Source organism: Poecilia reticulata, chromosome 9 (assembly GCF_904066995.2).
Source record: "Poecilia reticulata chromosome 9, P_reticulata-male-v2, whole genome shotgun sequence".
Taxonomy (NCBI): Eukaryota; Metazoa; Chordata; class Actinopteri; order Cyprinodontiformes; family Poeciliidae; genus Poecilia; species Poecilia reticulata.
In genome coordinates, this window is record NC_088838.1 from 22738439 (window position 1) to 22881904 (window position 143466).

Here is a 143466-nt window from a genome sequence, read left to right on the forward strand (position 1 = left end):
AAAAACATCTCTAAATTTGACACTTCAGTTTTTCCCCAAAGAAGCATTTGTGAATTTCCTGTACATATTCATAGAAGATTAGGGATGTTCATTTAAATGCATTCATATTCCCTCTAAGACCTCCAGTGGTAGGCAATTTAGAATTAAGCAAGTGACATAATCTGTGATGAAAATCAGCTGGCAAGGCACCTTCACATGAGTCATTCACAAAAATAGGTCACAGTGGTATAAAGACTGAGAACATAGACCTGAATCCTTTTCATATGCAAACTGCAACACTAACATCCCACGACTAAATCAGGCGACTATCTTGACTCTGTAATTGTTGATGTTAGAGCAATTTTTAATAAGTGTGCTAACATGTCAGAATAAAACTAAAATCTTGTATGGCTACATTGTACTTAAATGCATAATACATTATGCTTGGGAATGCATGATACATAAATGCAATACATTTTTTTTTTGCTTTTAAACTGCTGTATCTTGACACCAGATTTTTTTATACATTCTTCTTTGTATTTTGTCACAACGGTTATGCTTAGCTTTTTTACTTCAAATATAAATAGCAGAAATTCTTCAGTTCTAACATTTGTTGAAACAAAGCCTTTTAGAAAAAAGCATGCCCCTCCCCCGAAAGCCATTTCTGCTCAGCGTGGAATTCCTACCCAACTAAACCCATTTCAGATGAATCACTCTAAAAAGATAAGCTTGTTCACTTTTGCTGTTCAGTGACATTTGTTCCAGCTAAATCCAGCCATATTTCAGAAATCCATTTACCAACTATGAGAAACGGGTTACAAAATGCAGTTATGGGGAACCACTTAGGTTTGACTCGTACAGATGTGCTGGATTACCATCAACAGCCGGTAGCAGGGGTCCCTGTCACTTTCTTCCATTTTTCTGCTTGATGATCCAACCTGGTTGATCTTCCTGAAGCTCAAAAAACCCGCTGGCTTAATTCTGCGGTTACGTAACAGCCCTCAGGTAATTGCTGTGCTTCTTTGGTTGAGTAGAGAAATCACATCAACAACATGTTGATGGAGAAAGAGCCAACCTGTGTGCCATGTCCTGTCTCAGCTAAGTCTTGCCGTTTTTTCACTTTTAGAAAATATAAAAAGCATATTAAAAGAGACAAATTCATTTGCATAACTCTGCACAACAGGCTTTATTTCATTTATTGTAGAGATATCTGTAAAAAAAAAAAAAAAAAAAAAGGCTTATTTTTCATTTGAAATGCACGAGTTACACACCAAATAGAAAATGTCTCGATTAGTCACTTTTTGACATTTCCTTCATTTTCCAGATGGATAATATAAAGGTGGGCTTAATCAGCAGATGTATAGTATGAAAAGCTTTTGTTAATTGATCATGACTATGGAAGTAAATATGTCACCAGGATTTGAATTGAAAATGTCCCTGAAATTTTAATGTCATATATTTGTGCTTACTTTTTCAGTGTTAAAATATACTCAGAATATATTTTTAACCTAAAAAGAAATAGTCATAATTTCTACATAGTTGAAATTTTCACTTCCAAGTTAAAAATTTACATTTCCATTTCAAAGTGACCACATTTTCAATCTGTTTTTCAGTTCAACTGTTAAAAGAAAAAAAAAAATCAGCTTTCATATACATATAAACTTAAAAATTTTTCAATGAACGTCAACTCAACGGTGAGTTTAACGCTTTTCTTTGCACCAAGTCTAGCATCTCTTTGGAGAACTGATGGGTGACGACTTTCTGGTTTGTTTGTTTGTTGCTTTAGGCGAGTTAAAAAAACTGAGACAGGCAGTCTTAGAGTAAAACTTTTGCAGGGGATGCTAACGCTAATGTAATTAGCTAAACTTTCCAGGAGTAGGTTAGCATATTAGTTTTTTTTTTAGTCAGGATGACAAGATTCAGTCAGCCAGTTATCCAACTTACCATTGTCCAAAAAACCTAAGTGTAGTAAGAAATGACGTCAGAGAGAAAAAGGACAAAGTGCAAGTCTTCTGCCTCAAATTGCAACACCACCATCCATCCACTGGAAATGACAACTTTTATTTAAAGTAAATTCTGCTTTGAAGTATGAATTTTAAAGCTCTGTATTTGTTTCCCAAAATTCCACTTGTATGTATTGATATGGCATAGCATATTACTTACTTTCCGTTGCTCCATCAAAACCTAACAATGTAAAATTCCCAGAAAATGTATTTACAGTTTTGGTAGAAATACTGATACATTTTTCTTTTTAGGTTAAATGTGTATTCTCAATATATTTTAACACTGAAAAGGTAAGCATAAATATACAACATTAACATTTCAGGGGCATTTTTATTTCAAATCCTGAAATAAAAATGCCTATTATATCCATAATAGGCAACTTTTACAGATCTACAATCATACAATCTGAAATCATTTTGCATTGCATTTTTTATATTTTTATGGTAAAATCAGGTTTTAATCGTTCAGTATGTGTAGCTGAATTTAATTGTTAAAAGGTAATAATGCTGCTTTCTTGTTACAAATTATTTCAAGAACATTTAAAAGGAACATTTTGGTTACAGCTGCACAAACCTAATTATTACCCCAACAGTGAAACATCCACATCACACCATGTTAAGAATCATGCACAATGACTCCAGTTGAGTCCTATTCCTTAGTCAGTGATGCTGAGTAATTCCTGATATTTGAACACTCACTGCCAGATGAACCAGATGTAGGTTTTGTAACCTTATTTGACACAGAGCGTCCTCTTTCACTGGCAGTTTCTTAGCATAGAGTAACTAACAAGCCAAAAAACATCTTCATAACAGCTTGAAACCCTTTTAAATCTGCTGCATAGGCCTCAGGTTGGCAGACACCTGGAGAGGAACACAAAGAGAAATGTTTATTGATATTTGGTGATGATGTGTAAAACATATTCAAACAAATTGACATTTAATGTCCAGCCTGAGGATCTGATTATCCATACAAGTTTGGATTAACTTGCACACTGTGGGAGCACACCAGTCTAACTTTAGAACATTGTAGAGAAGCTGTGCTTTAACAGCAGGATTGCTAATATTTCTGCTACAGTTGATTTTAAGATCCCTTTTTTCTCAACATATTAATGTTTTTAACATTAATACATCCTAGGTATTATCATTAATACATCCTAGGTATTATCAGACTGAAAATAATTTCAGTCTGATAATACCTAGCAGCAGTAAGAGATCAATTCATTTTGAGGCTTTAAACCCAATCTAAAATGGGAAGCCTGAAGAAATGTAGATAACTGAACGGTTATGGCACTCACCTCAAAATCTGCGCCGGTACATGCCTTGATGTCCTCAGGATTCAGGCCCTCCCATATTTCAATCAGAGTCAGACCTTTTGTCTTATCCACATCAAACACAGCCTGGCAAAGAGACAGATGGTTGAAAAATGTGAGAATAAAAAAAAAAGAGAAGAAAAATGAGTAGAAAGATGACAGTTGATGAGGGGACTAAAGTGAGGTACAGAGAGAGACAATTTCAGGAACTGAAGTATCAACCTGACGTAAACTGTACAAATGAGGCCACCCTTTAAAATAAAAAAAAAGCAGCAGTTCAGGCATGAGGCCAAAGTAGCACTTTTGTGTCATCCACACAGGAGATGACAAAAAAAAGCTGCAATTATTGTTGACACATACAGAAGAGGCAAAGAGGAGCCCTTGACTCACTGAATCCGGACCACTACAAACAAGTGAACAGTTACACTGTAATTATTGGAGTACTTCTGATAGTTTGAGCATGACAAAAAACCCATTTAATTCATTTTGGGTAATAGATTCAATATTGTCATATTTAGCATTAATTCTAAGTGAGGGGTAGTAGTAAATTTTTTGACCAGGGGTCTACAACCTTTTTCCAGTCCCAGGAGCCATTTTGGCCTGCAGTGCAGCTAAATAAAATTTGCTGAGTTACAAATATTAACTGAAACATTAAAACAAAAAAAGAAAAGAAAAAAATTGAGAACCAGTATTTCATAATTCTTTAATGAGGTGTTGGTATTTGTGGTAGATGATGTAACAGACCACATGGTTTACAGCCAATGAAAAGTAACCTTGATTTTTTTTTTTTAATAAACACATATATTACAAATATTTTTTTGTGTGATTCTGTTGTGGAAATTAAATGGATTATACCACAAAACAGAAAAACATCTAAAACGTTATATCTACAGTTGAAACCACATAAAAGCATACACCAAATAAAAAGACGCACACAGGTTTTCTAACTGTATGAAGCTAAATCAAGCATAACTTCTATTGTTTTAGGTCGAATGGAAATACCAAAATAATTTTTATTTGACAAATATACTAGAAAACAGAGAGTTACTTCATGAAACTAAAAGATGCTTCACACCTTAAAGGTAAGAATGATGACAAAGCATCTGAAACATCAGGGAGCTCATCACTGTGTACAGCTGGAAGCAGAGGATGTGAGGTGCAGAAATAACTTTTTAATGAGTTACCCTTGAATATTGTATCAGTATCTTTTGTACTGGGGACAAAAGGAGGATATGAATAAGCACTACAGATAAATGAACTGCAGACTGACTTACAGAAATTCAGTGGTGTGACAGTGTCCTCAAGAACAGTTTTGCAGCTAAATTATTGAGGTGTCTTGAAAGTCCTTGTGACTGAAATATGGACTGGTATTGTGGGAAAAAAAGTCAGAGTGTCTTGGTTTGCTAAAATATATTATAATATATATAATTATATAAGAATATTCCAGATAGGCAGTTGTTAAAGAAGACCGAGGTTTCTGCTTATGCAGATAGTCTGATTAATAAACCAGCAAATATTTGTCTTAATATCATCGCCAGATAAACCACAATGGCAAAAAGGTGATATTCTGCAAGAAAAGCATTCGAAACCGCAACTTTATTTAATGGACACTTCAACATTTCTGTCGATAGGTGAAAAGTAATGTGCTATGACAGTTTTACAACCAAGCTGTAGCAGTAGGTGTCAAGTGTTTTTTCTCCTTTTTAAATGACACCAGTAAGTCCAAGTCATACATTTTTGTTTATAAAATGTGCTGTGAAACCATTGTCGTATTCAAAAGTTGTATAGTGAGGAGATTAGACAGACCCGTGCCCCATGCGTACTATCCACTTCATAAAAACCATGCTTAAAAGTGAATCAAGAGAAATGCCAGTTTCCCTCCTATGGTAAACGATACAAAATTAGTTTAAGGACAGTTCAGGTAAACTCTTCAGAGGTGATGCCTTTTTCTGCAGGGACTGGCAGGCTAAGCCTCAGCCACAGCCGTGAAAAAAAAAGCCTGTCAGGACTCTCAGCTCATTAGAACCCCACACACTGACAGGGCAGGAGGCAGATATCTCACTTCAATATAGCGAGACAGATGGAATGTCATGAGGACCTAGGGTCTATGGGTAACACAGACACTGACATGCATCTCTAATTGTGACACTTTGTCACAAGTGATTAAAAGGGATTAAAAGGTTTATCAAAATATGCCAGAGGTGTGGGTTAAAAATACGACAACAAGTGTGCTGTTGTGGGACGTGTCGTCATAAGTCGGTGAAAGTAAGCTTCGACTCCGCTTATAAAATGTACGACACGTGGCTGTCTGGGTCAGTACATTCTGAGTTTATCTGCTGACCTCATCTCTAATAATCACACTTTGTTTAAATTGTGCTCCATATATCTCTGTTGTGGAAACTTTGGGTCACCTTTCTTCACAGTCTTCAAATCCCCCATCATCATTAACCAGACAGATGAAAGTCATTAATTAAGAGGCTGGTAGACGACGTGATGTGGCGTCTGGCTGGAAGTGGGCTGAATGTCAATTAAAAATAGGAAGCGTAATGTTTGTAGGAAACAAGATGTTAGTATGTAATAGAAGCAACAGGAGCAATTAAGTCAAAGGTTATTTCTACCACGCATTTCAACAAATGCGATTAGCAAATTTGGAAATGTGTTTACAAAAAAGCTCAACGTGGGGCTATAAAAGAATTTCAATTTGGCTCCTGCAGTTATAATTGCTGTCATTGGTGTTACTGTCATTATGCAAAATGACAAGGTGACATTTTTCTGGGACTATTATCATGACTGAATTATTCTAAAGACATAGCAATTGTAACTATTAGGAGATAGGAGGAGACTAAATGGGCTTCAGAGGTGCTCTGATTTTCTCTCTCGCAGTATGTTAAGGTACATACAATAAAACCACTGCAAGTAAATAAGCATTTAAACAGCATGTGTGGTTAAAAAAAAAGGAAAAAAAAAGTGAACATTAAATGATTCACCCATAGAGAGGAGTAGTAGAAACACAGCCTGAGGCAACAGGTTTCCCACCACCCTGAGTCTACAAATCAAAACATAACTATTTAGGACAACATTCAATTTACCATCCCTGCAGGCCATCAAGAGCCAACAAGGACGATGTGTTTGAGAGAATATGTTGCGCATGTCACCGTCTGTTCATGTGTCTGCAGGCATATCCAAAAATGACCCTTTTTTCTGTCCTTATTTAGAAAAACCATTAAAAAAAATGAACATGCAACTATTACCATTTTTCAAGTTAAAATAGATACTTTTTCAAACACACATTAACTTGTAGTTATTCATTTTAGGCCACTTGTCAAGCTGAAGCAAGGAAGAAAAACAAAGGATGGAAGAAGAAAGAATGCTGGGTAGATTAATGAAGGTTGGAGTGATGTGTGAAGCAAAGAAGGGACGGACAGATGGACCAGAGATGCTATGTATGTATGTATGGATGAACAGACGAGAGAAGTGGTAGACGTATGGACAAACTGATTAAAGTGATGGATGGACCAGAGAAGTGATGGATAGATGAATAGAAAAACAGATCTAAGAAGTGATGGATGGATGATGTTTTAAACATTGCTACTTTATCCAGACCTGAAATGTGCTTTGATAAAATTCCGTATTTTTCCGACCTTTGTAATAATATTGGCTGTATCCCCTGCTGAAAACTAGATTTAGGGTGCGCAATACGAGGCTAATAATTTACCACTGGTATTACCATAACAATAATTTCCTGAGTCCACAGGCAGTCATAACCAGAGTTATTTGTTATCACAGTGGAAATAACTGCAACACTGTATTATTCTGACAATAAACAACTAAATAACAACAGATAAGACGTTAATTGGTGGGAAGTCTTAAGGCTGAAGGCTCACTCCAAGTCTTCGGATGTTGTCGTGGAAGCAATTTTTCAAAAACAATCACATCATGTCAATATTAAAACCATAAAATGGGGCATAACTATTCTTCTGATAGCATTTTAAGCAGCTTTTTATATTGATCAGCATTTCTTAATGGCCTAATAAAGCAGCTTCCCTCTTCTGTTTTCATGAGGGAAGCAGACCAAAGTCATTGCTTCACTTTCAAATGAGAATTTCACCACAGACTATATATATATATATATAAACAACTTCTCATAAGTGACATGAACACTTCTTTTCATTTTGTTTCTTTTAGAGAATAGCTTCAAAATGCTTATGCTGCAAGAAATGAAATACTTTGACTTCTAGCTGCTACTTAATCCCAGTAATAGGCTGAGCAGTTTTCCAAGTTTATTTTCTTGTTAATCCACATTACTCTCCAGATGAGTTATTAAATGTGCATAAAAAAGGCATGCAGACCAATCATTATTATGCAGTTGAGGTTTAATGTCAGACCCTACTAAATTTAAATAACTTTTATAATAAAAGCTAAGTTTAAACAAAATCTGCCTCAGCTACTTTTAAAGCTTTTCTTGTTAAATATTTTTTTCCACAAAACTGTTTCCAGTTATATGTTCTCTTAAAGTGGAGTAGAAAGTTCTCGTGAAGTTGGACAAAAAAGGTTGTTTTTCAGACTACTGGAAGGCTCCTCCATTGAAAATGGGTGCAAAATGGTTCATAGCACAGACTTGAGCAGCCAACTTTTATGTTTAACAATTTTAACTGAAACTTGATTAATCATGTTTGTTTCCTCTTTGCATAACTGAGCAATAACAGTTATCACTGGAACAAAACTGTTTCATTGATTGGCTAAATAAAAATCAACATTCTGAACATGCTCTACGACGTCAGAGAAAGCGAGCGTGTCGGTAAATACAGTGCTTTGCAAATGTATGTACTTCCTTGGATATCGTCAGATCACAACCAGAAACTTTAATGTGTTTTATTGGAATTAAATTACAAGAGGCTAAATAAACTGGAATCAATGAAGAAAGTAGTTCATACTTTTAGCACTGTAAGTGATAAAGCAACTGAAGCATCATATCATGTGGTGCCACACACAGCTAAATCAGGACTTTGACTTCAGGCTAATCTATCCCATGTCTAAACCAGAGGTTCTCAAATCCAAGCTTCGAGGGCTGATGTCCTGCAACTGTTAGATGTGTGTCTGCTTCAACACACTGGAGTCAAACAATCAGATCATTAGCAGGTCTGAGGAGTACTTCAATGCAGTAAAGAAGAGTATTTCATTCAGGTGTGTTGCACAGGGGACACATCTAAAAGTTGAAAGACATCAGACCTTGAGGATTTTAGAACCTCTGGTTTAAACGAGGGAACTTATAGTCCTTGACCGGAGGCCTGTCCGGCAGCTTTTAGATGTATTCCTGTTCCAACGCAATTGAACTGAATGGATAACTCATTGCCAAGTCTTGCTATACTTGATGACATGCTGAAGAGGTGATTCAACCATTAGACATTAGATCTTAAGGACTGGAATTTGAGGCCCATGATAAAGCATCCATAGTAGCTCTTGATGTATGTTTAGGGTTGGTCAATTCTACTGTCAGATTAAAGACGTTGGTAACAGTTTTTGTCCTACCTGTAGATTTCGGTGGACGCCCATGTAGTTATAGGTTAGAAGTTGTGTCACACACTTTCAACTGTTTAGATTTCACCTACATATAACTTGACTCCATTTAGTAATCAGGAGACCTGTGAAGGCAGCTTCCCTTCCAATTCACAATTATGCACTGCATTGTATTGTTCTACCACATAAAATCCCAAGAAAATTCACTGAAGTTTGTCGTTAAGGGACGTGAACAGCTTTGCATGGCACTTCATTCAATTATTTTGTCACAAGAAAAAAAAGTCACATTTAATTTACCAATAGAAAATCATCCTACTGCTGACCTCATTTAAAAAAAATTTTTCACAACAGCCACTGAAAGAGCAACTGAAGGTGACATATTCTTGGCAGTTGTATTGAGGCTAGTTTTTTTCAGGAGATGACGAACTGACGACTACATTTCAGAATTTCTGAAAAGTTCAGTTCGCTTTACCCAGACTACAAAGAACAGGGGTGGCACTGTCAAAGACTGCCTTCAAAATGTTCACACATTAGGTCGGAATATGCCAGCTTATTGTGTAGTTCATTGGAATAAAGCAAAGAACAAATCCATTCAAAGCACAAAAGACGAAGCTGAAAATGGTAGGAGGGGGTTAGTAAAATACAAAGCATGAAGAAAAAAAAGAGAAAAATATGTTTTTCAAAAAGAAGAAAATGAGGTCATCAATTATAAAGAGCAAGAATTCAGGCTGGAGACAGTAAAAAGCAGGACATGTATTCAAGGAGCATAGGGAGAAAGGGAGAAAGAAAGCTGAGGCTTAAATGAGGAAGATGGAGAAGAGGAGATGGCAGCAGAGTTTGTAATTCTGTATAAAGCGCTGTAACCTTTTCCAAATGTTAACAGAAAACTGCTTGCTGAGAAAAGCTGTGCGATCACAACAGAAACAAGCTGAACAGAGAGGAATGAGTGGGTTATTGGGTGGGCGGTGGGGGTCATAGAGACAGGTCTTGCTTTTAGTGAACAAAGTTGTAAAGGCAGTTAGTTGAAGGGGGGAAAAGGATTATCTAAACTGAGCACAACGCTACACCCGGATCAAAATCCACTTAAGACAAGAACATCTCTAATGATTTGATTTCCACATCTCCACCATTTTTCACATTTAGTAGTCAAAGCTGTGGTTTCTCCCATTTGTATTCGACTAGCCACCCTGATGAATCTCAACTTTCTTCTTTCTACAACAAAGGTTACAAATCTTGATGTTTTTCCTCTAAAAACGGTTCGCCCTGTGGTTTCCATTTCACATTTGTGTTCATCTAGTGGCCTCTGGGCACAATTTAATTAGTCTCAAAGGCAACCATCTAAAGCATTCAACATATTCCTAGTGTACAGAGAGCACTGCCTGTGAGTAGGTAATCATGTTTGTGAGGAGAGGATGCTTAGATGCAAGCTACCTGGACCATAATTGTAAAATAAATGAATTCAGAAAATGTTTATTTAGAACCATTATTATAACAAAAGGTTCAGGTTATGGAAAGAAAAAAAAATCTTCATGGAGAAGAAAACTTTTTATGTACCAAGCCTGATGCTTCTAATTATCAGGATATGACCACTGAGAATATATTTATGAAATGCAGTAGGTCTTCCCTTTTCACCACAGGCCAAAAATAAAATCGAATTAAGCCAAATAAGAGAAATATGTGAAATAAATTAAGAATATCATCCATCAGTCCATCCATCCGTCTCCAGTCTGTCCCTTCCTCACTTGCTCTACCTTTCCATCAGTCCTTCTATAATATGTGTACCGCTTTCCCCTCTTATTCATCCTTCCACCCTCTGCAGGTTTTGATTTTATTCTGCAGACATATTCTTAGTGAGGTTTTGTATTTAGATTTTAAAAATGGTCCAAAATGAACTCACTGTGTTATAATATGACTTTTTTTTTTTTTTACAAAAAAAGTGTAGATAACCTGATCATATTTTTGACATTAAAAATGCAAATGTGCTGGAATGTGTAAGAATTGCGTAGCTGTTTCTTTATTTTTACCCCCTCCGATAAATAAATGTCTTATATGACATTTCAGACCAATTCAGTTTCAAGATTTTGATTAAATTAAAATGCAAGATGTAGTAAAATAATAAGAAAAGAGTATTGCAGGATGGTTTTGACCACTTCTATGGCACTGTCAGCTGTGGTAAGAGATGACAAGTTTGTCTGTCATCTGTTCCATTTAACCAAAGATGCAGGTCCAAGGCAAGTCTGTAAAAACATAATCGCATAGCTCGTGGCCCAGGTATGCACTACATGTGGCATCATGAATAGCCTTCTAGTTCTTGTTGCCTTTTTATTTAGTCCATCACAGCAGCATGCACCATAAGTCCTGCATTTTCTACAATGAAAATGTACTTTCAAAAACATTTCCAGTGCATCAGAACATTTAAATTATTCAGTCTAAATTGATTAAGAACTAAAAATGTATGGTTAATGGCTCATTCATCCAAGTATGCAGATCGACTCTTATCTTCCATTCAAGTGGACTGAGGAACATTTGCATATATTATGTGCACAAATGAAGATAAAGTTGCACCTTTTCTGTAATGATTCGATCCACGCACTGCTTCCCTGTCAATGGCAGGACGCATTTCTCCATTATCTTGTGTTTTCCTCCCTGAAAGGAAAGAGACACATTTTATAAGCAAAGATGCATCACTTGCTCAACAAGTTAGTCACATAAATGTAGGATTTTACCGATTATGCAAGCACATCCGAAAAAAAAGTATGCACTAAACACGTCTCTTTCAGTCTTATTTTTTCACCTTTTCTGTCAATTCCTAAGAAAAAAAGACGACAAATTCCTGCCATGCTTCACCTTTTTTCCCCTGTCATGAATGAAAAAAAGCCTTCAGGGTGGAACATTTACGTTCACCTGCTGCACCATCTGGACCTTAGCTGGGTGCCAGACAGACTCCCACTAGCCAAAAAAAGAAAAAAAAGAAAAAGCACCCAGCATGTTTTGGTTCATACCGAAGAATAGGCTTCTGTCGCATATCAGTCTGGATTTTCCAACAGTAAAGCTATGCATTTTGAAAAGAAAAATAGACTGAGTTAACCTGTAGCTGGAACACGTTTAACTATTAATAAGCTCTTCCAATTGCCTCCCCCTCCCAAAACAAAAAAAAAGACAAAAAAAGAAAACTGGACCAACTACAATTCTGGAGTTGTTTTTAAATTAGCTCAAGACAAATGAAGAAGGGATGCCGCCTGAACAAAACCTCATTAGGATGAACTGGCATTCTCAGATAAAAAGGCATTAGGCAATCTATTAACCGACTTGTCCCTAATCAGCCATAACAGTCAGTCATTATTATAGGAAGCAAATACAAAGTATGCTGGAAAAGGAAGCAAGCATGGGAAAAGGAAATTGAAAATTTTGTTCGACTCAGAAGGAAAAAGTACTTAAGTAGAAATTTAGATATAAGGCTCCGAAGTTCTGTACAAGAGAGAAACCTGACTCACATTTGCTAAGGGTGTTTTATTTATTCAAAGCAGCATCTAGTTATTTTTTTATAACATTTTCTCAATTCATTCATCAACAACTGCTAATTAACAGTGGATGGAGGACTGCATTTTTGAAATCTATACATACTTAACTTTTGGCCAGCGAGGTACTGATTGGAAACATGCTTTAGTAGGGATGTGGTAAAATCTTCAAGCATAATTTGCACAGGTAGGAATTTATCTAAGACAACAGGGTGAGCTGGAATTAGAATAAGCACAGTGACAGCTGATCCAAAACTTTATTTCTGACATGATCAACCTTACAAAACAAACCAGTGAGAAAATTCATAAGACAAAATGGGAAGAGCGGGCTGAACTGCAGTTAGAACGTCACCAGATCGGAAACCATGTTAGAAAAGTGCGCATATATTACTTCTTTAGCTGAGGTGACTTGAAACCAAGTTAAAAGCACACACTCCTACATTGATACGCATACACACCTTCGCCGAGTGCTCCATTGTGACCACCACCTTAGTTCCAGCACTAGCTACTAGATCCATGGCTCCTCCCATCCCTTTCACCATCTTGCCCTATTGAAAAAAAGGGAAGCAGATTTTGAGTTTAGTTATTACTTGAAATGTAATTCAAGTTTTTACCCAGAAAGTAAAACGATATGCATTTCTTAACAGCTGTAAAATAAGCCTCAAAATCAAATCATTCTCAAAGGAAAAAAACAAAACCCAAATGTTTGCAAAAGAGCTTTGTGTCCTAGATGCCAAGATATCTTCTAATGCTTTGTTCTCAACAAAGATTAATTTTATCCCTTTTCTTGTAAGAAGATGGGAACCTTCACAGTGAGACTATGGCAGAAGGAGCTGACAAATCTACAGCTTCAACAAATACAGTGAGCTGACGGTGGAAAAAACTACAAATGCTTTCTAAATAATGAGAATGAAACGTGTGATCCAGAAATAATATGGATTCTGTGAAGATATTATTTCTAAAGGTTACTTTAAGAGTTCACAACAGTAGAGCTTTATACTCATAATTGCAGGCACTGAAACATGCACACCAGAACTCAGCACATTCAATTGATTATACTAAGGTCAATGCCAAAAGAAGCTCCAATCAAAAACAACTGAAAAAGGCAAGTTACTCTAATACAAATCGCAAAAAGAATTTATTAGTTTCACACACAAAAAAAATGCATGAATAAAATTTATATTTTGGCACAGATGAGAAAAAAGGACGATCTTCAAAACTTGGATATAAGCTACCCAAATATAAATAACCACTAGAGAGAGCCCCCCTCCCTCAAGCAAAACATGTTTTGTTCTAAATTTGGACCCATAGACCGAAATTCAGATGTTATCAAAATCCAGATGCCTTATATAATGGATGGTAAAAAGCCATATTGAGTCTGTTGGTCAAATGTAATAAAGAACACATTCAGAAGGGGCATGAGTTTCTAGTAAGGTAAGGTAATTTTATTTATATAGCACATTTTAAGCAACAAGGCAATTCAAAGTGCTTTACATGAGTTAAAAGGAAATACAAACAAAATAAACCAAAGGAAAGAAAACAAGAGGAAAGAAAACTAATCTAATGTATTCCATTCAACTCTATAGAAACAGATGGAAGTCTCAATGAACAAACTGTGGCACACTATTTACTAAATATTTTTTTAAAAAGCACAACGTGGACACGAAGCAATAGTTAAAAAGAAATGTGAGCAGAGGACTGGGGGGTAACTTTAGATTTCATAATTTACAACTATGTATAGCTAAGTCCAAAATTATTTAAACTCCTGGTATATATTAACAGTTATTTTTATGAACAAAGTTTGGTTGATAGGTAATGATACAAGCATCCCAGAAAATAAAACAATGTAAAAGGAGCATCAGTTTTGGAAAAAAAAAAAAAAGAATTTGCACCTCAAATAGTGAAATCTGTTGAGGCTCACAAGTTAGTAAGGTCACATAACAGCAGAAAGTCAAAATGCAGAAAAGAAAATGCATGATGGTGTGCATCTTACAAGAAGCAGAGACAAATTTGCTGTCTTTTCAATTATAATAAAAACATAGCGTTTCACTTGTAAGGAAGGAAGGTGTTTTAAAATGGGAAGAGCAATCTGCGAGACATCAAATTTGTCAGATGGGTGAAAAATAATTTCTCAGCCTCCCATTGTTCCCAGCAAAGCTGGTTTCCAAATGTGGAAGGCTGACATGCAGATATGGCCACAGGGTGACGGCTCAGTAACTGAATTAAAATCCCATTTCCTCATCAATCATGTGAAGAGCCTGTTTTGCTCTCTGCTCAATAACCCAAGAAAATATATGCCAAGTGTGGTGCATCATAAGGATATTGTCAGCCAGCTGCATAGGGAAGATATCAACTGAGAGCAGAAAAGAGGTTCGGGAGACACAAGGTGCTTTTGAGATGTGAGGGGAAAGCATAAGCTTTGCATTTTATCCTATGTAGCCAATTGAACGTTGACTGATGTAGCAAGCTTATCAACATCCGTAAATGAAATCATGAAAATCTGGATTGGTAATTTTTTTTCTCCTGCTTCTGATCTTCAAAAACATCTTTGTTATCCATCTTCGATCAATCTATCTGTGGCAGTTTGTGTGGTGGGTGAGTATAAAAACTGTAGATGAGACTGATGTTGACGGCAGCTAAATAGTGTAAATGCCCCTTATCCGTGCTGGACATCTGCTACTATTTTTAAGATGACCACAGTAACATTATAAAAAAACTAGTTTTAGATTCATCTCATTGCACGAGTACGGTCTTATGAACACAAAGTTAAGGTGTTACTCTGCAAGGCTGGACTGTAGCAACATGTCCCCTTCTCACAGATCTGTGATGCTTTTGGTCCCATCTTTGCTTTTTGCAAATGGTGTGGGTCTGTGTTGGCATCTTTAAAGAATGGACTGGGTCCTCATCTGCAGTAATGTGGATATTGAGCCAGTCTATGGTGAAGAAACAACTGGTTGATAAAGCAAAGCTTTCCATTTACTGGTCTTCAGATTTTAAGCTATGGTCATAAGATATGGATCACAAGATTCTGAAATCATGAGGCTGAAATTAGCTTCATTGGTAGGGTAGCTGGACTTGGCTTCATAGCAGGCTAAGAGCCCTGTCAATTTGCTGAACGCAGAAAATTTACACCTGCGTTCACTGACTGTCCAGGAAGACAGAGGAGCAAACTTGAACAGATGGATTTTTATCTAAATACCGGAGAGAATTTGTATACTCCAGAGACTGAGAATTCGGTTCAACCTGGAGTTGTTTGGGAAAATGTATTTAATTAATAGGAGATGCACAATCTGGTTTTTATTTTAACCAAACATAAAAACGTCACTATGTTCATAAATTTGACCGAGATTTCATCAGAATTTTTTTTAAGAAACTAGCCCACATTGCATTGAATATCAAGATTAGTATTATTTAAAAAAATAATTAGGTTTGCAAAGAACTGCTAATGAATTTGTTACACTTTAAAAAGGACAACCCACAGGTAGGTCAGTGCTGGAAAAGAATCCATCCTTTTTTTTTTTTAGAACTACCCGAGCCAATATGAGTCCATTATATATTCAAAAAAGTAAAACAACAATACCAAACAAACGAACATTGGAGGTTCCGGTGTATTCTTGATGTGTCATCTATTTGCCTAACAGCATCTTGAGACTAAGTGAATTCAAAGCATACTGTACTGCACAACCAATAGTTTCCTGAATTCCAAACAAGAAAGTGATTAAAATAAGCAGCTGCTAAAAACGTGGGAAGAAAAATAGCAGCAATCTTTGCAAATCATTGAAATGTTACAGAAAATAAGGGACAAAAGAACAGAGGTAACAAACATACTCGGCTTTAAAAACAGTGGTTAAATATGATCAACACAGTGACATTGATTTTAATAACTGGTCAGTTATTAATTTTTTTGCTTGTGACTTAATGCATACAACAATGACAGAAACAGAGTAAAGCTTTAAAGCAGACACCATTTAATTACATGGTGTTCTGTTTGGCAAACTCAACAATTATAATGATGTGTCTCTGTGACAAAGCACACATATCAAACTTATTCAAATAACATTTGTTAAAGATTATATCTTTTCCATCTTGCTCTGTTGTTTGATAGTTTTGTTCAATATATCCATAGATTTTGGTTTTGAGTCTAAAAAGAAGAAAAAAGCCAACGCCTTGGAGAGCAGGATAGATCATATTAACATTTTACAAAATCAATGTCATCATACCAAAGAGAGATTGATGGGTCACCTGATTTCTGACCAGTGGAGCGTGTGCAAGGCCACCGAGCTGGAACGGACATATTTTTCTAACAATATCCACAGAAATACCCTCTGACAGAGCCACCACCAACAGCTCGGTAATTTAGTCATTTAATTAACAAAGCCTTGATGTTATTGACCTTGCTGGTCAGACTGAGGCCCCAGAGGTTTTTCATTTCCTCAACGCTCCGATTGTGTCTATTTGGCTGCTGCAATCTGAGCACAACAGGTCCGTCAAAAGCATGTTTCTATACACATTTCATTAGCAAAAACATGGCTAAAACTGTACATTTACTGTGAGACCCTTCATTTAATAAGAGAAAACTGGACATTTGCTGCAAACTTAAAAATTCTGATGACCACACTTTCACTCATTGTCTCTGCTGAACTCTTACAGCTGCATAATTTGTTTTTACAGATAAGCTGTTTATGATTAAATAGAGTCAAAAAGAAATTAGGCTAGAATATTTAAAGACATTCTTTCATTTAGCTCGAGGCTTAAGCCAGTTATCATACCAGAGGAACCTCCAGTGGCCTACATATGCATTCCAAGATGAAAGTTTAATTTGGCCTTTGTATAATTTTTAATAATTGAACCCACTTTTTAAAATATATTTTTCATTTTGACCTTGCAAAGTTGAACAGCACATGTGACTTCATTCAGTGCAACAGACACCGAAGCTAGAGATTTTCTCCTTTTCATTTTTAAATAATTTAGAAAAAAAATGGGAAATGAAAGTGATCTTTAATAAAATTGCATCCATTAAAGATTAAATAAAAAAAATTCCCAACTACTGGTCTGTAAAATCAGAAAGATACTTCATGAATTTCCCTCTGGGAGTAATAAAGTATATTCAGTTCAATGTAATGCAATGTGGGAGTTATATGCATAGGCTACTGGAGACCATGTATTATCAAACCCAGATGAAACAAAACTATCTAGTGCATTGCAAGAGTTTTTATACCAATGGAAGATTTTTATGTTTTGATGCCATCTTCATGAGATGAGAGTTGGGGGTGGGATCAGGCTGCAGGGATGTTTGTCTAAAGAAAATGCAGCTGGCCAGTAGGAATACATAAGTGGAATGCTGACACGCTATTGGCTGCCACTTGCTAAACAGTCCACAATGCACTGCATTTTTCTTGGAGCTGATTGGTTGTATACACAAGTGAGGCGATAAGGAAGACTGTAAGTATAGGTTCTGTAATAGTACTCAGATGGCTTCAACTGTGTGTACTAATGCACATCAAGGTATTTTTGGTGTTTGAACTATTAAAATGGGCAGTTATGAGCACTTCTAGTTGGAGTCTCAAGTACTCGTGTGTCCATGATGCACACAAATAGAAACATGCATAAAAGACTCGTAACTGCAGAAAATGATGGCTTTACAAAATTTGGACTCTGGTGGGTTAAATAGGGCTGTCAAATGAAATCAATCAAATTCAGTTTTAGTAGTGAAAGATCGCAAAAACAATGTAATTAATAAAAAAAGTTGTATCTTATTTTACAATATGATTTTTTGCATGATCTTCTTACATGTGTGCAATGCGTTGGATAAAGTCAGATATCCTTGTCGCATTATAATCATACAGTGTTTTGTGTTGGTCCAACTTATTTAAAAAATTGATTAAAACACTTAGTTTGTAACATAAAAAAAGTGCAAAAGTTCAAGGGCTTTAAATACTAAGGGAACAACAGACATGTTCCCTGAGAGCCAATATATAAGAGAAACAGTTTGATGTGATGTTAACATGTAATTTCCTAAGTGTAAAATTCTATCAAACTGATATAAACCATAACAAAAACAAAACAAAAAAAAAGCAGGACCATAATAAAAACCAGAAAACATAGAAACAAAACTGTTGGAAATAAAAGACAATGGCATTAAATTATACCACTGTGACAATAACACTGAAGAACTGCATTGTGGGAAGCATATTTTGACTGAAGCTCCGTCTTACAACACTTTAGGGGCTTGCTGCATTTTTTGAGTTGCTGTGGCAACACTTGAATTTATTGTGGAAGTGGTAGGATTCGGTTTATGGTGGAATTGGCACAGAAAAAGGCCCCCACCACGACGCAAGAGTTCCCACTTACCAACTGGCTTTTTTATTCTCCCCCTCCAATTCTCTTGACGGTCTCCACTGTCTGATACAAATGGCTCTCTATTTAATAACATAGCGACAGACTGCTACAATGCTTTGTTACCCAGACAACTAATGACAAGAATCAGAGAGACAGAACTGACAGTAAGACAAAGGAAACTGTGATCCAAGTAACAAAAAAACAACAGCTAAACCTACATGTGACATGAATATTCTGTGATTTTACAATTTAAAAGGATATTAACTTAAAATAAAAATCATTATTATTGTAAATAAACACCAGATATGTTGGAAAAGAAAAGATAGAGACTTAAAACATGGAAATCAAACTAACGGGAACCATGTTTAAGTGAATGCACTTGAATTTTGAAATTTAGGATTTAATTGAAAGGAACAATGCATATTAATTAACATTTTCGTAAATGTGCCAGAATTAGTCATGACTATTTTATCTGTAGCTGGACAGTGGAAAAATTTGTCTAAACAAAACAAAGTTTGTATAAATAAATGTTAAAATGACTTGACACAAATTGTCAAACACAAAGAAAACTGAAATACAATTGTTATAAAACATACAAGACGTCCTTGAAACTAACTTCATCCATCAACATGGCAACAGCATGTGAGATTAGGTGAAGTTACCTGTTCAAAAACTGAACAGGATGTTCATAAAACATCAGATGTGTCATGAACCAATTTCTTAACAGTTTTTTATATGTGGTAATTTCTACAACTCATTAGAAATATGCATTCTCAAATACGTTGATATACTCCTGATATCAGTTTACTTTGTTACTTTTAAGAGGAGTTTTTGGTCTACATTTTTGCAGTTCATCATGAGGAAAAATGATAAGATTATGTGTTAACAACTATATGATAAAGTTCAAAATGCTTTTTTTTATTTACTGTATTACCCTTTTGTTTTCATCCATCTGCTTTTCTCTCAGATGTTTCAGACAAGTGAAGATGTAAAAGCATTTCAAAACCCTGAGCTGGAAAATTTTCATCTGCATTTTGCATATTAAAAACATAAAAAATCTACAATCATGCTGAGAGTGCAGCAACCAAAACTCCTACGAAAAAAACATTTCTAATTTCACGCTATGAACCCATCTTTAGATGGTGAACACTTTATTATCATAGTCGGCAGGAAATGTAATTCTCTTCATCCGTCCTTTAAGACGAGGCGCTAATGAAGATTGAAGCACAGTTTAGGGTAAAATATGTGCAAGTATTGCTTCAGTATTTTACAGTTTATGCTAAACAATTGAAAGTCTCAACAGTCAGGCGCTCTTTCTAATAGCCAGCTATTTATCCCCTTGTATAGTTAGAATAACCGATGTTCCAGTGAAGGAAAATGTTCTCAGATAATGGAGCTTCCGCCGCTGTGCAGTCTGGAAAACATCTCCAGTGGGATTTCCTTCTCATGTCAGTAATGCTGAAAGCCATCAAAAATGTCTAGATTAACCTTTTTATCTGGATGAATACTTTAGCTTTAGATGTCGCATATTTACAGCCATCTTGCAAAGTCAAAACAGGTAGGTTTGTGGTGTGGGAAGAGACGTGGCTTTGAGCAATATCTTTTGTCATTCAAGAGCTTCACCGAGTGTTTTTTATTTTGCTCTTTGAGCATCTCTCTCGCAGATGTCGTTATAGTTAGAAGGCTGCTGTCAGCACCAATAAAGGTCATTATTTGGTTGACAATCTCTGGAACATCATATTTCTTAAAAAGAAATCGATTTATCTAAAAGCTTCATCAGTAGCTTCCAACCTTTTCAAAAGTCAAAAAATTGGCCAATTTCACCCGAAAATAAAGATCAAATGCAATGTTTCAGAATTTTCACAGGCTTTTCGGCATATTTATACTGTGAGACACTTTGGTAATGGAAAAATGAGGCTTGATTTCAAGACAAGAATGTCTGCAGTTTGTTGCAATTATAATCAACATCCATTGTGGAAAAATCTTTAATATTTAAGGAGTAATTACCTTCAAATTTGAAGACATGCCACCCAAAAAAAACAAAATCACACAAGTAGTATTGAGTGCAGCAAAAAATTAGGATCCAGCATACCTTTAATTTTGCTTACATATTCTGTATTTATGTTACATTATATTTTCACTATTTAAGCTTTAAACTCATTTACTTAACTTACTTTTGACTGCATTTAAAAAACAATAGCAATATTTGAACATTAAAACATTGGATGAGGTTAATCCTAATTTCTTTGCATGCTATAATTTCAAATTACATAATTAAGCCATAAAGGTGTTGGCCCTTTAAAAGCCAGAAGGATCAATTAATGATTTTGTTTCTTATTGCATGTTTCCACAAGCTGAAATTTAATTATTAAATCAAAGAGTGGTTTCTTATTTGTAGGATCAGACTTGCAAGTAAATAAATATCAAGTAAATATGCAATAATTTTATGAAGTTGTGAAATAATAATAAATCTGGGATGACTTAAAAAGACTGTCAGGGGTGTGGCATTTGACAGTACTTTCACCTGGATAAATACATAAATCTTGATTTAAACAACTTCACTACAGCATCTAAAACTCCATGTACCAAAACACAGTGAGACTTTTAGCTGCTTCCTTTCACCACTGTTCCAGACACAAACATATGCCTCAAATGCTCAGAAAATAGCAATGGCTTCCTAAATTACTGTCTGAATTTTTGAGATATTTTCAAACTGGACATCCACAATACATACACAGTTTCGTGCACTGAAAGTCAGAGACTGTGTGCCTGCCTCCATTTCTGCATCTATTATTTTTGTACTTGACTGACAAGCTCAGATGCATCCGTTGACAAATTAAATATGTTCAGGGATGCATGGACAAACGTTGGCGCTACTTCTGGGCAATCATGTCACAAGTTGTCACCACAAGTTCTGCAAGCAGCATTTGGACCAGTTTTTCCCTTTGATGTCATATTCAACACTATAAAAATGCAGTAGAAAAAACATTATTAGAAATGGTAATGGATTTAAATGAAAGTAAACCTCACAGGGATCATCCAGTTAGCTAGATCTCCATATTTTGACACCTGCATGGCTCCCAGCATTGTCAGGTTGATGTGACCCCTTGAGAGATGACACAACAGAGAAGGACAGCTGTCAGTTTTCGGATTAGTTAAATTTATGAACTTGGGTCCATTCGTAGGAGAAAGACTAGTTGGAGTCTTAAAAATATCAACATCCCATCTTTGTTTTCTTGACAGAAAACATTTTAATACATTGAAAAACATACAAAAAAAAACAAGTCATACTGTATCTACATTCTCCTGATGCCCACAGAGTATAAATACTTGATCCAATAGGCAGGAGAGTCCAATTTCCATATAGTGAAGTTCAGAACTTCGTGTTTTTGTTGGTATGACCTTTTCACAAGTTGTTAATAAAGTGGAAATATCCACTTTCTTATCTCAGGTTTTAGTAAAGTTTGGATCTGCTGATACCAATTCTCAAAAATTTGAATTTATCTTTGATAACCATATAATATCAATATAAGAGAAGCTTTAAACATATTTCTAGACTTGTTACTATTAGTATTTATTTATACTATGAACACAATCATGCTGTGTTTGAATAGGCAATTGCTATAGTTTTTTACTATCACTTTATATCAAAGACTAAATGAATTTGGAGAAAATATTTTTCAAAACCTCATGGATCCAATTTCTGCGATTAGTGCAGTTTGTGTAAACCTGTGGAAAAATATATGATTCTTGAATCTCTAACCTGTCGGTCAACAACCTGTCGGTCAACAACCCCCCCCCGCTTCAAGCTGAAAAACTGGTCATCAACTGATTTCTCTGGGCATTCAAATTTTAATTTGATATTCCTCTGGCAAGATATGCATGAAGTGAAATAAAAGGTAACTGTTTAAAAAAGCCTAATTACTAACTGAGCAACTTTATGTGAAACATAACAGATAAACAGTCTCAACATTGGATGTAGTTAAGAAGGTGTAGCTCTAACATTTGCAGAATTAAATTTTAAGCAGCTGCACTGTAAATTTTCTATTCCAAGCAGCTACAGTTAAATGATAAAGGCTAGCAGCTTAGCTTGTTTAATTGTGTATGCTTTAGCCGCTAGCAATCCATCTCACAGAATCTCTTCCAACTCTCCATTGCGTCTTCACAGCAGGAGACCAAAGTGAGTACAAATTCAGCTTGGTTCCTTTTAGTCTCAGACAGTGTGACTGGACATTATTGTTTATGACCACTATTGAATTTCCTCTGGGTGGCCAAACACAACTAATGCTGCAGGGAGCACGGGTGGGCAATATCAGTCAGCAGGCAAATCAATAAAAACAAGAGACTAAGGATATATTGACAAGGCTGCTGTCTAGTTGGGCTGGTGACAGCAGCCATTTGTTATTATCCAGTGTTTCACATCCTGGTGTCCTGTGGTAAATCATGTTTTTATCTTTAAGGAGGTGGTTTGGAATAAAAATAAGTATCTGATTTGGAGGAAATGTGGCATTTTCTTCCCACTTTCCACAATACCCTCTGTCCATGGGGTTGAGTCATCATATTATGAAACCTATTTTTTTAAGGATTTGTATAGTGCAATTCCATTTAAATGTCATCCATAACCAACTTTCATTCTGCAAATAAAGTTTTCAAAGCTCGTTTGTCACGGTCTTACCCTCGGATCATGGCAAATGACTCATCACTGGAAAAATAGGCAGCCCCCGGGAGTACAGTGACAGTCTCCTTCCCTGCAGAATAGGGACACAAAGTGCAAGGGTTAATACATTACAGCAATAGACTTAACAGCACATGGCATTTGCAAAAGCAATATTTAATTAAAATATAGGTGGTCAATTTTTGAATCAAGATTTAAAAAGATGCTAATACATACAGCGTCCTGCAAAAATCATGTTTGCATTTGTGACAGTGGCCTTATGTGAACTTTATGCGGCGTAATTGTGCAGGAGAAAGAAAATGAGCTTTCAAAATCTGCACAGCTAATATTTTGAAAAGCCTGGCTTGCAAATGTTTTCAGAACCCAGAATCAATTCTTTGAACAACCATCTTATTGTGGTAACCGCTGATGTGAAGAGCTCACGCTTTGTCAAAATGGATGGACAGAAGATTCACACATGTTCAAGTCTCGCCAAAATTCTGAATTGGATTTAGATCTGGACTACATACATATATATGCTTTGATATAAAATATTTCATTGTGAGTCTAGATGTGTGATTTGGGTCATGGTCCTATTGGAAGGTGAAAAACCACTATTTATATAACTTCGGAAGGAAGTAGGATTATTATGTTGTGGGGTTTCAGAATAAAAAGGAGCTGAAATATATGCATGGCAAACATTTTAGATTGTAATTTGTAAAAAAAGAAAAGAAACGGTGCATCATTTCGCTTCCAGACAACAATCACAATAATATTCTACTTTGGGTTGGTCAAACACATAAAATCCTGTATTATATAGCATATAAGATGACAATTATGCATAGTTTATATTATTCCCGTTTAGGTTCTAAAATGTGAAATATGTGTGAATTCTTTTGCAAGGTCTTAAAAAAAGCATGAGGGAGAAAAAGAAAAGCCAACTCTTGAGTGTCAGAATTAATTAAGCAATGGAGAGGCATGTATACGATTGTGTATAAACCCCAAACACTTCTTTATCCAAAATCTTGTATTGTCTACTTTCTTTTTTTCCCCCTCAAATATAAATGTATTTTTTAAGGCATTGATCAATAAACCTTACCAGCATTAATAAGGTCTGCATCCACTTCATTCTCAGTGGGGTAGGGCCCCTATCCAAAAAGAAATGAAACATGAGTGTGCACACAGGAGCACACGCATACATCCACTCACACACGTCACTCATCCTGGCCAGCCATGATCTTTCAAGACAGAGACAGATACAATCACATCTCTAAATTAGATAAGATATTGATTTTTTTCCCACTGTGTACAACAAAGGGAGCAATTCTTTCACCAAAAAAGTGAAAGGTGTAGAAGAAAGGTGAGAAGGATACCTCTTGAAAAACCGGGGCTTTTAATTAAAGGAAGCTTTGAAAAAATAAAAAAATAAAAAACCTGCATAGGCAGTAGGCACCCACATACTTCTGCAAACACAACCAATTGAAAAGTCATTCCACAGCAGCTTCAGGAGCCTTTGTTAAAAGACTCAGTCAGCAAATAATGACTACCAAAAAATGGAAGGAAAAAGTGTCAAACTGCCACAATCCATTGTATAATGAACCTTGCACATCTCAAATTAGGGACTGAACTAGCAAAGATAAAGTTTAACGTCTGACCATTTATCTTCCCGTAGACTCCAAGCATAGTTTTGCTTTAAAGCCCTCACCTCTGTGAAATTGACCATTCTTTCAACTCGATGTCTTTGAATGCAGCGAGGAAAACTCTTACCAGTCCCAAGAGTCCGTTTTCACTCTGGAGGTGTACAGTGATGTCTGGTTTGATGAAGTTGCTGGCCAGCATGGGGATACCAATACCAAGGTTGGCTGTTTTTCTTTAAGTTACGAAAAATGCATGATGTATATTCATGAGACAAAAGTCAAACATGATACATTTACAGAAAGTGGGCTGGGCTCCTACACATTTAAGTCAAAATACGTTTCCAGATTCAACTTTTCAGAGTTTTCAGTCACTTGAACTCACTTAAAATATCCAATTTGAAAGTTTATTTTTGGGAAATATTTCTGCAACAGGCAGGATTTAAACATGTAATGTTCAAAAACAAGCAGCTGGAAATAAGAATGATCAAAGGTGGCAAGGAAGAGATGGACAGGGGGTTGGACAAAAGACTAGAGGGGTGCAAGAAGGATGACTGTAGAAAGGAATAAAAGAAAAAGAAAATAAGGGAACAAAGGACAAGGAGAAGAAGAAGTGAAGGGACAAAGGAAGGAAGCATACCAGAAAGAACGGCAGGAAATATTTTTAAATGACGGGCAAAAGAGTAAAGTGTTGAAATACAAATATTTGTCAGAAATCTTTTCTGTGCTTAACAGAACTTAGAAAATAATGAAATCAAATACCATACAAGTATTTATTACAAAGCTATTTGTGTTTGATAGAGTTCCTGGCAATGATTTGCAAAATACCTCTTTTTGTAATGGCATGAACATGTAAAAACATTTTTGTAATTTTTTCAGTAGGGAGATAATCAAAAATTGCTTCCGTTTCCTGAAGATGTTTCACTTCTTTTTCAAAAGGCTTCTTCCGTCCTAATCATGGGTTAGGGATGTTAATGAACAGGATCGGAGGGTTGGGTCAGTCACTCATTGCACCATAAGGGACAATTATTGGTACCCCTGCTGTCAAAACCAATATGGTCCGTCTTTGCAAACAGGGTAGCACTTAGTCTTCTAATATGAAATTTTACATAATTGCAGCATACAGCGAGAGCAAGATCTATGATTGTTCCCTTTTCCCCCACCTCTCTAGATTCAAGGTTCTAGTTCTGGTTCCTCTCCAATTCTCTCTTGTCTGCAGCACACCTCACAGATTTTTAAATAGGATTTAGGTCTGGACTCATAAGGCTATAAAAAAATGGAATTAATTTACTGCCAATTTGACTTGATGTTTTCCCATCATAACCCTGCTAAAAATACTAAATACGCACCAACTTTTATTTTTTGATGGAACAAACAAGATTCGATCAGGATTGGTTGGCGTTTCACATAAGAAAATGTGGAAAAGTACTTTATGCCCACAGCAGAGGATCTGTGATGGTGTGGGGAGGGTTCTCTTCCAGCCTTAGTTTTACACCAAACCCAGTTGGATTGCTTACCTAGCCACACCCTTCCAGTTCAGGTCCAAGTAAAGTTTATTAAAAAAAAAAAAAAACTCCATAGGTAGCATCATTACTGGTTTGTGATGATAAAAACACTTTCTAGCATCTCTACCAAACGCCCAGGCTGCATGTCTATTATTATACCAGAATAGTTTAAAAAAAATCTTGACTTATCACAACCAGTGTGAAGATAGTTATTTTTAATAAAGAATATGTATTCTGATAAGGCTCATTTCTCAGATTAAAAGTATCTTTTGAAAATATCCTTTAAAACATGTATTAAGTATACTTTCATTAAGCCCAAATGTCTATATTAAAATTGTTTTTGCATTGGTCTGATGTAATATTCTAGTCTGAAATCTTGTGTTGTCATTAGATATAAATTAAAAATCATTCTAGTTAACTTAAGGAAAGGCTTGAAAACAGTTTGTGTGTAGTTAATTTTAATAATTCTTTTAGTCAACTGAGTTTTAAACTTTTCAATCATATTTTTATTAATGTGACTACATATACAAGACATACATTGTCTGCTTCAGTCTACTATTACGAAAGCACACAGCCTACAACCAAAAGGACGTCAAAGGATACCATACATGCCATCTTCAAACTCCAGTGCTGCCCTGCGAATGATCCTTTCCCGAACAATGTCTGAATCCTTCTTTGGTTTGGGCTTTTCTTCTTGGCCTTTTCTCACAGTGCGTTTCTAGAAGCACACAGAAATAGATGAGAAACAGCAAGACGGCATCTTGGGAGTCTATTTCAGAGGAAGCGCAATGACACAAGAATAAAACATGGAATCTGTGGGTTTTACACAATGAAACCCTGCGATAATGCTCTTACTGTGAAAGAATGCCCATAATAGACACTGCAACAACATCCCACTGTCAAATGATCCTTCCATTTATGTAAATTCCTACGGGTCTTATTTTTGTACCTCAATTCTTTTCTCATAGCTGGCTCCCTGAACAATCCTGTGGACAAAGATACTGGGTATGTGTATGTCCTCTGCAGCAAATGTCCCAACATCTACCACCTCCTCCACCTGCAGAGAGACAGAGTAATGAGCACCAGCTTCATCTCCAAATTGACCCACGATCCCTGAGATTGAAAGTTCAGATAGAGAAACCATGCAGTGTTGGAATTACAGTACCAGAAAATAACCCCTGTCCAACGGGTTATGAAATTCAGAAAGTTAGGCTGGTATAAAAAGAAAAAGAAAAAAAAAAACTGCTGAGTTTTTGCTGGTGTGCAGCAATCAAGTTAATGTTATCTCCAGACATTTTGATTTCTCAGGTTTTATAGATCATTACCAATACCAAACATGGAATTAAATGAGCTACTTGCAGTGTCTCGCCAAAGTATTGACACCCCTACATTTTCAACAAAGCTGCACACCATTGTGAAGTGGAAAAAATCTGACACATGGGTTTTCAAAAAAAAAAAAAAAAAAGTCAATACACTGACATAAAACAATACACTGAAAATTGATTGCATGTGTTTTATATAATGCAATTTATTACAATTCTGTGGAATTTGGCTTGTAAAGGTCACATTTTTCAGTCCATTCAGTATACTCTACTTCCTATTTTGAACTTTTCACTGCATGAAAAGTGGCGTAATTGACCCTGTATACTTACATGAGCGCAGTTAGTGAGCGTCAGCCATCAACAGCATTTTCAGTTGCAGTTGTCGAATGCTATCGATTGCGGAATCCCACAAACATCACAATATTTACTGCACAAATGCTAAAAAAGGTCATGGACTTCTAGCTAACCAATACGCCATTTTCATTTCTAGCAGCGATTTTGCTTTCCAAGTTCAACTATGTCGAAGCTACAAGTAGATAAGCCAAAAAGGTTTGGTTTTTGGATCCGTCAAAGTTCAAACCCAAATCCAAATTGAAAATCTGTGGCAAGACCATAGAAAAAAAGGTGGGAGAATACAAAAATAAACCACACTTTCAGAACTGAAAACCACACGTCATTGTACTTCAACTTTACAAATAGACCAACACAAAGTTGTGCTCAACACATAAAATACCAGTTAAAATGAGGTTTGTTACTGTAAAGTAACTAAAAAAAAGTTCAAAGGGTATGAATACTTATGCAAGGCAAACTAAAAGTCAACACAACACTTTTAGAGTTAGTGCAAAATCATATATTTGGTTTTCTGACATCCTACAAGTCTCCATTTTTGGCTAAAATTGTGAATTTCACATTGAAAAATGTCCAGCATTAAACAAGGAGTCTAGGCTTTTCTAGGTTTTCGTTTAGCAACTCCACAGAGGCCAGTAAAAGCCGACTGTGTACCTAAATCCAGCTTGGCTACATGAACAAAGAAAAGGATCATCTGATGCAACAAGCACAGGATATACAGCTTGATCCAGGGATCAGAGGAGGAGAAGAGTGGAGGTGCATAGGAGAAAAACTATCGGTGTATCAAGACTAAACGCAACCGCCTTCTGCAAAAATAAGCCGTTAAAAAATAAACACAAACAGTTTAAATAAAACCTTTCAATTACTCTCACTTAACACAGAATTAAAAATTAATTATACAATCTACAATGAACAACACATTGTACTCTAGACTCAGACAAGTGCATCCATCACCTTTTTGAAGAAAGTGTGCAGCACCAGCAGAGAAGTGTACATAAGGGATTATTTCTGTCTGACTAACAGGACGGAGATGGAAATGGGTATTGATTTAAACAGCGTTCGGTCAACATGACTGGTATAAAAATCCCACAAGAAATACACCTGCCTTCTTCTCTCCTTAGGTAACATTAGGATGTGCTAAAAAGCAGGCTCCCAGCAGCCTACACCCTAACAGGTGTGAAAATGGAGCTGTGCAGCATGTGTGGGCTCCACTAATCTTGTTTGCCATTAGTCGTCTGCTCAAAACATTTAAAAACTCCTGGGTTTCTTTCAAGAAACGAATGCCTTGCAAACGTCTCCTTGAATTTTTCACATTTTGTCAGGTTACAACCAAAGTTGTATTTCAATCGGATTTTAAGTGTTCGGCTGTACAATTGTGAAATGGAAAGAAAATGTTACATTGTTTTTAAAACCTTTTGGAAATGCAATCTAAGAGAAAAAAAACAACATTAAATGCATTAAATAAACAATTCTAAGGGGATCTTAACTACAGAAAAAGAAGTAAACACAAAGAAATGACTAAAAATACAAAAATTATAATGGTAGTGTTATAAACATGATGATTTTGAATTGAAGATCTAGAAAAATGGCAAGCATATACAGATTGATCTATTTAGTTCAAAAGAAATGCTTGATATACAGACTTAAATACACACACATATGTACATCCACAGAGATAGAAATAGATATGGAGATATTAAAAACAACTTAAAAGTAGCAAACTTTCATATCTCAATGGCTGTTTTGGTTGATATTTCAAAATTTAAGCAGTGCATCCTCAGAAAAAGTCTGACTCTGCCTCAACCAGTTATGCATCTCTTGATCTTCCTTGGTACTAGACATGTTTACAATGCTAGTCTGCTAGAGCCTGGTTCCTACTGATAAATAAAATGCCATCTTCAAAGGGCCAGATGTGGTACGCAGATTGTAAAATGATGCAGTCTGATCTAAACTATTATGTTTTAAATCTGGCTGTGTGTTTTAGGTTGCCTCAAGTCTTTTGCAGCCTCCAACTGTTTTCTTCTCTCCACAGGATTGTTCGGCATTTAGCTCCATCTATTTTCCCCAGCTTTCTTTCCCTCCTGCAAGAACACATCCCCACAGCATGATGCTGTCACTACCATGTTCAATAAAGTGCAATGTTGTTATTTTTCCGGAATAGCGTTTCCCATGCAGCGCAAATAGTTACCTTTTTGTCTCATCAGACCTGAGAGCGTTCTCCCACATTTGCTGTGTTCCCCACATGGCTTATGAAATGATTCTAATGAGGGGGAAAAAAATGTTGAAAATGTAATATAAAGGGGAAAAAAAAGCTCTGCACAAAAGCAATCATGTTTCTAGTGACTGACAGAGAATTTAACCACAACAACACAATTCTCTGCTTCACTTCTACTTTTCAGTGCTTTGCTTCCTGTGCAGCTCACTGTGTAACCTACTTATTCCATCTACATGAGGGGCAGCCGTTCAGAGCAAATTGAATTGAATCTCTCCTTATCTCTGCTTCTCTCTCTCAGTTCTCAGCGCTGACTGAGAGGAGTCAATGGCCAGGAGTGGATCCCATCTTCGTGTCGTCATGGATACGAAGGCTTTGGTCTCTGAGGAGCTAAGGCCACTTAGGATTGTAAAGTGATTTTAGACTCCTTTTATGGGTCTTTAGGTTGGTTTGTAGTAAACTTCTGATGCTGGATAACAAAGAATGAGACTGACGGAAGCACAGCAACAGGAGTCTAGCATATTTAACTCATCTTTGCCCAGGGGGCTCAGTCTGAGTTTTTTTTGATAGTAGTGAATTCATGAAACATTTTTATCAAGACGGAAACTGTAGCAAAATACTAAGACTAGAATCACAACAAACAGTTTGCATACCTTTCAAGGCCAAAGATAAAATCATTTAGCTGGCACTTTATTTCTTCAGTGAACACATGGGAGTCCAATGAGAAGCAGCAAACAAATAAAGCCACACTTCAGAAGTGGATTTTTTCATACAGGTTTTTTTTTTCTTTTTTTTGCGCTCTCTCAAACAAACAGACCTCAAATTTAGCAGCATTTTCAATTAGACTTCCAAAGCTAAATCACAGCACAATAAGAAGCTCATACAATTTAAATGTGCCGCGCAGATAAAAAGCCTCAGTTCCTTTCATCTATGTGATGTGTCCCGAATGCACAGGAGGTTCAGCGGACAAGGAAGGATAAAACATTAAAATAAAATTAAAAAAAACACACACACATGCATACAATTGAGCAGGTGTGTCAAGTAAGTAAATAGACACATGCATTGAGATTGATATTCCAGTATTTGTAGACAGATTTTCACATCAATGAGAGCAAAGCGAGGCATGAAGTGAGCTGGCAGAGGGACACAGGGAATCAAAGTGCCCTCTGGGGACACAGCAAGGTTTTTGTTTTTTTTCTCTTTCTTTTGAGAGGGTGCGCTTTTTTAGCCCACAAGCTTTGTCAAATCTTGTTAATCTCACATGGATCTGTTTACAATCCTACCAAATCCTGCAGCCAAGTGTTACTACACAAGTGTTCCCAATGCAATTTTAAGGAATGATGCATGTTATGAACATCCCAAATATTTTGAGTGTAACATTTATACTTATGGTCATATAATAAGCGCGATATATACAATCCAAAAGAGACGACGTAAAAAATTATAAATTAACCTAAATTTTTCTGAAAGTACAAAAAGAATGTTGTTTATTTGGCTGACAGGAGCGCAACAGAATAAAAGGTCACATTATTTCCCAATCACCTAGTCAAAGAATAAAGTGAGGTACATTGTGTTTTGTAATAGGATTCTGCCTGGTTATAAACATAATTACAGTTTTACAAACAATTACAAATAAATTACCAATGTTGTTCCGTTATCAAATGTCACAAAAGAGAAGCAGACACGTTCTATACTAAACCAAATTACCTTACCACAACAGCCTGACATTAACTGATTAAATAAATATTGCCCATGAAAAGAAACAGTCTTTGCAATTACGCCAAACAGATGGGGGGGTTCTGAATTATGCACAATCTGGAAAACTGATTTCTATTCATTCAAGCAATTTCAACAATGTTAGTTGTAGTGTTAGAAACATGACTTTTTGAGTACTCAAATGCACACATTTTACATCTGGTTTTAAGATGACAGACTGAAATTACTTTTTATCCAACAGATGATGGTCAATGTAGCATTTATAAGAAACAAGCTATTAGGTTGAATTTGTTAGTTTTAGATGTCAATACTTGTGTAGAATGCTATTTAAGGTCATTAACTTTTAATTTGAAAGTCAGCAATCTTTTGAAATTACTCAAAAACCTGGGCTAAATGTACACTTTTTGATGCATTTCTGGAGATTTCAAAGTAGACCACAACTTTGGCAGCATTACTCATATTTTTGTCTGGGAAATCTGACAACTCCAAGCCTTTAGCACTTTAGCATTAGTGGATTCAGCAATATGCAGATTGTTCTATGGAACATAGAAAAAGGTTATTTTGTTGTTAGAGTCTTATTTATCAGAGTTCTTTTAACAAAACACCCAGACAAACCTAAAAACATCAAGATGACAAGAACGTCAGACTTCACAGTTCACTAAAACTACAAATGCATTGCAGCCTGCACACACAATCACACAAATATGGCTAACAAGCTGCAAAGGTGCACACTGGAGCTCAGATATTCACATATTTTTAAAACGGGATAAAATAAGACTAAGTAATTCAGAATTTTAAAATATCAGTATAAACCACCGGTAATTATAAATTAAGTACCTCACGCAGCAATGGTGAAGCTATTCGAATTCATATTTGGTCTAAAAGTGTTTCACAAGGACAAATACTAAAACTGGACAGCAAGAAGATGAGAAGAAATCGCTCCAGGAAACAAAGTGAATACGACACCGCACTCTCATTACTGTGTGTATTTTTAGTCTTTCCATCCTCTCCCCATTGTGTGGGCACTTGGCCATGCTCTGTTGTCACTTTCTGGGATCAGTGCAGACTCCATCCTCTAACCCAAAATACAGGCATCGCGAGCAATCTGTTTCCTCTCTGTGGAAACTCGACTGCCTCAATAGCACCTGGGAAACAGAAGCTAGCCTGCCGATTGGCAACCGCTGATAACACAAGAAGCAAAAATATATTTCTCCAAATGACGTATATTTATTCCTGCGCACTGGGAACAGACCAATCACATAAGTTTATATCTTATAAGAAACTATAGGGGGGAAAAAAAGTATAATATCCACTTTGTCTAAGACAAATTCAGATGACAACCTATTAAGGAATCCTTTAAGCAGAGAGGATATGCCTCAAAAAGAACATAAACTGTAACAACAGACTGTTTACTTAATTATATTTGTGGAAAAAAAAGAGACTTGCATGATTTTTTTTTTACAGTCTGAATCCAATCTCTCACTCTGAAGGGTAAATGCTTTATGTCAAGGAACCCACATTGCAGAAGGAATGATAGGAATATTATTAAAAACAGATATTTTCTCAGAATTTCAAAATTACCACTTCTGTTTTAAATTGAATGATTATATTGGACCAGGAAGGTTACTCTGTGGCTTCAAGGCTTCTGGATGTTTGGCTGTTTTCTCCTTGGAATTCAAAGCCAAATTATAAGCAATTCGAATTCAAAGAATGTTACCTAAATAAAAAAAATTACATTTAATAAAAATTAAATGTGAATAAAAACTTTTCTGTAGACTTGAATGGGCATGACTTTGTGTTAGTGTCTCCCTTCTCCTCAAACTTGAATCTGCATTACAAAAGTATTTAAAGAGCCATAAATCCTCCCTTCAGGGGTACAATAACAAAACATTTACCATGATTGAGCTTCCTCAGTAAATTATCATTTCACAGCTAAATGAGTATACTTGAGCAGAACACCAATTCACTTTCTTCCTACTTTTACATGAAGACAAGTAAGCACTTAAACTTCAAGTGAATGGGGCATGAATGTGTTTTGATACTCATCTCTCGTTTGATTTAACTGCTGTTGTACATCATCAAGTCCTGCATTTGCTACAATTTTCTTTGGAGAGGTGCATCTCTGAGTACAAAGTGGCACTTTTTTAAGTACAGTGTTTTTGATGGAATAATATGAGCTTGTTTTAAATGCTCATTTAAAGCAAGCTCCATAAAGCTCGTAACATATTGTGCAGCAAATGACAGTTCTAACTATATGAGGAAATGCCCTCTATTCTTAATGTCAGCACTGTACAATGATTGACTAAACAGCATGAAGTCAAAACAGGGAAAAAAAACAACAAAAAAAACAAGAGAATGTATTGGTCACTACTCCAACAGTTCATTGTGACTACAGTTCTATCGGCCAAGTTCCAGCTGGCAGTTCAGTGTTCTGGGCAATAATACAACAAGGGTTGCTACTGTGACTAAAACAGTGATCACAGTGATCACACAGAGCACTCATAAGAGCCCTTACTAAAGGTTATGTAAAAATGAGAGCACTTCACATTTTATGCCCACAAAGTCAACGGGAAGGGAATTCCAAGGAAAATCCAAGGAGACAAAATAGGCAGTAGTAAATAACACCCAGGTTGTTGACTGTAATTGAAATTCCAGCAATAGGTCAAACAAGACATTCAGTACCACTGAAACACTACAGTGGGGATTCAAGATAAGACTTAATATTTCAGGAACAAAAACTGAAGGAAGCTAACCAACAAAATTCAAAAGACACAAAGTTCAAATTACTAAATACTAATCTGCAATGAAAACTGTGCATCACATGCAGCCACTTTAAGTATACCCATCCAATTGGTAATACAAATTGGCAAATTAACCACAAATTAAGTGAATAAGTAAGTCATATGGCAGCAACTCAATGCCTCCAAGCACCTAATTGTGGTGACGACAGCTGTCTGCAATTCAAACTGAACATCAGAATGGAAAAGAAGGGCAATTTGATTGACAACTTCCTGCAGGATGTTTAACCACGTCACAAAGCTCAAATTCTCAAACGGTTCTCTCTGTCCACAAATCGGCAGCAGGATGAATGTTGATAGTAGTAGGTAATAAAGTCTGACACTAGCCAGGTAGCCCTATAAAGTGGGTGGTGAGTTTTGTATCTTATAAGTCAATACATTAGAAAAGGTATTTTAAGTTGGGAAGTGTTAGTAAACATTTTAAACCTACCTCTGCAAAATAGACAATATATAAATGATCTCATAAAGCATTTCATGTTAAAGTACTTCAAAAAGAAATCCTGAAACCTTCAAAGGGTGTGCATTCCCAATGTACAACAGCAACAAAGGAATTTTAGTCAATACCACACTATGGAGATCTTCTGCAACATTATCAGTCAAGCACAGAACTCTTGAATTATTTATTTTTCACACAAGTACAGTGTGAAACCTCAACCCATTCTTTTTAATATTGGGTTTCAACTACTAGCCTTAATGAGGAATTTTTAAATATTTCACAACAGTTATGACCGACAAACAGATTTTGAGAGTTGTAGTCTTTTTATCATAGCTCTTATTAGTACAAGTGTGGGCTAGCTTGCTTCTAAAAGAAGCTCAAAGTCTTACTTAATTTTGGGTATAGTGGTTGTGATGGGTTTTTACAACAGCCCTGTGCATCACACAAAACTGTGACTTGCTACCAGTTAGAGGCAGCAGAAATGAATCAAATCATGAAGTTATTCTTATGAATATTTTGCCCATTTTAAAACATTTAACAAACCTCAAGCACAAAAACAAAATCTGGCTTAAGGTGCGAAGAACAACTGCTATTTTTGTTTCCACACAAATGTACAGTGGGAGGCTGATAAATCACTCGGAATACAGGTCATTTATATCCAGTCAGAGCTCTCCTCCAGTTACACAAACAAAATACGCAAAGATATAAATTCTTGGATGAGTGGTTGCAGAGCACACAAATTTATTAAACTGTGACATTTACCTGACTACCAATTGTTGAATTATGGCAAAAACTACTGTGATTTACTACACTGACTCCCATAATGCACTGGGGTGCTTTGCTGTACCTGCATTAAAAGAGAAAACCTGAGCAGCTGGATACCATGGAACTGTGAACAATCAAACAGCAGATCTGGTTGCCTAGCAACCATGGCAGGAGCTGGTGATGATCTAGAAATTTTCATCCGTGACAATTGATTTTCCCGACAGTTTTCCAAATTCTTATAGTTTAATTGAAAAAGACATTAATTTACTTCGGAGAAACTCTGCAGTTTTGTTTTCAATCATCTTACTAGATGAAGCATAAGGCTCTTCTATTGGTCAAGACCAATTCCTGTGTATATGCATGTATATATTAATCCATTTACCAACACTGAAGCAAACCTAGGGTTAAAATTATTATTTTACAACTTCCTATTTGTCCTGACTCCATCTGCCATAGCCTGAAATTTACTATCCCTTGGCAACAGTTAACTGGTTAGTCCCTAAAACATTAAGAGGTTACCTGGCTGCAAACAAACTAAAGCATCCTATGATTTGGCCAAACAGAAGGTCGTCGTGTTTGTAGAAGACCTTACTAATGAGGTACTTGGAAGCTGCGTTGCAAGTTAAAAAAGTCAGTTTCATAAAAATCAGCAAGGTCTAGTGGTTATTTAACAAGTGCACCCAGACAGCAGGTCAATAATGACGACGGATCACTAAATTTATGACTAAGCCTGGCTCAAAGCCTAGAGATAAATCTATTTTCAGCAACAGTAATTGCATCATTATCAGAGATAAAAGGTTTTTTAATGGCATTGCAACATGTGTCTATCACTTTCTAATCATGAAGAAGTTGTCACAGATAACATTCACGTTACCTCTGGCGCAATAAAAAAGGTACTGTAAGCTTGAACAAGTGCTTCGTGGTTGTATGCCTGTACAAACTAATATAAACAGCAGGTTTCATCTTGTTCTCTCATGTGGAGAGCAAAGAATATGCATGTGTATTAGATAGTGGGGAGAAAAAAGGAAAAAGGTTTGATTTGTGTTGCAGAGTACAAAAATACAACACTTATGATCACTGTGTAATGAATCCATGCAACATGCCCATTAAGCTTTCTGCACTACTTAAATAATCCAATTTTTTGACAAAATTATAATTTAACGAGAGGCAACCATCTCTCTAGGTAGCAGTTAGAGCCGTAATTATTTATGTTTAGCCCATAATTTCAGATAACAGTTTAACTAAATTTCATGCCAAGGAGTATATATAAGATGTAGAATCGGTAGAGCTGAAAGCCAACATGAGGCTGTTGTAATAACATGAAATTGGACCCATTTTGTTCATGGTTGTAATTTAGTTGTGTCCAGTCCATCACTGCCCTTCAGCTCACTTTGCTCTTTAGTGACATTAGAACAAGCCATCTTTTCATTTTACAAAACAAAAAGTTAATCCAGGTCTTCTAATAACATTATATTCCCTCAGGTTTCACAAAGGTGAGTTAAATTAAGAAAATCATTTCCCTGCATTAAGGTTTTTTATGCTTTAAAAAAAAAAAAAGGAACAGCAAACTTTTTGTGTGTGTCGTTTTGAGATAAAACAAACATTTAGCGTGTTCAAAAAGAAAGCATCCAGACTCAACTTTATACACGAACCATCTACAAAGCATAACAAGAGCAGGAACTATATTATGTAAAGACAGATATACTAATGCGTTTGTAGCACATCTGCTGCATGCATTTCAAAGACAGGAACCCACTAATCGCTCTGCAGAGGAGGCTAAAATTAAATAAAGTTCAATCCACTCAATCACTATAAAGTACGATTTGCAATTCATATAACTTAAAGGTCTCAGTGAACTCTTAAGTGATACAGTTAAAGTAAATTAGGCTTGGTGCAATAAGTCAAATTCACTTTAACTGTGACATTTTACTTGGGCAGCACAGAGTACATACGTGATCAGAATCAGTGTCTCTGGGTTACACCTCAGTGTTTGAAATTAAGAGGGTAATTAAAATTATGCAGAATAATAAAAAAAATAAAATAAAAATAATCAAATGATTCCAAATGAATATATTATAATGGTTCATTTGCAACAGATACCAGTAACTGGTTCAAGTACAGATCCATTAAACACAATGGTGCCTCTACACACTAATAAGGCAAACACCTAATGTAAAGTAAAAAAATAATTTCTCCATCCACAAAACTTTGCAGAGGCTGTTTGCCGTCATATTTTTTCCTCAGACCTTGTTAACTGGAATATGTCAGGTAAATCCTGAAAACCTGTAATACTGTGGGATTAAAATATTTTTCAACTCATGCCATCCACTTTCCATTTTTGCAACCAACATTCCTGCCATCCGCCACAGTTTGTGAGAAGAACTGTTACAAAACAATCTTAGAAATGCAGCTGGATGTAGCTGAAAAAAATAGCTCCAAGCGAAACCCAATGCATACTGGGTCTACAAACCCTTTGGGTCATTTTTATTCATAAAAAAAAAAAAAAAAAAAAAAAAAAAAACTCAAGCAGATGATAGTCAAAGTTAAATATTAAACTCAATCATCTACAAATTACAGTCTTTTATTATTATGCGTGCTACTTTAGATAATAGCTATTGAAGGTGTTTCTTTGTATCATAATTTCTTTGGGAAATTATGAAACGGATAAGAAAAAATGTCCTGTTTGCACCAATTCTTCATTATTTAATAAGCCATCACTGTCATGGTTGCGACCACAACAAATTTTCATGACGACATACAGCTGAAATCAAGAAGTTCTTTTAATTAAGCAGGAAACTTTATGGCTCAGCGACTGGAACAAATTAGTTAACGTATTAAGCCCACAGCAGCTCCATGGTGACTCAATTTATTCTCCCTTTCCAATACTTCTAAAATCAGCAGTAAACCACATCTCAGGTCCAGCAACTGTGAAATAATTAAAAATATGCTTTTGGTTCTCTAGATATTTACAGCATCATACAAGAGCTGACCACAGCTTTTTATTTTGAGAAAGTGCTTGCATTTATAGGTTCATCTTAACACACACACACACTTTCTCTGAGCAGTGTCTACATCGGAGGTGTGAAGCTGTGTGTTGGTGGAGCCGAGAGGGAGACACACAAGGAAAAGATAAGCGATGACAATTCTAAACTGTCAAATGCTAGACAAGTAGGAGACCAGACAGCTAGACTGAAACAAGGCATGTCATGGACAGCCTTCTGCACAGAGTATTACGCCTTATCTATAAATAATACCTAATATCAGAGTTCAATTCAGTGAAATATAAATAAATTTGGGAGTTTGTTGAGACATTTTTAAGCTGCAACTATTAAGACTTAGTTTGTCACTTAAAAGAGCCTTGTTTTATATTGGTTGTTTATTCTGCATGAACCAGAATCTTATTATTGAACCTTTATTTTATCAGGTAAAAAGTCTGAGAACCAGTTCTCAGTTTCCAGCCTACAAATATCTTGCAATCTCTTTCAGGTAGTTTGAGTTGTTTAGCCTCTAGACCAGTGGTTCTTAACCTGGGTTTGATCGAACCCTAGGGGTTCGGTGAGTCGGTCTCAAGGGTTCGGCGGAGCCTCTGCCGCGGAGGTAAAGACACACTTGTGTAAAGTTGTGATGACGCACCCTGCTTTGCCATCACTTGCTGCAGAGGATCACGTTACATTGCTTAGCTAATCAGTGCTGCAGATGAGCACTGATTGAAGGAGTTCCACTCTCAGCATGGATTTGAACTTTTGTCTTTAATTACTTCCGCAAAGCTCACAGTTTTTACCAAATTCTATAGTCTAAATCTGCTCCTTAGTCGCATCTTTTCGGGGTTGCTACTGCCTCCAGTGGTGTGGGGGTGGTTACACACCTAATATAATTACATTACTAAATCAGAATACCGCAAAGTATTTTGTGTGTCGGGGGGCGGGGTCGGAATAAGAAGGGTTCGGTGAATGCGCATATGCAACTGGGGGGTTCGGTACCTCAAAAAAGGTTAAGAACCACTGTTCCAGACAGACATTTTATATGGGAATGTTTTGATGCAGTATTTTACAAAAGTATTCATACCCTTTCATTTTATAACAGATCGTAGGGCTGACCTTCCCTCCATTCAGGACTTCTACAGGAACAGGGTCAGGAAAAGGACAGCTAACATCTCTGCAGACCCCCCATATCCTGGACATAAACCGTTTAAATTTTTACTTTCAGATCAGCACTACAAAGCCCTATTTGCAAAAGCCATAGATAGTTTCTACCCCAGGTTGTCTCTCTGATGAACACAATGAACATCTTACAGCCCAACTTACTTACTACTCTACTATGAAATAAAATTAGGATATTTGAACTACCACAACCTGCATTTCCTCTTGTCTTCATAAAAAAAACTGGTCATCCTTTAAATATTTCCTCTAAATATTATACATTAATCGTTATTGTCTGTGTGCTGAGAGTGTGTGAAACCAAGGTTTGTTGTTTGTACTCACAATTCTGACCAATAAAGCTGATTCTGTCATTTGAAAGTTGCAGGGCAGCACCTTTGATAGTTGCAGCCCCAGGCATCAGTCTTCATTGTTTTTGTCTGTTTGTCTTCTTTGGATGGGTTGTATTGAAATGAATTTTGCTGTACTTTGGTACAATAACAATAAAAGCATTCTGAATCTGAGCATACCCTGGAATTTCATATATGTAATTTAAATAAAAGCCCATTCATAAGCTCAAATGACCCGGTCAAAGTCTAGACCTAAAATCTATCTTGAGATGGATCTTAAAAACTGCTGCCCACAGCCACTCTCCAACCTGGTCACAGTTGTAAAAAAAAAAAAAAAAAACAGGATTCTACAAAGGGTTGATTCAGTGGAAGCTCTATACAAGTGTATAGAGCTTGTACACTTGTACACGTTTTCACACTTTTTGATATTGAAAATCATGAATCACTTTCATTCTACTTCACAATTGTGGACTCTTGTTTTGAAAAATGTTTGGAGGCATTGGATTCAAATTGTGCAACAGTGATTTAGGAAAAGAGTGCAGACTTAGGCCCAAGTTAGACATCCTGGAATCAATTAAGAAATATTTTAACCAAAAAAAAAAACTTTCCTCCAATCATTCAGGACGGCAGTGAATACTTAATGCATCTCAAAATGTCACAACATTGCATTCTAATGTTCCTTAAATCAATACTATTTTTAAAGAAAAGAGCGACCAATATATTTGGGGACAATATATTTGGGAGTATTTATAACATTTTTAACAATGTTCAATTATCATTTTTGTTTTGTTTTTATTAATAACACAAGTCTAAATGCTCCCTACATATTAAATGAACATTTATGCATACCTCAACAATTGTGGTTTTGGCTGCCTTGCACATGGGTTGGTTGAAGTTTCTAGCCGTTTTCCTGTAAGACACAAACACAAGCACATGATTTCTAGAAAGTTATTATGCTGGGAAAATTTTTATTCCAAAACTGGAGGCAAAATGGGCTTTTAAAAAAGGGTTGAAAGGAGTGTCTGCTATCCAACCTCTCAATCAGCTGGTGCTGAACTGGAGAACACTGCCCTCTTGAGGATAAAAAAAAACTATACAAAAGTCAAGATCAGTGCATTTGATGAATGAAATTAAGTTTAAATGAAATTAAGTTTAAATTATTATCAATATTACTGTGAGCAAGTTATATAAACAAAACTTGTAAAACACTTCAAAATACCATTTTTTTAACTAGTGCATACAGTAGAAAAATAGTAACCCAAGGTTTAATTTAATCTGTGATCAAGTAAGATTAACAATAACAAAACTATTACATATGAAAAAAAGCATTTTATCAAGAATTTTCTAAAGTGTTTCTTCCTTTTAGCTTTCCTTGGTTTAGAAGCCCTGGAATATTTTCAAACCACAATAAAAGGATGCAAGAAAAGCAGAAAGTATGAAGGATTACACTGTTGCAACAACAACACACAGAAAAGCAGAGAAAAAAACTTGTCTTAAGGGCCAAAAGTTTTACTGAATAACAAAAATACTTTTTTATACATCAGCAATGTGCTGATGTGCACCTGTCTATAAACAGGACCAACATACACAGCAAAACGGGCCTGAAATATGGCTGACAACCTGCCACCTGGCTGTCAGAAAATAAATGATGTCAGCAATACCAAGTGTAGATCCAGATACTTTACAAATATTATTGCACTTACCAGTATGAAAAAAAAAAATCAACATAAAGCAGGCTGCTGTGTGGGAACAACAACATATTCAAGATACGAGACATGCCTGCAACAAGTTTTACACAATGATGTGAAAAGGTTAGCATTTTCTCCTGAAACTTAATTTCCCACATTTACACCAAGTTTAATCTAAAGAAGGAAAAAAGTTCATTCTAGCAAGTCTGTACATAAAGTAGGTTTTCCTTTCTTTCAAAATGTTGTATATTTACCTAAAAACAATGTTTCCTGCTTTGTCAGCTTTCCATGCCTTGATCAGGGCAAAATCCCCAGTGATGGCTTTTTCCATAACATAATGCCTGCCATTAAACTCCCGCACCTGTAGATAAAACAACACAGCAGATCCAAAAGAAAGAAATTCAGGACTCTATCATACAGTGCAACTGGAAATAAAGCCCACATCTCATCACTGTAATATCATAAATAGGTTTAACACAGAGTATTAGTCTTAAATCAGCCAGCTATGCCGGCTTGCTTTACCGACTCCATTGATTTATGTTCAAAACCAAATATATTTTCTGTGGAGACAAGGGTTTGCAGAAGCTACATATGGGGACAACTATAGCACAATTTTTGAAGTGTACAATTGTGCAAAATTGTACACTTCAGTAGTTAGGTGAAATATAATTATGCCATGACATCATCAGTAAAGTTGATGTTGCATATAGTACACAACTGTAATTCATGATTTTCATCCCAACAAGAAAGTGCTAAATGAGTGTGAGGAAACTTATTGGCTACAATAAAAAGCAGGACGTAGTGAGCGCTTGTCTTGCGAAGTGAGTGGTTGAGTTCCGTAAAAAAAACAAGGAAGTAAGAAAGAGTGGTTTCTCCTCACCCACCAGAAACTCACCTTCCCTTGCAAAAACTATTTGCCCCCAGGACTTTTTAGAAAATGGAATCTTGCATTTAAAGTATGAAGCAACCAAAAGCCGAGGGAAGAGCAGTCTAACCTCTCGCTCCTCGCTAGCAATAGCAACGCTGCCATCTTTGTTGTACTTAATAGGAGAGCCTCCCTCTTGGATCAGAGTGCCATAGCCAGTGGGAGTGAAGAAGGCTGGAACCCCAGCACCTCCTGCCCTGATCCTTTCTGCAAGAGTCCCCTGTGGTGAGGAAGAGACACATTTATTGCAACTGAGCCATTATCTGAAGAATTTACTTTTTTTTTTAAATAAAAAAGGGTGTTGTTAAAGTTTAACCTATTGAAAACATGAATTGTTTTCTTGGTAATGTCTGTGTTGTATTCTAACATTTCCACACCAACCTGTGGCGTTAGCTCCACTTCCAGCTCTCCTGACAAATACTGTCTCTCAAACTCAGCGTTCTCTCCTACGTAGGAGGAAATCATCCTTTTGATCTGCTTGGTCTGCAGCAACAGGCCCAGGCCAAAGTTATCCACTCTAGGAAAAAAAAATTGTCACAAAAGAATTTTAAAGAATCTTAAGGATAATTTTTTTTTAATCCTTATGTACCCATCACCTAAATTAATTTGGATCAGTTTTGGGTCACAAGGTAAAAAACCACAAGGATTACATTTCTGTTAGTATAATTGAACAAAATACCTCTACTTCTGCAAATGTACTAAATTATAAACAATTTAATGCATTTACAAACACAGAATCAGCATACCTCCTAATTTCCACACTGACATAAAAAAAAAATGAACAAATGAACACTCTTACCCTGCATTATTACTGACTGCAGTGAGGCCCTTTACGCCAGTCTTCAGCAAACTGTTGATTAGATTCTCTGGAATCCCACACAACCCAAAGCCTGTGTTGGAAAATATCAGACAAATAATAATGACATAAAACAGCAATAATAAACAGAATCACTGTGCGAAAGGTGACTCATCAAGATCAAGTTGAACTTTCACCTTGTATGTTTGGGACATGTCAAATTTGTAGAGCAAATAGGCACATGACAATTACAAATCACACACAAAAACCCAAAGTCCAAGGATGACGCCATTGGAAATTCAACTTCTTTGAATGTCACACCGGTCAGATGATCATGTCCTTAAAAGTCGTGTGTTTATGATTGTTGTGCTATCATAAACTTTAGAAATCTAGGCTATTGAGTTTAACAAGTGAAATCTTTTACCAGAACACTCAGAGGTTAATGTTTTATTATTGCCTTTACATGACACTTCCCTCAAACAGGAATGTGACGCAGTGGAAAATGTCCAACAATGTCACTGTGAGCTTGACTATAAATAAGAGACAAGGAATTTGTGCATGCTCAATGTTTAAATTGTAACCAGCCAGCATGCTCAGGCTAACACCTCTTCGTAGTAAAGTTGCCACTGCACAGCTACTTTCTGTGTTGAACGTGCAATTAGCTCTATGCTACTGAAGCCATTCTGTTGACGTAGATGTTCCTTTTATTTTTTAGAAAATGCTAAATATTACCTCCGACCAGAATAGTAGCACCATTAGGAATATCCTTCACTGCCTCTGTTGGATCCGAGTAGAACTGCGAACTTCTCGGGCTGGACGTGGAAAAGTAGCAACCACAAGTCTGCAGAAAGAACAAGAGGGAGTGAGTTAGGTACATGGACTGACATGTAATTGAGCTGCACGTTATGTTGAACCAATATAATACAAATATTAAAATAGTTCAAAAATTAAAATCCAAAAAGAACATTTCTTTCATAACTTGTACTGGTATTATATACATCCTTCAGTTATTTATTGCTGTTTATTTTTTGAAAATTAGGGCTTTTAACTGATGAGGTTGAATATGACCTTCTCCTCTGCCCTCACACATAATGGTTGATAGTTGTTGGATTGTCTCATTATTCACAGGCAAACAAATCCTGACCAACAATGATGATGGTAATCAGGGGCTCAATAATCTCAGACGTTACATTATTTAGAAGCTCTAGCCTGCAGGTTGAAATACAGTGTCATCATTTAATTTTCTTCCACACATAAATAACTGACCCATGCAACCCTGTGTTTTCAGGGTCTCAAATGCAGGTTGTCCCGTTTGTGCAGTTGCAGAAAAATAACACGTTACATTTTTAGAGGTAGATTCAGAAAAGGTAGCGTCGCCCTCCCTCCATGCACCGATTGGAATTTGCTTCACATCCCCCCACAATTTGAAAAGCTTGATACACCACTGGTTGCAGTTTCCCTGCATTCAAACTCCTAGTTATGATTAGACAGTCACGGAATCAATGTCCTGCACCAACAGCAGGTGTTCTGTTTATCAATGGTACCCGTAAATCCGTCCTACCTCCTGGTAATGCACTGATAGTCAGAACACCGGCTGTTTTTTGGAGGGCATTTTAAAAAAATGCATTATTTCTAAAATAAAACTTTTGCATCCGTTTTTGTTTTCGGTGTGTATTTTAGGTATGAGTTTACCTGATGATGATAAAAAAAAGTAAATTGCTTATGCATATTTGATATGTCAAATTAACAATTTACTGTCCATTATAGATATGAACAAAAGCCCATACCCGAGTAAAACTGGACCATTATTATTAAAATCTTAGCTGGGCGCCAACATTTCTCAAGTACTGCGTCCTTGTGTTCTCAGCAATAGCAGACTTTTAGCTGTACTTCCAAGGTACGTCCTTGGGTATCGAGAGGCTAATGTGATATCGAGTTTTGCAGCCAACAAACAGAAACTCCTTCGCGATAGTTAAGACACGTCAACCACTCCACCTTTTGTTCCTTCTAAGATACATTTGAGCCATAGTTCAAAAACAGACCTTTAGGAGGCGGTGGCTGGCGAAGTTTACTCTGGCTCTTCGGTGACCTGAGAGGTTTTTGAAGAGTAAACCCTCGGCTCTGCAAAACGCTGTAAGGGTCGCCATCTTTTTTGGATGTATACGCGAGGGTTAAATTAATTATGCAGCAGGCTGAAAGACAGCTGAATGCAGCTTGGTGCCCTCCCCTAATAGCTCGACGGCGTTCCTAAACACTCTTCACAAAAGGGATGTTTTCAAAGGCATGACCTGCTCATTTAATTTTAACCCTTTCGCCACCGCTTTGCTATGGCTTTATGCAGGGTAAAAATAACATAAAATTAATTTGGCTTCGACGTAATTTCGTAAGGTCATGTGACAAGACGCAAGCCAAAAAAATTATTTTGTTTTTATAAACTTTGTTTTGAGAAGCGCCTTTACGACCAGGAGAAAAAACGCACGTCAAAAAGGTTGAGAAAACCCTAGACCTAGAAAGAATAGAACTTGCATGAGCTTACGCAGCGTTGCCACCATATTGTGAGTGGCATTTTTTGTAGTGGTGTTCTCTCATTATATTATTTGAACCATGATGATTCATTCTTGTCTCTAACCTAGAGAGGACTATTTACCCTCAAGACCATAGTCTTAAATTTGGAGGTGCTGATTTTCATACTGGCTGCTTCACACTCAGAAGGTTCCAGAGAAAACCAGAGATCATTATCTGATGAAGCTAATAGAACCCCATCATCCACAAAAAGCAGACTCAACTGTGAGATCACTAAAATTGATCTCTTTAATAGCTTGGCTGCACCTAGAAATTATTTCCACAAAGGTTATGAACAGAATTGGTGACAAAGGGTAACCTTCTCAGAATGACAGACACTGAATTTGGAGTTTATATGTAGGCTAAGTTATATTCATAAAAATTCCAAGAAAACAAGGCTTGACGTATTTCACTCCTTGAGTGAATCAATATAATATGTGAGAGTTATAATGCGAATGAGTGACTAAATTGAATTTTTATACAATTTTCTGATCTTTTGAGATGTATACCTTTATTTTAATTATGGATAGAGTTCTGCTATGATCTGTTGATTAGTAGCTTACAAGAATTTCGGATCTATCTTCTTTTGTCTATTTTTGCCCTGGATCTCACAGTGAGAAGAAAGTGGCTAGGCGCCATTAAGTTCTTTTGAGAGGCATATTAAATGTGAATATTCCTCTCCCAACATGGCGCATCCGCTGACTCGAGATGCCTGTTGACGTTTTGTTCGCACTGGCCAACGCAGCCAAAGCAGCGTCTACTCGTTCTACGTCTACCTCAGTAACCACCTGCTCACGTGACGTATACTTTGTGTAGTCATGGCAGACGACTACAGGCGACACGATTTTGAGTTGGAGAGGAGAATATTTGAGATAGACAACAAATGTTCATGTCTCCGGGCTGAAAAGCAAGGTATCGATTACCCATAGCGCTCTATTATTTGTTGCTTTGTGACTGTCTTGAATATTTTCTTTTCAGAAGAGAATTTTTTTTTTCCTGGGTTGTTTAGCTGAGAAGCTAACTAACGAACGTTAGCTTGCAGCCATAGCAACAACTGATGTCTAAAACTATGCGGTTTGACAACTCATTTACTTTAACTTTTAACCAACCGGTAGCTCAGCAGCTTCATAATGACGTTTATTGTCTAAGTTGTGGTTTGTTTTGTACTTATTGTCTTTTTTTACACATATATAGTTAATGGCGAACAGTGAAACATTAGCTTAAAAGCAGCTGAGGAATGTTATTTAAGAAACCGACGCTAAACCAGATACAAAAATAAACAGTTGGAATAATTGTTTGCCGTAGAATGTAAGCATTGCGATATCACTGCAAACCACTGAGCTCGTTTAGTCTGGTCACAACATGACCCCCCAAAAGCTAACCACTGCGCTTTCGATGCTAAGAAAGCCTTTTAGAAGTTGTTTCTAATTTTCGTGCATTTTTAATGTTACGCCTAAGGTGTGAGTATTAACGTGGTTTTTTTTTCTCTGTTTTAATAGATGATGACTATTTGCAGAATGCGTCTGCAATACTAGAGAAGTTGAAAGGCTTTTACAGACATGGAGGAGAAAGCTTGAACCTTTCCAAGCTGCTTCAGGATTACACACAGGTTTTTCTTCACTCAGCAATCCATTATTCTGCCACTAAAGAGTTTATTGTAAAACAGAAATATGTATCAGATTGCTTGATTCCTCAGAATGGGAATCCTGACAGTACTTATCACATTCAACCAGCATGTTTTTTGTGTTTGTTTATGAGATCCATTTCACAAGGTGGCGCACTTACTAGCTTTGTTGCACCCCTTGGGTGGAAGTGGGTTTTCCTCATATTTGCTTGTGTCACCCACAAAAATGAATGTTAGGTTAGCTGGACTCTCTAAATTGCTATTAGGTGTGACGGAGTGGTTGTTTGTCCCACGCTTGTATCTGTATTGTCCAGGGTGTATCCTGGTCTCACTCATTTACTGATGGAAATGAGCATCAGCTTCCCCATAACCCAGCATACGTAATTGTTCTGGTTTCTATTAGTATATGTAAATATGTGTGGAGTTTCCCCCAAATGAATGAATGCATAATCCCTTATTAACATGTGGGTAAATTGCATCAGATCAAAGAGACTGATCTGTGTTGTAGGAGGAGTTCAGACTTAAGTCTAATTTCTGAGTCAAAACTTCCTGTAAACACATGTTTGCCTACATTTAGCCACTACATATACTTTTTGATATGTCCCTCTGTGTGTGGGGTTAAACTTAGCAGCATAAATGCGTGAAGTTGATCGTATTCTCGTTCAGCCATAAAAACCAGCTACAAGTGTGTCTGCAGCTAAAAAGGTTTAGCTGCAGACACACTTGTTTATGCTTACCTGGTAGAAAGCTAGTTTAGTTTTGCAGCTATTTTAACCCTCTGATGCGTGAGTGACTGACTATACAGTCTTCCGTGAGTGGGTCCTTTTTGACCCGGGTTCCAATCAGTGTGTTTTTATGCTACTTTTGTCATTTTGATTCAAAATAATGTTTTGTATAATACTTTCTACTGTGTTTTATTTCACACAAGAATTATTTCATGTTTGAAATATTTTCATTTTTCACTTTTTTAAACGTTTTTAGAACAAAATGACAACAGCAGCAATTTTACAACAACAATGATGAAATGTCAATAATGGACAACGTTAACATCCATTATGTGTATGTGGGCATGTGGGGGGCTGCAAAAGAGCATGTTTCTTGAAACTAGCTAGCTAACATTACTGTCTCTATTCTATTATGCTATGTGTATCATGCATGTGAGTGTGTGTATGTGTGTGATTCATCCGTCTATCCGTTTATCCGGGGTCAGCAGCCTAAGTAAGGAGGCTCAGAGTTCGCTCTACCCAGCCACTTGTTCCAGCTCCTCTGGGGGAACCCATTCCCAGACCAGCTGAGAAACATCGTCAGCGTGTCCTGGGTCTTCCCTGGAGCCTCCTCCCGGTGGGACGTGCCCGGACCACCTCACCAGAGAGGCGTCCAGGAGGCATCCTGACCAGATGCCTAGTCACCTCAACTGGCTCCTCTTGACATGAAGGAGCAGAGGCTCTACTCTGAGTCCCTCCTGGATATCTGTCCTTCTCATCCTATCTCTAAGGGAGAGCCCAGACACACTACAGGGAAAACTAATTTTGGCCGCTTGTATCCGTGATCTTGTTCTTTCGGACATGACCCAAAGCTCATGACCATAGGCGAGGGTAGGAACTTAGATCAACCGGTAAATCAAGAGCTTCGCTTTTTGGCTCAGCTCTCTCTTCACCACGACAAATCACTGCAGACGCTGCGCCAATCCACCTGTCGATCTCCTGCTCCATTATTCCCTCATTGGTGAACAAGATCCTGAGATACTTGAACTCCTCCACTTGGGGCAGGACATCCTCCCCGACCCAAAGAAGACACTCTATATTTTCTGGCTCATTTATTTATGCATTTATTTATATAGCTATGAATTTTTATTTTATTTATTGAGATGATAAAAGAAAGAACCTTGAACACATTGATCAACAGGTTTTGCATGTCATTCAACACACACTCTCTTGGTTTTCTCATCCAGGGTGTCAGACACACACAGAGACACACACACAAATAATACACATGCACAATAAAGTATAGATGGTAATGTTAGCTAGTTGGTTAGATAACTAGTGTTGGCTAACTTTGAAGAAGGCTAATATGTTGATTTGTGACAATAATGTTGTCACAGTACTCATGATTGACACACACAAACACATTTGTGAGATAAAAAATAAAGATAATACGTATATATAAAAGTTCTTGCTATGTAAAATAATATTACTCAGGGGTGACACTTAGATCTCAGTGTGTTTGGTTCACAAAAAATGTTTTCCTGAGAGTCACAGTTGGTAAGAAACAAAGATTCCCATTAAATTCCACAGGAAATGAATGCGGGTCATTTTGGACCCACTCACGGTAGAATGGGGTAGTGACATAAAACATGCTATTTCTTAAAATGTATAAAAGCTCAATTAAAAATTTGAATTGCATGATATCAGTAACATGTTTCTTGAGGAATACCTGGAATATGAAGTGATGAAAACTTTTCATTACAAAGATATCTCTAAAAGATGACCTCACCGGGTCAAAAAGGACCCAGTTACACATCAGAGGGTTAAGAAAGCAATCCAAGCAAAACCCGTGTGTGTGATTAAAAAGGGGATTTAAAGTAAAGAGCCAGGGTTGTTTACCATGAGTCAAACATTTTACCAGGAAGCAAATTCCCTTGAATTTCAGTCTGAACAAATTCTCCTTTTTTGCTGATGATGCATCACCAGAGATGGTAATTTAGCTCAAAATGCACATTTAGATGAGACACAGTAAGAAGTCAAAGAGGGGCTTTGTTAAAGCAAATGACAAGTCTCAAAATTAAAAGCACTCTCAATTAAAGACTTCAATAATTGTGCTTCTATGTGCTACTTTAGGGTATATTGCATTTTTGTAGAAGTATTTGAACTTTTATTTCTTCGCTTTATGTATTGATCTGTATTTGTTTTTTTTTTGTTTTTTTTTCCTATGTAGGTGATTCTTGACATCACTTTTTATGAAGAGAATCAATTGGTGGATCAGGAATTCCCCGAAGACTCCTCACCATTTAAGATCCAGCAGCTGCTGCAAGACCTGACTGAGCCAGAGATGTTGGTGGCACGACTGGCACCGGGACAGGAGGTGTGCATGTTTCTATGAACAGATTCATTTCAGAGTCTGTTATTCAAATATTCTCTAAGAGATTTCACTTTGAAAAATTCTGAATATAGGCACACTAAAGAAAAAGATGCACCCCCTCCACGCCCACCCCAGCCAGCATATCCAGCAGAGTTTTCTGTTATCTTTCTTCAGCTAACTGCTAAAAATTCTTTCCACGTGTATTTTGTTGATTTTATTTTCCAATATTTTTGACCTGACATGGATGTGTGTCAGGTGTGTGATTTGTTTACATAGTGGTCTGTCGTCATGAAACTGCATTGTTGGTTTATGTTGGTGTTTAATAGGTGCAGTGCGTGTTGGGCACAGAGCTGTTGGAATGTCTCTACTGGAGACGTGGAGCTCTGCTGTACATGTACTGCCACACCCTTCATCAGCGAAAGCAATGGATCAAGAAGAACAAGGACACATTCATTAAGGTAACACTTTGCTTTGGAGAAGTATTCATACCTCTTGAACTTTTTCACATTGTGCCACAGTATAACCACAGACAATGATGGATTTTATTTGTAATTTTATGTGATTAAAGTATTCAAACTAATGCATAATTAGAAGAAAATGACATATTGGTTTTGGGGGGAAAAAAATAAATAAATAAATATATATATATATATATATATATATATATATATATATATATATATGTATATATATATATTTTTTTTTGCAACGAAAAGCTGAAAAGTCTGGTGTGCGTTTGTATTCACACCCTTTATTGCTGATATTTAATAGAACAGTTACTGTGAGCTGACCTAACACAAACCTCCCCCCCCAATAAAATACAGCATGTTGACGTTTCTTGCTGTAATATGTTAAAGCAGTATGAATTCAAGGAACTACAGTTGAAGCGTTTGTGAAACGTCATGTCTCATTAATTTTGACCTTGTTTGGTTTAAGAAGTGTCTAAAGTTTCTAACATTTTTTCTTGGCATACATGCACATTTTGATCCAGTGTATTCAAGAAGGTGTTCGGTATTTGATGCGGATGCTGCAAGTTAGAAACACAGTGAAGCTCAGTGACGGGGTGGTGCTTCATGACAGTGGAGCAAGCATTTTATCTGAGGGTAAATATGCTCATCTCTGAATAGTAAAGCACTGTTATGCCTTCCTGCCTTCCTTTTTGTCATGCCTGTTATCTGCTTGTGTATTTTGACAGGTATTTTTTCAGACACCCACCTGCTGACGATGATGTACATTGGGGAAATGTGTTTCTGGGCCGTCAAGTATGAGGACTGCAGCGCCGACCCCACAGACCACAAAGAAGACGGCCTCCAGTTTCGGGACATCGGCACACAGATTCTGAACAAATATGTGAATGCCTGCGAGGGACCTCTGCAGGGCCAGGGCTGGAATACAGAAAATGCCAAGGAAATCCTTAGTATTTTACAGTGAAATAAAGTGCTCATGTGTAAAACTTACCATCAGGCGCAGATCTGAGTTCAGTGTTCAAATGTGTCAAACCCAAATAAATATGGAACTCCATAAAAGAGGTGCAGTGTTTAAAAAAAAAAGAAGCTGGACACCCTGTATGTGTATGTGATGAAAAGGTGTCTTTGGGTTATCTTAGTCCAAAAGAACTCGGGCAGAGCATGTGAGAGTTTAGAACGTCAGAGAAAAACAAAGACGAAAAGACAGGAAGCTTAATTGTTTTTTTTGTTTTTTTTTTTGTTTTTTTCTGCTGATTGTGCAGATCTCATCTTGAATAGTGCTTGGAGCAGTTGTTTGCTCTAAAGATGTTATAATAACTTTATTATTAATATTCAGAGGGTGTTATTTAAATAAAATGGCCGTCTCTACTTTTTACAATTGTTTCAGATTTGAAAATAATCCAGCTGGATGTGTGACATTGCACATAACATCTTATTTATTGTTTTGTTGCCATTTTTAATGTGTTTCAGATGTAATAGAGCTGTGGCTAACGTGTGTATAAAATATACACATTGTAAGTAAAGCAAGATGTTTCAGAAATTTTGACCAATTTTAAGTATGTTTAGGTGTGTAGATGCCATTTTTCTAATGTGTTGCCCGTTCTCCCATGTATCATAAAATTCATTTCCTTCCACTCCACTTGGATAACGTTGGCAGTGTAACCATTAATACAGAGCCTGTTATTTGAAGAAGGAAAAAAAAAATCTGTTTTTTTTATGTCCTTGTTGACAATAAAGATATGATTTGTTTTCAGAAAATGTTTTTGCATTATGTTATACTTGTTTTGCTATGAATCCGTTTCAGTTCATGCAAAACTACATCACCCACAATGCCCCAGGACTGCCACCAAGGAGGAAGTAAAAGATAAGGAAACGTCACATTTGTTGTCGTTTGGCTGACCGCGTTTCACTGGGATGAAAGTTCTTACTTGTCAGTGAGTTTTAACACCTGGAGCCATGGCTGGGAGAAATGGGCAGCTGAAGTCCGTGGTGATTCGCAGCCTCAGGCGCTTCAGTGAGCGATATTTTCCAGAGAAAGCTACCAGAAGCTCAATGTTGGATAAGGAGCAAGAAGAAGAGGCGTCGCACTTTGGATATTTGGACAGCTTCCCTGTAAGGATTTTTTTTTTAACAATTGTAGTTATGGTATGCTCAGCTTCTACGGTGTACAGTTGACATTTAGGAAAAAAAAAAGTTTATTTCAATCTTTTTTTCCCCTCATCTGTTAGGTTGGGGCTTTTTTTTAAAGACTTTATTTTTTAGTAATGCTTGTTTTCCTAATAGAATTAACTGTACAGTTTACTAATATTTCATTTAAATCCTTGTGGTCTGTTAATCAGAAGGTTTTTGAGATTTGAAAAATTAAGACATTTACACTTAACATTGATCTTATTATGATCTTCATTCTAACCATGGAATATTGCCCTCACTAAAGATAAAAGGTCTGACTATTTTCACCACTTGCATTAAAACATTTAGATACTAAGGCTTAAAAAATTTACATGTTGCTGATTCTATAGCAGGCCAGTATTCGGTATTTAAATGTATAAATTAAACATATCCCTCTTTTCAAAAGGTCGACGTGCAATTCCTGATCATGACCTTTCTTTCTCCCGTGGATATCTGCAACCTGGGAGCCACTTGTCGGTACTGGAGGGCCATGGTGAGGGATCCATTACTGTGGAAATACTTCCTGTTGCGGGACATGCCACACTGGTCATCCATCGATCATCTGACGATGCCAGATCTGGAGTTGCTGGATGCCCCGCTAGTCAGTGAACATGAAAGTTTGGATGACAGAAAAGAAGAGGAAGAGAAAAATAGGGAACTGAAATGTGACTACATGTCAGAGTAGGTATATTCTTAATGCATTGATTTAAAGCCAGTTTGTAAAAGTTTCCTCCATATGCTTTTTTTTAAAATTACTGCTTTGTTTTACCAGATACCTGAAAGGTTGTCCATCCTGCAGACAGCAGTGGTTGCCCTCCCGACCAGCATATGAACTTCTGACCTCATTCCTTCACTACCTCATGCCCTCATCTGAACCTCGCTATGCAATGTTTGGGCCTGGCATGGAGGAGATTGACGTCTCTTTCGTCACAAGACTGATGCGTGCCCACGATCTGCTACCTGTGTCAGGTACTCCACACAGGCAGATAAATGGTAAGGCAATGCTAAGTTTTACTTTTTGTTATTGCTAGTTTTGTTGATAGTTCTATATCTGCAAATATAAATAAAAAAACAATTGTCATTTTATTATTGCGTCCTGAATCCAAGACTTATGCAATACCGTCTAAAAACCTTCAAAATCCAGTCATGACCGTAGACAGTATACAGTATACCACTTAATTTTTTGTTCTATTTTACCACATTACAACCCCAACTTTAATGTATTTTACTGGGTTTGCCAGTAGTAGAGAGACTGCTTTGTTATATCAGTTCTTTATAAATGGCTCTACTCAGTCAGATTGGATGAAGAGCATCTGTGAACATCGATTGCAACAGTTCGACCCTCCATGGCATGTAGTTACTTTTAAAAAATACATGTTAAGAATTTTTTTTCAGCAAGGGCTTTATTTCTTTTAATCCCTCCTTGAATATCAGATTCATATAGGACGTAATAGCTGGCCAGTCAGCAGGAGCTGTGGATGTCTGCACCTCCTCCAGAATTACTCTTTGGTCTCTTGGTTACTTCTTAGATTAATCCTCTCCCTGCTTGACTTAAGGGGTTGATGGACTAAGTCTAAGTTTACAGTTGGGCCACACTATTCACCACTAGTTTATTACTGTTCTCCAACAAACATCTGAGACCTCGATAGAGTAGTTGTGCTTTTACTGTGATGACATTTTTAAGACTTAGAGTCCCTTTCTTTCCTCTTTGAGTTAGTCTATCATATAAAATACCAATAATATTTGTTATATAGAATTTGAGGTTGAAATATGAGACAGTATGAAAGAATTGCATGCATTGAATGCATAATATTTCTATCTTATTTGTAGTTTTATTGGCCTACCACATGATGGCAGTATTTACATTCCTTACTAGTTACTGTCAAACAGCTTACTAAAATGGTAAACCAAACTAAATCCAGACACCGTTTTTATTCTAGGTATTGGCTCTGGGATCAGCTACTTGTTCAACAACCAACACAAATTTAACATCCTAACTCTATATTCCACATACGGGTAAGATCTTTATTCAAGATGTCACAGAGTTGCAGTTATTCACAAGTCTTTTTTGCTTACACTACAGCTACAGTAACTTTGCTTTCTGTCTGCAGAGCTGAGAGAGAGAAAGCACGACTGCAGAAGGAGAGCGTCAGCAATAAGCTCTTTATCTTTGAAGGAACTAATGACACGGGTCATCCAGTCTTTACGCCTGCTCCTCAGGTGCAGGAGGTGTGCCAGGAGGTGGATGGCTTCATTTATGTTGCCAATGCAGAACCTGGAGAAGGTGTGGGAAAATTTAATGTTTTTTTTTTTTTTTTTTTTTTGCAGTCATTGGTGATCTTTGACCTTTAAATAAGTGCATGAAAACATTTATTTCTCAGGTGATGGGGCGTCTGAGGCGGCCCAGATTAGAGCTGTGCTGAATTTTGTGGGGGATTCCACAGCTAAGCCACTACTGGTGCTCTCCTGTGTCTCACGAGAACCAGAGGAAGTGAGTGATGGAGCCAAATGTCGGACGCCCTGCGTTTATGTGGCAAAGAGACTTGGCCTTCCTCAGCTATCTAATCGCTGGATGGTAACTCTATCATACGTAATTAATTCCAAACTTTCTACTTAACCATGTAGATAATTTTCAAAAAGTATTTCTGTTTTCCTTCTAGGTGCAGGATACAGTGGCAGAATCATTAACAGGGGTTTTAGATGGGATTGCCTGGCTGCTGAAGTCTTCTGGCGTCAAAATTTAGGGATGATATATCGGTGTGCCCCAATACCATCAGAGAGAATTCGACTACAGACCACCCGGCCACTTAATTTTGATGTCAGTATCCACCATTTTATTGTTTTCATCTTGTAAGCGTAACTGTCTGATCTGCCAAAGTCTTACTTGAGGAGCACTGCCATTGGAGTTTAATTAAAAGGTTGAGCAGCAAAGAGGAAAACTGGGACTCATGTGGGTGAGCTGGTAGGAATATCTTTTTTTAAATGGTGCAAGTGAAGGAATTCCAGTTGGGCACTAGAGCATAGAAACCGAACAAACTGAATTATTTAACACTAACTGCAAGAAAACAAAATGCTGAAGCTGCACTGAGACTTTTTCACTTCTTTGCAAATCAAGGAAGGTAGACCTGCTGTAAAAACGCAACGTCTCACCTTGAAGAAAATTTGGTGACACTTTTTTTACATGTTTGTTTATTTTACATTTCCGTACGATCACAAATGTTATATATTTTCTTGACCCTTGGATTTCATAATTATGAATGTTTACTAGAAACTGTCCTGTGAAAGTGTCTTCATGAAAATGTTAGGAGGAAATGAAGTCTTCAAATAAAACATTTGCACATAGGAAAATTAAGGCAAGTAATCTATTAAAAAGCAAAAAGAACTTTTGATGAACATTGGATAATTGAAACATTTTGTAAGATGCTTTTGTTGAATACACATGTTTTTATTTCTTAAGAGCAGGAACAAATTATCCTTTTTACTCAGTTCATACTCTTGTCAATTTATTTAATATGCAGTGACTATTAAAAATACTTTTTGCCCCATTCACATCCCTAGACCTTCTGTTTGACTATTTTTACGTGTTACACTGCTCCCCACTGCAGATTATATCAGTCAACATCTGTAAAATGTTTTGTCTATCGTTGCTCGTAAAATGTCATGAATCATATTTTAATCTTTTAGTGCCCTGCTTTTCTTTAAATTCTAAACTCGGCACATTTGCGTCACTCAGATTGCCACCGCCTCTCCCTTAATGTGGTTAAAGTTGTGTTTTTGAATGGAAAATGGCAACCTAACCTGTTTCACCTCCATTTTCTACATCCATAATGGCGCAGCTCAGACACTTTAATGGCAACAATAGGATCGTTTCACCAGCATGTTAGGTATGACAAGATAATATGCTTCGCTGACGCTCTTTTATTCTGGTCCCCTTGGTAACCTTAAATTGTCAGCAAATGTTCTTTCCTCTAACCAACCCCTTCCATCAAAAGGTTCCTCCGTCTCAGTAGTCATTTTTATACACATGTAGGTTTCGAACAAGATCATGATTGCTTCCATTTGGGTCCATTAGGCAAACTTTAACGGTATTGAAGCGGAGATTGTTTTTTTCTTTTTGTTTGTTTGTTTAGGTTTTTCATGCAATCTTTAATTTTCAGTAAATAATGGTGAATCCAGCCTGCTAACCGTGGACATCTGTATGCAATTAGTGTGCTTCTAGGAGAGACAGGCATACTCTTTCTACTTTCTGTTCTGTGTAAACAGGATGTCTTGTCTTTGGTCCTCACTCTGCAGTTCCTTACCTTCTGTCTGGTTTTGTCTGCCTGTGTATCTGTTTGTGTAGAGAGTTCATAGTTTATACGGGCTGGACAATCAGCTTGGATGACGTTTAGATAGTCATTAATAACGGTCAACCTGTTCTAAGGCCAAGTAGGGACTAACACTAATAGTTGATGTTTGTTCAGTCATCTGAACAAATAAAAAACATTCTTAGGTGAACCTGAGGTTGATTTTGAGCTACTTTCACGTGAATAAATACTAAACAGAGTTACGGAGGGTTAAGTTGAACACATTGCAGGTTCTTATCTAGATATTTTCAAAGTCTTCCTACTAAAGTCTGAACCATGAGCATTTCTCAACCAGTGAGATGTAATGGTGCCTGGGTTTGGTGGGGGAGGTGCTCGGCCCATGTTTTGGACTGTTGAATGAGTACCAGACCTTCAGCTGCGTCTTGTCTTCTTAAGTCACTGGGGCCCTCTGAAATTAGAGGAAGCGAAGAAGAAACCCTGACTGACTGATTCAAAACAGGCCACAGATTAGTGAGATGACACTTTATAGAAATATGGTAGGGAGGAAGAAATGTAAGAATGTAAAGTCTTGCAAGTACCGACATTGAAAGAGTACGACAAAGTGCTAAATGTGCAGTCCAAATGCACAGTGCAGTCAGACATTTACATGGATGTAATCGAATTTGGACTTTTACTCGTGCATTTGAGCTGTTGTTTTTCCAGGGTGGATTGATCACACAACTTAAAAAATCAGTAAGTTTTAACAATGAGAGCCATGTGCCTTGGTTGGAATTTATGATGAATTTACACAGGGTTAGAATTATACACACAGGCTGAATTATGTACATACTCTTTGACTAGTGTTTGGATAAATGTTCCTCAGCAAGTTGTAAAGAAACTACAAACTTTTTCTAGCCATCCATATGATCCTATAATATTTAGATTTTAACATTTAACCTTTTTTCAATCAGAAACGACAGCTCCATCATTAACCAGGATGGAGCTACATTTTAGGCATGATCTACAAGTTTTCCACTGAGGTCGAAAAGCTGAGCAATATTAACCTCTCAGACCAAATGTTGTTGACTTTGTGAACCAACTGGTTCACAGAGTTCCATCAGGCTTTCATATCATGATTTCTTGTATTTTTCTTATTTGGTTATTTCTAGTTTAATTGTAAGTTTGTTCCACAGCTCTTTGTGATGCTGTGCCTGGCGAAGACCTTTTGTTTGTTTTTTTTAAGTTGTATTTAGTTATGTTAAAATGAAGCATATAATTGCAGCTGTAAAATAGCCAACTTGTCCGCTTGGCAACAACCCATGCATCCTGTCTTCCCACCAGACAGGATAGTAAGTGATGTAAGTACAAAGTCACCAAGTCTCCATTGTGACCTTCAGATGCTATAGCTTTGGTAAAATTTGACAGAAAACACTCCAAGTGCAAGATGGATAAATATGTGGAAAATGGCCTTCGGTTATGATGTGGGACTGTTTCTCCCATAACCTTCAATATCTTATGTCAGACAAGTTATTCTGTGAAATTTCATAAGCATTAAAATAAATCATGACAGGACCTTTAGATGAATAAAGTCACAAGATTTGTGACAAAAGTCACAAAAAGCCTGTAGTAAAATTTCCCCACCACAGTACTAAAATAGGAAGTTTTAATTGTTTACAAATAAATTAGAAAATCTATCAAATAAAAATTTGGCATAATGCACATGAACATTTTAGAAATATAAATCCAATATTTCTGCTGGATTAGTTTTAATATGATGACAACATTACAGTCAGTGGTAATGAAGCTCCATTGTTGCTTTTATTGTGCAAACATATCACAGAAGGACAAAGCATGTGCTATGAGTGAACATACAAGTCCAGAATTAAGAAAGAAGTGATCGTTATTAATCTGATGAACTTGGCTGTAAGCAGATCACAGTCTTCTACAACTTGTGTTTTTCACACCTCCGCCTTCTCTGTTCTTCACTTTTTCTCTGCTAAGCTCTTCTTTTCATTAGACTTAAGTCCCTGATTTGTATTCTAAGATAACGGTCAAGATTAAAGTAGGCTTAGAGAAAAAAACAGCATCATTTGCATGATGCTTTCACCGATTAAGCCAAGCGTCCCTCTTAATTGTGTTGTTTTGCACATGGTGAGGCTCTCATGGTGATACTCTGTAGATCCCATTCATACCAAGAAATCTTACCAATTCGCTTCAATTTCCTGCCCACTTCACCTTGTCTAGTTTACAGCCCTACCCCTGGCATACATATGACAGGTTAGGTAATGGTATAATTATGGTTCAGAAAATTTATTTGTGAATGATTTTAAGTCCATCAGCAGCTAAAGAACATGTGTGTAACATGAAGCACACGTTGCTCCCTCCTGATTTTCTCAATCGTTTCTTTCTCTGTGTGCAATAGAGACTACCACCTCCCTTTTCTAATCAAATAGGCAGCGAGGGCTTGACACAGATGTAAATTGCCACACTTCGACGTGAAACTGCCCTAAATGCATTACAGGTGACTTGATGGGGTTGAGACAGAGGACACTCTTTTGTTATGGGGGAAAGAAGAAACAGACAGCCTAGCGTAAATTACATTGCTGCAAAAAAGCATGCTTTGGCAGAAAACCAATAATAAAAAGATGGTTGTGACTTGTACAGCCTGAAGCATCTTGGACTCTCTAAACCAAATCAACATTCAAAAACATGGTCCAAAAATGTAATTTGGTTATCAGTCCTCATAAGGAGGTAAGAAGAAACAAACATGTACAGCTTAACAAAACACACTCCATATGTAATCTGCACTTAATTAAGGCAAATTCAGGCTGGGATTCAGTCTTAAAAGAAATTATGCTATCTTGAGGAAACTATGAAGCCCCCCCAAAGCTTTTAGAGAAAGCCTTGGGGGTCGTCAAGATTTATTTTGGTAAATGCGAGACAGGTCTTTTTGTTTTTTTGGTCACCTTAATGAAGACGAGTGAGGACTGCAGTGCTTCAGAGGTTGTCCTGGTTTTTTTTCTAACCTGCTGGATGAGTCCTGGATGAGCTTAGATTAATTTTTGTAAGACAACACGTTCTGTCGATTCCCAACTGTTCCATGCTTTTTTTCCCCCAGAGCTCGCACTATAGTTCGCTGGAGCCCCGTAGCCTTAAAAATGGCTAAAAGTGTTGATTAAAATCTGCTATATGTACTAGTTTGTCTGATATTAAAAATTGCTTGATAACCTGAAACTGAAACATACAATCGAGAAGAAATCTGTAGTGAGGTAAATTATATTCCATATAAATCACTGAACATTATTTTACCATGTAGATTCCTTTTGATTGGTACTATAGTAGCAACACAAAGTACCAAGCATCCCACAGAAAGTACAGCTCTACTGAAACACCACTCCAGAGAATTCAGTGGCATCGGTCTGTGGGTCAGGTGCATTGTTCTCTTGTCACATTCAATACAGCATAAGTCCACATGATTCAGTAACGGATAAAGTGGTTCACTGCACACCCCCATTCTCCTGGAACTGGAGCTATCTGTCACATAACTCCCTAATAAAAAGGGGATTCTTGGCCATTTAATGAGTGCAGACTAATAGCAAGTGTTCCTTTGTTGCAATATGAATGTCAAACACCTTTTGGAAATCAAATGAGAATAATAAGGAAGAAAACTTGACATCGTGACATAAACATTTAATCATAGAATTAGCCAATAACAAAAAAATCACAAAAAATAACTTTGGGCTTGTTTTGTTACTGTAGGTTTTAATGGGAGATTTGCAGTATTTATGTTGTTTTGCGTCTCATAGGGAGTGTTTTATGCGCACTACAGTTGGAGGATTCGGAAATGTCAAACCATAACTTGTGGACCTCGTAAATGAGAAGGGGGTGGAGGGATAAAAAAAAACCAAAAAGATGACTCTCAGTGCAGACAGGGCAATAGCATTTCCTCACCATCACATCACAAATTATGTCAACACAGAATCTGTCCATTGGAAAGTAGGATGGAGGCGATGAAGAGATCAAAGCATACCTGCCTCCCTGCCTGTATTTGAATTTGTCTTGCATTATTTTTGTTAAGTTTCCAATGCTTTTCAGATATGGTCTGGTAGCGTGCAACCTCGCGCAACTATCTGACTTCAGGTAAAGCAAACTTCATTTGCTTTAGCTTCATTAAGGCCATTGATTTTTTTTAATACTGATAGATGTTTGCCCTCAAAGAACTGACTGAACCTACTGAACTGTGTAAGAAAAACACTCACGAGATCCATGCAAAACAAAATGTGCCGTTTCTTGACAAACAAAAACAACAATTGTGTGTCAACAGCAAGCAACAGCTGGAAACATTTATTTTCTCTAATGTGCTCACGTGGTTGTTCGGGACCTCCATAGTGACCGATGGCTTTTGGTCAGGGGCTGGACAGCTGCTGAAAGCTGAAATTGTGGGCGAGCCTCTGGAGACATCGCATCTCAAACTGACCCTCCACATGAGCCCATGGGAGCAAGTAGTTTGTCCTGCATCCTCTCAGCCTAAATGCCAACTAATTCCATTTACAAGCTACCGTGTTTTGCAAGGAACATTTTTATGTTTCTCTAAAAAGAAAAGGCTGTCTCTATTGCTACAAATCTGAACTGCATTATACTGCTAAATTTTATTTTGCAAGGTGTAAGTAGTAGCCATGAAAACGATTAATAAGGAATGCAGCTTATTCGTTTTTATTGCTCAATATCCCCACAACCATATGCACTTCCGTAACTCTCTACCTAAATATTTTGATTATAGTTCAACTGATAACATTGGTTTTGTCAAATGCAACTTTTGGTCCTGCGGGGAACACTAAGACTAATATGTTGAGTTGTCTCAGAAATTAATATTTAGCACATCAATTTGGTAAAATTAGGAAGTGCTGTGGAAATTTACGGGAGGAAGTTTCTTTGCTGAGGCAGTATTTCAGCTTGTATCCATGTTTACATAGTTTAGTGACAGTGCTAATTGCTAAAGTCAAAACTGCTGGCAAGGACGTTTTTTTATCCAGTCATTGCAAAGGTAAGGCCCATCTTTGCTGCAGTTGTTGGGAAATTAATTTGAAAAAGTTTCAATAATGTTTCATTTTAGTGCATTTATTTGCTTATTTCTTATTTTTTTCAACATTTGAGGACAAACCAAACATGCAAAACGAAATTTAAAAATTGTATTTATAAAAACATTTTGCTAAATGACTGCATTTTAAAATGTACTTGAAATGTAACTGATATATTTAAGAGTGTTTCAGATGCTACAGAGCCCAGCTTTAGAAACCTACACAAATAAAGTGCATGCAGTTTCATTGGTTAAGCCCAAAAGTTGCTTTATCAGTGTAGTGTTATGTTTGTTCTAATTGATTTATTTGGTGCCAAACACAAAGTCATTTTAAATCGCCAAATGGAGTCTATCTACTGGGCAAAGGTTAAAAAGAAAATTTCTTAACTTTTTTTTTTTTTTTTGTACAATCAAGTTTTAGGAGTTTAAGAAGAATCTAAAACTCTTAATAATCTTTAACATTCGGTTACTCTAATAATAGGCTTAATAATAATAATAATGAAACAGCATAATCCAGTCTTTGGCTCTTGCCACGAGCCTGCAGCTAAGGGAGCATTTTATTTTGGAGGTTTGGCCCAGCCGTCTGTCCCCTCGGTGGTCCTCCTCTCTCAGCAGACTTTTATAGTCGGCGGATGAGGGCGCCTCACCGCCGTTAGACACCCACATACTTTCTCTCTGCGCGTCCATTTGAACGGGACTAGATGATGAGCGCCAAATAAGACGAAACCCGTCCACAGGAAAAAGTTCGCTCCCGACTCACGTTTTTCGGTGATGTGAAAACCTCGAGTGGAGGAGATCTTTACAGGACACGGGCCGAGGGGAAAACTGCAGGATTCGTGCCCGTTGGAGCTTCGCGCTGACCATCAAATGACCAACTTCTGAAAAGTCGTTCTGGGCTGTTCTTGCAGTTTCTCAGCTCGAAACTTCGCAACAAGTAAGTTTGGTCATGTTTTGGAAAAAGTGCACAGCGAGTCGCGGTCGTGCTTTAAATGCTCGTGCACGTCTTGGAAGTATTAATTGCCACACTTTTCTTCTTCGCTTGTTACAAAAATGTTTTCAAGCACTTGTATAAACATGAATGCGGACAACCCTCTGCGGTTTGCAGAGGATAATATCCACTATTAGTGAAAGCATGTGTGTAGGACACTGAACTGGAAGATTAGCCTATTAAATAAGGTTCGACTCTTGCCAGAAGTGACCAGCCATGTGTTGGTTTGATGGATGCAGACTGTTACCTTCTGAAGTGTGTTTACAGTGCCTTGCTCAATTATTCATAGCCTTTCATATAGTTTCACGTTTTGTCACATTTGAATCGCAAACTTCTACGTAGTTTTACGTGATGGATCAACGCAAAATGAGAATGTAAAGAAAATAACACAAGGTTTTCATGGTTGAGATATATACAGGTATATGTTAAAATCCGCTGAGTCAATAAATTGTAGAACCATCTTTGATCATGTACCACGAAAATGTTTGTCCCTCCTTTTTTCTTTTTGCAAAATAGTTGAAGGTCTTGCCACATATCCTCAATTGTAAGTCTGGATTTTAGTTGGGGCCAGCATAAATGGACACATTTCCTTTGTATTTGAGTACATTTTTGAAAACCGCAGTTGGATAATATTGAGAAATTGTTGCAATACTGTTCATGAAATTTGTGATTATGATCTTGATTTTGATCACATTGTATTCTTGTCTCTTTCCCTTTTAAAAAAAAGAATCTTGACCAGCCTCTGTAAGTTATAGCATCTCAACCACAAAAAATTTAAAAAAAATAAAAATATAATGTTTAGTATAATGAATGTGCTTTGTTATATTATTTGGTTATCCAGATTTGCATAGAATATTATGTTTATCTAAATAGCATAGGTACACTGTTAAAACAAAAAAGTAAAGTCTCAAATTTATGGTAAAATACCGCCTCTGTGGTTGCCAGAACTTTACCATATAAGCACGGTAAAGTCTATTTTATATTATACGGTAAAATACTGGCAAACCACAGCTGCCGGTATTTTACTGTAAATTAGAGATGTTTTTTTGTTTGTTTGTTTTTTTTACAGTTTGAAATATTTGAAAAAGACCATTTTTATTATGCGTCTAATGTCTGGCTTTATCCAGACAAATGTCATATTATCTTGCAGGTTGAAGTGCATGCATTCACTTGTTGTTGGAGCCATTTGTGCACGAGAAAATAAGGCTTGTAGTTACACAGCAGCACTCACCAGGCCACCAACGAGTCGTTTAAATAGATGAGGCGAGGAATTTTATGAGACATTTCCTCCATCCGTCTCTGTCTCTGCAAAAGTACATCTGTAACGTTCTACATCTGACGGCTCAGCAACTCTCTGAAACCATTACATTTTACATACGTCCATTTGCGCCTCGCCGCTAGGGAATGGTTGCCAGGACGTAGCGAGAAACAGCTTCTCTAGAGCAAATTAAAGAGGCTGCATACCTGTGTTTTCTTATGGAAACAGGGGATTTCTTTGTTCTCTAGGGTTTAATTCTGAAGGTTTAACCAATGATTGTTCTTAATTTGTACAAAACCCCGAAACCCATTGAAACATTGATTTTTGTTTTTGCTTCTCAGCTGTTTGCTGTGTGCAAAGAACACGGCCTGCAATGGTGCAATTCTCCTGCTGTGTTATAATTTGTGCAGCACATATTTCCTCATCACTGGACTTACTGGGTTTTATGTGTTTAATGCACACATCTTCCTTTTGTCCAGCATATATGCATATGCCCCCGGCCCCTCTTTTCCTCGCTTGCTTTTCATACACACAGACATGCGTGGTGTTTTGCAGATGTGTGACCCAATCCGCTTCCAGCCAAGGCTCATCTCATGCCAGTGTGCTGACTCTAAGTTTTCCACACTCTCTTATGAAATAGGAGTAGGAGACATTAGAACCATCCAGTAGCCAGGCTTGAATGGCTTTGGAGCACACACACGTAGGCGCGTTCAAGTTGAAAATGCACGCATACGGCCATATGGTCTCACAGTGACCACCTATATATCCAAATATAGGTGCACACAGAGGGTCGTAAACATTCGTCGAACAGTCCATAGGCTGAAAGGAGCAGCTGCAGCTTGTAGGTCTTTTGTGTGAGTCAAACAAAAAGCCTAATGTTTATTTTAAAAAAGCAGCTGGTAGGAAAGAAAAAGGGTACATGTTTTTTTTTTTAGATAGAAATCTGAGGTGTGGAGTGCTTTTGCTTTCAACCCACTTAGTCTGATTCTCCTAAAATGAATTGTGCAACATTTAGAAATCACCAGAGTATCCGTGCGTATGTGATTTGATCTCAGTATAAATAAAGGTCCATCTCAGTAAATCAGAATAAATGTTCCAATGAGTTTGTCTTGTCAAATTAAAAGTACCTTTTGAAACTTCATTAAGCCTACTTTTCTGTGTTAAAATATTTATTGACCTCATGTAATATTGTCTTAATCTTAAATGGCCTGTTTTCATTAGCCGAAAGTGGAAAATCATCATGATTAAGTGGAAGAAAGGATTCAAAACATCAAGTCTGTTCGTAATTAATTTACATAATGTGTTTCACTTTGTGAATTCAGTCGCTGAAATAAATATTCTAATTTATTAAATGCTTACCCCCTCCACACGGTGTTGCTTGTGGTGATGCTTCAGCAGGGACAGGGAAGGAGGCCACAGTCGATGGGAAGTTAAATCATCTTGTCGCAGGACCACAACCCTAAACTTGTAGTTGGAGATACTATGGACCAGTTTAGATCGAAGCATTTTGCTGTGTCAGAGTGGCCCCAAGTTCAGTCATCAGTTTAATTAAGACTCTGTGACAACAACTGATACTTGCCCTTCACGGATGCTTTTGAACAATCTGACGGACGCTATAAGATATATTTCTCTGAAAATAATAGCTTCCCCCACCTCTCTTTTTTATAAATAACGAAAAAATGAGAGGTGAAATGACACGCACTGAGGTCGGCCTAGCATGTCCTTTAGAAAGCGTGAGCTACTTGATACAAAATCAAGCAAGACCAGCAATGCATCACCAGTGTCTGTGTCTATCTTACAAACAGATGCCGGTACATCTAACACACTGGTCATTGTTGATGTCAGCAGATCAACTGAAACTCTGTGGTTTTACAGTTTTACGCAGCATTGATGTAACAGCAAAGCCTCTGCCATCTTCAGGCGTACTTGCCCCCTGCCTTTTTGGTGCTGGTTTTACAGAAATGTCAGCTGTTTACAAGTATTTACAAGTAAACATTTTGAGGGCCTGTTTTAAATGCACTGAAATATTTGCTCTCAATTTTATTTTTATACTCAATTTCTACCTTTTAGATTAATTCTCTCAGTTCTTCATCGCATATACTTTGAAGGACCGTTTTACAAAATGATCGTTTATGCTGCCCTCGCTTATGGCAACATAAACGAGGGCAACATTTTGACCAAAAACAACAAATACGGTCAGAACATGGGATTTCTTGATTTGAATTGTAGGGAAGTGAACGGTTGAGCATAGAGCTGCATGAAGAGAGTGAGAAATCGGTGATAACGAATAGGCTAAAAGACAAGTATAGATGTTGGCAAAATGTTAGGGATTAGTTGATGCCTATTTGTGCTTGATATAATTTAAGCCAAGAGTGTGAAGTAGCTACACTGCAGAATAAGCTGCCTGCTCAGCCAAACTGAAAAATTACCCTGCCTATAAATAACAGAAGATTCTGTAAAGATTGTCATTTTAATTTCAATGCTTGTCTCGTTAGAGACAAACAGGCCAGGTGAGAAGGTGAAGAGGTCAAAGGAATGTTTTACTTATTTAATTAGAGTGTATTGATGAGTTTGTGTTGTTTGGATAATTTTGTTTTGATCTATGACATCAGCAAGTATATTTTAAATGTATTTTTCTGAAAAGCGGCATTAAGCTATTATAATAGGATGCTGATCAAGCTGTCGTTATCTGTGTTTGGTGAAAAACACAGAATATTTTCTCTTCCATGTAAACAATTCACACCTCAGCTTTTTTCTAATTTTGTGGGATTGACGAGTTTGACTTTTTTTCAGCCTGACAACCAAAATGTCCTACTTCTCGTCCAAGATTTCACCCATTTAAGAGGCTTTATTTCATCCTATTTAAATGACCTTCATCCCATAATTACATTTAAATGCAGTTCTAACAGGCTTTACTCAAACCTCAAATAGCTTGAGGTTTTGAAATGTTGGCTTCACTGGACTGGTAATAGAGTAATTAACAAGGTCATTCAAAATTAGTTCATATATTTTCTATCAATACAGCAAGATCTGATGACAAACTTTGAGCTTCACATGTCACCGTGTACATAATAATTCTCTGTTCAGTATCTTCCTTTTTTTGGTACGTGTGTGCATATTGTAATTTTCTACTTCCATTACCCCAAACATTAAAGCGATGATGATTTATAAGATAGCAAGTTGCTATCTTATAAATTTAGGTGTAATCATTGACAGTTGCAACTTGCTATATTGCACACTGCCTAACCACACGTTTTGCTGACATTTTGTGCCTGAGTTTGGAATATCTAACTTTGACAGTGACATGTCAATGTCTCTTATGATGCACAGCATTACTGCATTAACAATTCAAAGTTTCCCCCTTCTGCTTAAGTAGAATGCAGGGGGAGTTCTTCTCTTTTCAAGAAACAAGAAAAGAAGTCCAGAACCTTCGTCTTACGCACTTGGCATCATCTTGCACTGGACGAATGAGAATATACACCAACGACTTCTAGTTTTACAATGTAAAAAAATGAAGGTGTAGTCTCGTCAATGACTACGCCTAAATGGATTTAAAATAAAAAAAATGTATCATACCGAGATATAATACTTACAGCTACGCTCCTCATGCGTATAACTAATTAAAAGTCCATTCCCATGTCATTTTATTTCTGTGTACTCAGATATTTGAAAAGAGTTCATTATGCACAGCTTGCAGCTTACATGTGCCCTCTGTTCTCTTTAGAGGAACCTCACATTGAACTCAGGCTTGCAACATTGCTCTTTGGGTGTGTTTGTGGTTATGTGTGCTTTTATTCTGTTTTTATTCAGTTAAGAGAATCTAGCAGAGATTGAATGACCTCTCTCCCCCTGACCTTTTGATTTTCTTTGCTTTCACCCTTGTACCACCATCCTATTTATTCCTGACTCCCTCACCACCACACCTCTCATCCGATTTGGAACAAACAGAGATGATTAATAGAAATTTGAGGAAACATGGCAGAAGCATGTTATTGGCAGCGAGGTGACAAGTCAAAGTGTGCACAACGCCTGTGTATGTATGTATGTGTGTGTGTGTGATAGCGATGTGCTCATGTTGCATACATGCGTGCATGTGTGTTTTGGGAAAAGGGTTGACCTCATAAGTTTACCAAGGGAACCCAGGAGACTTGTGCTGAGCCTCCCTCTTTTCTTATTGGACCCTGCTGCTCTTAGAAGTCTGGGAACTTGTCATTGGCCTAAAGAGTTAGGGAAATGAGGGATAAATGTACCGCCCTGGCAGGGCTTTCGCAGACACTTTCACAGGATTAACATGAGGTGAAACGTCAGAGTGAAGTAGCTCTTTGGGGTTAATTTAGTTTGGTTCTTCCACTCACAACAGACTTAGAAAGAAGAGACAATGCAGACACAGAGAAAAATGGTTTGATCATCCTAATTGCCCTAATGGCGGTGCTTCAACTAGAAGATTAAGAGAATAATTGCTTGAAGCATAAGTGAGGGGGAGACTAAATTATTCTAAAGAGACGAAGTAGACCAACGCAGAAACTGAGCAACATGTGAAGTAAGTGGGATATTCTACCCAGTCCAGATGAGCCTGCTGCTTGACAGCTTTCTGCCATGAATTCCTGCATTGTATAACTTGGCCTTCTGTGGTCTCTCGACACATGGAATTTAGACACACACACACAGGCACACACACGCTTCAGCCTGAAAGTTTAAGGTAAAGAATAAAGTTGTTGCCTAGTACCCAGAACTTTGATTCACTGTGAAAGTCTGAACATTCCTGCCAACATTTATTTTCAGTTGTTGTTTAATGTGCCTAATGTCTATTTTTTTCCCCCCACAGGTTGGATAAAACCTTTTTTTATTTTTATTTTTTGGATGACTTAGAATTACATTGCTGGTTAAATCATGTAAAAGATATCCAATGAGCAGGAGGACATAAGATTAAGACGAAAGCTTGTAGTGTCAGCCAGCTTCCGAGTTGGGAAAAACACATGTAGAGGCATAAACTCCACATTCAGGGTAGCTGGCTGCCCAGCAAACGTGCAGCACAGCTGTAAATAGCTAAGGGTGTGGACTGAAGGCTTGGCCTATATTTAGAGGTTGGACTTAACTTCTAGAAGTTGTCCACCAGAACATTCTGAATGACCAGGGAGAGTTGTCTGGTGTTTTACAATATCTAACAACTTTTTTTGGGAAAAAAAAAAAAATCAGTTTTGTTGAAACGAATATCATGGGGAGTTGACAGTGTTTACAACAAGTGTGTATTACCCTGTAGATTTGTTTCTTTATTGCGGCATGATGGCAGTCAAAAGACACACAACCCCTTTTACACTAAAAGAGAGACTAACGCTATGAAAACTTATTAAAATTAGTCTAAAAATATAGGTTTGGTTGTACTTGCAATGTGTCATCCTAGAACAAATAGAGTAAAACTGTCTTCTAATTTTTAATTGTCCTATTCTTAGCTTTGGTCCACTAAGACTGCAAACAATTACACATTGCTAACGGCGATGTGTTTTGGTCATTTCAGCCTTGTGACCATTTTTTACCTTTGCAGTTTTACTCATTTCAAAAAGGACATTGGATGTTTTATTTATTTATTTTATTATTTTTTACCATTAATATCCACAGTGGGGATGTTTTGTGCCTACATTTGACCAACTTTGAGTGTCAGTATTTTAAAAATAATATTATCTGTCTATTACATTCATTGTCTTGCTTTTCTCAACTGGTATTGATTTATGACGAGCTTCAACTATTTAAGTTGGATGGTCTTCTTGACATAACACTCATCTTTAGCTCCACTACCAATATTGGGTATAATAAAAAAAATATCCAAAAAAATAATATTAAACTGAACTGTACATTAGATGTGAACATTTTTTGGAGATGTACCAACCAGACATTTCCTAACCAAGACCTTGAGATCTGAGTTGCTGATTTGGATTTTTAACTCTTTATTTTTTTCTTTCCTCTTTGAACTGCAGAGCATTTATTAGAGCCTATCGAGGAAAAACAAACAGAGTATGATCTACTGATATTTTTTGTCTCCATTCTTGATCAGGATTACTGAACAACTACGTCTGCTTGATATGTAATTGCGATACTACTGACACATTGAATGTTATTGTTAACATCCAGAAACTTTGAGCATTCACACAACACTGGAAGGCAACAGACTTAGTAAAAGTATTATCTTTTACTAAGATAATATTCATTTATAAATCACATGGAGAATTTTTGCCAAGACTTGAAAATTGCTGTTCATTCCAATGCCTCATCTAATCTAACTGGTCAAAATGTTTTGCAAAGAGGAATGGGCAAAAGTTTTAGTTTATACATATTTGAAAACTTGCATGATCTCAGCTCTGCAAGGTGTGACCCCTGAAGGCTCAATGTAAATGGACATCATACTTTTCAAGGAATTTGGGGATTTAACTTTTATTTATTTTTTAAAACTTCTTATCACTTTCCTTCAATTTCATAGCCATGGGCTGCTTTGAACATTGAAGTCTGTGTTTATTTTTGACAAAATATGAATCATTAACTTTCCTGTTAAGGTAAAAAAAAAAAAACACACACACACACACGTTTAATTAGGAATTTCAAAAAACAGCATCATAGATTAGTCTTTTAAATTCTGAAGAAACAAAAGCCAATACTTTTACTCCTGTTGGGCTACACCAGCTAAAAATAAAATTAAAAAGGCAACCACAATTTGCAATCTCAGGGAAGCAGAAAGAGAGCAAGTGGGAGAAGGAAGGTTAGTTTCACATAGACGTGTCATCGTAATGTTTAACTGATATTTACAATCACTGTGTTTGTCCCTCTCTTATTCAATCCCCTCTCTCTCTTTCCAGCATCATGGCTGTCTTGCTCTCCTCCAACCTTTGTCTCATACTCCTGGTTTCTGCTTTGGATTGGCTGCCCACTCCTGCATCTGCATTTCTCATTGACTGGGACCGCACAACATCATCAGGTGAGTTACTGGTGTTTCAGCTTAGATACTCGGGAGGAAATGGTACGATGTCGGAACGAATTGTTCCTCAGTCAGTTCATCAGATTGTCAATGTGTGCTCTATCAAATATTAACTAATGAGATTCGATTTTGTGCTCAACGTGCTGTTGACACCTGCTATCAAACCTTATGTCAGACATCAGTTGCAGAATGGTGTGTTTGCTCGGATGCATGTGGAAAGGTTCACTGTTGAGCAAACGTTGCACTTTCCCGACTTGTTGGTGATCAATAGTGCTAGGGTAAACATATGGTTGGAGGTGTGCTGTCAAAGTCCAGGGACAGAGCAATGCACGATGTTCAGCCAACTAATCTAGTTGTCACTGGATCATTTAAAATAATTAGGTTAAAGAATGCTTGGGCTGGCTGGAGATGCGGACCAGATTTTATGTATTTTTCCACTTTCCATCTTTAAAGCCACAAAACTGTTACAATAAAAAATTTTAAATGAATGGTGAACTGAGTTTTATGGATTTTTAAAACTGAAAGTGCAACATGAACAGAAAAGGAGCAGTGGGTCTCAGAAGTGGCAAGACTCTTGTTGAAATACCTTTACATAGAATTTGATGACCTTCGAATAATGTTTAGTTATTGTTTCCAGACTATCTACATTTAGCTAAAGGCCATGTTTTCATAAAGGTTTCAAAAGATCTTATGTTGCAAGGATCTCACTCAAGAGAAGGACTCAAAGTATTCCACATCATTACCTGCATACCACGGGACAGTGAAGACAGTTACCAATATTTTCGGAATAATAAGGACAAAAGCCACGTAATGTCCAGTGGACCTTTTTTCCAAAATCATTGAAAAAGCAGGAACTGATCGGCACTGGAGGAACTTCCAACAAGGATGTTTTGTCATCTGCATGTGACTGAATATGAAAGCAAGTTCTCAGACTTTGAGTTGTCCTCAATGACTGATAAATTTGAAAAACCTTTGCAAGGCTCACTTCACAAATATTGCCACATCAAGATGTGGGACGATGACAGATTTCCACCAAAGGAGACTGAATGGTGAAAATGAATCCAAAAGTACTTTGCTATATAACTGGGGCTGTTGCAATAACAGCTTAATTTTTCAGTTAAGTTTTACTGTATAAATATTACATTACATGTGGAAATCGTGATTGAAAGGATTTACCATTATCTCATTTTGTTGACATTACCAACTGCTATCTGCCCCTGGCAGCTAAAGCAGCTTCAGTTGAAATTGGGTAAAACACTAGAACTTTGGCAGCACTTGTTTATTTAAGCTCCACCTTTGCCAGAACTGCAGTTCTCACAGCCAAGTAGCGGCAACTGCAAAATATAAATCTGTTCAAGGGTGTCTGTATTACTTTCTCGTATGGAAATGGAGTTGGCAGCTGTTTCTGACTCGTTAGATACGAAGCTTACTTGTTCAAGAAGGATTACCAACCAGTTTCTCTTTTAACCTGTTTCATTCAAGAATCTGGTCCATTTACTTGATTTGCTCATATTGCTAAAAAAATACAGCCTTTAAATCTTCCTTTTAAACTAAAATCTGGAAAATCCTTTTACAAGTAAAATCTAATCTTTTTCTTAATGAATAGATTTCTCTGTTTGCCTCAGAAATAATCCATCCATCCATTTTCTTACACCCTTGTCCCTCAGTGGGGTCGGGAGGGGTGCTGGTGCCTATCTCCAGCTAATGTTCTGGGTGAGAGGCAGGCTTCACCCTGGAAAGGTTGCCAGTCTGTCGCAGGGCAACACAGAGACACACAGGACAAACAACCATGCACACACTCACACCTAGGGACAATTTAAAGAGACCAATTAACCTGACAGTCATGTTTTTGGACTGTGGGAGGAAACCGGAGTACCCGGAGAAAACCCACGCATGCACAGGGAGAACATGCAAACTCCATGCAGAAAGACCGGGGCTGGGAATCGAACCCAGAACCTTCTTGCTGCAAGGCAACAGCTCTACCAACTGTGCCACTGTGCAGCCCCCTCAGAAATAATGTGAGGCTTTTTAGTTATTTTACATGTTAGATTCATTCTGCCAAAGATAAACACAGAGCTTTATCTTACACTGAAGGATCAGCATTTCCTTTGAGTAAATAGCATCGACAGAATTTAGCAGCTAAACAAAAGTTGTTCTTTGAACGGGCATTCAGAGAAGTCAGGGAGAATATCATTAGGCGACATCTGATCATTGATTTTATTGATTTGTGCTCATCACGTGTAAATGATTTCTCATTTTGCTGCTGAAACATCTGTCTGGTGTTCCCTTTTGGAAAGAGCACACAAGTGTCAAGAGAAAGCATGTGTCATTAAAAGTTACAGAAAGCTATAGCATGCCACAAGGGTTGTTAATGTTATTAATAGGTTAGTGCTGTTGGCAACACAGTGCAATTTAGTTATTTTGTTTTTTTATGTTGAGCTATTACAATGTTGTGTTTTGTAGTAGTGTTTTCTGGTTTGTAAATCTAAATCTAGTTGTGTTGGTGGACACAAAGAGGTCTTTTTTTTTATTGGTGATTTGGTCATATTTTGCATGGCAGCGTCTGACAAGAAAACAACTCTTTACCAGTACACTTCTTTGTTCTTTGTGTGGGTTTAGTGAAAAACAGCTGCAGACATGCCGCTGGAATCCAGTGGAGATATCCAGAGCACATTTAGTCTTCTTATGCACTCTATAATTCAGCTCCTGAGTGGGACACCCTTTCATAAGTGTGTTTTTATCATTATTACAATTTGCTGACAGATACAGTTCACTTTTCTCATAGTTCCCAGCAGGGGTAAAAAAAAAACAACAACAAAAACTGCACTGTGTTGGTCTTCCTGCAGATTTTGCTCAAAGAAACTAAGCTGTTCTCCGTTCCAAAGGGTTCCTGATTGCAGGTTGTTACAGTAATTCAGGATGGACCAAGTGAAACACTGTAGAAATGAATATAATTTTACAGCTTCCCTATTAGTATTTATATTAAATGGCTTGGGTTAGGTAAGGCGTAACATATTTCAACAGTGATTAGAAAGTATAAAAATTCAAATAATTACATCAGTTGATGATGTTTATTTCTTCTGCCACCTGGTCTATAAAAAGAAACACAAAAAAACCGCCCAAATATTAAAAATTAGTCAATAACTTATGTATTTTCCACACACATAGTACTATTTCACAGCACAGTCAAGCAACTATGTTATCTTCAGTTGTTATAAAAATAATTGCTGTATATCAAAGGTAGCTTAACATTCTCTAAAACAGACTGCTGATGGCTTGACCGGCCCACCTCCTTCCAAATTGTTTCCAGAGAGCACTGCAGTAATGCAGTCCTGGTCTTCCTCAACAACCGTTAAAACATTTGTAAACACAAAGCAGCCGGCGATAGCAAGAACAAACACAGACAGCCTACGTCTTTTTCAAACTACCAGAGCAGCATCCTATCCTGACATTCATTTACGGCCTTCAGGTTCACTCTCTCTTTCTCTCTCTGTGTCTGTCTCTCTCTCTCTATCGCTTCCTCCACATATGTGTATGTCTGCATAAAACCTTTTTTTGTCTCACCTGTCAACCAAAGTGGTTTTCCTGGGAATGTGCCTCTTGTTGTATCAGCCACAAAACAAGCAAAGAGTAGATATTTGGAGATGCTTCTATGCAGTTAAAGGTTTACCAGAGTAATTATAGGCAGTGTTCGTCTCCGTCTTCACAGTCTACTTTTTTTTTTTTCCTTAGTGTGTCTTCCCTGATCTTTTCTTGTCTGAGTGTCTCAGGAAGATTCACAGACTGGTCCCACTGAGTGGGGCTGTGGTCTTGGCAACATTGGTGGTAATCAGTGGTTGCTGTGCAGAAGTTTTGGTTTGGTGTTTCTTGTTCGTTCACAAAAACCTTCCGTTACATCTGCTTCAAGAACGAGCCATGAGTGTGAAGAACAAACACAACGAAATGGCCAGGAAAACACATAATATATGAGAAAGTTTCAAATCAACAATCCAGTTTAGAAGATAATACTTATGGGAAAAAAACAAACTAATTAAATAGAAGTCATTAATAGGTAATAAAATGTTGTTGATAAGCTAAACACAAGTTTTCTTAAGCAGTGTGGGACATTATGGATTACAAGTAAGCAATTTAATAAATTGCTACTTGACAAAATTTATGTACAACTATATTTACAACACTATTTGAGAGTGGCAGTATGTAAGAGTGCACCTTTAAAGTTAAGTTAAAAATATAGTATATGGTTCTGTGACAGAGTGGCGACCTGTCCAGGGTGTACCCTGCCTCTCGCCCGAAACGTCCAAAATTGTCATTACTTTGTTGTAATGTCTGTCCTTGAAAACATTTCCTTGATGCCACCTGAAGGCAGATTTTTGGATCTTTACAGCCTTAACTGACCAGTACAAAGACACCAAAAGAGTACTCTAACACAGTGGTCCCCAACCTTTTACCTTTTTACCGCGGACCGGTCAAGACTTGGAAAATTTTGCTGCGGCCCATGGGGGGAGGGGAGCCTGGGGGCGTTGTTGGTGGTGTTGGTGTTCCCGCTAAATCCTGAATATACCCAATTTCTGTTGTCTTGTTGGAGTTTTTATCGCAACCTGTGGGGTTTTTCCTGTCTGGGAACGAGAATACGACCTGCTGAATGTGACAGGTAGCCAATCAAAAAGCGCGGTGACGTAAGAACAGAGGGGAATCCCAAACAGCTGATATATGAGCAACTGAGAGTCCGGTGGATATCGGAGATGATATGTGGAAATGTTTATTATTAAATCTAAAGGTCATTATTATGTTTATTCAGTTAAAAATGTTAACTATGAAAAAACATAGTCACCTCCAAATCATAGTGCAGCAAATAGAGCGGCTGCTCCTGTTGTCTTTTACCCACCGCCTTTTCTTTTTGTTACGTCTTTTATCTCTTAAAATGACTCCACAAACTATCACTATTGCTTCTACATTGTTATCCGTGTTTGGTTATTCTAAATTCCCGCTATGTTGGGGGGTTTTACTGGATTATCCTCTGGAATCGGGGTGTTCGTGACTGGAATCGGTTCGTGTTGCTCCTGCCTTGGACACACGAACCGATCGAACCTGTTGTACTTTTATCAGCTCTGTGATCACAAAGGTTTGGAGAATCGGCCGACAATCCTTAAATCTTGCCATCTAAACCAGACTTAAGACTCACAAGCTCTACTTATCTCCTCTCGACCACTGCCCAAACGCTCTGATTCTGGTCGCTATGGTAACATTTATATATTCCTTCAAAATAAGATACACCGCATGTGACGCAGAGCGGCTTGTAATGTGGGACTCACCTACCGGTCCGGGATAAATCCATTCTCTTGTCTCTTCTCTGGGCCTTTTCCCCTTTGCAAAGAAACTTTCCAAAGACATCTGATCTGTTTCTTACTCATTTTGCTGCTTGTGGCCCCAGTGTTGGCGCGCAAGTAACCGAGAGAATCTGGTTAAAGGATTTTCAAAATAAAATATCCTCCAGACTCAAATAAAACATAAAACGGAAATATTTCACTATTTCTTGCGCGGCCCGGTACCAATTGGTCCAGGGTTTGGGGACCACTGCTCTAACACATGTTAGAATGAACATTCCTAAAGTTACACACTATATCTAATCTCAGTTTTTATCACTTTATCAGTGAGTGCAGTATCTCAGTCCAAAAGGACTGTTTGGATGCAGTTTTTCTGCATCTGCCTTCCTTGCATTCACACTCTGCTTATAAGTAAAGTATTAAGCCAGTGGAATGGACTCTAACATTGCTTTGTGACCCACACCTGTTCCAGATCTTAGAAAAAAAGAGATATTATAATTATTTGCATACTGTTCCTGGACCTTTGAAGAAATTTCTTTGCAATTTCTAGTCTTTTGAGACTTTCTTTTAATAACTGCTAATTTTATCTTTCTGATAAATTCAGCTTACAGCATTTTCAGAGGAAGTCGTTTTTCAGTTTTTCTTTTTCTTCATACACAGATTACAAAAAGAAGAGAAAAGACAAACATACATTTTTATTCAATTTTAAGATTTTTTACAATTGCACTTACACTAATTAAGTGCAATTAATTAGTGCACTGTATTTTAGTGAAATCTAAAAATAGGTATCAGTGACATAAAGAAGAAAACATTATACTGAGTTAAACAGAACCTAATTTATGAGGCAACTCGGTGTGTATTCTTTTTTAAATTTACTGGGATGACTAGTTAGGTGTCACAAAGTCATGTTGACTCATTTGTGACTCATGGATCTCGTACTGAGTGTGAAGCCACAGTCTTAAAAAGCTGAATTTTACACACTTGTCACCATGTTAAAATATCTGAAGCCAAACTTATAATGACAAGAGAAATGGGATAGTAACTATATTAGTTTAGTGGTATTTAATGACTTTAGAGGAGATAAGAAGCGTAATTATTTCCAGCTAATATATTTCTTGAGCCTCCAAAAGCTTACTAGGACACTGTAAAGGCAAACAGAGCAAAGTTTGTACTTTACTTCAAAGCTCTGAGCATTGTTGGAAATCATCGAGGATCAATGGCGGCAACCATTTATCCGGTGGTCCTGTTTCATTGCTGGTAAGAAAGGCAGGATGCATTCACCGAATTAAACAATGGCACTTTGAAATTCTTTACCTGTTTTTGTTTTGAAGGTGTATATTCAGCATGAGGCTGTGTGCAAATGTTGGCAGTTATTTATATCCCCTGTTGACATACATTTATTATATCATGTTCCCTTCTGTCACCTTTATACCCCTTTACTCTGGCCTTCTTCAAAGTCCTGGTAGATTTTATTTTTTTTTTGCTACAAACACAGCTTCTGCTCCAAATGTAGTTTCCAGACGGCACTTTCTTCTTTCCTCTGAAGAAGAAATTAAATTCCTCTTTCGCTGACCTTCTCTCTCCCAGCTGGCATATAGCTTGGTTTCCTCTGGGTTTATTGAATGTTTCTTTCTGAAGAAGAATGAAAAAAATGTGTGCACATAATGTAGCATTTTTCCCTGTTTGTTCTTTTGCTGCAAAACATGCATGTGTGCAGTGGTGCAACAACACAGCACTTGGCCTGTCCTTGCTCACAAGCACTCTTAGCACAGCACCGTTCTGTGCTAGCAATTGTTCCATCTGGTTAGCTAAATTCTGATATTGATGCTCAGATTTAGAGGGCTGAAGTATAAAAACATCTGGCATGGATGATGTGGTGGCAGTGCAGATTCCAAATACCTCGCGTCTGAACCAGCCCCTGGCTCGTCCAGACCATTTGGGGAAATAACCACTGGGTGTGGAGCAATAAAACCTGTAAGTACTTCAAGTAGTAGAATGTGAAAAATACTTAGCATTTGTTAGACATTGGCTTTTAACTTGTTATTCTGTAATTTATTTTGGCTAACACTCCATTAACCAAGCTTAGTTAGTTTTTCAATGTGGTACAAGCTGTTGAGGAAAAAGGAAACACATTAATTGCCTTAGGGTTAAAATAAATAAATAGGTAAAAATAAATTAAATAAATGGCTCTGGTCAGATCAGACCAGGTTAGTCTTTCAGCCACAAAACAAACATAAACATACATCCAGAACCACAAAAGAATGGTTAAGAACAAAGCTTGTTTCTGCTGGAATACTATAAACCCACATCTGACTCTAATGGAGAAGTAGCGCTAAGATGCTTTCTGTACAGTTTCACTGAGCTTGATCCATGTTTTAAAGATTAGACAAAAATGTCTCCAGATGTGTAAAGCTAGTAGAAACACCATGGTTCTGCAAAGTCTTGATTCATTTATCATTTCTTAGTTTAGTTGTTGTTGGAAATATATGTTCAGTATTTGTGCACAAACATTTTCATATCAAGATGTTTGAGTGATAATAGTTTTTTGCAAACCTTTATTTGAACAAAGCTGATGATACATATTGGGCAGTACGTATTATTCTACTGATGGAAGGACTCCGTTAAGAGTAGTGCACACTCAATCCCTTCTCTCTAAACCTTACTACAATGTTTAGGACCTATTGTCTAAACCACAAAAGTTCCAAGATTTTGCCATATTATCGAGTCCAGTGTACTCTCTGCAGATACTCCAGTGATAAAGTGAGTTTGTGTCTCAGTTTAGAAGACAAACTGAGTAACTAAAAGCAGATGAAGTAAGAATTAAGTAAGGAGCAAAGCTTAGAGAGAATCTGCCACCTCTAACTGCTCTTCTCTTATACATTAAAGTGCAACCATTGTAATAAATAATTATCTCCAAATTAGTTATCGGTGAAGGTTTGTAAATATTAAGTAGTCTGCCATCATGTAAGCGTCTTCTAAATATCTTAGCTTTAAGGCTTGTGAAAAATGTCAAGGAACAACAAATCTGCTCTCTGCTTTCTTTTGTTTTGCAGTTTCATCTTATGGGTTTTTGGTGAACTGTTTATGGCTTCAGTTTTCATCTATGATCAATCTTTATTTCTTTATTGGCCAAATACATCGCCTTAGCCACATTCGTTATTCATGTGAACCTTTTTGAATAACTTAAAAATATACCAACTAAAAGTACAGTTTTAAATTCAGTGCAACGTAAAAACATTTCTTGCATAACAACATAGAAATGCAGTTTTAGATCCCAGACCATCACTAATTCTGTTTTAGTGTTACAGTGTATGTTGCACAATGACAAATTTATTCTCTTTTGCAATCTCATGCTTTCTTACATTTGGCTATCATTGTGCACACATTGTCAATCTGACCTTTGCTCTCCATCTCTTCCCATATCTTCCAACTTCAGCTTAATTCTGCAAATGAGGTGGAAACGTGAGTATTCCAATAGGCCCATTCAGTCCCTCATTACAGGTAAATATTATAAAGTAGGGTAAAGGTGAAGAAGGATAAGTCAATTCACATTTCCCCATCTTTTTAGTACTGTTTTCCAAATAGTACTTTGACTGGAAGCCCAATTTTGGCTTCTTACTGGATTTTTAAGCCTTAATGGCTGCGGCCTGCATCATTTTCAGTGGATGGTTTCCTGGCTCCTCTACATGACCTGGTGATGGGTGGAGGAGAGGCTGAGAGCTGTTTATCAGTCTGTGCAGCCTGCGAAGCCTTCAATAACAGGCAAAAACATATGGACAGACAGGATGGGGGGCTGCACACACTTACACACGCATACACACACTTCTGCACAAAATTAGCTGTCTTCCCTCAGTTGAGGGCTTTCAGCAGTGGATCATTTTAATGGCAACTAGCAAGAACAGACAGGATTTAGCTCTCATTACCTAAACTCACAAATAGTCCTACATTTTGCTGGTCAAAGGTGAATTAACCCAAGCTAAAAGAAATAAAAAAATATATAAGAATGAAAATAAAGATAAAATCTTCAACATTTACATGAAAATGAATTGACAGCCAGAAGAAACGGCGTAATAAGCAGGCTGAAAAATGAGGAGAGGGTTTGGAAATTAGACTCAGATATTATTGAAAGCTATTCCATGTGTTGTTACATAACCTTTTATCTCTGGTATGTTTCAGACTTTACTGACATCCAGCTGACATGAAAAAATGAAAACAGGCTCCTAAAGTCTCACTGCACTAGTTCACCCATACAGTCTTGGTTGTTTTTAAAGGATATGTGTCTTCTTTTACAGCTTTTTCTTTTCTTGTACCTCAAAATATTTTAAATCATTTCCCTGTGATCAAAATCAAGAAAAAAAAGACACAGAGAAAAAAGGGAGCACAAAGAAATTATAGTGCGAACATTTTTCAGGTGACAAAAATTCACAGCAAATGGCACTAATGGCATAAGTCATCCACACACGAGATCTTAAAGAGGACTGTTATGAAGGCTGGTAAAAACCAGCCCCTTGTTCTACGCATTGCTTCGTACAAAGAGTCTAGACTCCTGGCTATTGAGAAACGATTGCTTCCTCGAGACTTGGACTCTGTTGACATTTTAAATTTTACCCAATCGCTAATATTTAACTGTGATGTATGCAATGTGGCAGTTTGATGCAACTGAATTGCTTCGTTCACTTCCTCTGCTGCCATTGCTAAAACTACAGGCAAACAACAATTCTTCACACGCAGCTTCAGAAAGATCTGGACATAACGGATATAATTTTTTTCACATTAAAACGGTAAGTAATGCATTTAACTGTAATGATCTCTACGTACACTCTGTGCAAGGCTCCACTGCTGAAGAAAAAACATGTTGGAAGCTTGTTTAACATTTATGCAGATGATTTGGACAAGCCAATGATAGCTGAATTTTTTGGATGTTATTGCTCATATATTTGGAGGAAGAATTCTTCCACATGCCAAAATTGAGGTTTGTAAGTGGGAACTCATTGGGGTCGGATGTCATTCAGCATGGTACTTGCAGACCTAATATCACTGAAGGGAGTGTGCAGAAATTACATACTTGATAAAAATAAATAAATAAATAAAATGCTTCTTTTTTTCCTTTCTCCATGCCCCCAATCACAAAAAATCCCTTTAACATACTCCCAGTAGACATTGTTGATACACCCACTAATTGACATACTTCCTGTTATAGAAGGTGTGACTCAAAAAGTTATTTTTGTTTCTGAGAGGTGTGCAGTAACATTTTTGTGTTTGATACTTTTAAGATTTGTTAGTTTTCTGACTCCAAAACAGGATGACGGATGCAGTACAATAAATCTTTGGAAGCTAATTTATTAAAGGGGTTCAAAAGAGAGGCATTGGAAATTAGATTGAGGCTTTATTTTGTATGTTTTTCCAGGTGTTGTTGCATAACGTTTTATCTCTGGCAAACTGCACACTATAAGGACACACTGCTGACTTAAAAAATGAAAACAGATTCTCAAAACATAACTGTACCGTTTGCACTCAAGCTAACTTCTAAAAAATGTTGTTTACCTTTGAGCCTTCACTTATTAACAGTTGAGTTTGGATGACAGTTATCAGTTAAGAGTGGTGTAACACAAAATAATGTAGGCCTTTCTTGAAGTATTTATACCTAATATTATATTCTGTATGTGTTAACATGCTTATTATTCTATCTGAACCATTTCTGTTGAAAAGATCTCATTTGCACACATTCTCTGTAGAAGGTGTTTTCTTGATTGCAGCTGGAATTTGCAGGGACGAGGGAAGAAAGTATGATTCGGAAAATCATTTGGAACCGCGTGAAAAAATATGACGGGAAGGAAAACGGGGAATGAATATGAATTTTCAAGTTACTCTGACATTGGACTGCAAGTGGTAAAAGTAGTAAAGCGCTGATTTTTATTAGTGAGGAGTGTCTTTGTTGTAAAGCCCGGGGATTAAAGTGTCTGTGTGTTTATATTTGCTGTGCAAACACACGGCTGGCACCCAATTTAGCATCTTCTTGTGTTTTATGTTGAAAAATTTTGAAAACGTGGAGAAAGTTCTGCAGAAGTCTGTCTGTCTTTAATTTCTTGTTAATGTTCCAATTTTAGTTTTGATTTATAATTCTGCGCAGAGTTAGCAGAAGGAGGATAGAATGAGTACAGCAGAAATCGATGATACACTCAGCGGATTATTTATGGCTGCACCAAGCCCCGAAACTCCCAGCTGGATGAGAAACCGGTTCTCTGGCAGGAGTGGGTAGAAGATTGTTGATGGTGAGTGATGAGGTGCCAAGGGAGAGATGAAAGAGGCTGAGTAAGGACCTCAAGGTCTGTGTGGACGGATCAAGGGCTGGTGACTGAAATTTGATCCTACTCAGCAGTTTGTATTCCTGCACATCCACGTTTGGAGTGTAGACTTACCCTCTGTGTTCTGCTCGTTCCACCTACTGTTTGCCTCATCACACCTTTCATCAGGTGCTGGTTGACTTTCCTCAGTCACCGAAAACTACTGAAAACTATATGCTGATGTCCAAATGCCAGCACGTCAAAAGAAAGATTCTGATATGTCACTTTTACATCAAATACTACATGCAAAGACGCATTCTGAATTGATGCTTCTTATGTAGGATTGAACATGGTATTTTTTTTCCTCATGTTTTGAACATCCGCTGTCTGGTATTGGATAATATAGCTTTGAGTATTGGGAACTTTAGATAAATGTCGAACTCAATATTGATACTAGAAAAAATATTCAATACTCAATGCCATTTTCTACATTGTGGCAACATTTTTGGAGGTACAGGGCTTTTTCTACTTAAGAGCTAATATGATTTGCTACAATATCACAATATTTAATACACTTAGGGAAAAAACAATAAATGATGGGGGGAAAAATCGTCCTTCTTTTGAAGACTAAATTATTTTAAATATGTCGCTTCCCTGTTTTAGAAATATGTAACAATTTACTTCAGGAAATCTTGTACCATTAGTTGTGTACTTACATTTGCCTGTCAATTTGATTTTGTTAAGCTTCACTTCTAAGATGACAAATAAAGCATCATTCTATATTAAAATAAATTGGGCTTCAAATCAAATATGGATCTGGCGCTTCCAAAACATTTCTTTACTGTGTGAACAAGGGTATATCAAGGTGTAAATGTCTTTACTTCTGGTAGTTTTTCATAAAATGTATATTTTTATTTGTGGCTAAATCTCTACTGTAGCAGGGTAGTTGATATGAGTGCCTACATTTTTCTGCTCCAGTTGTCAACTTCAGTCTAGCTCCACTATTTACCTTTGTTAATATTTGCCTTTTTCCTTAGGCTTTATTTAGTTGTATAGCCTCCAATGCCCATGCAAATAAAAGGATTGCGTAGGCAATTGCTTCCATACTGGCTACAACCAGCACCATGTATAGTGACTCTTTGGAAAGTCTTGCATAATTTAGGTTCCAGCAACATTTAATTTCATTGTGGGATTTCTGAACCAATTTTTGAAAATGAATAAACCACCAACCTTCCTGACACTGTGTTTTTTGTCACTGATTTTGCAGCTACCCTTGGACCTCACTTCACAGACTGCATCTCAAGGGACCAGGAGACTTTTCGCTGCTGGTGGAGTCCAGGCAGCCTCCGAAACCTGTCCTCTCCTGGAGCACTGAGAGTATTTTACCTAAAGAAAGAGTGAGTGCAGCTTTAACACTGATTTATGTGCGCATGTCGTAAAACTTTACTTTACAGCTACCCTTTCTTCTTTTATCTTCATTTTCTCTTGTTCAGTTCCCCCACCAGTGAATGGAAGGAATGTCCCGAGTACATCCATGAAAACAGAGAGTGCTTCTTTGATGCCAACCACACATCCGTTTGGATCCCCTACTGCGTTCAGCTTCGTGGACAAAACGTCACCTATTTCAATGAAGACGACTGCTTCACAGTGGAAAATATAGGTTTGTAGTCAATCTGTCTGCACAAGTATTTTTTTTGTTTACTTGTCTTTATTACAAACAAACCATTAGAAAAATCATCTTCAGAGCTGAAATGGACATTTTTGTTGATGATGTTTTTTTGTTTTTTTGAGGCAAGCTATTGAGGGACTTCAAATTGCCTTTGTCATATCATTTAAAATCAGTATTTCTATCCTAGAAGGAGAACTTATACGTTACAGATATGTATGTGGGCATTTAGCTTCCTTACAAGCTTTTTTTTAATGCACAGCATATACTAATAAAACTCAAGCCCATGCCAGACCTTTTTTTTTTATATATAAATAAGACTTTTGGTAATGTAGCACTATGGAAAATTGTAACAAATGTATGAACTACAAGTACTGTTGACTGTGGTGACATTATTTTTTAGGGGTTCAACGTTTTATTTAAACGTGTCACATTGAAAACATCACTTATTTCTATGTTGACTCTGACTTTCTGGCTTTATTTTCTTTTACATGTTGATGTCAAACTTTATATCTGAATTGTTGAAATTTGAACTTTCTGGGAAAATATATTCTCAAAACATTTTATCTCTCACCTTACATTTTTTTGGCAAGAAAAACTGACCACATAGGTAAAGAAAGCGTGTAAACATTTAATCTTTAACATATACCAACATAGCAAGATTTAAACATCTCTGTAAGGACTTGTGTACATTTTCTTTTCAAAAAGACTTTATTTTTGACAAGCATTTTACAGTGATCTCAGATTTCTCTAAGAAATGCTTTTTTTTTTTTTAAATATTGTTGATTTATATTTCAAATTGTGCAAAATGTTCTGTAATTCAGCTTTTAAGCAGGAATTTTGGAACTGGTCTTCATAAAAGGCTTTATTCATCACCACAGAATTTACTGGAACCTTAGTTAGTCTGAAAGTCCACGTGCCAAGAAAAAAAAAAAAAAGCCTTTGCTGCTGGCTGAAACAAACATTAGATAAACTGACTGTCTGCCAGACAGCGAAGATAAAGACCGAGACCAGCACCCTGTGATTCATGGGAACTTGACAGACAAATTAAAAGCAGTGGTCAAATATTTTATCCACCCAAAAGGCCAAAAAATAAAAACTAAACCTAAAATATTTCTTTTCAGTACAGCATGCCAAACAAACGTGGATACATGAAGAATATCCTCCTCTACACACTTTCTTATAAATGTACATATTTTGAGAGTTACATTTTTTACCATTGTCAGCGTTTCTGTTAATGCCACTAAAATACCACATTGTAAAAATGCTGAATTTTATTAGTTTTGCTAATTTGGAAGATCTCAAAATATCAGCACAGTGCAAAAGTCATGTTCTAATGCCGTAAACATTCCTGCACCGCAGTATTTTAGAGCGCAAACGAGAGTGCAGTGAAATCGAAAGATGTAAACAGCTGCATGTTTTCTTTCGTGTTCACGTCTAAACTTTTGCTCCTTCCCCCCCCTTACAGTGCGTCCTGACCCGCCCGTGTCTTTAAACTGGACCCTGCTGAACATAAGCCCCTCTGGCCTCAATTACGATGTCTTAGTGAGCTGGAAGCCCCCGCCCTCTGCAGACGTTGGCGTGGGCTGGATGCGCATTGAGTATGAAATCCAGTACAGAGAGAGGAACGCCACCAACTGGGAAGCAGTACGTTTTTTTTTCGTCAAACTTTCCTTCTGACTGCACAAAACACCCGAGAGATTGCACAAATGAAAGCACTTACACATAAGTTTGAAAGTAAACCCTTGGTAGGTTGTAGGGACACCGTGTTTTGTTTCCTTTCCACCGTCTGGACTCCCTCCTGAACTCTTGTGGCTGAAATGCACCGTAGCTTTGTTGGCAAGCCCGCTGAAGCAGGAGCAGGACCCTCTGCGAAAACAAACTCTCTGAAGGAAGAGAAGGGAGGGATCTGTGGGTCAGAGGGCATGGGACCTTGTATAGGCTTGTTTATCATTGCCTGGCCACCCGGTTTGACAAATGCAAACTTCAAAATAGCAACAGATGGTTCTGTTATGCCAACATGTCTTCGATCATATTTATGTGAAAGGCCTGGGCAGCCCTGCCACCTTTGAAAAGGTCATAGTTACGGGTACCAAAAATAAGTAAGGGCCTCTTGGCACATTGTGCTGATTCAAGTTAGCCACTGTGTTTATTTTCTCCCTGCATGTGTCAGGACATTTGTCTGCTCTGCTAAAATGCACTAAAGAGTTCTGTAAAATTTCTATTTTCAGCTGGAGAAGCAGCCGCACACCCAGCAGACGATCTACGGCCTGCAAATAGGAAAAGAGTACGAAGTGCACATCCGCTCCAGGATGCAGGCCTTTGTGAAGTTCGGAGAGTTCAGCGACTCCATCTTCATTGAAGTTACAGAAATTCCCAGTAAAGGTGTGGGAGCCTTTCTTCTTTAATTAACGCATACCTGCCTTATTACTTAAGTTATTAAATTCACAAAAATAAAATACAAGGAATTTAATCAGAAATGATGCTACATTTTGTTTTCAGATTCCACTGTCCCACTCACTTTGGTTCTCATTTTTGGGGTTGTGGGGGTCCTGACTGTCATCATGCTGATAGTGATTTCTCAGCAGCAAAGGTAAGAACCTGTCATTATTCATTTAAAAAATTATAAAATTAATCAAATGGATTTTTTTAAATAAAACTCACCAAAAACAGAAGAGTGAAAAACACTTTGTAAACGGTTTGTGTTAATCTCAAAAACAATGTATTGGTTTTGATTCAAAGGGTTTTATCCCATTTAAAATATAGCAAAGAAATACGTTTACAAAACAGTCTATAAATATTGCCCCCAAACACAGTAGCCATAGAAATTTACAAGCAAATCCTCCAATCAAAAACTTGCTCTAGAAAATTTAATCTGCTATGAAATTTGAAGGCTGGTGATGTTCAGTTAAGAAAAGACTAAAACAAGTTTTTTTTGTAGGTATAAATCATGAACTGCACTCACCAATCCCAATAAAAAAAAGTCACCCTTTGTTTTAAGATGCTCCTGTTAACATTATTAACTTTATCATGTCCTTCTGTCATTTCAGAATAATGATGATTCTCTTGCCGCCTGTTCCTGCACCCAAAATCAAAGGCATTGATTCAGAACTGTTGAAGGTATTAAATGCATTCTTGTGTTTTCCTTTTTTTTTACTCTTTCTGTTTAATTTAAGTCTGTTAAAAGGTGCTGCATAATTTTCTCTTTGTTGTTACTTTGATAAAAATGGACTTATCCATAAATACAAAGAAAGTCAAAGTAGGAAAATAGGATAAGCTTTGAAATAAATGATATACCATGGTGTGATATATCATGAGATGCTACAGAGCAAATCCACCTTTTAACAAAAGAAAAAATATATGGGAATATCATGAATGATATCCAACACTGAGCCTATATGTCGGCTGTAATATTCTAAAGTGAAAAAGGTTTCTCTCAAAGCTGCAGCATGTACATTTTCTAAAACATCTTTTCTGCATATTTGGTAAAATTATCATTATGTTGTGGCAGGATAAAAATCAAGTAAAAGTTACATACTACAGCTTGAGCAGCTCTTGTCAACATTTTATATCTTTTGTAGAAGGGGAAACTGGAGGAGTTGAATTTTATCCTGAATGGTGGAGGTGTGGATGGCCTGCCAGCCTATGCAACAGATTTCTACCAGGAAGAGCCATGGGTGGAGTTCATTGAGGTGGATGAGGACGATGCAGAAGGTGGAGACAAGGAAGACAACTATAATTCAGACACTCAGAGGCTCCTTGGTCTCCCACACAGGAATATAGAGGGTTTCAGCGCCATTAGGTAATTTAAAAACTTTCATATGAATGGATTGTTTTCATGCTAACTGGTATCACAGATTTCAAGTTATTCCCTCATTGTTTTCACCTTGGGTTTCTCATCAAGCCACCCTGACGATGACTCAGGCCGGGCCAGCTGTTACGACACAGATCTGCCGGAACATGACACTCAGAGACTCATGGCGTCCCTGCTGCCGGGCCAACCTGAGGACAACGAAACCTGCCTGAATGCCCCAGCTTCAGAGACAGGTGAAAAGCCCCTCATCCAAACTCAAATCGGGGGACCACAGACTTGGATCAACACAGACTTATATGCCCAGGTCAGCAATGTTATGCCAACTGGGGGGGTTGTGCTGTCCCCTGGCCAACAACCTAAAATCCAGGAGAACACCTCAGGTTCAGAGCGGGAAACACAGAAAGGAGGAAAGCAAAATGAAGATGTTGAGGGCATCAAGGAGCAGAAGAGAAATGAGCCCCAGTTTCAGCTGTTTGTAGTGGTTCCAGAGGGAGGCGGCTACACCGTCGAGAACAACACCCAGCAGACCAGCACTCCTCCCAGCACTTCGGTGCCTGGCGCAGGGTACCAAACCATACAGCCTCAGCCAATGGAGACCAAACCTGCAGCCACGGGAGACACCAACGAGTCCCCGTATATTCTCCCCGAGCCTTCCCAGCCTCAGCTCTTTACCCCTGTCGCAGACTACACAGTGGTGCAGGAGTTGGACACGCATCGCAGTCTGCTCCTTAACCCGCCTCCCAGCCAATCTCCCTCTTTGTGCCAGTCACAGCATCCCCTCAAAGTCCCAATGCCTGTGGGGTACGTCACCCCCGACCTGCTGGGGAATCTCTCACCATGAGCGGACAGGATCATCAGGCCTTAACTACAGGTACAGGCCTATTGGACAGGACGTCAATATGAAGTCACCCTACCTGATTCCTGATGACAACCAAAAACAACTTACAAAACTGCAGGACACTGGATGAATAAGTGTGTGAATTAACCAGATGATACAAAAGGGAGATATACAGGTGCATCTCAACAAATTAAAATCTAATTGAAAACTATTTTTTCAGCAATTCTATTTAAGAAGTAAATGTAAAAAAATGGAATAGTCTGATTTGACACAGAATGATAATGATCAAGCATTTGTTTGTCAATTTTGATGATTATGTCTTACAGCTACTGAAAGTCAAAAATTTGGTTTCCCTGAAAATGTTAGCATTCTATAATTTCATTATTTATTGGCCTGATGTAATAAATTTTATACAACCTAAACTTTGGATTGTCATTGCCTTTAATCATAAAATTTGGGAAACAAATGCAATATGTCTCTTTGTGTGTAATAAATGTACATAATAGATGAATTACACTTAAATTGGATTGCTGAAAAAAAATAACTTCTTAACAATATAGTAATTTATTGAGATGCGCTAAAAATTGTACTCTTACATTAGTCCCCACTGAATCAGACTCTTAATTTTTGGCCGAAACACACTGAGGGTAATAACATCACAAAAACATCACAAGCAGAATGCAAAGTTTGCATCAATGCATGATTGTAGTAAGTGAAAAAATACCTATATGTATACAGTATGTGTGAAAAATTGCCTTAGATTGCCTTACAGTCTTAATATTGAATGTGAAGTCAGTATATCAATGAGAAGAGAAAGAGACAGTAGCCATGTTTTTAACTACACAGTAATTCGGCTTTGACAGTACTTGTCTTTTTGAGGTTTAATGCCCATCACACTTACTGTATTCCAAAGTTTCCTATTTCACCATGTCATACTGATAGTACTTCACAAGAGATATATTTTTATACAAAACACAAAACGTTTGAGCAAAGCAATGTAGATTTGAATCTCTATCTTTGTTTCTTAAAAAAAAAAAAGGAAAAAAGTTTTATCTTTTGTAGTCATTGGTTTTAGCTGCACCAAATGTCAACAATAAAACCAAAGTTAGGTTGACCACTAAGGGTTTCTTAAGGGTCACTAGGTTCCAATCAGGAATGCAGGGAAGTACTTGCAAAAACAAATGCAGATAATTTATGTGAAAGGGAAACTAAAATACTTGACTTAATAATTCCAAGATTAATTTGAATAGATTTTGTTGGACTTGTTACTTTTAACTAAAAAAAAAATTTAATGAAACAATATGTTCACATCAACACAGAACTTTGATCACTGACTGTAGTCATTAAGGGTTTATTTACTCAGATTTCCTTTACATTTGGGAACCAACCTTTTGCCCATGTAGAGTCCCTCTTCCCACTGCACCAGGCCAATAGCATGAGACTAACATCACATTAGCAGATAGAGCTTGAGAGTACCTCAGCTGTTTTCTCCATGCACCAAATGTCCCATGTAACTGTTGCTAAGATGTTAAGAAAAAAGTGCACAGGTTTGTACCATATAACAATAGAATTATTATATATTTTTTTGTTGTTGTTTTACAATAGGTCTCCCAGCTATAGAGTAGTGCACACCAAGTTGGAATGTGGGACAAAATGGCACACTCTGCTATTTTATGGGACGTTTTTTGTAGATAATACTGTTGGGTATTTTAACCTGATCATATAAAGAACCACACAGAGAGTAGTATCACTTCAGCCTTTGCGAAGGGGGAGAGTCTCAGTGGTGCCTCAGGACAAATCCAACTTCTCCCCATGCAGCAGCCTGGTTTTATTGAAAGCAGGGCGGGGTGTCGGTCATAAAACAGAAACTTAAAGATAAGGAGTAGAGGGGTCTCTCTGAACTAGCTGAAACCGGTTTCTCCGAGAACAGCATGGTCCACCTCACCTTGTTTCCAGCTTAGAGTAGAGAGGCAAACTTATTCATGAGATAACTATTTGCAAAACTCTGACAAATACGATCAGAGAAGAGAAGCTGATGAAAGTACTCTGCTTTAATACAAAGTATTTTCCTCATCCACAGCAAGTCTGAATCTGATGATGGTGGTGCAGAAACCTCTCCCGTATTCCTAAATTAGGATGTTTGCTATCAAATGTCGTTCAGATTTGATCCCTACAGCAGCAGCAAAGTGGCTGAATAGGAGTGAGGTATGGCAGTAGGGTCCTGCTTGACTTCAACCTGAAATATTGTTTTGTGGCAACCTGACAATATTCAAACATTATTTGATATCCTGGGTTTCAGAGGGCAGTCTTCTGCTAATGGAAGGCAAAAGGTGGTTCAACATGTGTCACAGAACCAGCAGCAGCAGCCCCAAGTTGCTTGACGGTACATTGTTTTGGTTCATTAAACAAAAGTAAGGGGACATACGTGTTATGAAATTGTTGCATTTTAAGGTTTCTGAAGAGGAATTGTGTTCTACATTGTCACTGCAGGGACAGCAACTGGAATAAGTTGACTGTGAAAGTGTACTATAGATGTTACTAACTTACACAGTACTTATCTGCCACGTTCACTATGTAACAGCCTGTGCCTATTGTAGTATTATGGTTTGTTTAATTGCTGTGGTACTATGCTAATGTGATTTAAATTTCTTCATATCAGTTTAACAAAAGGTACCTCTGTTTGCTATGTGTAGATGAATTGGTTTATATTGTCTCTGTGCCAAGAAACAGTTAAAAATTGACACAAAGCATGCATGCATGCATGTGTATATTAGCGCAGTACATAAAAGAACATTCCCTTTTATAATAACATATTGTGCTTAATGTTTTCATAAAAAAAAAAGATTATTTTTTTTTAATTATTTGACAATTTTGTACAATTTTTAAATTCAAAATAGTTACCAGCATATTTTGAGCTTAGCGTTCATAAAAAAACAAGTTGTAGACACTCAACAAATTGGAATCTTGTTTGCTTAGCTTCAGGCTTTTTGTAGATAAAACATTTAAGGCTGTGTTTATAAGGAATATTCTGCCTAATACAGCATTTTCTATTTGTTTTCACAAATAATGGTTTAAGTAGTAATTCCCCCACTTTGAGACAATAAAGGTTATATCAGTTTCTGTTCTACTCCTAATGGGATTCTTGAAAAGAAATCAGGTGCCTCTTATGTTTCATCCCAAGTCCCGACTTAACGATTCAACAACATGCTCATTGCATCATAATATGAGTACTTAAGTAACATCTGTGATTTATTTTAGTGGTTGTCCGATCAACATTGTTTTGTGCCAAGACAAAAAAACAAAAAAATATCAGGACTGTCAGCCTCAAAATGACAGATACATTTGAGCTAAATCATACTAATAATATCCAAATTTATTAACCTGCACCTGGAACTTCACCGTGAACAAAACTTTCCAAACAGTGCAAACCCCCCCCCCAAAAAAACACAACCAGTCTGTGATTTATGCTGCTTTCTTGCCTTTCTGGACATAAATATTCTGAGTATATGGATCCATGTAGTTTTTTTTTTTTTTTTTTTGTATCAATCGGATCTACAAAGAGAGGTTTAAAATGTGAATTTGATGACTATATGCCATTTCTCTTTAAGAAATACTCAGTTCTCTGCTGCTCCTGCCATTATGTGGATGATACCAGCAAAAATTAGTGCTGTCGCAAAATGTCTTAATATGTTTGCTAGTGCTGTGCAAATATAAAAGTTTATGTCAAGGATGATACTTTTACACGGCGACGCTGCTTGGTGCATGCATTTCTCTTGCTCTGTTTTTTTACGGCTGAGTTCAAGTCAAGAAAGAGCAGTAATCAGTGTCAAATGTTTTGTGATAGTAAAGTGTGGGTTTTGTTTGGGTATCTTGTCTGTCACAGTGTCCAGTGATCACAGAAGGCTCTCATTATGTTCACGTAGCAAGAACAGAGAATGAAGGACTTCTTCTTTTTTTAGGTAAAGCTGTGAATGTGTAACTGGAATACACAATGCAATCATAAAACTGAGGAAACGTTTTAAGCAGTGTTTGTAATAGTGGTGGCGAGATGAAGAAATTAGGAGGTGCTTTTTATTCTTCAAGCCAACTGTGCAGATGTTTACTACCTTAAGTATATTTTTTTCTTTTTTTTTTGCCATATCGCTCATTTCACAGTGGCAGAATTGGTAGTTTGTTATTTGAAGGTTATAAATGTCAAGGACACTTTAGAGGAAGCACTTTGTACACATAGAGCATATATGTGATATTTAGAAATGGTATTCAGATTTTGTATCTTTTGCTAAATCAAGTGTGTGATTTCTATGTTACTACAGAATAGCATTACGTTTTCTGGTCAGCACAAAAATCAAACTTTGAGGAACCTTCAATATGAATAAGCTTTGATTTTGTTATACAGAGTTTATGTTTATATATTAAAAAAACGTATTTCACACTAACAGATTGCTAGATTGTTGTACTGTAATGGAGTATTTAATGTTTCACATAGAGTTTATAGGTGATTAAACCAGATAGAACATTTATAAAGTCATATTAAGTATATGTTGTGTGATATATTCATCTTTTTAACTTCATGTTGTTGTTTGTGTCGCTGTGTGATTTCAGTTTTTCATGACCACGAAGAACTTTATGACAGTGGTGAATTATTTTGCAATGATGCGCGTTGGCCAGCAGCTTTGAGTTGAAGGCTGACTCTTGTCACTCTCTCGAGCCTGGAAGTAATTTTGCTGGAATCTTTGGTGGTCGGTTAATGTTTTTGAAGCTATCAGCATCATACCATGTGCCGTTCAGTTTGTTAAGGAAAGTGCTTAATTTGCCACTTGACTTGAGGATTTACTTCAAGTCAAGTACTGATTTGAGTAAATCCTGTGTTTTTAGTTTTTACAATGTTCCATGGCTCCAGTCTGTCTTACTTCCTGTATGCCCTCTGCCATGTGTCATTCGCCCCCCCCCCACCAAACTGGAAACAAACAAACAACAAATAAAAAATAATAATGTAGTCTAAGTTGATAAACCAGTCGATACTGGCTTCATTAATTGCTATGACTCCGTTTTGTCTTTTTTTTTTTTTACATCCAAGTTTTTTGTTTTTTTTTCTTTTTGCATCCGAGAGCCAATGTTCTTGTGTAAAAACTGCTGCTTTCTCTAGGGCCAAGAAACGTATTGATCCTTGAGGATTTGTCTGTTTTGTTCTCTTTTTGGTGTTTAATGTGTGATCAATAAGTTCTCAATAAAATAAATATAACAGCATCTTGTCCATTTTTTGTAATCTTTAAAGATGAATCTGGGGGTTTAGCTTAAATAAACAAACTTTGAATTCTAATTTTATTATGTGGGAGCTACTGCCATTGAAAATGCAATTGTTTTTTTTTTTATTGACTCTTCTACTTATTGTTCTAAGTAAATTTCCTTTTACACTAGTCCCCAAAACTCTACACGTCACACAGCAGTTGGAGACTTTTAATATTTCTATAAATAAAGGTCTGCAGGGCAGTGCTACATTGAAATGGCTCCACAGTGTCCCTTAAACTTCCACTCTACCGACTAGTTTTATGTGGAAATTTGAAAATTGGCACGCATATAGATAGTAATTGTAAATTTAACAGTGAATCAACCACTTTGGATCAAAGCAGCTACTTTGTGATCTTTGCACATGTTCTTTTTGATATATATATCAAATATATATATATATATATATATATGTGTGTGTGTGGCTGACTTAAAGTTTTCATTGGGTAACACTATTTGAAGGGGGGTGAATAAGCCTTCATGAATATTTATGACTGTTGTCATAAAGCGTCATTCGGTAAATTATGACACTTTTAATACAAAGTTGACATTATTCAAAATGTCTTTATGACAACTTGACATTAACCAAGAAATCATTACTGATTATGTTATTAAAGGTAAAGTTTAAAGTTACCTAATTTTTAAAGCGCAATCAGTAATATGTTTCTAACAAATTTATATCAGTAATGATTTCTTGGTTAATGTCAAGTTGTCATAAAGACATTTTGAATAATGTCAACTTTGTATTAAAAGTGTCTTAATTTACCGAATGACGCTTTAGGACAACAGTCATAAATATTCATGAAGGCTTATTCATGTTTGTGACAGGTGTTATGTCAGTCTTATTCACCCCCCTTCAAATAAAGTGTTACCCTTCATGGTATATTCTAAAGGTTACAGCTGATTCAAAGTAATCAAAGCTTGAACAACATACAGAAACATCTTAGGGTAGCCTGAGTTTGGATCAAAGCTGACATTTTGTGAACTCACTTGGGCCTCTACAAATATAAGCTCGGCCTCTTGAAAAGGTAATTTATATATTTGAAGGCGATGTTGATTAAAAGTTTTCTTGTTGATTTTGTACCAATCTCTAACAGTGGAGAAAAAAAAACTTCCTCCAAACATATATTCACTAAATTTTCAGTGGGTGCTGCATAAACTGGATCCAAGGCAACTTGCAGATTTGTTTTAGAGCGGTCCATTCTAGGTTGCACTCCTCACCCATCCTTTTCTGCCAAAGGGGAAGTTAATTTATCTCCATAATGCAAGATCAAATTTCACATGATCTTGAATTTTAGAGGGAGGTTAAAGCCAACTCCAAAATCAGTGCAAACAATGTAAGAAATATAGACAAATGTATACAAAAATTGCTGCTTCATAATAACAAGCCTTGACTGAATATAACCGAATCTCATTTTTAAACTTGTCTCTCTTTTTTACTTCCATGATTGACAAGTCCCGGTGTGTCAAAGACCTCAGTCGTGACGCAGGCTTAAACACTGCCAAGGTACAAGGGCCATTTAAGGCCATTTAAGTCTCAGTTAATCTGATAGCAAATTGTTGTAAATTGGACCTTCCTAAATAATGACCCAAGTATAAAAAAAACTTTTTTTTTCTAAAAGATCAATTAGGCCAATATATACATATATATTTACATTACTTAGGCCATTATTTTAGAAGGGTGATGAAATGTTAGCTAAGTTAGCCATAAAAAAAATATTTGATCATTATTTTTGGTCCTTTATTGACAGTTGAATGAATTTAGGACTCTTCAAATTATGTACTGTTTCTTTCATAAAAGCACACAAGCACCATGCACTAAGATTCACATACAGTTTCAGAAAAGGCTTCTTCATGCAAATATACTCTTTTGGAGTTCAAATCCAGTCCAGTTGATGTAGATTGTGCCTGAAGAATGTATTGCATTCATGCGTACGATGACTGAAGGGTGGATGTTTGCTCGTTCATATGCCACACAAAAGGACCTTCTATGTGAATTAGCTCGCAAGTATGTGGTTCTCTGTCTGCTGCTTCTGATGGGGTAACTAAGGGAGGAAAAGCCGGTTGCAGAAGCAGTTGTGCACCGAGGGGAAAGCATATTGGACAATTAAGACAGAAGCTGTGTACTGCGCTTCTCTGTGTGGGGTTGATTGAATCAGAGAGGTGGCCACTCACAGCTCTTTGTCTCAGAACATTGCAGGTAATTGCCCATAAGTCACCGTTCCTCTGTACTGGATCTTCAGTCCAATTACGCCCACACAAGCTGTCCACCTCTGCCTCATTTATTACCTCCGGTTGCTTGTTGACCTTTTTAGACATACAGCCCAACAGGCAGTCCAGCTACATAACACTGAACATAGGGTATTGCACTCACAGACATATATCAATGCTTTAGCGATTGCATGGAACAAATATGCTTAAGATGCTCATCCTCTATGGCATCATGATGGTTTTTACTCCATATTAAAAATATATGTCTATATATACTGACAATATATTTTAATCTAAATTGCTATTCCAGGAAGATGGTTTTCTGACTGAGTTCTCAAATTCATGAAGAGGTTTTATTAATATTCAGCCGCTATGTTAATCAAAAACAAACGTGTAAAGCTGCAACTGGTCATATTTGATACAGACTTGTTTCCATTAACATGTAGCAGTTTTCTGAAATGATAAGGTGTTGCATCCGACACCCCTACGAGCAACGACTGTGAATATTCTTATTTTTTCCAACATGAATTTCGATGTGACATGTTTGCGCAAGACAGAGGCGACCCTTGAAATGAAATAAAATGAAATGAGTCACTTTGGGTAATGACCTGAAACGATGAGGCTCTGCTTAAACAGTCATTGTGCGTGTGGCTCTTAATAACAGTGGTAAGATCAGGTCAGTAAACAGAACGAACACGGTGGTTTTATGCTGAGCAGATGCTCAACGCCATCTGCTGATACATTTGGGGAATGGCATCATTTCTTTTACACACACATATCTCAAATATATTCTTGATGAAACAAAAAATCATTACATCAGTGAATAGAAAAGGAGGTAAAATGGTGGAGATTACAGTGCTGCAGTCAATCTGTTGTTATTGCAGAGCAGAACAGCTCACGTTACAGACAAAATCTCAAACCTAAAAACTTTTAAAAAATGCATTCAGTGCTTTATTGAAGTTTTCACGCCCCTTCAACTTCTATGTATTTGCCACATCAAAGCCACGCAATTTCATGTTTTATGTTTTTCAAATGATTTTTATTGTTTTTTTTGTTTTTTTTTTTTACAAATTAGAATCTGAAAAGTGTGGTATGTGTTCGAAATTTGTCCCCCTTTTCCTTGAAACCCCTAAATAAATGCAATGCATTTTTTTTTTTTTACATATTCTTGAATATTGTCAAGAACAGGCTCTTCACAATATTCTTTATCAATAACATAAGCACAAATTACAAAAGTAAATTGCCCATCTTTATTAAACTTTCCATAATCTCATGTCCAGAAACCCCAACACAATGCAACTCTCTGCGCTAGCATCAGGATTTCCTGGTGACTGTAATCTTCCCACAGAAACCATCATTATGCACAGAGCTCATCACATCAACTCACTCTTGTTATCCCTTTCTCCCCATCCAAACAATATAGTTTTTTTTAAAGATATCTTGAATAAATGTTAGTCTTAAACATTTAAAATATGTTAAAGCTCATGGATGTTATTAGTGAGAATAAAACAGAAGGAAATTCATGACAGTAACTGTTATCTTTTCAGGAGTGAGCAATTACAAAAATCTAAACAATAAGAGTGCTCTGTAGCATTTGTTTTTCCAGATATTAACTTGTGCTTTCTGCTAAAACAACTCCACAATGTCGTTTTGTTTTCTTGTAATCTCTAAATTCTGATCTTGTGCATTTTTTCTACTTGCAGATGTTTTACTTCTCTGAAATGTAAAAGGGTTTGTAATGTTCTTAAACTACCTCCTTCTGTCTCACCTGCCAAACATCAGACAGACGCCACTAGAGCATAGTTTATGCGTCTGGTTTCATAACGGAAGGCGAGAACATCATGAAGGAGTCAGTTTATGGACATAATATCCCACTGACCACCTGAGAGAGAGGGGGAGGCAATCCATGGTAAAACAAGGCAAGTTAGTTGGAACATCATACTTTGATCGAATGTGAAAGCCAAAAGTTTGAATATTACAGCTGGACGCATTTCTTGTTCTGATCTTTTCCAGCATTTATATCAAGGATTGACCTTCCCCCTCTCCCAGGGAAATACTTGTTGGCAATAAGAGCACTTGGCCCTGGCATTGATAGCTGACATCAGTTCCAGCTTACAGCTGCTCTCATGCTCAGCTCCCAACGCCGGAGGGTCAGGCTCACTGGTCTGGCTGAGGCTGCTGTCATTCAGCAGGAGGCATGCGTCACTGTCAGGTCTCCCTGACATTGGTGGCTGCCTCGCTCGTGAGGCCCTGTCACTGTCAGGAGGCCGGCAGCCCCTCTTCACAGTGTCAGAGCCCGAGCGACTGTTCGCTTCCTGCCTCGCCAAACACCCTGCGTCAGTGTCAGCATCAGCTGGCTTTGGGAACGGTTTCGTTTTCGGAGCCTGCCGTTCCCTGTCAGGTGAATTTTGACTTTCATCTTCCCTTTTCTGCCACTCATGGTCTAACAGGGGCGGCTACGGCCTCCTGTAATAACTGCTCTGTGTCCACTGCTTGCTGTAACTGTGGTAAGTCAAAGACATGCTGACCATGATCCTGCCCAGCCCCCTGCTGACTTTGCTCCAAGTCACCATAATGACCATGATGATCACCGTGGTGCCTATGGTGGTGATGACCATGCTGACCATGATGGCCATGACCATGATGACCATGACCATGATGGCCATGACCATGATGGCCATGACCATGATGGCGTCTGTGGTCATGTTCTGTGTTGTCTCCTACAGCTGCGGGTGCATCTGCTTCAGGCTGTGCATTTGGTGTTGCTCTGCATCCCTCTGGAGTCTCAGCAGTCTGCGAAAAAAATCAGAGAATGCAAAAAGGGTTTTATTTTTAATTTCCAGTACTCACAACATGTTCCTGTGAAGTCATTTCACCTCTTTTACCTCGTGTGAGCAGGCGCCACACATGCGATTGCAGTAGGCTTCTTTGATCGCACTCTCAATATGGCCATGTCCAATAACAGAATAAGGAAGGGAAATATGGTGGGTAAGACGACCACACCTACGTTTACAGAGATTTAAAAAAAAAAAAGCATTGTGAGACAAGGGATAGTGTTTAACTCCAAACTCCTCCACTCTGTAAAATACATTTGAAGCACATAACAAACCTGTCATAGATGATGAAGTCATCTTTCTTTCCATTCAGGGCCTGCCAAACATCAGGTTGTTGTTCACCCTGTTTGTACAGTGAGATCTTATCTGACAGCCTCTCAGCCAGCATGGGGTGGAGCCGCTGCGCTTGCTCCCCCTGGTGGTTGATGACCATGTAAACCACATCATTCAGGCCCTGAGTCTCCAATTTCTGGCGCAGACCATCAATTCTGTGTGGAAAACGCACAACGGAACATAGAGTTGATTTATATTAGAAAGTACTATGTTTATTAAGAATGAAAGGAAGTTGTGTTTAAATATTCATTCACTTGGACAAAGGACTTATTTATAAAAAAAATTTCAGAGGGGTGTAATTTATTTCTTTTGATTTTTTTTTAAATTTTATTTCAGAACTTTATTGAACCTCTTTGATCCAGAACTGTGCGTTTGAACACTAAATGAACATGTCTTCAAAAAATTGTATGGAATCATCTACCTCTGGTTTGATAGGATTTGTAGTCTTACTGTTATAAGTGTTTTAAATAAGTTACACCTGCTACTTATTTTTGCAGCAGCCATGATAACCTACTGATCTGGCTGCTTGCTCAGGGGTGTTCTCCTAGTATTTCCAACTTAAAAGTGGATTTGTAAGCCTTTCCAGACTGACCGATCTCATTGACTTTGTTTATCTGGTCTTGAGTTACTTTAGATCTTTGCACATGTTGCTTTTTGAGATCTTTCAACCTACTTAATATAAGATAAGTAGAACCTTCTACTTAAGTCACTTCTTCATTATTGCTGACCTTCCACATAAATTAAATGTGGCAGCAGTCAGGATTTCAGTTTGAGTGTTTGTTTTTTTTCTGAGTTGTACTTTGATGCTTACTTGGTATTTTTTTTTAATTACAAGTGAAAGAAAATAACAAACTGGGGCTGATCCATACCTGGAGGCCTGCACCAAGCAGAACAGTCAGCTGGCTTTTAACAGGGCCACCACTGTTACTTGGCCTGCTGTGCCCTTCATCGGTTCCACCTCCCCGATCATCCAGGTTGATGGGGGCTGACAGCGAGGCCCGCCGCCCTCACTCTCTGCACCGCCCCCATGGAGCAGGCAGAGAGTGAGGAGCAGGCTAAGGCGCACCCACATCCCTCTGGCGCCTCCTTCCTGCCCCAGTCTGGAAGTACAGCAGGTAGGAGGGGTAAAAATAAGGAAGACGTGAAAAGCAAAACGGGAAGAAACAATTTTGTCAAACTCAGCAGAAACAAAAGCTAGATGAATGCATATGAAGTCAAAAATAATGTGGATAACAATTTTTCCCCCTTGAATTGATCCCACTTCAATTGCATTAAAACTTTTAAAAGCACTGAAAGATTTCCTCAAAGTTCCACTTTATCTGTATGTTTATCTAGATGTTTATACTGAAGCAAAGAGAAAAAAAAATCTATCTAATGTCAAGTGTTGTAATGTTAATGTCAAGTTTTCACTTCTTTTCTACGTATACGATCGTCTGAAAGTTATATAAGAGCAAAATTACAAGAGCTAAAAAACTAAATTATGTGCACTTGGCAAAACGTTTACAATGTCAAATACATTCCTTATGTTAAGATTGTTCTATTCATGCAGCATAAAGATCAACGTTAACTCAAGCCAGAAGGTTTTTTTGGGGGGGGGATCGGCCACTTACCCCTTGTTTAAAATAGTTCTTTGCCTCTGCTGTGCTCTGCTTCCTCTGCAAGCCCTCGAACAAAAACATGCCTCCTCCTCCTTTGCTCCCCCCTTTTATACTCAGCCTGTTGTTTTTCCTCTGTAGATGGAGGACAAAGTTCAGTTCCCTCCGTCTGCTGATGGCAACACTTTTGTCTGGTTAAAAAAGTCACAGTGCATGAAATCCTCCAGTTAAGAGGAAACAGAGCATGAAAAATGTTTTGCAGCAACTGAACATTTTGAGGAAACAAATGTGTGTGCAGAAAAAAATAAGTTTTTGCTTGACTTGTTGATGTACTCTATATCAGCTGTAAAGAAAAGAAAAGGGATAAAATTGTATTTTTATTTATTGTTGTTATGAATGTAAAATAAAACTGTGATTAAGACCTGAGGAATCATATATTAATGTCTTGCAGCAGTGGAAGACGTGGAAAGAACCGGGGGCGGGACTCTGGAAGCTGGCCAGAATGTTTCCAGATAAACACCAGTGGAAGGGGGTTTCGCAATACGCACAAGTTGCTTTGCTTCAGCTATCACTGGAACAAATGCTTCACTTTAATGCACATATGTAGCCTGTAAACAAAGTATACATTTATAGAATTGCACAGACTGCTAGATGTCTGTGAAGAACTCAACAGCACATTTTAGTTATTGGAAAGATTTGTTACCTAAGGCTTAATATGGAGGCTAATAAGAGAATACTAAGGCAATAAACTGACACAAAGCAGTAATCTCATTGACACTGAAAGATAATGTTATATAAAGTAGCTGTAAAGACTATCACTATGCAGTCAGGCAATTTCATCCCCCCACACCCCCACCAACAAAGGACGGCCAACTGTGAGAACACTGCTTGGAGATAAATGAAGACAAGAACAATTTAACAGAGTAATCTTAACTGAAAGCTTACAATAGTTTAGATTTAACTTTTTGCTGGAAACTTAAATGACTGTGTGGTCTGAAACATTAACCAAGCCAAAGACACTGCAACAGGCTTAAAATCCAGTAATCATGACTCGGATGACTGAGAATTATACATAGGAACTTTTCAAAGCCAGTATTTACATTACATGTGCTTACATGTTTTGAGGATCACTAAACTGGTCTAACACCAAACTGTGCCAAAGTTTCACTTAGCACAGTTAGTGAAACCTTAGCTCCAAATGGATCCCCTCGCAGATAATTTTTAATCAAGATAATTGGAGGGTCTAGGACTACACCAATATTTTTAATCAAGTTAATTGGAGAGTCTAGGACTACACCAATATTTTTAATCAAGTTAATTGGAGAGTCTAGGACTACACCAATATTTTTAATCAAGTTAATTGCAGGGTCTGAAATTAATTGATCACAGTCCATTTTTGTCGACAAGAAAACCAACATTTTCAATCCAAAAACCCTGTCATTTAGGTTATTCAATCATCAGATTCATGTAAAACACTATTATAAATGCTCAGCATTCAAGCATTTCAGGATCATTCATATAACTTCTTTGAAAAACACTTCTTTAGAAATTTGAGCTTTAGACTCACATTAGTGTTAAGGATGTCAGTGATTGCTGCAACATGTTATGCATTGAGAAGCCATTGAAGACTTGAACAGCTTTGATGACAGGCCAACACCATTTGCACAAAACAGCAGTCTCTTCTGTTGCTTGTGTATGTTAGTTGTGAGTCACATTCCCATGTGGCTGCACACTGTTTCTTTCAAATACATTCACTGTAATTCAATGATTAAGGAATGAAATAATTATAACATTTGCTGAACATTACATAAAGAAATATGTAATGTTTAACATATAATGTTAAACATTAGTGTAAGTAATGTTTTTATAGACCCAGTGGCGTTTGCTAAGAATTGCATAAGATACAAAGTAAACAGTGTTGTTTGAAAACAGAACTATGTCTGCTGCTACAGTGTGGTTTATATTTATAGTGATTTTATATTAAAACTGAACGACTACAACATCCACCCACAATGCAAAGGCAAATTGGGGTTACACAGTGCAATATGTAGGATTAAGTAATGCTGGTTTAATATTAACTGAAGGCCTATAAAAAGATTTCTCATTATCAAGGTTTTGCAAAGTGCTTGGGTTGGTAAAAGTATACTTATTATCTGTGTCATTTTAGGCCTGTTCCCATAACTTGATTTACTTTGATTTCTTTGTATGTATTTATTACTTGCCTCCTTCCTGGTGTATATTTTAAGTCAATGAGTCCATTGGAAATATGTAAACTGACAAAAACATTGACATGTTAAATACATATATATTTGACACGTATTTAACATATGTATTTAACATGTCAATGTTTTTGTCAGTTTACATATTTCCAATGGACTCATTGACTTAAAATATATACGGTCATTACATTATTCATTACGGTCCTTATCGGTAAATGTGCAGTATCTTAGAACCTGCACTGGGAATAATAATCCAATAAAAGGTTTATTTGAGGTCTGTTTATGTTTAAATTTGTGTTTTGTGCATTTGACGGAATGCACAAAACAGATTCTGTCAATGTGTTTTATTTATTATAGAAATACTTATTTATATAATACTATTCATTTAACTAAATGAATAGTATTATATAAATGAATCAGTATTATCACTCATGTGATTCAAGTACTATTGCTGGTCAAAAAAGTTCATGATGTTAAAAGAACTCTGCATGCACCTTCCATATCAGGACCTTTGGTTCTGTAGGGTCAGATACAGGTAATCCAGTACTCAGCTGGCCTCAATATACTGTTAAGACGTCACTGTTGTGTGGTAATGAGCTGTAAACTGATTACATGTTCATCATAAAGATGTAAAACCTTTGATCTAGATTCATAAAATCCTTACACTCTGAAAAGAATGTTTTTATGATCAGATCTCAAGCTAAACATTTTTTTAAATAAGCACTGTGATGTAGTAAGTAATGCTAAACTTAAATAAAATGTAAAGTGTGTAATCTTAAACATGATTCAAGCATAACAGCCTAATAAGCTTTCCGCTAGACTGTAAGTTTTTTTTGTGCACATAAGTGAGCTGATATACTCAGTTTTTGATTGTTTTAGAATCTAAAAATATAGTTTGAAAGGATGATTCGCATTAAATATTTACATGTTGCTGTTGCAAATTTTTATTCTCAGTTAGTAAATATATTTGCTTTTCAAAAGACAAATACATTTGCAAATTAATTCTAATATGTCAAAGAATAACCATAAGGAGCTGAAATAAAAACATAATTAAAAAAAACTAATTCACAACCAACACACATTTAAAAACTAAATTTTTACATAGGCCTACATATAAAATACACCTACTAAAACTTGTAGTTACAGTAGAAAATGTTGATTCCCATTTGTGATTTCTTGGCATTTACCTTTGTCACTAAGCAACGCTACATGGCGTCCTGCTTTTGTTTGCAAAGGCTTCTGGGAAACTGAGGCCTGTTGGCCAGAACGACCGCCCTTTTTCGAGCAACGAGAGTAGAACGGCGCTGTGGGAAATATAATCGCAAATCTACTTTTTAAAACTGTGTACAACTACTTAAGGTATGTCAAGCGATGCTTTTCAACTCATTCTTCGAGCCACAGTAGTTAAAATCAGGATATCTGTCTGGTAAAAGTGTATTTTAATGCGCGGATTGATGACGTAATGTTGATTGTCAAACGCGAAATGGCGAGCGTGCTAGGAGGCCCGTTAGCAGCAGAGAACAGGATTTTTAAAACTCTTTTTAACTTAGAATATGGAGACAGTTTTTGCATTTTATCAACGCTGGGTAAGTTCAGCGGTAGTTGTATGCGGTGGATGTGTGTATATAAATGTAGATTTTATTCATCTCTGTGGAGCAGGGTACGAAACTAAGCTAGCAAAGAGGGTTAGCTAGTTAAATAAGCTCCATGTGTGAACAGCAAGGAAAGCTATTTTTTTTCTAGAACTCAAGTTTTTTTCCCGAAATTAAACCTGGCAGGGTAGTAGATGTTTTAGTAGACATACTACTAACAAATAGCATGTCATTAGTCGGATGCAAACAACACAATTATTCTACAACAGACATACACTTGATAAACAGAACATTACAAAACATGTAAGGCCAGGCTCAAAATCTAGTTTAAACATTCTATGGCATATTTCGTGTAATATCCAAGGAAGGAAAGCAAAGCTTAGCTTTTAGACCAATACACTTTTTTATGGTAATAAGCCAGAACTAACTGTTATAACCATTGTGTGGTTTCTATGGAAATAATTCACAGTGCTTTTTATGTAATGTGCATGAGATGTACAGTTTAAGGACAAAGTCAGTACTTCACATTAAGGAGAGAGCAGACATAGATAGGCACTGGTATCACTAATGGCAAATATAAGATGATCCAAGTTATTAATTACAAATTTTAATAAGGTACATTTAAGCTGTTTTATTTTGCTGTCCTTTGATGACACAGGAGTGGCTTCATTTAGGAGAGATGATTAGTTCATATTTCAACTCTAACCTTACTAGACAATTATCATTACTGGTAGCCAGTCCTAGTGTGTTTTCCCTGTGGAGTTAGTAGACCCATATGTTATCTGTGAGATTGCCGCTACCCAATTTCCTGAAACAGCTCTCGCTTTTAGCGTCTGCTTTCCTAAAACAAATTTTAGCTGTACTATTTGTCTGTACTAGATGTCAAGTAACTCTGTAATAGCTACTTGACATCCACATTCAAAACTGCCTGTCCATGTGCCTCCATTTTTGCAGGGCAGGGTCGGGTGAAAGATGGCGGCGGGGGCAGAGGTGGAGGTGAATGGAGGCAGCGAGTACCCCGGGCTCTACAAAGTCATGATGGACAAACTAAACGAACAGCGACAACTGGATCAGTTTACAGATATCACTCTCATAGTGGATGGTATGTACAGTTATAGATTTATATGTCTTTTTTCCTGGAAATTATTTGTATGGTAAAACACTATTAAGCTGCAAAGTTAATTTGCGTATCGGTTGCTTGTTGCAGGACACCACTTCAGAGCTCATAAAGCTGTGTTGGCAGCATGCAGTCAGTTTTTCCACAAGTTCTTTCAGGATTTCACCCAGGAGCCTCTGGTGGAGATCGAAGGTATTCAGTGTTTCTGTTAAATCCCAGTTAAAGAATGAGCAGCCATGCTTTCACATAGAAGCAAAGTCAACTTTGAAAGTGAAACCTTTGTGGGTGGATGTTGTTGTTATGGTTTCAAGTTTTGCTCTGGTAGATAAATGATGTCATAGCATTTTGTAAATGAGGTAAAAAAAAAAAAAAGCATGTTAACTATGAAAACAATAGCTAGTATTTTTGCTCCTATTATCAACTTTTAGGTGGACAAAAATGTAACTTTTTTTCATAAGATGCAAAAATGCAGATAGATGGTTTGTATTCCACGTGTTTCGTATTATATACTCACTGGTCCTCTGACTTTTTACAGGAGTTAGCAACACAGCTTTTCGCCAGCTGATGGAGTTCACGTACACAGCCACACTAGTGATATCTGGGGAGGAAGAGGCGCTCGATGTGTGGAAAGCTGCCGAATACCTTCAAATGCAAGAAGCCATCAAAGCACTCAAGAAGTAAGACATAAGCAGATTAACCAGTTATCTTGTACTGATAAACTCTCTTGCCTGAGTGATGGTCATTAAATAACAGTGTGATTTTTTTTTTCTTTTTGAAGAATAAATTCCTCAATGACAACAAAGAGCATTGCTAAGAAGAGGACGATTGCAGAGACGTCTAATGTGATCACAGAAACCTTACCGACAGTGGAGGGAGAGCAGGTTGGTGTTTACGTGCAGTTCTGGTTAGAGGTGTGGATACATTCATCAGTGTGTGCACAAGTTCAAATTTACTGGTGATGTTGTTAAACATGATTGTAATGTAGTTAGTTCATCCTCTTTGTGCCAAACTACTAGACCACTAATAGGAAAACGATGCTACCCTGCTTTAGAGTTGGTTTTAATTTTTTCCCCTTTGATTTTCCAAACATTTTTCTTGCTTTTGTGCCAAACAGCTCAATATCTGTCTGTTCTGGCCATAAGACACAATATTAGAAAAATGGCAAATCGCAATATTATTGTTGAATGTTGCAATATCAGTTGTGATGAACCCAATTCTCACACTTTTTGTTCTTTTACATCATCTTGATAACTCAGTTATTCTCCTTGTGCTTTAGCATTTTGTCAGTAATATAGGCATTAAAGATAATGATAGATCATCAGAGCTGGAAGACGTTGAATTTAGAGCAAGAATTATTTTCTTGGTCGGCATCTTCTCAGTCAGTGTTGACTGAAAATGAGTTTTTTTGGACAGTTACACTGGAGACAATTAGTGGCACCTGAGATTTTCTTTTGAACACCCTCACTATAACTTCCTTTTACACAATTTTTCAAAAGGATGATATTCTCAAACACACAAATATTGGGATTTGGAGTGGATAACTTAGGCTTACATAAGGCTTATGGAATGGCCTTGACCTAAACTCTAATGGAAATGTTTGCTCTCTGCAAATCAGTCAACCAGTTTAAATGAACTCTGACAGTTTCGAAGAAGAGTGTTCCAGGATCTAGCCAAAAATATACCAAAAACTTATTGTTGACGACAAAAAGCATTTAGTCAAGTGGCAGCTTGCTAAAGAACATTTAATCAAATATTAATGGGCATGCTGTTTATGAATATTTGATTCTTTACATACAGTTGTTATGCAGTTAAAAGTAAATCTATAGTTTTTTCAACTTTTTACAATGAGCTTTGGTTTGCAAAAATCACCAAAGTTGTTTCTTGTGACATGAGTTCACATTGGAAATGCAAATACATTAATAAAAGCCATAAGCACATGACATTTAAGCTGATTATCACCTTATTTAAAGGTATGGACTAAATGCTTTGCTGTCCTCTAGGTGGAGATTGAAGTGGTGGAGACCGGCCTGGAGGAGGTGGTGGATGGAAAGACTGCTCAAGCTGCATCAGATGACTCTGCTTTGGCTCTTCTAGCTGACATAACTAGCAAATACCAGCAGGGGGAGCCAACAATTCATGTGATCAAGAAGGATGAAGAGGTATATATTTTGTATATTATTAATTTCTTAAATATGTTTATACTTGGGAAAAGCGTTCTCTACAAAAATCTGTGTTTACTTTCCAGGAGGTCCTGTATCAGGAGGAAACCGTGACAGCCTCCAAAGTACTGGAGAGCGTTGAAGTCGTAGAAGTCCAGATCTCCCAAGGAGACATCTTCCGCTGCAGCAAGTGCGACCGTAGTTTTAAGCTGTACTACCATCTCAAGCAGCACCTGAAAACTCACCTGGGCTCTATGGAGAAGCCTCATGTGTGTAACCACTGTGGGAAAGCTTACACACGGGAGGGCGCCCTGAAGCAGCACATCAGCACGTTTCATTTTGACGCCGAGGAACTGTCTCGAGGGCAGAAAATTCAAAAGAAAGTGCACATCTGTGAATACTGTAAGAAGCACTTTGACCACTTTGGCCACTTTAAGGAGCATTTACGGAAGCACACTGGTGAGATGTGAAATGTGAAACTAAAACAGCTCAATTTAAGTTACTAATTTTGCCTGGACTCTATTCATAATTTCTTATTTATGCAGCCATTCTATAATTATATATGTGCAGCATTAGCATTTTTGGGCTTTTATATTTTCAGGTGAAAAGCCTTATGAGTGTCCAGATTGTCATGAGCGATTTGCAAGGAACAGCACATTGAAGTGCCATATGGCCGCCTGTCAGAACGGAGCAGGAGCCAAGAAAGGACGAAAGAAGCTCTACGAATGCCAGGTACAGCTTGCCAATGTCTTTTTTTATTCTTTGTTAAAACAACGTTTTAATATTTATGTAGAAAGAAATAATGCTCATACATCTGCCACAGAAACCCCTGAATCTGTAAACCTTTGATCTGCTGTTGCAGATCTTTAGCTGGTTCAAATATTTCTTTATTATTATTTATAGATCTTAAAATTCTTCTTTTTTTTTCTAGTTTTGGCAGAAATCAAAAATGTTAATTTTTTTCAATAAAATGTTTTAATGGCAACGAACAAAAAGAACAGTGATTTTTCTCTAAAACGGCTGAAAGCTGCACAGCAGTCTGTCTCAATACGCAACGTCCAGAGACACAGTAAAACCCTTCATGTTTAGGATCTGAGATATCTGCAATTACAAGTGAAAACTCTTTTCAAAGACACTTCTATAACTTGTCTTTTTATTGTTTGTATTTTCAATAAGATTCATTCAGAAAATTGAACAATAATGGTACAATTTAGTTTTGTTGTACATTTTCAATTCTTTGAAAGCTTCAAACAAATTAAATTGTTAGTATTAGAGATCATCACTGGGCAGTCAGTGTTACACAGGAATAACAGGATTTTATTATTATTTGAATAAATACAAAATGACTACAGTATTGATATTTCAAACTGCCTTCTGCATTTCATAGTGGCGTTTAGTAAGACTAATACTGTTAGTGCTGTTAGTGTTACTAGCTAATTATTAGTTAGCAGTTAGCTGCTGTCAATTTTTTTTGGGAAACACTGACAGCATTTCCTAATACAGCATGTTCAATAAAAAAAAAACTCTTCAAAAAGTTTAAATACACCAGCATTGCAGTTGTGAGTTTAGCTCCCTGGTTTCTCCTGAAGTTTCACAGAAATCGAGGCCAGAAGGAACAGTCAACACGCTCCTGTAGAATATAGAATTTTGTTTTAGAACTTTTTAATTGCTTTGTGCCCTTAGACTTCATTATTAACACTAATACTGAGAATATCTCTTTTCCCTCTGTACAACTTCAGTAACCATGGGGCATTATCAAACACAAGATTTGCAAGTTCAGTACTCATTAATTTGTCAGTGCACAAATTGTTTTAGCATTGCCAATGAGCATTTGTGAATATAGTTAAATCTGTTGTGTATACAAAATATCCATAAACGTTAAAAAAATAAAACATCTTAATCTTTTTTGCACCAGTATTATTGTATAATTAAGTAAGGCTACAAGTGTTCACTAACCTTAATATGTGTAGATTTTAAATACAGGTAAACAAGTTGAATACTGTTCTTTATACTTTGCTTCTGCAGCAGAAATGCAGAACATGCCAGTATTAATTGGCTCAAATCTTTAATTCATCATTAACTCTTCAAACTGTTTTTTTTTTTTTTTTTCCCCATCAGGTCTGCAGTAGCGTCTTTATAAGCTGGGACCAGTTCAAGGAGCATCTTATGTGCCACACGGGGGATAAGCCGAACCATTGCACCTTGTGTGATCTATGGTTCACCGACGCCAAAGAACTTAAAACGCATCTCAAGGACGTACATTCTATCGAGGACAAGTCTATGGAGCAGGTGGTCCTGACCGACTCAGCCGCGACTGCCGCTCTCACCATAGCGACACAAAGCATAGAAGGCACTGAAACCGTCCTCCTGGACGATGGCATTCACGTCGAACATGTTACGGTGGAGCCTATGGACGTAATGCAAATGGAGGAGACTACAACAGTTGTAGTTGAAGATGGAGGAGTGGGGGGGATATGTGAGGAGGACCTGGAGAGACTAAAGCAGGCTGGCTTGCAGATCCAAGTGGTCCATGTGAACACAGCTGCAGTTGAAGAGCACCAGGTGGTCAACACTGAGGTGGAAGTAGAGATTGAGGATGAAATTGTGAGCCTAGAGGAAGCTGAACAAGCAGTAGCTGTATGAGAATAAAACAAGGATTGTCTTAATGTACCTTAAAAAAAAGGTATTTCCATATCAAGCAGAAGAAAGTTTTCTACTGCAGACACCTTATTTTTTTAATGGAATCCTGCATGTGGGATTATACCACATGTCTGTATAATCACCTGTCACATTGTACATCCATGTCTGAACTTCTCTGAATCTTTTGAGAGATTTGCAATATCAAGATTTCTTACAAATATTGTATTTATTTTAAATGTGTTTTCCACCTCATAACTTGAGTCTTCAGGACTCCAGCAATCCATTTTTTCTCTGCTTATTTTTTTCTCAATAAATTGCTGATGTCAAATCAGATCACTTGCGGTGTGCTTTGGGAAACTTGAGACTTGAAACTTGAGATAAAAAATTGTAAATTAGAAATGTCACTTTCAGCCAGTGTTTTTTTTTTCCTTTTTAATGCCTCCATAGTGAAAAAAAATCTGATATTTTTGTACTTTAGGACTTGGACTTAAGTCTTACTATTTACTTTAACAAACTACAAAGTATTCTGTTTTTATGCAGAGGGTGAAATTAAAAGATTTCAGCTTGAAATAATTCACAAAAAAGAATGATTAAAACTGAATAAGCTTTAGGAACGGTCACAATTAAAGTCTTATTCCCACAGCAGAAGAATAGCCACTCGCTTTGAATTTTTTTTTTTACTAATTATCCCCACTGTGTTTGGCAGCACCTCTGTGTCATGTATTTATGTATATATATATATATATATATATATATATATATATATATATATATATATACTAGCAGGCATGGGAAGTCCATACATATTCTGATCAATCTTGCTTCCATTTATTGAATCTGGAATCTCATTTCTCTACTCATGATTTGTGTCTCCCAACAATAGATGTGGGTCAAAACATGGACAAAGACATCAAGAGCTTTTCCTTTTTGACTGTTTTTACTTCACTGCAACAGACTGGACCAGCTCATTAACCAATGATATAGGTTAATTTTAATCAATTTCATTAACAACAACGCCTTTTACCAGGTTAAAACTGAGCTGAATACTGCAAAGTAAAAAAAATAAAACCACTTTAAGTGGTTGGGGCACTAATAAAAGAGCAACTAGAGATATAAAAACCCTCAGTTATATCCAACAGAATCAAATTTGCTTAAAGAGTTTTAGTGAAAAGAAAATAAATTTGTCTCTAAAAATATTATACGTCATGTACACATGCAGGGTTGCCAACAAATTTAACAAGGGTTTTAAGACACTTCCAATTCTTGTGCCAGCCAAATTTAAAGTAATAAAAAAAACTCTCTAAGCTGCTGGTCCCTTGACCCCACTCTGAACCTCTGATGTGGTCCCCTTACAGTCATCATGGGATCACGCTGCGTGACACATGCAGCTTCAATTACCTGCCGAGTCCCGCCACCTGCTATTTGTGTTAGACGGCTCTCCTGCTCTTAGAATAAAATTGGTTCTAATTCTTCCTTCTCATTGGACACGGTGTAGCGCTGTTGCCGTCGCTGATTGGTCCATCCCCCCGTCCTTTAAGTGGATTTCCTTGACAACAGACAGAGCTGGGCAGCAGTTGCTGCAGAAAGCCTGAGCGCCAATGTCACCGGGCAGTGGGGATAGGATGGATTTGGCACCAAGGTTGGTAAACATGGCTGTCACGGATTCACGAAGATACTGTACACATCCAAGTAAGATCAATTTCCACGTGTAGGCTCAGCTAAATATATATTTTGTACTATGGGGTTATGATAGAAAGCGTTATGGCTCACAGAAAACGGCCTACTGTGGGGGGATTTTTTGGCTAACTGTTGACTATGATTGAACAGAGATGGGTGTATTATTTAATAGACACACTTGAAGATGTATTTATTCGAAAGATGCCTTCCTTGGGAATATTATTGTCACTGAGAAATATACGCGTTTAATGTAAACACACGAACCATTCATGGTGAGATGTGCCGCTTTATTGTTTTCTCTAATGAGAGCTTATATCGTTTAGCTTGGGCTCACAAAAAATACACCTTGAGGTACCTTAACTTGCTGTTACTGAAAGACTGAAGGGCAGTACAACTCAGAATGACTAAACTGGTGCAAAGGCACCTGTTGCAAAGCGTTTTGTTTGCTGTGTTCGCCTGTGACAATTTTTAGATTTAAACAAATGAGGTTAAATTTGCATGTCAGAAGAATTTATTCAGTTACGCCTCACTGGACGGAGCTGTTTGGTGCGCCAAAGATAAATCTTTCGAGGAACAAAACAAGGAGAAAATGTTGTATTTTCTTCAGAAGTAAATAGCCGGGAGATGTGACGAATTAAGAAGGAAATTTCAGTCATTCATCTACATTGTAAGCTGTTGAATAATTTTCCATATTGTTAAAACAAAAATGACCCCTTTTAGTGGTTCTCTTTATGTCCACCTGCAGGAAATCTTTTCCTAATTTTATTCTTTTGATGATCAATTAATCAGAGTACATAAAACATTTTTGCTTCATGTGATTTTTCTTTGATGCAAACCTCTTTGATGTGTTGATTGGGAATGACATGCAAAACTCAGACAGCTCTTTAAAGCTGGAAGAAATTAATTTGATTTTGATGTGAACCAGCAGATGTAAGCTTGGCAGTGGCTGCTCTGCAGCATAATTTTGTGTTTGTGCTTCCTGTTTATAGTGTCATGGTAACTTCATTAAGGCCTCAGAGACATATATGTCCCTTGACGTGCTCATTCATCTTGTATGTGTACGTGTTTCGTATAACCAAACATTATTAGTATTAGGGCCAGAGTCAGAGATTCAAACTTCCCCACGTTGTGCAAATCTGTTGGTCAAGGTTCACTTCTTGATTTAAGTTTCAAAATATATGCTTTCTAATTTTTACAGGCCAGTCTGAAACAAAAAAAAAAAATCACATCTTTTACAAACTGGTGATAGCACCACAGTAGCTACAGACATTTGGTGTAAACGGTATTATTATGGAAATTAGCCCTTTTCAGTGTTGGTAAGATGTTTAAAAAATAATTCAAAGGAAGTAGAGAGATGTGAGAAGCTATGGGTAATTTGACCACATTTATGCAGGCCTCTTAAGAAATAGCAGAAAGGGTTTAAATTATGACAATCTAAAAAATCTTGTAAGCTGTCTTAGACTTATAGGCAGTAGAATGTTTTCAACTAATCATTTGAAATGCCATCTATTTTGAATCCCTCCTTGCAGGCAATTTTGTTTTGCTTTTTGTTTAGCAGTTCCTTTAGGTTACTGCTGATTCATGGTTTGTTTTTGGGGAAGCATTTCACTGGGCTGGTGGGGATGCTGTTCTCCACACAGAGCTTTTCAGTCGGTCGTGCCACTAATGACATTTCCATGTGACTAGTGGAGTTGATCTCAATCTGTAGCTTCAAAATATCCTACAGAGCTTCTTTAGCTTCCCGTGAACAAATTTTCACAGTTCTTTTGATTATAGGTGTCCTCTGAACATGGTATGTTATACAAAGAGCAAAGAAAAACAAGATTATGATCTGATTTGCCAAAAGGAGCTCTTACTCTGGAGATTTTTGTGTCCCCGACATTTGCATAAAACAAATCCCAACGTTTTGTTTTCTTTTGTGGAACAGCTAAATTGCTGAAATGTTGGAAGTGTGGTATCTCTATTGTTAGGTTGTACTTTTAACAGTAGAAAACTTGATAACTGCGTAATTAGCAAATCCCACATTTTTGAATTTGGAATTGAAACCTGGTTTTATGTCATTCTCTGATATAGGTTTCATCTTTAGAGTTAAAACAGATTGCAGCCGATGGAGCAGTCCGCCGTTGCTCCTGGTTAACTGTTGGGATTTCTCAACATTGTCTCCACTCCACTTCTGTTTTTGAAAGGTTTCTAACTAAGCTAAACTCAATGTGACTGAACAGCTTAAGCATTTGGCTGTTGGTTATTATATTAGCTCTATATTACAGTTAAACAAGTATAAGTTGGGAAGAATTGGTGCCAATAGTTGTAGAGGTGCCACTAAAGGCAGCCAAATACCATCTGTGGTACTTAAAGAACAGTTTCAGGCCCGTGGCTTTAAAGTATAGGCTGGCTGCACAGTAGCGCAGTTGGTAGAGCTGTTGCCTTGCAGCAAGAAGGTTCTGGGTTCGATTCCCGGCCTGGGGTCTTTCTGCATGGAGTTTGCATGTTCTCCCTGTGCATGCGTGGGTTTTCTCCGGGTACTCCGGTTTCCTCCCACAGTCCAAAAACATGACTGTCAGGTTAATTGGCCTCTCCAAATTGCCCCTAGGTGTGAGAGTGTGTGTGCATGGTTGTGTGTCCTGTGTGTCTCTGTGTTGCCCTGCGACAGACTGGCGACCTGTCCAGGGTGACCCCGCCTCTCGCCCGGAACGTTAGCTGGAGATGGGCACCAGCAACCCTCCCGAAAATGGATGGATGGCTTTAAAGTACTGATGCTGATGCATCTTTGCCTCAAACTGCTTTTATTTGCCTTTATAGGAAAGGGAGGGATTTAGAGATCACATTCTTCTTCTTTCGTTTCTTTAGAACAAATAACATTTTTGCCAAGACATTCCAGGGAGGCCAGTCCCTCTGTTCCCAGGATATTTAATGTCTTTATAGTTACACTTTTTCACTATTGAAATTTCTATTATTTTCAACTATGCATCTTAACTAACACACTGGAGAAACCTTTGTGTGGAGAGTCATTTCTGCACTAACTGGTGCAGATGTATGATGAAGGTCTTACTTTGGGTAAAAATAGAAATTGGGATGCAAACACAACCAGACAAATGTTCTTAAAATGTTCACCTACTGATGTTTATCACTAGCTTAAAAGACTAGTGATGAACCACTCCTCTCTGCCTCCTCTTTGCACTGTTAAACACACGACATGAGTTTTGTCGGTGACGGGAAGCGTACCAGGTGGATAGCGCAATAATTAATCCACAACTGCCGTGGATGAGCTGCTTAAGTTCTCCTTTGCTGGAAGCCATAAAGAGGCTGCTGATAGCAGCAGAACAATCAGCAGGAGAGTGAGCAGCACAGCCTGATGTTTGCCTTAAGTGATTCTTGCAGCAATAATTGTGCAGTGGGTAAGGAAGGCCTCATACTTGGCAAAGCAGATTGTGTTTAACAGTCGTTTGCAGACTCCTGCACTAGTTTCTGACATCATATTCATGCACAGCATTTTTAGGCCATTATATTTACAAATGGCAGTGATGGACAGATTGAAGATTCTGCAGAACCATTATCAGATGCGCTTCCTACCAATCTTTGGAGCAATTCATAGTTTTATGCCTATATTATTAACAGTGAAGGGGTTTAAAATACATGCTGTTCGTCTTTTACGTTATTTAAATAATGCTGTAAAATTAGGGTTTTTTTCCACTCTTAAAGTGTTTTTTTAAGGTGCTTAGGAGGTCAATTCTTAAATATGAATGTTGCAGTGGTGGGAAGGTGTCTGAAGGCTGTAAGACTTAATGCTTAATAAAAGAGAACAATCTTCAGTTATACCTTCAGGATAGTTAAATCTGTCATGAGAGAAACATTGTTATTGTAACTAGATCTGTTTCTGTCATACAAAGTTTTAAGACTTGTTTGTGAGGAATTTGTTTGGCAGTTTTGATTAAACTTATTATTGCAGAGAATGACAAATGGATTAATTTTAAGTGCCATTGTGTTCATCAAAAGATTGCACACATGTATACGTTTTGTCACATTTGAGGTACACACTTCTAATGTTGGTGAGTACCGTTTTGATTTTATTTGAGAGACCAATTCCTAATAGTGCTCCAGGGTGAAAATGATGCATGGTTTTGATTTCTTTAGTGCACAGATTGTCTGCATATAGATATATTTGCTCTGTTTCTGCACTGTTCAGTTAAACATCTGGCAATGGTTGGAGAGTGGCACAACTGTAAACCAACCAGGACATGGTAGTTGATGTAAAGTCATTGAAATATGTCATTGTATTGGTATATAAAACTGCCATGAAATTATACTGAGCAATTGATTAATCGAAACTAAATTTAACTTGCTCTATGTTGGTTTTGTACGTTAATAGCATAAGTTTAATTTAGGTAACTGATGGGTGCAGTGTCTTGTCTGAGCAAACTTTGCATATTATTTAATACAAAATATGTGTTTTACATAAGCCTAGTTCATTTTCATCTCTAATGTGTTTTTTTTCTTCTGTTCTTCCTCCTGGGGCATCGTTAGAGCTTTGTTTTCTGAACAGCATACAATTATCACCTTCTTCCACGCTTATTCAACCACACCACCACACTGATGCACAGACGCAAATAAAGAAGCTGACAGTGAGCACTCTGCAATTGAAATTATTTTGCTTAGTCACACCGGTAGTTTTGAAGGTTTTCTTCCTATTACCAAATCTTGATTTGCTCAACCCAGCTGCCATAGCAACCTCAATCTATCAGTGAGCTCCTAATTATGAATTACAATATGCATTATTGTACATTCGAGTGAAAAAATGTGCAATAAGAAATGCGTATTGGCCTTCTCGTGCAAGTGGTGCAAAAAAGTGTTAGGTGGTGTTCGCGATTTATTAATGTTTCAAGCAAAACCACTGATGGTAATGTTCCTGCTATATTATCAAGATGAGACAATTTTGGGGGAAAAAGTCATATGCAGTTCATAAAATATGTACTAACCTATAAATAAACCTCTAAATAATGCTGTAAAGTACAGGTTTCAAATTTGAAACCTCCTAAAGAAACTAAGCAGCTGAATAGGCTTAAAAACCAATTCAAATTTGTGCAATCTGTTTGTCTTTGTTCTTTTCACAGGTTGTCCTGGCTGTCACCCTGTGGCTGCACCCTGACACAATCACCTGTTCATCCTCACTCTTTCAACCTCTCGCGTCCTTCTCCTCTCCCCTCCTCCTCACCTCATGGCCTATTAATACTCAGACACAAAAGGCTCCATTAACGCCCCCGCTCTGAGACAGCAGTGAGCATGAATCTGATAATACGTGCTTTGGTGAACCTTCGGACACAGCTATAAGCGAGGGAAAGTGGAAGATTGACAGAGGAAATCCCCCAAAAGCAACAGCATAACAGCTTCAAGCATCCAGTGACAATCTGGTCATATTGTTCTTTTCTGGCTAGCTTCAGCTGCAGCGTATTTGGGACATTTTGGATAAAACATGGGCTCTTAGATCCAAAAATGTGTTGAGGTGTTGAGCTGATAAAGAGAAAGAAACTGTGAATATTGCTTCTTTAATAGAAGTGCCTATACAACACTGATGCAGTGACAAAACTGAAAGGATTTATCTTGAAAATGAATCACACACTAGAAGGTAAGTTGATTTTTTCTGTGTTTGTTGCATAGTTGAAGTTAGTAAAAATATATTTTGATCAGATAATAGCCATGTAATGGGTTCCCTTCTTATATTTTCCTTCTTTTATGTCTCATTGCATTCAAATGTTGTTTTTTGAATCTAGGAAGATTTGTATTATTTTACAGCAAAATAATGAATATAATAAGTTAAAACCATGTATTATTATTATTAGTCTGCGCTTATGCATAATGTACATTCATTACTCAATGATTTATTTATAATGTTTTATGGCTTACAATCCAAAATGTAATTTTTCAGAAAAAAAAAATTATACAGAATAACAGTAAAATAAATTCTGACCCAGAGGTGCAGTGCAGCATATGCACTTACTTCTTGATCAGGGTTCTATTTGATGAATTGCTACATTAGTGCAGCTTGGCATGAAGGTGATCAGTCTGTGACTCTTCATTGTTGGTTATGGCATCTATCATTTTCCTCATGACAGTACTCAATGGATTATACATGCAGTTTTCGTCAGAACAGTGTGCTGGTCAATTAGGTATAACCTTTTATTGGTACTTTTGGCAGTGTGGATAGATGCCAAATCATACAAGAAAATTAAATCAATGTTTCCATAAAGCTTGTCAGCACGGGTAGCATGAAGTGCCCTATGATTTCCGGCTGCTTTGACTTTGGACTTGCTAAAGCACAATCGATCGACAAACACTAGAAGACATGAATCCCCAAATCATTACAGAATGTTGTGGAAACTTTACACTGTACCTTATTCAGATTGGATCATGTTCCTCTCCGCTCTTCCCCTAAACCCTGATCTTGATTTCCAAATGAAACACAAAATTTACTTTTCTCTGACAAAATGGACTTTGGGTTTTTCTTTTCATTTTTTTTTCTTTTTACTTTAGTAAATATGAATAAGTAAAACAATTCACTCTGGTTTAGGAGTGACTTAACAGAAGGAATGTGACAGTTGCATCCCATATCCTGAGGTGGGTATTGGAAGCGCCGACTCCAATCACAATCCAAACCTTGTTCACCTGCAAACACTTTTTCAACCACAAATTTCCCTTCTATTTAACTTTCAAATAATATGCTTGGATTCTTCTCTCTGGCAAAAGTCAACTTAAGGAGCAATGTGTTTTTGTGGCTTACCTTCCTTTGGGGGGATTCCAATTACATCTGTCTAGTTTTTAATCTTTCCTGTGATTGTTTTGCCCCGAACATAACATTTCTGTCTTATGATTTTTGCTAGTCTTTTATTTTTTATTCTTTCACTCTGTGTGCATTGAATCTGCATGGTTTTCACTTTATTCACTGAAATGTTAAAATGACTTTTTCATTTTATTTTAATCCATTAAAATTTGCCTGCATAGTGATAATAGTCAGATGTCTTCACATCAACTTAACAAATATTTTCAGGTGCTCAAAGTTTAGGAAAGTAAGAAATGACAAAGGAAGTAAAGTAGAAAATGACTTCTTCCGTTCTGCATCCTGTTCTGCATTACTCCTAGCTATGGCCTAAGCCCACTCCTCCCTGAGCGTCCCTCGCAGGATGACTGCTGTCTGCCCGTCCGAGAGCAGCCCAGATGGAGCTGAAGCTGGGACTGGGACAGCAGGCACCACTGGGAACAGCTCGGTCTCAGGAGCAGGTTCCAGGGAGTCTAACGGAGACTCTGCTGGAGGGTCCACTGTAGGGACAGCTGTGGTTTCTGGCGGACAAAGGTACAGCCGCTGGAGCAGGCAGGATAGCTCTGACATCAACACAGATGATGAGGGAGCCACTGTTCGTCGCCTAACTCCTCTGGAAAGGCTGAACCTGGATATGTGTCAGGATGAAAGGTAAGATTTCAGAGAAAAAGTCTTATTTTTTACAGTCTGACATTTCTTTGGACTTGAACTACCTTTTCCATTTTTGATTGACTTGCCTTAGACTGCAATCATTTCTTGTGTGAGTTTGTTAAATTCTGGAAAAAAAAATATCACCTTTCGTGTTGCATAATCTCATCACAGGGTGGTCCGTGAGCTGACAGTGGGCAGAAGAATTGCTTTCTACAAGATCCGTGGCGAAATAGGGTGTGGAAATTTCTCCCATGTCAAACTAGGAATTCATGCTCTTACAAAAGGTAATTAGTGCAAATAAAGTCATGTCCAAACGACAACACCTAAGACAGATACAAACGAAGCCCCATGTATCGAAAACTTGAAAGTAAGCCTTCTGTTCTTTCAGGACTGAGTCGTTGTGATCAATGAGTAAGAGGTTTTTGTTTCATAATAATTTATAAAGCAGCTCTTTTCCTGGTGAGGAGGCTGATTCATCCACAAACAGAGTGACTATCTGCTGCACTTGACCTAAGGGATTGATTAGAGATCTCCAGTTTCCTTAGCGACAGCTAAAATTGCTGCATGCCTCATCAAATGCTACAGATGGGGCCACGAAGGAGTGTGTAGTTCTGTCAGACCGTGGGTGCTATAGTATATTTTGCTACTTCATGCCTCTTTGTGCTATGAGTGTCTTTTTTGCATTTAAACTCTATTTCTGATTCTAAAACAATATGAGCTGGATTGCATTTTGAATGCTTCTATTGACAGCTATATTGCGTCTGAAACTGAGCCTAATACGCGCCTTAATAATTCATGCTGGAGCACAAAGAGATATCTCAACACCATTTTGCTGCTTGAGAACTTTTCTGTATTCGGTTACTTGAGAGCTGTTTTAAGGATCTCTATTAATGATTTAAAGACACATAGCCATTAGCTGGGGTATTTAAATGAAATATATGTAAAGTTTTTAGATCTTTAATCATACTTTTTAGGATTGTAAATGTATAATGCGTACACCTCAAGTTGCTGCTGTTTCAAAAATAAGTTCCGATGTATAAAACTAAATTTCATTTTAAGATGAAATGGGAATGTATAAAATAAAAAATACAAAAATTAAAGAGCAGCTAAAACTCTTAGTATGAGTAGATTGCCAGTGTCTGTTGTTTTTTATATCATGCATGTACCTGGAATTTCATCTTTATATATGTTGTTAATTTAAATTAAAATGGAAAGAAATCCTGTATTTTTTTTTTGTCACGTGATTGAGCTCTGGTTGATTAGGAATTCTCTCTTTGGCATAACCAGATAAAGTGGCCATTAAGATCTTAGACAAAACTAAGTTGGATCAGAAGACTCAGAGGTTGCTTTCAAGAGAGATCTCCAGCATGGAAAAACTACACCACCCTAATATCATACGCCTATATGAGGTTTGTCTTTCGATTCCTTTTCCTTTTTAAAACCAGCCTTCCTCATTCTGATCATTATGCCTCTATCTGTATCCATTTTAGGTGGTGGAGACGTTGTCACGGCTACACTTGGTGATGGAGTATGCAGGTGGAGGGGAGCTCTACACTAAGATTACTACTGAAGGAAAACTTTCTGACACTGACGGCAAGATTGTCTTTGCTCAGATCCTCTCGGCTGTTAAACACATGGTGAGTACTTACGTATGTTAATGGAATATATTTGAGTAGAATTACAATAAATTGTACTGTGAATACATTCTGTAACTTAGTCCCAATAGCCGTGCAACGAAAATATGTGTCTCTCTCAGAATTAACAGTATGCTGAGTATGAGATAAAATAAAACTTAAAGATAAAATAAACTTTCCTTTCTGGAAGTTTGTCCCACTTGAATTTATTTTCAAACTCCTCCTTAATATTTCAAATAGATTCAAGTTTGCCTAAAATTGGTCATAACTCTGGCAGATTAACTTTTTTTTTTTTTTTTTCAGAAATGGTGCATCTTTTTTTTCCTATTATGCTTTGGGAGGGAGATTCCTGTAACAAACGTTTTGGTTGGATAGAAATAAATATATATATCTAAATATCCCAGGAATATGAATACGTTTAATTTTTCTGATCTCAGTAATTTTTTTTCACACCCTGGAATGTCGCTGATATCACCTGGCATCGCCTGTTTTTAATCTCTACTCAAAGATCAAATCTACATGTCAGTTTTTTAATGAAATTTATAAACTGATTTCAGAATAGAAGATCCTTTGTAGATCCAGGTTAATCTAACTTGAGTTTTCGTCACATGACATTATTAGTTTCTTATTTTGTTTAGATGGTACGTTTATGACTGTGATTTCTATTCTTCTCCCATAGCATGAAAATAACATCATCCATCGTGACCTAAAGGCAGAAAATGTCTTCTACACGAGCAGCTCTTGTGTCAAAGTCGGGGACTTTGGATTTAGCACACTGAGCCGGCGCGATGAAACGCTCAACACTTTCTGCGGCTCTCCACCTTATGCGGCTCCAGAACTCTTCCGGGATGAGCATTATGTAGGAGCTTACGTAGATATTTGGGCTGTGGGAGTCATGCTGTTTTTTATGGTGACCGGCACCATGCCATTCAGGGCAGACACTGTGGCCAAACTGAAGAGATGCATCATGGAGGGAGCCTACGTGCTTCCCCCATGGGTACCCGAGGCATGCCAGAGGCTCATCAGGGGGATTCTCCAGCCAGTCCCATCGGACCGCTATACAGTGGAGCAAATGATGGGCTGTGAGTGGCTGCTCCCTGTGGAATTCCCATGTGCCATGGAGCCTTGTAAGCTAGATCCATCTCACCTTGCTGAGAGCAAACCAGTTGAACTGCTGGAGGAAGAGCTGGAGGTAAAGGCTGCATTAGAGACTCTAGGAATCACTTCAGAGCACATATTCAACAACCAGGGAAAAGACTGCAGAAGCTCCATCACTGGGGTCTATCGGATCTTGCTACACCGGGCTCAGAAGAAACGGGTGGTTGAGAGGACGCCTGCGGTCACACAGAAAGTCGGGCCAACTACAACAAATAAAAAGGAGCGACTAAAAGTGTATCGCAGTTTGCGTCACACATCTAAACTGTGTGTGGTTCTGTGACAAAAATGCTAAGTTTTACTATGGAAATTCAATGATTATGCAGCCTGGGGCTAAATTGCACAGACTGCATTAGCAAAGCTTTTCAGTCCAGTAGTATATGTCAAAGTAATCGTACCAAGACCTCACTGAGCTGCTGAAACTTGATATTTCTTACTTAGTATGTTTTCTTTCTCTTCTGAATCTAGTCTCTGTGAGAAGGCTGCAGAAAGTTTATTAAGTTTTTTTTGTTTGTTTTGAAAATAATTTGATATCAGATTTAACAAGGTATGGAATGTAAATAATTAAAAGTCAACATAATAGTTAGACTGCTAATAATTTCATTTGGGTCGTATAGACAAAACACTGTTAGTTATCAGCTCTATGCTCATTGTTGGAATTATTACCAGGTTCAAAGACACCAATTTAACAGAAACACCCTAAAAAAAGCTCGATATCAGTAATATGAAAACAAAAATACACATTCAGTGCAGTAAACGTGGTATATTTGATGTTTAAGTGCAATTTTCTGAAATGCCTTATTTTTCATTGTTTTGAAATCAAATTGGTTTCAGTAATGATACAGGTGAAAGGGTCACATGTGATGTATCTCTATGAGATGTTCCAAATATTTACCTCATTAACCTCAATTTGTTGACTAACTTTTTGACTAAAAACAAGGTGAGTACCAGTACACTAAGATAAGATTGCATTACAGATAAACCAACTAACAGAAGATTAAATAATGTGGTAAAACATTACTTTCAGGTTCAAGGTCTGAGGCTGAATGTCAGATATCAGAAACATCATGCAATGCCATGTCAATGCTAATGTGCTGATTGAAATAAATGTCAAATGAAAACTTAACTGCTTCTGTTCATTGAAGAATAAACACTAACAACAAAAAAGCTTTTCTCTTTACATCTGATTGAGTTTCATGGAGAAAACTTTGATTAGCGCGCATTATCACCCTATGAGTAATTTATGTATATTTAGTTGATTTTTTTATTGACAGTTTAGTTTTATAGGTAACTTTGGTTTATAATTATCCTAATATGTAATGTTAGAATATATTCTACGCATATACTAGTGTATGTGTAACAAAAAAACATATGTAGCGCAAGAACTTTTCATAATTATTTTAATAAATAATTGTACAGTACACAGCCTTTGTATCAGCTGCTAGTACCTTATTGTTATGACTATTAACATTACTAGAAAGATATTTTTCACAAGACCATTGTTATAATTCTGAGAAATGTTATTCAGTATAATATTGCTTTAAATTAAAAAGAGAAACATAATTGTAAGCTTTATTGCTAAAATGTGTGTATGTTTTGCTTTATAAACTGTACAGGTAGTTTTTTATGTGGCTAAATATAGTTTATCAATAAATATAGCTCATAGGGGAAAAACACAAACATCTACTCTTTGAACTTGACTAAACTTAATGCAGTTTGAGAAGTGTATTACTTCTTAATGGTAAATGGACTGTAAATCCATAACTATAGCAATAAAAGGTCCATTCACTAATTTATATATTTTTTTGAAATTTTACACAGTGGATTATAGATTTACCATATTAGATCCTGCAAAACAGAAAACATTTTACTACATATTTTCATTTAATAATAAATTGTCACTTTACTAAATGTATCATATAATTTATTTGTAGAACTACTTTTATGTGATTTTTTTTTATGATTTTGTTCGTGTAGTAAGGTTCCATATTCACAAAACATCAAAATAGGTCAGTAGTACAAACTAGCTTATTAAGCATTTGACTACATTTCCCATAAACACCCAAAAAACTTACGTACCAAATTCGTTTCCGCCTTTGCGTGATGACGCGTTTTCTGCCTCGTTGGAAGGTGTTTTCAGGAGGACGCTCCGGCTGTACACGGTAGCGGAAGAAAAAAAGCTGAGAAACCAAAACGCATTCGTACGAGCTTGTTTGAGTTGATATCATCTTCTGCTACCAAACGGTAAGAAAATGTGCTTCTTTTGCCACCAATACTAGGATGTTTCGGAGTGTTTTTTTTATGTTTAAAAAGGAGCCACGCCTTTAACATAATGCTTAAAACAGCTAAGAGAAGTCAGTGTTACTCCGAAAATATTCCTTACTTTTTGCTGGAATTAATAACGCAGCTGGATTTTCAGGGTTTTTTAAAGAACATTATGCTTTATCTCCTTGAAACACCTCCCTCGTTTTCCGTTTTAATCTTAGTTTAACATAACATGACATATATTGCAATGCATTGGTGCGGTTTAAAAGCAAAGCAAAAACACGCTTAATCAAGCCGAAAATCATTTTTTGTTTTAACCTTTTGACCAACTTCCTTTTATTAATCCATTTGTTCTGGGTGTTATTTGTTTTGACACTTGATACTCTATCAGATCCTGTGAGAAGGGTAAGGGGGCGGGGCACATTATCGGATGAGGTCATGCTGAGATGTTTAAGATGATGCAACATTAGACGGTTTACAGTCGTACAGTAGTACCACGTTGTCAACTTCTTCAGAAGAGAGAACCCATTTACTTCTAACTAACTTAATTAAAATTGTTGCTATTGATCTGAGACAATAGGCTTCAACCTATGCCTGGAGGCCACACGTGGAATCAAATGCAGCATAAGCTGAGAGGATTCAGAGAACGGTCCCCTTTGTTCTGACGCATTGTTGTAATCGCGAGGCTGTTGCGATAACAAAACATCACCAGACCTTATCATCTAAAGCGCATTCAATTTTAAATCTACAGATGCATGCACGTTTATGCAGCACAAAAACATATAATGCAAATTATTTTTGAAAAGCGTGAATGGCCACGTGGCTGCCGCTGCGCAGCAATAGTAAAATGCTTTGATTTTTTTTTTTGTTTTTTTTTTTTTGCTGAACTTAACTACTCATTATCAAGCCCTATCATGGAAGTGCAAATTATTTTTTTTATAAAAACATTAAATTGGCAAAAATAATATTTTCACAGGCGCTTTGACTCGAGGTAGTGGGACCAGCTGGATGTTTGTGTTATGTACAGTGGTTTTCAGCTGTATTCATACCCCTTGAGTATCTTAATGTTTTTTTTTCCTACTAACACCACAGACTTTGATGGAAGTTGTGGAGATTGTATGGGGGGGAGAAACAACGCAAAGAATTGTAAAACTAGATGGAAGAACAATGAAATAAGGTTTTGAAATTATGAACATATCTCTGTTGTGTTTGCATTTATCCCTCCTCTCCCCACATCTTATTGCAAATCCAACTGGTGCTCTGGTTCATATTATTTTTCTTCCTTAGATACAAAAGAAGAAAACAACAGATTTCCTATAATCCAGTGTTAATTCTTCCATACCTTTATCACATGTAGACCATGATATGAAAAATACAGGTTACAAAAATTCAGCTCTGCGCACTAGCATCGTTTCTATCCCGATAGAAACGATGTACGTTGTACGTTGTCAGGCTGAAAGTTTTCAGTTCTTTAAGCAAAATGAATTAAACTCATTTTGATTTGATGAGATTTGCTGCAGCAGTTGTCAAGTCGTGCCTCAAATTCTGAATAAAATTTTTGTGTAGCTCTGGATGTGTGTTGGCATTGTTGATTCCCAGTCCAGTCATGTCCACACAGCATGATGCTGCCACCTCCATATTTCATTGTGTTATCTGCCTCACATATGTTATGTGTACGTTGGATGTAGGCCAAAAAAGGTTTGCAATGTTGCCTTTGTTGAATTAGTTGCTTCTTTGATCAGGGTCTAACCTGTTAGTTTAGTTGTATAGCAATATAGTAGTATGTTTTTCATTTTTTGTTTGTTTTAGTCCATGTGTCTTTGTTTTGGATTATTACTGCATAAAATCCAAATAAAAATAAAGTGTGTGGCAATATTGTGAAACCATTCAGATGCTATAAAGACTTGATAACGCAATAAAAAGTATTTGTGAAGGCAGATGTTTCTTGAAGTTGAATGCAGCCCTCATTAATACACCAACCAGCCATCAGCCAAACTCTCATATTATTTGACCTTTTGGGACATGATTAAAAAATATGTTTGCTGATATTCTGTCACAGATGTCAGCCACCGAGGACCTTCCAGACATGGATGGGGCAGATCTCATCGGGCTGCTGTTCCAAGACGGCAACAATGGATGCACTGAGCCCCTCTTTCAGGATGAAGATGGACTTATTGAATCCTGGCTGTCTGAGCAAGAAGTAAGGCTTCAAGCGCTACAACCAGCTATCCAGGGCATTACTTTTATCTTCAATTATAACCAGTGGAATCTATTTTTGTCTGCAGATGTTGACGGGTATGGATACTGAAGATTTCCTGTCCAGCTTGTTAGATGGAGATGACAACGTGGAGGCCTTCTGTCCGTCTCATTCCCCGCTGGGGAGTGACAGCGGCATTTCTGACGACAGCAGCTCAGGCGCCGGAAACAACAACACTCTGGGAAGTCCACACGGCAGTGAAAGCGACATAGTACCCAGTCCCAGCTATTCTCACCCCAGCCCCATGCACTCTGACCCCACCCTTACCTCAGAAGAGCTGCAAGCAGAGAGCCCTGAGGCCTTGTCGGTCCAAGCGGATCACAGCTACTCTCTGCTGCAGAGCGGAGTCAGAGATATGGACGTGCTGGAGAGTGTCAGGGCAGAGAGGCCAGATACAGATGTCTTCATTGATCTGGGTGGGTGTTGTGGAGGTTTGAAATAATAATAAAGAAAACCTAACTACAAGAACTTACGTAAACATACAGATTAAATTGATTTAAAACGACTCTCTTGTAACAGACGACTTGGTGAGTGATGCCATGGAGGAGGACTTCACCGCTGAGCTGCCTTGTACCTTGGCCATTGAGAACTCTGCACATGATTTGGCTCAGCTAACCAAAGTAGACCAGGTTAGTTTTACATGCTTACAGATATTTAGCATAACAATAATGCAGTTAAAATAATTGTGATTAAAAACGCTTTGTTTATTAGAAAGGCACCGATTTGTGATATTTAAGTATTTATGTTTGTTTAAATGAACAATGTTTCAGTACTTTGATTTTTCTCCGTCTAGTTCCAGTTCAAAGAGATTGTTCTCACTGAGGAGGAGAAGCGGCTTTTGGCAAAGGAAGGAGCCACCATTCCCGAGCACATGCCTCTCACTAAGGTAATTGTGAGCTTCTATCTGTGTATAATTGTCCCCTCACAGAACATTGAATATTTCTGACCACATGTGGATTTCGTTTCATATCTCTTTCAATTCTAGATGTTTGTTTTACTTACCTTCTCAGAAGTGACACCTTGTTTTTTTTTTTTTTTTTGCAAAAACATTAAAATCTTCTTTTTGTTTTTCTCTGTGGTGCAGCAGTTTAAGGCACATTGCTGCTGTCATGTCAGCATTGCGCTGAAAGCCTCCTTTAATTTGGTTGACAGGCAGAGGAGAGGACTTTGAAGAGGATCAGGAGGAAGATCCGCAACAAGCAGTCTGCTCAGGAGAGCCGCAAGAAGAAGAAGGTGTATGTTGATGGACTGGAAAGCAGGTGAGCTACAAAGATAATTTATCAAATTTGGGAGGGAAATCGGGATTATAGGTGCTATAAGTGCTATAAAGCTCAAATTGCATCTGCACAGTGTTGGTACAAACATAATGGGACTAATTACTGAATGACTTTCTTCCACAGGGTTGCTGTCTGCACTGCACACAACCTGCAACTTCAGAAGAAAGTCCAGCTGCTTCAGAAACAGAACATGTAAGAAGTCTTGGACATTCCCCCTTTGCTCCTTTTTTAACAACAAGCATCATTACTCTAAATGTGTCCTTTCTCTTTTTTTATAGCTCTCTGATTGAGCAACTGAGGAAACTCCAGGCTATAGTGAAGATGTCTACTTTGAAGGCCAGCACAACCAGCACTTGTGTTATGGTAAATTTGTCTGCTAAGGCGTTGTGTTCATCTTTGTTATTATGCTTTAACATTGTGCTGGGTTTTTTTTTCACACTTTGTCTTTGCCTCCTTCAGGTGTTCCTGCTCTCTTTCTGTCTCATCATCTTTCCGTCCGTTAATCCATTTGGTGGAAGCACTCAACAGAAGGAGTCCTACACACCTTCATCCGGTGAGTTGCACTATGGCTCCTTTTGTTTTGAGCCCGAAGCAAATGTTTTTCCTCTGTCGTATTGCCAAAACAAAGCTATTTTTCCATTATTGTGGTTTGTTTCTGAAAAAATATCGTTTGCTCATTATCGCAGTCATTTCCCGGACCTTGCGCTCAGTGCCATCAGAAAACACAGATCCTACGTTTTACCTGGAGACTGAGGATGATCCACTTGTCTTGGTGTCAGAAGTAGTGGAGAACACCAAGGCCATCTTCTCAGGCGGTCAGAAGAACCACACCCCCGACTACGAGAGGGTGGAGCAGCCTGACTCTGAGACTGGCGTCAACAGCAACTCCTCAGCAGACTTCCCAAGTCCCGCTCAGGCGGCAGAGATGACGCCGGGGTCGCCTGGCGGCGTGGGTCCTTTAAAGGAAGGTTCTGTTGATCCCGTGGTGGCGACTGCTGTGGCGTACGACGTGCCGGGATCTAAAGAGAACTGGATCGACCGAAGCCCCCCGTCTGTCATTTTACAGCAGCATCGCTCTGATGAGATGTAGGTGCATTTTTAAATCATTGAACCAACAGAGGGAGACGTTTTTTTTTTTTACTGTTAAATGAGGGAAGATTAAGCTTAAAATAAGGATGAAGGTAAAAAATACTACCATCTGTCCAGACAGGATATTCCCTGTTTTTCACTGCTTTTCTCATTTATTGCAGTTTTTTTTGCACTTTTTATCTGATTTCATTGAAGAACTGAAGAAACTTTCACAGTATGAGCTACTGAATGTTTCTATATTAAAAAAGGGTCAGTGTTGCCATTATATAAATTTCTGATCTACTGCAGGCCACATGCTACTGAAGTAGCCCCAAGGGGTTTTTAACTTGTTTTACAATGTGATGACCAAAAGTAATGGATCTAAATTTGCAAACTGGGGAACAATGCTACTTTTTTTTATATACAAGATTTTACATTTTAATTTTGCCTTCAGCAAATATTGACATGCTCCTTCAAAACCATGAATAAACGTCCAGCCCTCCATCATAGATTGTATTGTAGAAGAAAAGCTGCTTGACTCATAAAGCTTGAACAAAGTGGTTGTTTGACCACTGTATCTATTGCTTAAGCCATTGCAGGACATTTGGCCATTTAGAAGACTAGTAAAGTGTGTTAGCATTTCCCTTGTACCAAGGGTAACCATGTGCTTTCTAATTTTAAAATGCTCTTGATATTTTTTTTTGTACAGTAAAGCAAAATGAAATATAGAAAAAATGTCCACAAGCTCCTTAGTTTATAATTGTTAGTGATGCCCAGTCTGCTGTAAAATGTTTTACCAGCTTGTCAAATTGTCTTTCTTTGTAAAAGTCTAAAATACCTTTTCACTCATGTGTATTAAGAAGGGGGGATTAATAAATATTTGCTCAGTGAACTATTTGCAGTAAAGTATACTCAAAAATGTAATGATCTGTTTTGTCAGTGAAACATTTTATTTTAAATTTTTTGTGTATATATTTTTTTGTTACTGTCAGTGACAAATGGAATCTAAATTGTACTGGAACCGCTTTGGTATAATTCACGTGAAATGAGATTTTCAACATTAGTCATGTCAAAGCAAATGCACTGACGTTTGACAGTCCGAGAATGAAATGTAAATACAATATATGATTGTTACTGTTTTCTGTACATACAAACTAAATGTCTGAATATCTTATTATAATAAACTTTTTTTTTTATAAATAAGAACAAACTTTTGTTGTTTATTTCTTTGCGACTGCACTGCCTTTACAAGAAACTTTTCTTTTTTTTTTAGCTTTAATGATTGCTGTTGTCCAGCTACAAGTGACCCAGTTGGGTGGGTCTGTTCCAACACAACAGGCAAATGACTCATTATACTTACCAGCATAGGCTGAAAGAGAGGCCATTTTCATTTTTGCTTTACTGTTAGTAAGGTTCTTTGCAATCACTCCAGAGAATACTTTCTAAATTAGGTGGTTCTCCACTAAGATTTTTAAAATCATTCTGAGATTTCCCCGAGTCTGCTTTCTACTGCCCTCTGCTGACTCATTTATAAAACCAACACATCACACTTGTTGAGAAGAGAATGTCCATTATTAGCTGCTTTTTAGTTAAAAATGTCAACTAACATTTTTGACTCATTAGGTTTCCATATGAGCTTATATCAAAAGGTGGATTTATGGGTAAATTAACATATGGTTAGACGGCTGATGAACCAATGGATAACTGGACTTAACGATGGGTGGATGATCAGCCTGATAAACCAATAGATAGATGATAACCTATATCGACACTGTACAATGTACAATCAAACTGTTTGAAGTGATCCGGTTGCAGCTTGAATTCAATGTATAAATACTGTACATAGAAAATCACTGCATTTAAAAGCAAGAAAAAAAACCTTTAAACATACACCCACACACCGTGATTCAATAAAGCTAAGATAAGATTGCCAATATTGCACCGATCAATGTAAAACATTGCAGTTAAAGAGTCCAGGGTTCCCTTTGATTCTGTACAGTCATCTGTGTTGGTGTGACTGCAGTATGTTCACAGGTTACAGGAAATGAACTGATTTGTAGCCTGCTTTGTGCAGGTCTTCAGGGTTCGGCCTGAACTTAGATGAACCAATAGATGAATGTCTCCTGTTATTGAAATGCTAAAGTTGTCTTGGCTTGGATGTTGGACTGATTAATCTAGTAGGTGAGAGGAGGGGCTGATGGATTCATTACTGGATTTGAATCAGAAATGCTCAAATGTTCCATATTGATCAAGATCTGGGAAATGCTTACATTTTGTACTTTATGCAATTATGTGTCATTTCATTTTAATGATTTACTTTTATATAAATCAAAGCTTCAGTTTGTTGTTTTCTGAGGTGTCCATGTGTGGGAGCAGGTGGCATTAGGTTGTTCACATTTCTCCACAATGCACTTTAGGCTGGGGCTATTTGTCTGACCTTAGCAAGCTCAGCTGTGCGGGGATAACACGGGACAGAAAGTGAGTCACAAGTGTGAGGCTGGAATCATGAGTCATGAGCCCCAGCAACATGTTCAGGCTTGTGGTCGCAGTGGGTGAAAGTTCAATCCCCTAGTGACCGCCAGAGGGCGATATTGCCTTGTGTTTCTGACAATAAGGGGGCAAGTGTTGTTGTGTATCTCTGGGTGGTTGTGCGGTTCAGGTGGTAAGTCATCCAGTTATCATGTAGGCAACCTTATTTGCATTGATATAAATGTCAAACGACATTTTTGACTCACTCATTTAATAAGAAATCTGAAATGAAAACACTTAACGGGGAGCATTAGTTATACTTTGTGATGATTGACAGAAGGTAAAATGGTCGCAATCTTCCCGTAAATGTTTTGTCCAAGTTTGAGTCACGCACGCATATTTTAAAAATGATTGTCCATTGCGTTTTAGGCATAGCATTTCAAGTCACGACAGGAGTAGCCCCCCCGGTGCGTAAACACAGCCGGCAGCATTTGTTCAAAAATACACAATGGTGTTAAATGTTATGCTATACCACTGATAAGATAAAGTGGCCTGAAAAGGCTTCTGACCGCGGCACGCGCCCTTTTGGGGTCGTGCGCACATCTGTCGGGCATCTGTCGCTGGTCGCCGTGTGCGTGGAGGGCGCACAAAGGGCGCATGCACGTCTGGAGAAATGCAACGCTTCCATGCTTTTGCACTAAGCAAAGACAAGGGGCAGGTGAAGTGGAGGAGGGATTTAAGTCGCCTCCCTTTTGTCCGCGGGGACACGACACGCGTCGAGCCAGGCAGCTGTAATTAAGCCCCTCCACCCCCAACCCCACCACTCTTTAAAAAGTTCGAACAAAAAGTGGCGTGTGTTGTCAATTGGCTGCTTGGGCTCAACTCTGAAAACTGCAAGGCTAAACATGAACCGATCTGGGTTGTTTTGGTGAATTAGGTTAAAGAAACACACAAACTAGGAACGAGAAAAACAATTAGCAAAAATGCGTTGGTGTCAATCTCCAACAGTCATTAGGTAAGAATGGAATGCACCCTCAAAAGGTCACAATCAAACACAGGGAAACACAGTGACACACATCTGTGCACACACACACTCAAACTAATTTGTAGTGTAATTAATAAACCTCTATGCAGAAATCCCAATCATGCAGAGGCACCAGGCTAGAGGCAGCAGTATAGAGTTATGCATCTACACACTCATGACAATTTAGAGTGACCAGTCAGGACAACATGTGTGTTTTAGCCATGAAAAATCCAGAACTTTCTTATTACAAGGCAACAGTGCTAACCCAAAATGAATTATTTTTTTTTTTGACTGCACTGAAAATGACCACAGAAAAGCATTGTTATTGACAAGTGAATTTGGATAACAAAATTCAGATATAACATATAAATATAACATATAAATAATAAAATTGGTTATAATGGGAGGAAAATATAGCAAAAGTTACAGGTATGAAGTATTTATTAGCCTTTGGTTTCTATCTTATTAAATCACAGGGACACATAATGCAGCCTTCAACTGTGAGCATGTTTCTTCTGTGTTTGGTCACATAAATTGCATAGAAACATGCTACAGCTTACTTATATGGCTTGTGTCAGTACAATTAGCAAATTCCACCAATTTTCCAGATGGCAGTGTGTGAAGAACAATGATTCTCCTTCTCATTTCAGATGTGACCCAAGAAACTTGTTGACTGTTTTGGACTCAATTGATGTTTGGTTAAACCAATCCAGCTTGTGACTGTGTGCGGGTTAAATGAATAACCCAGAAGTTCAGAGAGTGTATTCCTTTAAGAGACTTCAAGAAGTCTCGCCTCATTATTAGGGTCAGGTCAGGCTTGGAGATTTCTCTTACTGGAGGGATCTGTTGCCTGACTGTAAACAGTGCAGCAGGTTGAGTAACAGAGTGGAAAGCTGTTTATTAGGGGCAAATGGAGGGCGGGAGGGGAAAGTTTGCTATATAAAACTTTAGCAGTGATTCCCCGTGCTGGGAAAGTTCTTATCCTAAAATACACTTCCAATGTTTCCAATGGAAGGTACCTGTTTCTCTACTGTGATCACTCACTGCATTCCACCTGCAGCAACATAATATGTTTTAATTTTTAAAAAGGCTGACACTAGCTGTCATATTAATAACAAACAGTCTGTAAAAAATCTTAATATTTTAAAGAAATGAAACCTCTAAAGGCAGACATCTCACACACCCTATGCTTTTTTCCATTTCATTTTTTCCTTCTGATCTTTGAACCCAGCAAATCCTTCAGTTTTCAGTACAATTTTTATTTTTATTTTAGCCAAATTTTGTGAGACTCAACTAGCATAAACGAGGATCGGAGCCAAAAATAAATGTGAGGATTTTGCAAATAAAAGTTTTTATAAAACATTATGAAGTTTGTGACTTAGAATTTTTTAATTATTTTTATTTATTTATTTATTTACCAAGTTAATCGTGCATTCATCCAATCTTCTTCTTTTACTTCTTCTTCTTCTTTTACTTCTTCTAATTACATGTAATTATTATTACGTTTCTGGGAATAGCTTACCACTGCTAAATACACTATTATATGTCATCAGAGGGGGAAATGAAACTGATTTTGTGATCTGTTGGAATCCCACCAGACTGCGACACCCTGGGCGGTGAGCCCTGCTACCGCCCAAACCAAAAACCAGACAGGATGCATGACCAGTCTCTTCACAGGACTGTCTGCCTGTTGCTAATCATGTGAAACGTGCCCCATAGCGCCCCCTGGTGTCGTAATAGTCATAGAAAAACATCAGCTGCTGCGTAACAGTTACAAAACCGGCAAACAATGATTCTTCGTCAAGGATACAACGTAATGTTGATCATGTAGGTAAATGAGTGAATAGCAAAATGTAGAAAGGTCATGTTGACATGCGTCTTAAATATTTTAGCATTCTCTTTAATGACATTGTGTCCAAACTGAACTCACATGATTCAGACTTCTTTGTATCAGTCTTCTGTAAACAGGACTTTTAGTTTTTGTCCATTCGGTGATGTTGGATGTTGACAAGCCAAGGTGTAGGGAATCGGCGGTGGGAGGGGGAGTGGGGAATTTCTTGAAACGGTGAAATCTAGCCCACGTGGGGTTAACAGCTCCAGCACAAAAAAAAAAAAAAAAAAAAAAATTGGCCGGGGACTTTTGCTTTCCTTACCCTCGCTTTACCCTGGCTGCTCCGAGCCAATGGTTGGAACAGCACAGAGAGAAGGGGGGGGAATCTGAAGGACCGCCCATTGCCGAGAAACTACGCTGGCGTGGCTATAAAGGCACCCACAGGCTTTTTCCGAGCTCAGAATAACACAAGAGACAGCAGGGGCAAGAACACAGCACTATTACCCGGATCACCGAACGACTCGATCACACTTGGATTTATTATAACTATGACTCTGGAAGAAATCCACGGACAAGAAAACACAATGGATACCGCTGATAGGTAAATATCTGACTATATTACAGAACACGATTGAAGCTGCTTAATCTGAGTGCCCTGCTTCATTAGCCGCACACAGTGTTCTGACGATGCGCCTTCTTCTTTCAAGGGTGCAAAGTGCAGGCGCAGCCCTAGAGGAGCTGCTGATCGCCGCTAAGAAGCAAGACTACCTCACAGTTGGAGTGTACGAGTCTGCAAAAGTCATGAATGTGTGAGTATCCAGTCTCTTTCTCTGTAAAGTGCAAAGTGCGGTTTGAACGGCTTGAGCTGAAGAGCGTGCGAGGATATGCAACTAATCACCTGTCTCATCTTTTCCCCGCACAGCGACCCAGACAGCGTGGCGTTCTGCGTCCTCGCCACGGATGAGGAGTACGAGTGCGACATCGCGCTCCAGATCCACTTCACCCTCATCCAGGCTTTTTGCTTTGACAACGACATCAACGTGGTGCGGGTCAACGACATTGACCGTCTGGCCGACCTGGTGGGCGCAGACGACAGCGGCGAGCCCAAGGACGCGCACTGCATTCTCGTCACGGTACGTTCACCACGGACTTGCTGTGCACTGCAGCCACTTAGTCACGCATGCACGCACCACTTTTCAGTAAATGGTCTAATTTTCGTCACGATTCTAAATGTCTTCGTTTGTGCTTTATTCCAGAGCCCCAGTGCAAACCCGTGGAAAGACCCTGCTCTGGACAAGCTGAGCCTGTTCTGCGAGGAGAGCCGCAGCGCCTGCGACTGGGTGCCAGCCATCACACTCCCAGAGCGCTGAAGAGACAGTTCCCAGGATGATGGAACGAAAAAGTCAACCTTCAGTTGATGGAGTCAAGCCTTTCTGCTTCACTTGTCTGGATTAAGAGGCTGTGACTGCACCCCAATCCAGAGCATTCTGGGTCAGCATGTTGGGTCTGGATCGCCCAGTGGCGACGGCTGGAGTCCAGAGGTCAGGTGTTGACTGGATCATGTGGACACTGAGAAGGAGCTGGACTGTGCTGGATGTTGCATTAATTGATGACCTGGCGCTGCCGGTAGGAACCTGGATGAGGAGTTGGGCTGCAGGTTGCAGAGAAAAGATACAGTGGACTTGGGAAAGTGTGGAAGTTGGACTGAACCTGATCGCATCGGAGCTACTCAGATCCTGGTTCTGAAGATGGTGTCCAAAAGAGTCTACATGGACTTTTCTTGTTTAATGCAGCGATATATTAATCAGGAAGTTCTTGGGAAAAGCAATTGTTCAGCTTGCAAATCCTGATTATTATTATTTTTTAGCTGCATCTTGTCCAGCAAGACATTCATGGACTATTTGTATTTACTTTCAAATATGCATAAAAACGATGCAATAACTATTTGAATTGTACGCATTTTCAATGTTTTCTGAATAAACGTTTGAGATCAAACTTCTTCTCCTCTCAGAAGTTTCAGTTCTTTACGCATTATGTCTTCACAATCAGTCTGTTCCATGGTATCTAGAGCTGACATAAGTTGCAGCAGAATGTGGGAACCTGCAGCACACTGCAGAGACACAAAAGTCAGGAAGTGCTGCGTGACTGATTACTGCACAGTCTGAGTGAAGGAGTCAAATGTGGGTGGCAGAAAAGTAAAGATCAAATGATTTGGTAACTTAGAAAGTGAGTGAGCGAAGACAAATGAGAATCATCCAGAATGTGATGTGTGCATGCAGGTGCTGACTTACAGTGCCTTGCAAAAGTATTCACACCCCTTTATCTTTTTCATACTTTACTAAGCTACAAATGAAAACTAAAAGTTTTTTTTAGTTTTCTGCAAAAGACTTAGAAAGAACTACATTGTTCCAAAGGGGAATAAAATAATAGTTTTCAACATTTGTGTGAGCGTTAAAGACAAGCATCAGATCATCTCACGGTTCTACAAGCTTTGCACATGTAGAAAATGACTTTCGCCCATCCAGGCCTAATCAGGTTTGATGTACTGCTGGGTCTGCGAAGAGAAATTTTAAATAGCACACCTATTTGACTGTTCCCCTGATTGAATGTGAAAATCTGAAAATGGATACCTTTGCAGCCTTTAACAGCTTTCTTTAAAAAGCTGCCCTGCATAGCTCCATCCATCTTGCAGCCACCATCATGTTCTGCTATTGGACTTACATTTTCAAATTGGTGCATCTGACTCATCTCATCTGAACAGAGCACCTTCTACCACATGTTTGCTGTGTCCCTCACATGGCTTGAAGCAAAACAGCAAACCCTTTATGGCTGTCCTCTTGCCACTTTTGCATAAAAGTCTGTATTGTGGAGTAAACAAATCATTGCAACCTTGAAGATTGTTCCACCTGAGCTTTGGTACGGCCATGTTTTAGTAGGTCTAATGGAGTTTCTACACATAAAGTCCTAATGTATTGACATGTGTGTTTGTAATGGCACAGAAATAGCCAAAAAGTTGAAGAATAAGAACTAAACCCAACTGCATATCAGACTTTGTTAAATGTTTCATTAAGAAAATACAACCATCTACTTGCTTACATTGTCAACATTTCTGCAGCTGCAGATACACACGTTTCAAAAAAGTGGAAAGAAGTTGCAGCGGAGTGGTGAGAGAATGATGGTCATTAGTGGTAGGTAGAGTAAGGGGAAGGTGTCTGTCTGCCTGTTGCGGTCGCCTCAGACCTGAGGCTGACAGTAGCTCATGGCCCACATCAAAGCCATGGCAGCCCTTAGAGGAAATCATTGCAATTTTCTTGGCAAGGGTCTTCAGCCTCCATCCAACTGCTGGGCATTCTAACCTGTACGTGCACTTGCATGAGCAAGCATGAGCTTACACCTGTATGTGCACACTTGGCCAACCCTCAACAGTACACACACACACACACACACACACACACACACACGTGCACACACACACACACACACACACACGCACACGCACACACACACACACACACACGCACGCACGCACGCACGCACGCACGCACGCACGCACACACACACACACACACACACACACACACACACACACACACACACACACACACACACACACACACACACACACACACACAGAGAGCGAGACAGCTGGGACAAATGGAGGTAACTGCACAGCATTCTAAGAACAGAGGAAGCTTCTCTTAGACAGAATTATGTTAAAATGCAACTTGCAGACAATCACTAGAGGGAATTTCCATGGGTTTTACTCTCTTCACTTGTATGCTTACCTGCATTCAAATTTCTCTAAATTACTATAACTGCTGAAAAAAAACAAAAAAAAAACTAGTCATCATTCTCATAGCAGTGTGAAAAATGCAGATGGTGATTTCAGTCTGATAAACAGAACCGCTGGTCTGTTGAGGCACTAATACTATTCTGCGGTATTCTGTGGCATTCTGAACTCCGGGGTGATTGAACATGAAACTTGAACATGACTGAAAGCTGAAACACAGTTTCTAGTACACATATTTACTAGTAAAAGTCCCATCCAATCATTATTGTAAATTAGGAGGCATACAAAAATATTTTAGATGCAAACCAAAAAAAAAAAAAAAAACTGATTTAAGATAATTCAACCTGTTCAGATGAGACTAAACTGTCTTGCAGGAGTTGTCTCTAATTTTGACCTGGTTTTGGAAAAAAAGCAGTAATAATAGTCTGAGATAAGAGCCATGCTGTTTAACTTTTCACTGTTGACAGTCTATACAGTTAACACAGATCTGTATAATATTGTGCTTACAGCAGAGCAGGAGCTGTATTGCTTAGCACAATTTTGACCCGGTTTTCAGATATATCGCGCTGATGTTTGTTGTGGTGATTCAGATTTGCTTTGTATCCAGTGGAGCTTTAATTTAGCCTCCCTTCTGCAAGACTGGAGAACAATAGCATACCTGTTTTTATCAGTTTGGCTGCTGGTGTACACACAGCAAATTTTACTGTGTCTGGTGGAAAGGAGCCCCAGCCTCTGCTGTGGCTGCTGTTTGCACAGAGTTAACAAACATCTTCTCCCCATGTTGGCTGTGGTGCCAAAGCCTGGAGCAACAATCCAGACTGCTGAGGCAGCTGACTGTCTACACAAAGTCTGAGCCAGAGATTTAGAGCCACGATAGACTGAAAGCGAAGGAGCGAGACCAGACAGATGTGTGCCGTGACTCTGAAACATTACCGTTTTCAGCTCTAGCATGGAACATTGGTAAACAATATGTAGTGGTGATAGTTTTATTTCTTTTTCTATCTGTTTAAATCATGCGTCACACAGCTGGTCAGTTTTTTTATTTTTTTTTTACTCTTTGACCATTATTAATAGGAACAAAAACACAATTTATGCTAAAAGATGTTAAAAGATGAAAAAAAACAAAAACGCCACAGCAGACCTAAATGGAAAAAAATAAGATACATTATACTTAGATTGACAATTTTAAGGAGCCACTTAGATTTTTCTTGCATGATTAGGATGGATCAGCGATGCGCTCACACTGCACCAAATGAAATGGAGCTGCTTGGTTTTGTTCAAAAGGTGTAAAAAGATCAGGTTGGGAATGTGCCTCGCTTCCTGGCTAGAACTGTGCGTGTGATAATGGTGTGCAATTACACAATGATTTAAGAACACATTCAGCAAAGTGCTAAATAAGCATATTTACCGAAATCGTATTCATTTTAAAGCGTAGGATTATAAAGCTGTATGTTGATCACTTCAACTGTGTGTGTCTGTTTCAAACGTTTTCACTGTATTACCATAACATTCAGACATCAGAAAGATGTCAACTTGTTTCTTGTAAACCAGTCAGTGCTGTTTAGTAATACTGAGAGACACGCTTTGGTGTGAAAGGATTCATGAATCATCCCTGCAAAATTTGTAAATCCCTTTCCTGTCATTTTGTCATTGTACAAGCACTATACATGTTTACTCATTTGCCTTTGCACACAGATGAACTTAAATGACTTCTCATTCCTAAAGCAAATGCATATTCCACAGGGCTTATTATAATGTTGGCCCATCTTTTGCAGTCAGTAAACCTACAGCTTTTCTGACAGGTTTGTGAGGTCAGACACTGAAGTTGGATGATTAGGCCTGGTTCTGAATCTCCGCTCTAGTTGTTCTATGGGTTAAAATCAAGACTGAGGAGACTAGTCAGGTTATTTGACACAAATTTTCCTTTTTTTGGAAAGGGAACATTTCAAAAAAATTCCCTTTTTTGGAAAAAAAAATGAATCCCCTCAGCCCCCCTTTCTAAGGAGTCATTAAAATTTTAATGACTTCTTAAAATTTTGGAATTTTAAGGAGTCATTCCCAAACTGTTCCAACAAAGTTGAACGGATCATGTTTTCACAAATTGCTGAAAGTGCTGAAGTGTTAAAAATTCCTGTCATTGGAACTAATTAGCTTTGCCAAACTCCTAAAAAAGCTGCCCCACACCTTAACTTCACCAAACTTCACACAGTACAGTTCTCTTGTCAAACACTCTGAGCCATGCTCAGCAGACAGCTTAGCTGCACAGCCTCTGTCTTAGAGCATGCCACATTCTGCGAATTCTAACTTTGTTTAGCTGGACATACAATTAAAACAACATAATATCCACTTAAGTATACACTTAAACATAATCATTATTAATTAAGCGTAATAGGGAGAACAGTCATTTTATGAAAAAACATTGAGCTTCTATCAGAAAGCTGGATACAACTATTTTTTTTAAAACTTATTCCAGGTCATAGTGTGATTCCACATTGAGAAACTGAAATATTCCCAGAAGCGTGGTTTAATTGTAAATGTTTAATGCTTGGTAGAGAGAAACTCTGCACTTCCCAGAGTCATTACTTTCATGGGCCCTTCTTCCCATTCCTGCTCTACTTCACTTACTGTAACCGCCGAGAGATAAGATTACACCATGAGCTGGCAGCCAGCATCCCCTTGCTCTCACCCCACCCAGCACTTGTTCTCGCGTGGCTGAGCTGGTACCATGAGATCATGGCTCAGCTGTCTTGGCAGGCTGCAGAGGGAACTAGATGGACTGGCTGCGGGTGTTGGGTGTCTACCCTAAGTACAGGGTATGTGTCACTCCTCAGAGAGATGAGCTACACCCTTTCTACTGCTGCTTTTTGCTCACGGTGAGCTCAGTCCTCAGACGCTGCGGTAACCCTGCACTGCATGCAACTTTAAAAAGTTCTTAGAGTCATGATACAGGGAATTTCTCATTGCTATGGCCACCCAGGTGAATCCATGTCAACAATGTGTGCATAACCCTCATTTGTCAGGAGTCACTGTTAATGTGTCAGCGTGACTTCACTGAGGTGCTTTGGAGTTTTATGGTTTTGGCCGGACTGAGGTGAATATTGAAGCAAACACATGTGCACACACCTGGGCTTCCTGCATGACTGCACTGCATGATGAGGTCGCATAATCTGGGCTTCTCAGCTCGCGAGTGACGATCATGGCTGTCTTTGAGCAGAACCCATAAT

At 37.7% G+C, this 143466-nt stretch overlaps 9 protein-coding genes across 12 annotated transcripts; 7 read left to right on the plus strand and 2 right to left on the minus strand.

The window, feature by feature from the left end:
* Nucleotides 1-2021: 2021 nt before the first annotated feature.
* On the minus strand, nucleotides 2022-46353 carry oxct1a (3-oxoacid CoA transferase 1a). The gene is made up of 17 exons (XM_008418332.3): nucleotides 45994-46353; nucleotides 44684-44792; nucleotides 43955-44045; nucleotides 43537-43672; nucleotides 43226-43375; nucleotides 42485-42591; nucleotides 41392-41452; nucleotides 27409-27516; nucleotides 27063-27177; nucleotides 25088-25182; nucleotides 24420-24468; nucleotides 23342-23414; nucleotides 21697-21772; nucleotides 12786-12875; nucleotides 11375-11455; nucleotides 3278-3379; nucleotides 2022-2843 (listed from the first exon to the last, which is right to left on the minus strand). Exons 1-17 carry the CDS (start codon nucleotides 46096-46098, stop codon nucleotides 2808-2810), a joined length of 1584 nt encoding a protein of 527 aa, XP_008416554.2. The 5' UTR covers nucleotides 46099-46353; the 3' UTR covers nucleotides 2022-2807.
* Nucleotides 46354-47270: 917 nt separating this feature from the next.
* rimoc1 (rab7a interacting mon1-ccz1 complex subunit 1) lies at nucleotides 47271-52672 on the plus strand. The gene is made up of 6 exons (XM_008418331.2): nucleotides 47271-47425; nucleotides 48013-48122; nucleotides 51072-51218; nucleotides 51542-51673; nucleotides 52207-52318; nucleotides 52411-52672. Exons 1-6 carry the CDS (start codon nucleotides 47332-47334, stop codon nucleotides 52644-52646), a joined length of 831 nt encoding a protein of 276 aa, XP_008416553.1. The 5' UTR covers nucleotides 47271-47331; the 3' UTR covers nucleotides 52647-52672.
* Nucleotides 52673-53476: 804 nt separating this feature from the next.
* On the plus strand, nucleotides 53477-57400 carry fbxo4 (F-box protein 4). The gene is made up of 7 exons (XM_008418330.3): nucleotides 53477-53794; nucleotides 54258-54532; nucleotides 54624-54844; nucleotides 55792-55867; nucleotides 55963-56135; nucleotides 56233-56426; nucleotides 56512-57400. The coding sequence occupies exons 1-7, from the start codon at nucleotides 53639-53641 to the stop codon at nucleotides 56593-56595; spliced, it is 1179 nt and encodes a 392-aa protein (XP_008416552.2). The 5' UTR covers nucleotides 53477-53638; the 3' UTR covers nucleotides 56596-57400.
* A 6255-nt stretch (nucleotides 57401-63655) lies between these two features.
* Nucleotides 63656-95597, plus strand: ghra (growth hormone receptor a). The gene is made up of 10 exons (XM_008418329.3): nucleotides 63656-64148; nucleotides 72306-72424; nucleotides 85300-85429; nucleotides 85526-85692; nucleotides 87167-87345; nucleotides 87930-88083; nucleotides 88201-88291; nucleotides 88749-88818; nucleotides 89280-89500; nucleotides 89603-95597. Exons 2-10 carry the CDS (start codon nucleotides 72310-72312, stop codon nucleotides 90351-90353), a joined length of 1878 nt encoding a protein of 625 aa, XP_008416551.1. The 5' UTR covers nucleotides 63656-64148; nucleotides 72306-72309; the 3' UTR covers nucleotides 90354-95597.
* Nucleotides 95598-99083: 3486 nt separating this feature from the next.
* On the minus strand, nucleotides 99084-102781 carry selenop (selenoprotein P). Its single transcript, XM_008418328.3, has 5 exons — nucleotides 102625-102781; nucleotides 101884-102114; nucleotides 100957-101169; nucleotides 100733-100850; nucleotides 99084-100640 (listed from the first exon to the last, which is right to left on the minus strand). Exons 2-5 carry the CDS (start codon nucleotides 102084-102086, stop codon nucleotides 100005-100007), a joined length of 1170 nt encoding a protein of 389 aa, XP_008416550.2. The 5' UTR covers nucleotides 102087-102114; nucleotides 102625-102781; the 3' UTR covers nucleotides 99084-100004.
* Nucleotides 102782-106032: 3251 nt separating this feature from the next.
* znf131 (zinc finger protein 131) lies at nucleotides 106033-112667 on the plus strand. Of its 2 annotated transcripts, none has more exons than XM_008418325.3 (9): nucleotides 106033-106187; nucleotides 107375-107522; nucleotides 107628-107729; nucleotides 108073-108214; nucleotides 108316-108418; nucleotides 109538-109696; nucleotides 109783-110155; nucleotides 110298-110428; nucleotides 111815-112667. In XM_008418325.3, the coding sequence occupies exons 2-9, from the start codon at nucleotides 107393-107395 to the stop codon at nucleotides 112337-112339; spliced, it is 1665 nt and encodes a 554-aa protein (XP_008416547.1). In that variant the 5' UTR covers nucleotides 106033-106187; nucleotides 107375-107392; the 3' UTR covers nucleotides 112340-112667. The 2 variants fall into 2 exon arrangements, with proteins under 2 accessions (XP_008416547.1, XP_008416548.1); XM_008418326.3 differs by lacking the exon at nucleotides 106033-106187 and adding an exon at nucleotides 106286-106414.
* Nucleotides 112668-113869: 1202 nt separating this feature from the next.
* Nucleotides 113870-125387, plus strand: nim1ka (NIM1 serine/threonine protein kinase a). 3 transcript variants are annotated; one of them, XM_081610724.1, is made up of 8 exons: nucleotides 113870-113975; nucleotides 119122-119633; nucleotides 120576-120622; nucleotides 121145-121472; nucleotides 121644-121756; nucleotides 122760-122881; nucleotides 122963-123109; nucleotides 123786-125387. In XM_081610724.1, exons 4-8 carry the CDS (start codon nucleotides 121186-121188, stop codon nucleotides 124542-124544), a joined length of 1428 nt encoding a protein of 475 aa, XP_081466850.1. In that variant the 5' UTR covers nucleotides 113870-113975; nucleotides 119122-119633; nucleotides 120576-120622; nucleotides 121145-121185; the 3' UTR covers nucleotides 124545-125387. The 3 variants fall into 3 exon arrangements, with proteins under 3 accessions (XP_081466850.1, XP_008416545.2, XP_008416546.2); XM_008418323.3 differs by lacking the exon at nucleotides 120576-120622; XM_008418324.3 differs by lacking the exon at nucleotides 120576-120622 and having other exon boundaries at nucleotides 113907-114025.
* A 962-nt stretch (nucleotides 125388-126349) lies between these two features.
* creb3l3l (cAMP responsive element binding protein 3-like 3 like) lies at nucleotides 126350-132326 on the plus strand. Its single transcript, XM_008418322.3, has 10 exons — nucleotides 126350-126505; nucleotides 128586-128726; nucleotides 128812-129199; nucleotides 129303-129412; nucleotides 129577-129669; nucleotides 129936-130042; nucleotides 130184-130252; nucleotides 130339-130423; nucleotides 130520-130613; nucleotides 130747-132326. Exons 2-10 carry the CDS (start codon nucleotides 128586-128588, stop codon nucleotides 131148-131150), a joined length of 1491 nt encoding a protein of 496 aa, XP_008416544.2. The 5' UTR covers nucleotides 126350-126505; the 3' UTR covers nucleotides 131151-132326.
* A 4562-nt stretch (nucleotides 132327-136888) lies between these two features.
* gadd45ga (growth arrest and DNA-damage-inducible, gamma a) lies at nucleotides 136889-138451 on the plus strand. Its single transcript, XM_008418321.3, has 4 exons — nucleotides 136889-137053; nucleotides 137160-137261; nucleotides 137375-137585; nucleotides 137709-138451. The coding sequence occupies exons 1-4, from the start codon at nucleotides 137001-137003 to the stop codon at nucleotides 137820-137822; spliced, it is 480 nt and encodes a 159-aa protein (XP_008416543.1). The 5' UTR covers nucleotides 136889-137000; the 3' UTR covers nucleotides 137823-138451.
* The last annotated feature ends 5015 nt before the right edge of the window (nucleotides 138452-143466 follow it).

Bases quoted from the DNA above. Each gene is read 5' to 3' on its own strand.
- ghra (XM_008418329.3), top strand. From the start codon at position 72,310: ATGGCTGTCTTGCTCTCCTCCAACCTTTGTCTCATACTCCTGGTTTCT. The intron at 72,425-85,299 runs GTGAGTTACTGG...CTGATTTTGCAG, and splicing joins GGACCGCACAACATCATCAG to CTACCCTTGGACCTCACTTC. The intron at 85,693-87,166 runs GTTTGTAGTCAA...CCCCCCTTACAG, and splicing joins CTTCACAGTGGAAAATATAG to TGCGTCCTGACCCGCCCGTG.
- gadd45ga (XM_008418321.3), top strand. From the start codon at position 137,001: ATGACTCTGGAAGAAATCCACGGACAAGAAAACACAATGGATACCGCT. The intron at 137,262-137,374 runs GTGAGTATCCAG...TTCCCCGCACAG, and splicing joins TCTGCAAAAGTCATGAATGT to CGACCCAGACAGCGTGGCGT. The intron at 137,586-137,708 runs GTACGTTCACCA...GCTTTATTCCAG, and splicing joins CGCACTGCATTCTCGTCACG to AGCCCCAGTGCAAACCCGTG.
- creb3l3l (XM_008418322.3), top strand. From the start codon at position 128,586: ATGTCAGCCACCGAGGACCTTCCAGACATGGATGGGGCAGATCTCATC. The intron at 128,727-128,811 runs GTAAGGCTTCAA...TTTTGTCTGCAG, and splicing joins CCTGGCTGTCTGAGCAAGAA to ATGTTGACGGGTATGGATAC. The intron at 130,614-130,746 runs GTGAGTTGCACT...TCATTATCGCAG, and splicing joins GTCCTACACACCTTCATCCG to TCATTTCCCGGACCTTGCGC.
- znf131 (XM_008418325.3), top strand. From the start codon at position 107,393: ATGGCGGCGGGGGCAGAGGTGGAGGTGAATGGAGGCAGCGAGTACCCC. The intron at 107,730-108,072 runs GTATTCAGTGTT...GACTTTTTACAG, and splicing joins GCCTCTGGTGGAGATCGAAG to GAGTTAGCAACACAGCTTTT. The intron at 110,429-111,814 runs GTACAGCTTGCC...TTTCCCCATCAG, and splicing joins AGAAGCTCTACGAATGCCAG to GTCTGCAGTAGCGTCTTTAT.
- oxct1a (XM_008418332.3), bottom strand. From the start codon at position 46,098: ATGGCGACCCTTACAGCGTTTTGCAGAGCCGAGGGTTTACTCTTCAAA. The intron at 43,673-43,954 runs GTAAGAGTGTTC...TTTTTTTCCTAG, and splicing joins GCAGTCAGTAATAATGCAGG to AGTGGATAACTTTGGCCTGG. The intron at 23,415-24,419 runs GTAAGGTTTATT...CCTATTCTGCAG, and splicing joins TGCAGACCTTATTAATGCTG to GGAAGGAGACTGTCACTGTA.
- nim1ka (XM_081610724.1), top strand. From the start codon at position 121,186: ATGACTGCTGTCTGCCCGTCCGAGAGCAGCCCAGATGGAGCTGAAGCT. The intron at 121,473-121,643 runs GTAAGATTTCAG...ATCTCATCACAG, and splicing joins GATATGTGTCAGGATGAAAG to GGTGGTCCGTGAGCTGACAG. The intron at 121,757-122,759 runs GTAATTAGTGCA...TGGCATAACCAG, and splicing joins AATTCATGCTCTTACAAAAG to ATAAAGTGGCCATTAAGATC.
- rimoc1 (XM_008418331.2), top strand. From the start codon at position 47,332: ATGGCAGACGACTACAGGCGACACGATTTTGAGTTGGAGAGGAGAATA. The intron at 48,123-51,071 runs GTTTTTCTTCAC...TTTCCTATGTAG, and splicing joins TGCTTCAGGATTACACACAG to GTGATTCTTGACATCACTTT. The intron at 51,674-52,206 runs GTAACACTTTGC...ATTTTGATCCAG, and splicing joins ACAAGGACACATTCATTAAG to TGTATTCAAGAAGGTGTTCG.
- fbxo4 (XM_008418330.3), top strand. From the start codon at position 53,639: ATGGCTGGGAGAAATGGGCAGCTGAAGTCCGTGGTGATTCGCAGCCTC. The intron at 54,845-55,791 runs GTAAGGCAATGC...TTTTTATTCTAG, and splicing joins TCCACACAGGCAGATAAATG to GTATTGGCTCTGGGATCAGC. The intron at 55,868-55,962 runs GTAAGATCTTTA...TTCTGTCTGCAG, and splicing joins ACTCTATATTCCACATACGG to AGCTGAGAGAGAGAAAGCAC.